This window comes from Solanum lycopersicum, chromosome 4 (genome assembly GCF_036512215.1).
Source record: "Solanum lycopersicum chromosome 4, SLM_r2.1".
In the NCBI taxonomy this organism is placed as follows: domain Eukaryota; kingdom Viridiplantae; phylum Streptophyta; class Magnoliopsida; order Solanales; family Solanaceae; genus Solanum; species Solanum lycopersicum.
In genome coordinates, this window is record NC_090803.1 from 64,489,683 (window position 1) to 64,607,311 (window position 117,629).

A 117,629-nucleotide genomic window follows, 5' to 3' on the forward strand; every position below is an offset into this window, starting at 1 on the left:
TTCATGTGAAAAATCAAGAATCACTTTGAGCCTTAACCCAAAAATAAGGAACCATTTGGAGGAGTCTTTTCTCTCAAAATTCATAAATTGTCGCTTTTCAAAATCGGAGTTGCGGGAGGTTTCTTAATGTGGCAACGATTATTATTTTTTAAAGATCAAAAAAAGAGTCACACTAATTGGTGTTTAATATATACCTTCGTTTAAAAAGATTTATGCAATAATAATTTTGGTGTTACATCTCTGCCAAAATTTAATCTTGAGAGTTTTAATGTCCTCAATGTAATCGGTTAAAATTTATGCGCAAGTTATTCCAAAATTATGTAGTTTATACTAAATTAAATGGAGTTAATATCTCAGATGGTCACTCAACTATGCACTCATCTCTGAAAGCACTCAACTTTTAATTTTCACTCAAAAGTCACTCAACTATTAGTTTCTTTCTCAGAAAGTCACTCAACTTTGAATTTTAACTCAAAAGTCACTCAACTATTCACTCTTTCCTCAAAAAGTCACTCAACTATACACTTTTTCCTCAAAAAGTCACTCAATCTATTAAATTATTTTTTAATTAAAAATTGTTGATATTGATTATTTATATAACAAATCAAAAATTTTTAAAAATATATTAAACCATTTAGTGATTCATCCACCTACCCCGACCCATTAAAAAATATGATATGACCCATTTTATTTTGTCTTTAATCCTAAATTAATCCCTCTCTTTAAACCTTGAATTAGGATTAAAGACAAAATAACATGGGTCATATCATATTTTTTAATGGGTCGGGTTAGGTGGATGGATCACTAAATGGTTTAAATGGTATTTTTATTTTTTTAAAATTTTGGTTTGTTATATAAATAATTAATATCAATAAATTTTAATTAAAAAAACAATTTAATAGATTGAGTGACTTTTGAATTAAAATTCAAATGTGAGTGACTTTCTGAGAAAGAAATGTATAGTTGAGTGACTTTTGAATGAAAATTGAAAATTGAGTAACTTTTTGAGAGAAAAGTGCATAGTTGAATAATCATCCGAGGTATTAACTCAAATTAAATGGTAGTGATTAGTAGCAAACCCGTCCATTAGAAGTCATTGTTGATCCACCCAAATTCGTAGATAAAAGAAATTAAATTAGATAATTTTTTCCCAGTTATTTAATTGTTATCTTTACTCTACTAGTAAAGAAAAGGTAAGAGACGCTTGAAGAAACTATTGAAACACACGGAACTGATTTTGGTCACCATTTTTTATTCTAAAATAAGTGTCGTTTTAGAAATTCAAGACAACCAACAATTAACTTCCAACTACATTCTTCTATTAGTAAAAATTTATTTATTCTTAGTCTTTTAATGAGTCTGAAATGAACTAAAATGACACTTATTTTGAAACGAACAGAGTAAAAAAGAAAAATGAAAAGATAAAAATTCATTTTCGACAAGCAAAAACGTATAATATGATCAGACGGCAAAATCAATAAGAAATGTCAATTATGTCGCTTTTTTTATTATGTATTTGCCATTTGTTCGTTCGTTCTCATCGAAACTTAGTCCTTGGTAATATCTCTCCTGTCTTCTTCCTCTTTTTGCCACCATTTTGATACCCTCGGGCTCGTTTGGTAGTTGGATTAGTTACGAGAGAATTTATGTACATATGCGTATTAGTTATTGCACTTTCTTTCCTGCATAAATTAGTTATGCGGATTTCTAAATCATCAATCAAAGGTAGTGTTGATTTTATACATGAATATAACTTATTTCTTATCTACTTATCAAATGTCGTATAAGTCATACGAAAATTGATATACGAATAACTTATTTCTTATCCAACTACGAACGACCCTCATTGTTTTATATGAAACATTGATTACACCCCAACAGATCAAGAATTATCATCAATCACTGAAAAAAATGTCAATGGAGGAGCTAAAACAAGATGATCAAATCATTTTCAAGCTTAAACAAACTTGTTCTGATCTCAACAACCTTCTTCAACTCTCATTCAATGTCGAAACGAGTTTATCTGAAATAGAAGAGAGATTTGTTGTAATGCAAGAAAATCTGACCATTGCTTCAAGAAGAATAGCTCCATTACAATCACTTTCCATTGCTAATAAGGCACTCGATACGAAGATCAACAGAGCAATTTCTCCAGCTCTTTCACTTCTTGAAAGTTTCAAACTTTCTGAATCACTCCAGCGTAAGCTTCTTGAACTTTCTTCTAAATTAGCTAACGAGAAATCGTTTAACAAGAGGGTGGAGAAGTTGATCAAGTATGTTGACACGGTGGATGATTTGAATGAGGCGATTAATTCAATTAGTAAAGAGTGTGAACCAGCTATACAGAAGTTGCAAGAAGTTGTGGAGTTTTTAAGCAGGACTAAAGCAACTGATCAATTCAGGACGCATCGATTGAAAGAGACTTTGATTACACTTAAAGCTCTTTGTGAAACTGAAGTTGATGCTATGAGATTTGATGGACTGCTTGATGATGCTTTGTTGAATTTGCAAGATGAATATGAGAGTTTGTTGAATAAAATGAGGCATAGGAATTTTAACGAGGCAAAAAGTGATCGCGATGATGATGATGATGATCACGATGATGTTGTTGCTGCAGCAGATATGGTGTCTACAGACTTGGGAAGTGAATTAGAAATTGAAGTGCTTACAAGAATCTCTGAGACATTGGCTGCAAATGACTGTCTTGATATATGTATTGATATCTTTGTGAAGGTAACAACTTTGTCCTTGATCTTATCCGACAGGTATATGAATCCATGATTTTAGACGTTTATATGTTGTTAGGATCAAACGTTTATCATAATCTCAAAAGTTGTAAATGATAGCAAGAACCGTGTTCAATCATGACTCTCACCTAGGCCAACCCAGCCCCTCGAGGAACTTTCCATAGGCAAGATGTTAGTGTTATCCAACATATTAAATAATGTGATCATCTCATCTAAAAACTAAAAGTTTAATCTGCTAGTGAGAAAACATAGACATTAATTAGCCGCGATTAAACTTCACTTATGTTGATTTATTATGGTGATTCCGAAATCTGCCACTGGGACGGAGGGAGTATTATTTCATTCCAACAGTTTTAGAGTTTGCTCAATGGTTTAAGATTTAATGTATATGGCTACTAAGAATGATTATGGTATTCTGCTTCACCCCACAGGTAAGATATAAAAGAGCAGCCAAAGCATTGATGAGACTGAACCCGGAGTACCTAAAAACATACAGTCCGGAAGAAATTGATGAGATGGAATGGGTGAGCCTAGAGACAGCGATATCCCTTTGGATCCAACACTTTGAACTTGCTATCAAGAATGTATTTGTATCGGAAAAGAAACTCTGCTGCCAAGTTTTAGGCACAGTAATGGATGGAGTTATATGGCCTGAGTGTTTCGTCAAGATAGCAGACAAGATAATGGCTGTCTTCTTTAGATTCGGGGAAGGGGTTGCACGAAGTAAGAAAGAACCTCAAAAGCTGTTTAAACTGTTAGACATGTTCGAATCACTGGAAAAGTTAAAGCCCGAGTCCTCAGAGATTTTTGCTGGTGAAGCTGGTGCTGATATCTGTTCGCGATTTAGAGAACTGGAGAAACTCCTTGTACATTCCTCTACCAAAGTCTTCTTTGAGCTTGGCCTTCAAATTGAGGCTAATCAGGATGTTCTTCCACCTCAAGATGGTTCGGTTCCAAAACTTGTTCGTTATGCTATTAACTATCTCAAATACCTTCTAACAGATGCATATAGCGCGACAATGATCAGAGTCCTCAGGACTGAACAAATATGGAAAGCTGGAGTACTTTCAACACCCGAAGCAGATGAAAACTTGCTCAAAGACGCCATGTTCAACATTGTGGATGCCATACGGAGGAATGTTGAATCTAAGAAATTGAGGTATAAAGACAAAGTATTGCCTCACGTATTTGTCATGAACACTTACTGGTACATTTACATGAGGACTAGAAGTACAGAACTCGGAAAACTCATGGGAGATCAGTATATGAAGAAGACATACAAAATTGTGGCTGAAGAATCAGCTTATTCGTATCAAAAACAAGCATGGGGTCCTCTAGTAAAGATGTTGGACAAAGAAGAACTTAAAAAAGTTGACAAAGACGGACTTACAGCTATGATACGAGGGAAAATGGATGCGTTCACTAAAGGATTTGACGACATTACTCAAAGACATAAAAGCTTTTATCATATCCCTGATACAGACTTGAGAGAGCAAATGAGAGAAGCTACAATGAAGCTTGTTATCCCTGCATATACCAATTTCTTGAACAATTTCGCGTCTTCTTTACATGTCAAGTCCTATCCTTCACCAGAATACGTAGAAGATACATTGAATCAGATGTTTGAAGTTACTGATCATCATAAGAGCTCTGGAAAATCATCTTTGAGGCCGCGACAAATGAGAGATCCTTCGGATGGTAGTAAATCATTATCAGGCGAACAATCACGCAGGAGCAAAGACTTCAGGAGGTCCAAGACAAGTGCCATTGATACCTGAGTAAGATTTTTTCAAGTAATGTGACTTGAAAGACAACCATTTATTTGAAAAAATGTGATGGAAATATTTTTCTTTGGGTAACATTTGTGTTAAGCTTACCACCACAAAAAGAGGGGGCACAAACAAAAAGTTTGTAATATGATAGATGTAACAAAGTATGAGAAGTTAAATAAATATTTCAAAGTTAAAAAGAAGAGCAAAGTTATTTATTCAACCGACCGGTCAAAATAATTACATTTTCAATCCAAACATACCCTATTTGTTATAAGAAATAGGAATAAGGGTCTGAAAAATATCCAAAAATATTCAAACGTTCGTTGAATTTGTTGTTGTGATGTTAAACTTTAATGAGGATCTATTACCTCGTGAATTATTAAATAGTGTATTTTTACCTCCTGAACTATTTAATAGTGTATTTTAAAAGGTATATATGTGACCACATGGACACATTACTATTTCTAATTTTGCATTATTTTTAGAAAAATGACAGAAATCTCACCTTTAAGTTCTCCTATTACCATTATCCCCTATTAGTTTTATAAATTCCTCATTTTCACGCATCAGATTAATGTATCAGCGCATTAAACTAATGTATCTCGTGCATTGAATTAATGTATCTCGCGCATCAGATTACTGTATCAATGCTTATATTATTGTATCAGTTTAAGAGATTTCTGTAATTATAAATTTATAATGGACAAATGGTAATTTTGCCTTAAAAGTATGTGATTTTTGTCCTTTACCCTTATTTTTTATGTTGATGTGGCAAATATACATGTTTAAAATACGGTATTAAATAGTCTAGGGAGATAATAGGTCCTCATGAAAGTTTAGTATCACAACAATAAATTCGATCAAAGTTGAGATATTTTTTAGACCCTTACCCAAAGAAATATATATATTATGTATATCATATACAAATATATAATAGGTTTGATTCCTCGGTCTTATGGGTAGTTGTTCAAATATATAAAAATAACACCCTATACACATTTAAGGTTATATATATCAAGTTATAAATATATTTTTCAAAAATAAATTACTTATAACAAACTATTATCGAGTTATAGCATATCAATTAAAAATATATTTAATTAAAAATAAACTATAAGTAATTATTTAAATGCTAATTAATATGTTTAAATATTTATTTTTATTTTTTACAATTAACTTTTTATTTCAATTTTTTTAAATAAAATAAAAAAGAAAAAAAACGTTTATGTATAAACTGGTAAGTAGCACTAATTGTGGGATTTGAATACATTTTAATTAATAATAGATAATTAACAAATTAGCACATATTAAGGAATTCAAAAAGGATCTAAATTATTTAGTTTACTTAAAATGCTCAAATTAGTTTAAATTAAATTAAAACATGATTTTTTTTTTTCATTTTTTCTCTCTTTATCACCTTTTAAAGCTTTTAATATAAATAATAAATTATAACTAATTAAATTTTACATTATATAGTTACCTTTTAAAAAATGAAATCTAAATAATAAGGATTTGATTTTAATTAATTCCGTATTATACGGTTGCCCAATAACTATCCACCCCCATCTCAACCAATACATACGCATACATCTTCCCCTAATACACTCCATCTCTCCAACATGCGAAGATATTTTGATCTTCCCCAAACTCCTGCCTCACTCATCATCTCTTTTCAACACGCAAAGATTTTTTGTTCTTACCCAAAGCCTGCTTCACTCATCTTTCCCATTATTCCTCTCAGATCTGTTCATCCCAAAACCTAAACATCCCTCTCAGATCAGTTCCCCCATTCAGTTCATATAGAATATCTAGAAAAGGTAGTGAAATCCCAAGTAAAAGTAAAAGATTGGTCGATGAGTCTGATGACTTTCATGTTCCTTCATTCGATATATTGTCACAAACTCAAACGCATAAATCAAAGGAAAAAGAGAAGTGTAGTTCAGTTAATTCGAAGATGGAAAAAAACAAAATCAAAGAGGCAAAGGAAAGAGGCAAGAAGAGGAAAGGAAAAGAAATTAGAACATCATCATAATCCAATTTTTGCTGAGGATTAAAAAATACAAAATCAAAAAAAAATAAAAGGCATTGAAATTGATCGATCGACAAAAAAGTTTTCAAAAAAAGCATCAGAGACACAAGCTACAAATAAACCCAAAAAAGTTGATAAAGTCAGTAAAAAAATTATTTCAAATTTGGATTACAACGTGTTGTGTTAGTGTATTTAATTTTTGCTTTTATTTGTCAATAGTATACTACATGAAATTTGTATGATATTTGTATGAGTTGAGTTTTTAGTATTCTATATTATAATTATATATGAATATTGAATGATTTAATGTTGTATGTTTTGTATATGATATAATTTGAATATATCAGTGTATGATTTGATACAGAATAAATGTATTAATTTTGTATGATTTGTGTATGAAATAATTGGTCATTATAATATAGGAGTTTATGCATTATGTATTACCTTTGTAACCTATATGTATAAAATGATATTCTTGTCCAGTAAAATATTATGTGTATGAATGATGTATTTTAATGTTGTGTATCCTATAATTTTAACTATTATAATAAATATTGCAACTGTATATTTTATTTTTTGATTATGATGTATGAATTGACGTATTCATACTAAATGAGATTAGTTTGTAGTTTAAAAGTCACATATTAATTATTTTTTTAAATTGAATATGTATTAATATTGTTTGAATTGTGTATGAACTGAGGCATATAGTTTGTATGATTTCTGTATGAATTGAATTAAATATCCATCGACATGTATTAATATTGTATGAATTTTGTATATAATTTGTGTATAAATTAATTGAATGTCAATTTAATATAGCATTGTATATATGATTCTTTCTAATGAATTTTATAGTATATAAAAAATAATAATTTAGTTTTACAAATTTTATAGGAGAAGAAGGTTCAAACACATTTATCTTTCTGTATCAACATGATTGTGTTCGCTGATTTGTTGACCTTCCTCAGTCAAGATAAGTTTCAGCAATTTTTACAAGAAATCTCATTTGAATTTTTTTATAATTTACATAACATAAAAATTCGATGTCAATTGTTGCGTCATACTTTCCTTCTTGAATCTGAAACTGGCAGGGATGACATGTTCATTATCAATGTAAATAGTACAGAGTTATATTTTGACTTAAAAGAGTTGATCGTTGTAATCGGTCTAAGATCTGGACCAATTTCTGATTTTGTTTCTGATTCATCTGTTCCAAATAGATTAATTGTAGAAAATTTTAGATACTTTGACAAAGTCCCCAAGTCAAATTTTTACCACAAGTTTAAATTGGAAAACTTTTGGGAAGAAGATGACTGTTTATAATCAGTTAATATAATTCATACATACTTCATACACATTTAATATATCATTCATTGTCCTACAAACTACTCCAATTAAACAAACAGAATATAATTTCAATACAAAATTAATACAAAAACATATATTCTAATTTCAATATAAACTAGAATATTCTTTTTTTTTTAAAAAAAAGACTTTCATAAACAATTGATACACGTTTCATATACTTTTCATACACTAATAATACAAACTTCAGACTTCAAACACGATATACGTAACATAACTATTTCATTAAAAAAAGAAATATACAAACTATTTCAGATAATACAGTTATTAAAAAAATCGAACACTGTTCTACATGTAAAAAAAACATCAAGTTAATTAAAATCAACAATTCATAATTAAAAGAAACAAATCATAATTAAAACCAACATGATGAATTTCAATTTCCACCATGTTTAATTAATATTGACATAATGTTCTCCATCAGATCAAATCAAATTGTTTCAAACGCCAAAATTTATCAGGTTGCTAAAAAAACGAACTGAAATATGCAAATATGAAAATAATCGTGAAATTTTGAGAAAAATGACTTCTACGTTGATACCAATCTGAAAATAATCGTGAAAATTTGAAAAAAAGATGAATTGTAATGATGATGCAAATAGGTTTCCAAATGCTGAAAATAATCTGCAAATATGAAAATAATCGTTAAAATTTGGTATAGTTTTTTAAGGAATTAATCAAGAAAACTAATATCATTTAAACTAACTAGAGATATTCAAGGCAATGATGCTAATCTAAATTTTTTTGATATCCCTAAAAACGTGTTAATCTAATATTAATTTTTAATTAAAATCCCTTAAACATGCTAGTGTACAATTTCAAAAAGTGCTAACTACATTCAATGTAATTAATAAAATATCCCATTTTCCATTATTAATTTGTCTGTGTGTTAATTAGGTATATTTATTATCAATTGTTAGTTTATTTCTTTTTTTTAATTAATTGTTGATAACAATTCTTTTTAATAAATTATAATTAACATTATATTTATTAATAGAATGCTATAGATTGAGATATTAAATGTTATACAAGAATATTATTATATAAAATGCTATATACCTAATTTACACTTCAAATATATGATTAAATTTTGAGAAAAAGTTCATCGATCTCATTTGTTAAAAGTTTGACTCACATAATTCTTGAGAATGATGTAGATAAGTCAAATTTTTAACGATGACATAGATAAGCTTTTTATCAAAGTTCAATGCAATAGTTGAGCCTTTTCATTGATATTATTCAAAATGAATATTAAAAAAATTGGGGTAAATATTTAAAATTGAAAACTTAATGTAGATGGAAACCTGTGTAAGAAAAATAAAAAATCCAAGTGAATTTACTACTCATTTTTTCCGTGCAAGTTTCTTTCAAAGCTCCCCAGCTGAAATCCACATATTCAGAAGAGAATAATCCCATTTTCCAAATAGAATAATTCCACCATCAAAATTATTTATCAATTTCCTTCGATAAATCCAATTTTCTTCTTCAAACGCTCAATCTAAACCCCCAAATCGCCAATTGCAAAGAAAACCAAGTACCAAATTCGAACAAAAAATGGCAAAACCAGATGAAATTCACACCATTTCGTTATCATTCACTGATTTCCCAGAAGATGTGCAGCTTTGTATCCTCTCATTCCTCACTCCATCAGATATCTCCAATTTCGCCTGTACTTCAAAACGCTTCGTTTCTCTTTGCCGTGATGACCCAAGACTCTGGTTTTCCATGTGTAACCGCAAATGGGGATCCAAAACCCAGATTAACAAATGGGGTAACGGTAAGATCTCGTATAAGCTTCTTTACAATACCCTTTTGGAGTATGAGAATCTCATTGGGTTCTGGCGCCGGAGTGGTGCTGAATCTGATTCACCGTTGATCTTTTTTGAGTGGGGTCCGTTTCATATAGCTGGTTCGAGGGTGAAACCCTCGAGAAATGGTACTTATGAAGTGATAAAGTTGCCATTTTTATGGATGGGTATTACCTCTAAGGGTGAAATTGTTAATTATCTTGACCCTGTGGGGAAGGTGGAGTTATCGGGAAATGTGATGAATTTAGATGATTTGGGTGTTGTGGAGAGTGAATTGGTTCCAGTGAATGTGAATTTCGTGGGAAGAACTCATGTTGTTGTGGAAGAAAATGGTACTGCATTTGGGTACTCTTGTAATTCTCCACAGAATAGAGGATTTAAGAAAGTTTCAAGCTCAGGGAATATGAGGGAAGAGGAGTACGAGGATTTATGCGTGTCTCCTGGGAGTTTGCCGGACAGGTTGATGTCTGATATTTATCAATATTTTGCTAACAAGACAAGTCCTGGTGGAAATGGGTCGGCGAGGAGGCAGAGAAGGAGGGAGAGGGAAAGGCAGGGAAGAAGGAAGTGGGAGCCTGAAGATTATGTGAAAATAGTGAACTGTTCACCTACGCCAGCCAGGCCTTTGCAGGGCTTGTGGAAGGTCTTGTTCCTTATACTTTTTGCTTATATATAATTTTGCAAATCTATTCTTGTTTCTTGGCCGTGGAAGTGTTCTGTTAGATAAAAAGTTGATCTTTATGAGCAGTTTTTTTAATGAATTTAAGGCTTGGCCTTTGATTTTGTTCTTAAAGATATACATTTGTATAAGTAAAGCTTCTAACTTTGTAGAGACAACTAGGTAGCTGGTTAAGGTGTAATCAAAGGCTGACCTTAGTTAGTATAAGTAAAGTAAGTAAAGAATAAAACTTTATTGAGATGATTAGGTTGAGCCTTTAGTTTTGATGAGGTGTAAATGCTTGTGATTGTAAGCCGGGTAATATGCATGTATGTATTCTGTGTGTCAAATTGATATAAGGTATTGATCTTCATAAAGTTTGAGCAAGACGTATGACACTAAAAATTCCACTAAGCAGGGAGCTGTGCTTTAAACCCACTAATTTTGTTAATTTGCTCTAGTTATCTAAGTTCTAACATTATGATGCCACTAACCATTATGTACATGAAGGACTGATTTCTGACTTGTTTTACCAATATCCTTGTTTTATTTTCTGTTTTGACCTGAAGGAGGTTGATCATAATTGGTATTTTTGTGGTCCTTCTGTATTCCAGCTTATTCCTCTTGGTAAGAAGTATCATTTGACCAATTTACTAGTAAGGGGTCCAAATATCATTCTGGAACTTGAAGGCTAACTTCCAGTTCTGAAATTCCAAGTGATTTTAATGCTCAACCAAGACATAGATCTGAACTTGTACATTTAAATTAAATGCTTGTCTTGTTTGATGGTTCAAGTGTCCTGCCTCTTTGGAGGTTTTCAGCTGTAACTGGTTGCGGCTGTATCCCTTCTAGTCCTTACCCTCAAGATATAGTTTTACTAATATTTCCAATCAATGATGTATCAGTTCTCGGAATTTTCAAAGATTTCCTTCAGCTATCATGTTCTATGAGTCTTGTTCTAGCTTATTCATAGGGTGTAAAGTTGAACTGTTTTGATTTATTTCGGTACTATGTCTGATGTACAGCCCCGCGTGATCATTTTCTTCTGATTATCTCTGTTTAGCCAAACTACTGTGCTACTAAATATCAGTTAAGGTGTATAATTTCTATAATAGATCAACCCGTCAACCTCATGGGTAACCTCCATTGACCTTTGTTTGAACTGCATGAATCGCAGAGTATTTAATTTGCCAGTTTGTACATACTGTGTACCTCCCTTTTGCTGGAACGCAAAATTGGGGAGTGCTCAAGTCTCAACTGCAAAAGCCTGTTCATGTGATGTTTTGTCTTTGCTTTTCACTGCAGGGATTCCGTGATGAAACGACTTTGGAGTTCTTCCTTGTCTCATATGATGATATTGGTGGCATTGCTTGCAGAAGGCTTGTTGAATTATGTAAACCCTTCTCTGCCTATGCCCCAGTATTTTGGACTTCGAATACCACATTCATTGAGTCACCTTTATCTTCAGAGGAAGAGAACATATATGAGGGTCGTATGCATATTCAGCCCCTTGCTGAAGCTGATGACTTATGTGATATTCTGCCTAGTGCTGATAAGAGAGTAATTTTGTGCATGCTTTGCATGAACTCAAGCTACGACTTGGTTATTCCTGATTTGGCAGGAAGCACCGTTAATCCTAGGCAGGCGGAGGGAAGGATTTGGCAGTATGAAAATGGAACCTTTGGTTTTGGGTTTCTGCGAGACAATTACGTTATAGACTTGAGATGTATTGCTCAGAATGGTCGGATATTGGAGGCAGCATATATTTCCGGTGAATGATCTTGCTGTGTACATTAATAGATAAAAGAGAGAAAGTGCAGCAGGAGTTCCTATTTATATTCTTTGTACATATTAGTAGACTCTTTATGCTGGAAAAACTATTGTTCTGTTGTAACATCTTGTGACAATAGAATGTTTATTTCAATGTAACCTAGGTATTCTCAAGCTTCCTTTTCTGGTAATGGATTCAACTCGTTTCCTAATATTATGCTTCCCCTTTTGGATTCTTTCAGTTTCGTTTTGACATGGTGAGGTGTAAAGACAAATAGCTGATTACTTCATTGTCTATCACGCTGAACTTTAATACAGTCAAAGTTTTCATTGTGCGTGCAGCATTTTATATCTTTGTTCCCTCTCCCACAATGTTGATTGTAATTTGAGGTTAGCTATTGGCAGTGTGTATTATATCAGTTGCTTCATTTGCTTTGTATCTTGCTATTTTGTTGTCATATTTTTCTTTGCAATCCTGCTTCAAAAAAATTCCTTCTGAGCCAAGGTTATATTGAAAACAGTCTCTCTATCCCACAAAGGCCCAGTAAGGTTTGTGTACAGACCCTACTTGTAGGATTAGAATGTATGTGTTATTGTTGCTTTTGGTTAGCTACTGGCAGCTTCTGTCTCATGATAGAGCTCTTAAGGACTTTCTGAATGGAATGGCTGGTAAATTTTGTGAACTTTCAAACATCCTGCTGATCACTGTTGCTCTCACTTTTTCTTTTTGTTGTATACTGAGAAGTTTCTGGTTCTTCACAAGAACTTGTGTGTTGTGTTTCAAAATCTTTTGCTTATGTGGAAAGGATATCCAAGAGTGGTGCTCTCTTGTGCCAAATTTTGCCTTTTCTTTTTACAAAATTTGTCTTTCTCCCTTGTCATGTTTCCAGAGTGCTAATGGCTTAAGAATTGCTATCCATGACATTATCGAGCAGGAGAGAGGATGGAAGAGGCTGAAAAGTGGTTTCAAGCAGGGAGCAAAATGCAACACTATAACAACAACAGCAACAGCAACATACCCAGTGACCAGTTTAATCCCACAGGTGGAGTCTGAAGGGTAGAGTACACACAGACCTTACCCCTACTTTGAGGAGGTAGAGAGGCTATTTCCTGGTAAGATTGTCGAATTTTTTTTGAAATTCTTCAGTTTTCTTAGTTACCAACTAGATTTTCTATTTTACTAGCAGCTATACCACTTTTAGCCTTGAAAAAATGGCAATGGAGAAATGATAGTTAAAAATTTTCTTCTAGTCCTTGGATTAAATTGTTAGGGTCTGTGCTGTTGAGGTATCTTTTCTTGCCTTCAAAATGAGAAACTTACTACCTAGATCTCCTCAAAAGGATCTGTATGAGTGCAATCGAATTGGAAAAGAATCGCCTTCCATCATCTGGATCATCTGCAATTTAAAGAATTCCATATCTGGTCTGAGGAGGAAAGAGTGTGTTGTAAAGATTTTCATTCACTGGACAGCAAAACCGTGTTATATTCAATCTCATTTAACATCCACACGATACAAGTGAAGCACAAGAAACAAAGGTCAAAAATCTTCACACAGAAGTATATTATAGTTCAGCATCAAATTAATGGAAGATGAGAGAAAACATAGGCTGTAGAACAGAAGCACATTAATGGACACTGCTGAAGACCTCAGCGAAATAACGCTAGCACATACAGATTCTTGAACATAGGAGACAGGTAGACATGATAGCGGAAAGCTAAGGAATGATCAACTCTTTCAGTTGTTTATGATTCTGCAGTAACTTCTGTTGTTATCGCAGGGATAGTCTCATGGTCACCCTCAAGCTTGCTTAAGTTGCCTTTCTCCTTGATAAGTTGAATATGGTGATGCTTACAGTAGAGGCGCCCTTCATGTGCGATATAGTTGGAAAGGCTAATTACACACCCTCCATGGCTACATTTGAAGCAGTTTTTGTGGTATGGTGTACCATTAACTGATACCTATAAACACAATCAATATTTAAGATAACATGTATTGCACAGCATTAGCATGAAATATTGTTAACTATACAAGCTGTGAACTTTTGGAATATATAACAAATTTTACACAAAAGATTACTTATTGCCTATTGGTGGTGTTACCTTCTCTGTTGGATAGACAGTGTTCTTGCAGCCAAAACATTTCTCCCTTGTTCCACCAAACATGCTCGTCACTTTAGCTACCTGTGGTTTCTGTTTCAAAGATACAACTTGCATTTAATAAGTGAAGGTAAAACTCTCTACTTGCTCGGACTCTCAAAAAATGTCGCTACACCCATGTCAGATCCTCCAAAAATCCACAAGTTCTGGAGAATACGCGCCCCTTGATATTTTTGAAGAGTCCGAGCAACATAGATGTTCTATGTCAGTAAAGCTTGATCATTCATTGTCAATTACCTCACTGTCAATGAGCTTCTGTGGCTTCACAATTTTTGGTGTCCCTGTAACATTTTAAATTGTCAATAAGTTTTCTGTTTGCAAAAGTTATTTGGAATTACAGTCCATGTTAACCTCTACCTTCAAAGCTTTTATCCAAACTGCCAGTTTGTTTGAAGAGCTGATCAAAGTGTGGTCTACAGTACAGAACTCCTTCAAAGGAATTGTAGTTGCCAAGCTGCCAATTAGATACAATTAAAGAACAGTAAAAGTTAAGCTCCAAACCTTGAATGTTATAAGTCCAACAGAAACTGATGAAACTTATAGCCTCTCCAGAATGGATATATAAAGCTAGTAATATTGAATAGAAAACTCAAATCTACTTCTTTTGACTCTGAACAAGTCAGATAGACCTATACAGAGACCATTCTACAGAGTGTTGTATTAATATTTGCATAAAATGATCCTTATGATTGCTTCAGTAATCGTACTATTTGTTGTTGTTATTATTCTCTTCTTCATTGTTCTTACTTTACATATTGTTTGATATGCTTTCCTTGAGAGTCTATCGAAAACAACCTCTCTATCTTCGCAAGGTAGGATTTAGGCTGCGTAGACACCCTCTCCCTAGACCCTACTTGTGTCATTACACTAAATTTGTTGTTGTTTGATCCAAAACCTGTGTATGTAATAGGGAGGAAAGAAGAGAAGTACTTGAAGCTGAACAAGAAATTCTTATGTCAGACAGATTATCTCTAATGAGATTTCCATGGAAGACAAAATAGAAGCTAAAAGTAAGAAGTACATGAAAAAGCTATAGTCTTTATGTTGTAAGATTTCTTCCCATCTGTCTAGCTAGTGGAATTAATCGAGTTGTGCAAAAGCTCATCCGAACACCACAATTATCAACACTAAAAAACAAAGTAGTCATAAGAAGAAACCTTGAGGGTGCCCTTGCAGTGATGACATCTAAAACAAGCTTTGTGATAGATTCTGTTATCTGCAGTTAATTTGTCAACCAGATAGACAGTCTTGTCACAAGCCATGCACTTTTGTGTTGTTCCTGCAAATGCCATGGCTATAATCAACTTCTTTTCTTGATTTTTCTGCAGCAAAAAGCACTTGATGTTTGGAGTTTTGAAGCAAAAATAGAGAGGAAATGGATGGAAGATAAGGATGAGAAAGTATGATGATGATGATGTTGAGAACAGCAATTTAAGTAATTAGAGAAATAGACATTTTATCATCTTGTCCCCAGTATACATCACCCAACAACTATGCAGATCTTTTTTTCTTTTTCTTTTTTCCAATATTTTTAACATTTTTTAAAGATTCTTATCTGTAAATATTTATATATATATACCCCTACTTTTTTCCTTGGAACAACAGAAAGTTGAGGTTAAAAAAATTTGATTTGCAGTATATGACTAAGACATATAGTGTTGGTAAAATATAGTGAGAAAATAAGTTCCTTATAAATCAAGAAAGTGACTTTTCTTGTTGACTAGATAAACAAGTTCGATAAGTGACATTCTCTGTTGATCGTCTTCTCCTTCCCTCCGTAACTTATAGATGTTTGCCTAAGTTGTGGAGTATATATATTTTATTGAGACAATTTTCTTTGCTTACGTATTAAATTATCAAAAAATTGAAAAATTATCAAATTTTGCTTGGTGAAAACCTTGATATAATTAGTGAAGGATGAAAAAACAGTGAAAATAAAGGAATGGAATAAGTGATTGTTACTTGCATAGGCATCAAAGTTTCACATGCTTATTGGAGCCCAGTTTGGTAGAATAAGATCTTTTCTTTGCTCTATTGATATTAGCAAGCCACCACATGAATCATCATCATATCACTCTCATGGAATATCTAGCTATTTGCTGTCAAAGCAATTATGCACAAACTCCCCCGTCTCAATTTATATGATAATATTTAAATAAATACGAAATTAAAGAATTTAAGTGAAGAGTTCATTATTTTACCAAAGTTAAAAGTCACTTTAGTGCTTACTTCAGATGCACTTATTATAGCCTATGTTAAAAGTTACAAGTTAGGATTTTTAAGTTATGACTTTTGGATTAAAATAAACTTTTCTAATCTATTCAAATTACTACGAAATTACTTAGAAGCTTGTTTAATTGAAAAATATCTAAAACACGTCAATTCAAACAGGCTCTGTAAGACGTTGATTTTAATTTTTTTCCGAAAAATTTTATTATTTGGTGGACCATAATCTTATCAACAACCTAAAAGAAAGTTATGCTGGACCATCTAGAGTTATGCTAGACATGATTTTGAAATTCAATTTCCTATACAAGGGGAACTTAACCCTACCCTTACACACACACAAAAAAAGAAAAAACATATAAGGAATCTGTCACATGGCATAATCATATTATTGATCTGTCAAAGCCACCCACTGTACTGTTTTTTTTTTTTTTTTTCAATAGGAGAGTAGAAAAGAAGTAATAGCTGTAAATGTGTTATTATTTATAAATGTCAATTTTGAGGAGTTCAATATATATTTTTCTAAAATTTTATTAGTCTAATCCCCATATATAAATTTAAGTACGTTGAGAAGTCGAAGTCCCTTAGAAATACAATTATTTCGTAAATCATTGTTCCTTAGAACCTAAAGTTTGCTAAAAGAGGATTCATTTAATGATAGATATGACAATTTGACATGTTAATAAATGAAAAACAGGGTGAATAAGCAATAATACAAGTGATAGGTTGTGTAAATCATCTATGTTTTATTTAATGGAGTGTTAAAAGCTTTTTTTATTTTTTATCCAAAATTTTGGGCTCGATTTATGACTAAGAAATAGTTTTTGTAAGAATGAGTTTAGAACTTTAGATTTAATCGTGCATGAATATGGAATACTGCATGTTGGCCACTACGTGAGAAGCAAACAAAAGAATTACGTGACAATGATATTTTTTGATAAATGTACTAAAACTTTTCACTATGGATAAAATTAAAATAGCACCAAGAAAAAATTAGCCAAAGTTATTTTCAAGTTATAGTGTGTCACTCTTTTATTTGAATAGCATTAAAAAAAATCATATAAATTGATACAGAATGGATCATTAGCCATAGTTCTACGAATACCGTGTGAACATTGCATCAAGTCTTGTAAAGGAAATCCCCATCAAACCTTAGTCGAAATTTTATCTTTAGGATTCGAGTTATTATGCATTTTGAATTTGTTTATTTAGTTTGTTAGAACGATTGATAGTATTTTGTAAAACACGTTCAAAATTTGTTTACCTTTGAGTGCTTTGATAGTTTAGAACATTCGGTAACAATTTGCAAAATATTTGGCATAACTGCCTTGAATTATGAAGAAATAATTGAAAAATAAAAAAACAAGTACAAAAATGAATAATAAAAGAGACTGATACGATGAAATTTGCATAACTTATGCAGCAAACTAACATCTCTATTACGATGAAATTCACTTATGCAGCAAACTAACATCTCTATTAGGATGAAATTCAATATTTTGTTCGTGGTTATTTATGTAGCAAACTAACAGCTCTATTACGATGAAATTCAACATTTAGTTCGTGCTGACTTATGCTCCAAACTAACATGCCAGTTGATAACTTTAGTCAAATAAATTACATTTCGTTTAATATTATATCTATATATGCATAGCGTATATGAAACAAGCCCGACATATCAACACAATTATCCAAACATTATATAATATTAATTCAAACATTGTATAATAAGATAGCCAAATTACAAATAAAACACTTGAATTATAAGGAAAAGTACCAAAATATCAAGTAACTAAAGAGTAAGAATTGGGATGAGAAATTCAAGAGATGATAGGAACCAAATGCTTTAATTCATAATATACACATAATTCTCCAAAAAACCATAGATGACAACCATATAAACTCTACTCAAAGATCCCCAAGTCAATCTAGTATTGGGCCGTCCAATTATTGGGCCTATATGTGGCCATACCTTTTTCACTCAATGTGATATTGACAAATATTGAGCATGAATGTTTATAGTAAAACTACATGTTTGTTTGGGCCTATGTGTTCATTGCGTTCAAATTTGTAGGCCCTTTTTCACTCAATGTAGGCCCACTCATAAGATCATATAAGTTCAAATTTGTTTGGATTTCACAATCGAAAATACTGAAATTTTGGATAAAATGTTTCTTTTCTGAAATGAATATTATAATTTTGGATCAAACATTACATGTTTGTATTGACTATTATTAATTACTATAGTTTGGAGTTTAATTTGCATTTTTATTAATTGAATACTAAATTTTTTGATTAATATATCCTATTTCTACACTGAACCCTATAGTTGTGAATCAACAATGATATACACTTTTGAATCGAATATTATAATTCTAAATTAAATGTTAATATAATTTTGGCGCATTTTGAATTGAGCGGTATTAGTTATTATAATTTTGAGTTAAATATTATAGTGTATAGTCTTGAATTGGTATGTTTTTTTGTTTTTTTGGGAAGTCGCTACAATCTCTGTCTCACCCTTTGTCCTTAAGGTGAGCACTTTGTGTGTACGGGTAAATCTTCACCTGTGTAATCACAAGAATTGTAAATCGTACTAGGCAAGCCCTGTACGACAGACTCGATTCAGAAGACATTGAGGAGGGATGAATTCCCCCAAATCAACTGAGTCATCCCAAGGACAAAGGATTGAAATATTGTACTTAGAAATTAAATATAATTTTGAATTAAAATTATATTAGTCTCATGTAATTATAAGTAGGGCGTACGAAAAGAGAGTCACCAGGTGATATATTTGCAGTTCGAGAAATCACTACAAGTCAATTTGAAGCTGGTGCGATTTCTCCGGCGGCCTTCAGCGGCGGAGCTCTTCCACTTTCAGGCTGCACTCCACGAAACTTGAAGCTGGTGCGATTTCTCTGTCCCTTTGTTGGTTTTTTTAACCTTTTGCTCGCTTGTTGATAGAAAAGGAGAACCTATAATGAATGTAAATTGAAATAAGCGAAATTCATTTTCCGGCAGTACGAAATTTTGAAATTGCTTCTTATTTGTGGTATTTGACCTAATTTTTGAAGTTTAATTAGTAACTACACTAGGCATTGATGATATTGTTCAAGCGTAATATTCTATGGAGATGCTTAATAAAGAGAGAGCACTTGCGGGCTAGTGGTCCATGAATTGTGTTGAGAATCATTAGATCTCAAGTTAGAGACAAAAGTAGTAGGTGATTTCTTTTTAGCAGAGTTACTGATACCTGTTGTTGGAGGTGGTACATTTCTAGTGAAATAAATAAAGGTGCATGAAAGCTGGTTGGTTGTAAAAAAAGATGCTTAATAAAGAGACTAAATTGAACTTATTGAAGACTATGATTATCAATGTGTAGAGCTAAGTTGTACTTGCATGGAAGTTCAAGTAGATTCATTAATGGCATTTGGAATGAAGTGAATTTTGTAAATATTGAAAACCTGCATAAGGTGTACAAAGTTTTGGGTCATCTTGTGCTTCCAGTTCAAAATTTTACATGGTTGTTTGGAGCTTCTATTATGAATACTGTACCAATGATGATTATGAGAAAGCAGCTGCATAATGCTTTTGGCAAACTAAGCTGGTGTGGAGAGATGAAAAATGCGTTTGTTTGTGAGTGATTAGACTTCTCCTTTGGTGGCAGAAGTCACTGGAGTTCTGAGTTCGAATCAAAATAACTTCAATACCCTGTCTATTTCCTGTATGTTTATCTTTTTCTTTACCTTATAGACTATGGAGGATTTTCTTGAAACTCACCTTTGGGCTTTAGTAGTTGTGTTTTTCTGTGACAAACTAACCTTTTTTATAACCCCTTTATATCTTACTTGCCAAAACAAATATATCTTAGATAGCAGGAGCTTTGAGGGTTAGAATTAGAACTTAGAAGAATGGTGTTTGGTCAAGTTGTGATTGGCCCCCCTGGTTCCGGCAAAACCACTTATTGCAACGGAATGTCTCAGTTCCTCCAACTGATTGGACGGTAACGTTTTTCAACCTTTTGGGTTTTCTGTTTCTGCTTATTTATACAATCTTCAACGGTTTCTTGGATTTTTTTTTAGTCTTGGTTCTAAAGAACAGTTTTATGAGTATCTGATTTCTTATATCAATGCAAGAGAGATTATTGATATTGAGTGCTAATTGTACTGTAGTAATTTATGTTTCTATGATCTAAAGGGACATGTTATTTCCTGTTTATATAACTTCTTAGTGTGGTTAGGGACTTCTTTGTCAGTAAGGAAAAGAGTAAAATATAATTACTTAATATTGGAAGAAAGGATAGGACTAGAGTGGAACGGATTTATTGGATTAATGTAGTTGGGAGTGGAGGCGTAGTTGGCTAATTCATTTGTAGGTAATTGCCAGATCGACGGCAGATGTTAGAATTAATTGTAATATTATCTCTTACATTGATATTATTTCTTTTGATTGTTTAAATTGCAGGAAAGTTGCTGTTATCAATTTGGATCCCGCTAATGATGCTTTACCGTATCCACTTAAGTTGTGTTTCTTTGACAATGTCTGGATAACATATTTTGATGTCTAATTCGAGAAGATTGTTCATTTATAATTAAATAGGAAACCAGTATATATGATTATTTTCTTCCTTATCTAATAAAGATATGAGTGTGCTGTGAATATTGAGGATCTAATTAAGCTGAGTGATGTAATGGTTGAACATTCTCTTGGTCCCAATGGAGGTAAGCTTGCCTTTACCCCCTTCTATTAAGATCAGTCACCCTTCAATTATCTAATAAATAAGTTCCAAGTGGCTAAAAAAATAGTTCCGAGTGGCTAAACTTGTGGATGCTACCACCATATCATTAGACCTGTGCCGTTACAATATGCTGCTTCAGATTCTTGGGCTACCTCCATTATCTAATTTTGGTGCAGAAATATTTTTCCTTGTATAGATGATGTTTTCTATGCTTTAAGTTGTTATTATGTTCATGCTATTCCTACTTTGTTTTTTTAACTCATAGCTTTATCATTCATTTTGTAGGGCTTGTATATTGCATGGACTATCTCCAGAAGAATATTGACTGGTTGGAGTCCAAGTTAAAACCTCTCCTTAAAGGTTGTTACAATTCAATCTGAAGTTAATTAATTTTGACTGAGATCAACATTTATTTATGTTTAATCATTTTATACTTATCTGGAACCGGCTTGGTATTTGTTCCATCATGGAGGTCTTTATACCACTTTAATGTTGTCTGTATATCTGGGAGTTTACAACTGTCTCAAAGTTTCAGTTCCATGTGGGAAGAGCAATCTTTTTGCATCGGTACTATATTTCTCAGCTAATCTGTCTGCTTTCCTCTCTGCTCCTTTTTTTACCTACTTCTTACCATGTTTTACCTAACCTCCAATTTTCCAGGAATTTTCTTAATTCACAACCAATTAGATAGTGTAAATAGTAAATACTGTAAATAAGAAAAACATAGATGGTGTTAACTGCCTTCCTACTCTGGCATTACAATCTACATCTTGGATTTCAGAGATTTGATAATTTATGTATTCAGTTGTAATGGTTTCTTTCAATCTAAACTTGTCAACGTGTTGAAAGTAATGGAGCTATAACACACACTTGGGCTAAAAACACTATTAATATATGCTCATTTACAACAATATTTTACATGCTTAAGTTCGCTAACTTTCTTTTGATGACTTACGGTTAGAAAAATTTCGAGTATTGGCATTTTTAGCAAAGTTGTTTGAGCACCTCGAGCTCTTGATATTCAGCACATTAATGGAAATCACAGTATACCCATCATCTTATGTGAAACTGCAGTATTCTGAGCAATCACCTCGGCTTGTTCTGACTTTTATCTATTTATTTTTGCAGAGCACTATTTACTTTTTGATTTTCCGGGTCAGGTGGAACTATTTTTCCTTCATGACAATGCGAAGAATATGATTATGGAACTTATAAAGAAGTTAGATCTAAGGGTTAGTCTCTTTTTTAGAGTTATCTAATCTATTTCATCCTTCGCTATTATGCTTCCCGTTAAAGCCAAATTGCTAACTATTTGGTTTGTTTGATGTAGTTGACTGCAGTCCATTTAGTTGATGCCCATCTTTGCAGTGATCCAGGGAAATACGTGAGTGCATTGCTCCTCTCTTTATCCACCATGTTACACTTGGAGCTTCCTCATGTCAATGTTTTGTCAAAGATTGATCTAATTGAAAGCTATGGAAAGCTAGGTTAGTTCATCATTTTCTTCTGGAGAATATCTTTCTGGAATATTCTGTTGGAGATGAGTTATAGGTATGAAACACCTTTGTGGCTACTATGAAGTGCTTATTCTGTATTTCTCTTATTCTTGCAGCTTTTAACCTAGACTTCTACACAGATGTCCAAGATTTATCGTATCTGCAGAATGAGATCAGTCAGGATCCTCGCTCTGCTAAGTATAGGTGCTTCAACCTTCCTTTTAGAACACTGTCAAATGATAGCTGATTTCTCTTCAACTCTTCTCAATTCTTGCTGGCACAATATAACACATTGTTGTTACTTTGTAGTTTCTGACTGTTCTAATCAAACTAGGACAGAAATTTTAGTAAATCTTGTTGCTGGAGTGAGGTTTCCTATATATTCTACAAGCTTCATGAGTAAATAACTTCTGCACTTGATGCTGTACTACTACAATTTTGAGAGCGTTTCATCTTTTTGTAAATGGTGTGTGTCAGTTTATTGTGTTGACCTCTCTACCTTTGGCAGAAATTAAGGGAGGGTAATGGAGGGAGAAGAAAAAAAGCCAAACACTGTTTTCTTTTTTGTCTTCTTTATTGTCTGCTGAGTTTTTTGTATCTACATCACCTTATTTAAGTGTCATTCCCTTCACTATTCTTATATAATCGGAAGGTGGTCATTGAAGTGCTAGTGTGGAACAATCTACTTTGACTCATTTTTATAGTTTACACACTTTTGTGTTGCCACTTTTTACTGTTGTATTTATGTTAATGCACTTTCTAATGAACGTAAACAAAGGGTAATTCTGGGCCTTTAATCTCTATAGAGAAGAGAAAAATATATCCTAAATATTTGTAGTTAATCATTTATTTCATTGCTGCAAATATGGATTGTTGAAAATAATAAGACATGGGTTTGGATATTTATCATAGTGCTTGACATGATGGAAATAACCAGAAAGGATCTTTATATCTAAAAACTTTGTGTTTTCGGGTTTACACATAGAAAATGCAGAAGCTTGAAACAGATTTTATCTTAACATTGTGTTTTGTTTTGATACTTAAATAATGCAGAAAGCTTACAAAGGAGCTTTGTGAGGTGATAGAAGATTATGGACTTGTCAACTTCACACCTTTAGATATCCAGGTAGGATGTGATTGAGAGTGTCCACTTCACGGCTTTGAGATATATCCTCTGTACTCTTTGTTAGCATATTGTTTAACTTTTTGAGCTTATTTACCATTTCAGGATAAAGAGAGTGTTGGGAATCTAGTTAAGCTAATTGACAAAAGCAATGGATACATATTTGCAGGCATAGATGCAAGTGCTGTTGAGTTCAGCAAAATTGCAGTTGGTCCTGTTGATTGGGACTACTACCGATATCCTTTTTTAACATATAAATTGATACCAAACTCACAAATTCCCTCTACTTGTTGATATTATGAGTAGTAAAGATCATTCATTTGATCCCAACAAGGAAGTAGAGATTTTATTCATTTCTTCATGATTCTACACTTAACAAATCAATTATGGAATATATTTGATTTGATTTTCTGCTGGTTGGCCTTGACATTCCAATTTTACAGTTGCAGCTGTGCAGGAGAAATACATAAAGGATGATGAAGACTTTGATATGACAAAAGGACAGTGAGACAAAATAGTATGTTATGGGCTTTGTGATAAGATCTATAAATACTGCATCTTACAGAAACTAATTATCCTTATGCATGCTAGGATGTAAAGATCATTTTTGTTCGTTCGAGTGACTTATTTAATAAAATTTTCAGTAGAGAAACTAACAACAATTAATTTTATTATTGACGTAGTAGTACTTAATACACATCACTTGAGTCGAAAGATGAATAAATAACAACTTCTTTATCTATTTATGAAGGTAAATGCAACTTACACTAACCTCACTTAGTTGGAATAACCTGTCACACACATATACACAAAAAAATAAATAGAGTATACATACATTTTTACTATGAAAAGTTATAATAAGGTAATACATTTTGTTATAGGAGTTCCATCACTTGATACAACTTAAACATCAAATAAATGCATTTCAAATAAATAATTATGTAACAAAAATGATTACACTTGAGGTGTTCTTTGGGAGTGTGCTTATAAAGCCTCAAATTAATTTGGACTATAAAAGATTTTATAGAAATTATATCATACTCACCCGTTCAAATCTCCGATCAACATTATTAAAGAATTGTGGTGCAACAAATACAATTGTTTCCTTTTTAATCAAAAGATTTGATTTTAAATCTTGGACAAAAAGTGCTTTTACGAAAAACTCTTTGCAACGTGAATCTAAGTTAATTATACTTTATATTGGATATCAAATATCATATCAAATAGAAAAACAAAAAAAATAATAAGTCGTAATATGAAAATTACATTGAATTAAATTTTAATAGAGTAACTTTTGTAGTGTTTGATGTCTGCAAATTTAGTAGTTCTCCATAATTTGAAATGTTATTTTGTCAATATTATTGTAACTCTGGACTCTTATATCATCTTTTGATGACAATCCAATAATTCAAGGGAATGTTATTTTGTCGATGCTATCCTTTAAGACTGAAGTCTCTCTAATTGGATTGCTTTACAATGGATTTTTTTGCCACTTTGGTGCATATATTTTTCATGAATTATTGTTTTATACAGTGTATTATCATATTCAACTTTCAATTATTTCTCCGCTCTTATCTGACTAAAAGTTTGATTATAATAAATCAATTTTATGTGTAAAAATACACTACATATGTTATTATTGTTTTCTGACTAAAAAGACATTAACTTTATTTGTTTTAACCAATTTCCAAGGCTATGGAGTCTATGATAGATACCATTCTTAATAAGAGATTATCAAATTGAGCCCTCGAGGTATATAAAAAAGATAATTGTGATAAAAAAAACCATTTTTTCCCTAGATATATATATTATGTTATGTAAATTTAAATTAATTATATATAATATTTTGTAAACATAAGTATTCATATAGTTTTATTTAACCTATTTTATCTCCAAAATAATATTTATTTTATCTTAATTCCATGTATGTATCCTTTTTAATTATATATAATATTTTTCAAACATAAGTATTCATATAATTTTGTTTAATCTATTTTATCTCTAACATAATATTTATTTTATCTTTAAAAATTGTGACTTAAATAAGAAAAGAAAAAAAAACACAATTCTAAAGAGATTAAAAAAAAAGAAGAAGAAGAATATAGAGTTGATAATGTAAGAATTGATAATTAATGACCATATAATTGTAGTTTAAGAAAATACATAATCAATAACGGGATAAATTTTAAAATAATATAAATATATGGGATAAAAAATTAACTTGTCATAGAATTATATATCATACACTTAAGAAACTTCCATAATAGATAAACGATGGATTGACCTTCATATAATAGTGACTTGCACTTTTTAGTGTTGATTTCTATTTTTACTATCTTTAATTATGATAAATTAGTGTTCTTCTTCGAGAGTAAGAAGCATATAAAATATTAGATCATGAATGTTTTACAATTTATAAATAAATATTTTCTCAATTAATATCAATACTTGAATTTCAGAATTAAGTTACTTTATTACCTTATTTATATTAAAATTTTGGTTATTATCCACTAGATATTGACAAAAAAAACTATAAAACAATTGTGAAAAAGAATTAGCATTTTCAATTTAAATTTTGTTAAACAACAAAATAGTTAAAAAAAAAAACTTAACTAAAACTTGTACTCTCTCCATTTCTCTCCATTTCGATTTATGTAATATTTATTTGACTTAAAATGAAGTTTTTATTTTTTTTAAAAAATACTTTTAAAATTCGTGTTCTAAAATAAATCATAGATATTCATATGAATAAAAATTTCTTATTAAGAATAAAATGTATATTTTAAAGTCAAAATGTTATTAAATATATTAATACATCATTCTTTTGAAATTGACTACGAGAAGAATATGTCAAATAAATTAAGTTAAAATGACATAAATTTTCATAGTTTTAAAAGTTAATTACATTATATTCTACTCTTTATCAAATTACAAAAAAGTTCTTAGAATAAATTTTTTTGATTTATCAGTAGACATACGGATACATCGCTCATGATACATTGCTATTCAGGAAACTTGCAGACACATAGCTCACGGATGAATTCCAGAATAAAGAGCTATATTTGAGAGGGAATATGAATGTACTCGAGAGGAGAGAGATGTATCCAGGAGACAATAGAGATGTATTCAAGAGGGATGAAAATGTATTGGAGAGAGGATATATATGTATTCGAGAGGAGATAATTGTATCTGACAGAGGAGAGAGATGTATCTGATAGAAAATTTTTATAATTTTTTTAAATGCTAGAAATTTTAGAAATTATAATAAAATAATATGTAAATTTAGGTTAAAAAAATTAAAATTATAAAGATAATTAATTATATTGAGCCCGTGAAAGAACCTTCAGTTATCTAGTTATATTAGAGTTCTTAAGTTTAATCAACATTTTAAAAACATATCATTAATTGTTATATACTAATTATAGGGACGTCTCGGGAGTATGTTCTACTAATTGTAGGGTGCATATATTTTCCAAAAAAAATAAGTGGCTTCTATTTATTTTGTGTTTAGTAAAATATATAGTGCTAATTAAATTATTTTAAATTTGTATTTGATACATAAATACAAATATTATTCTAAAATTATGTATTTATGATCTAGACAAAAATATAAGAGGTGGAGGTGAGGGTACATGTATAAATCAAAATTGATCTAGAATGAGTACGAGAATGTTTACCTGAATTTCTTCAATAAAAAACTACAGTATATATATATATATATATATAAAATAAGTGGCTTCTATTTATTTTGTGTTTCGCAAAGTATGTAGTGCTAATTAAATGACTTTTAATTTTATATTCGATACATAAATATTATTCTAAAATTATATATTTATGATCTAGACAAAATAATAGGAGGTGGAGATGAGGGTACATGAATAAATCAAGATTGATCTAGGAGCACGAGAATATTTACCTGAATTTCTTCGATAAAATACTACAGAATATATATATATCTCTCTATATATATATATATCAAATAATTTTTATTTTTTGAATCCTCTCTATAAAAATCTGATGAGATGAGAATGAAGATAAAGTATGAAGTGTGCGGACAATATCAAATTTAAACTTGTAATTTTTGTTTTTCCAATTTCATTATAAAATATTTTTAATTTTTCTTTAGGTTTTAAAAAAGGGAAAATTGTATATAGCAAATAAAAACCTAAAATAAATGGAATAGCTAGGGTTTGATTTAATTGTACTCCATAGCAAACATTAGCTAAAATTTGCCAGCGTCTCTCTCCCGAAAATCTCGCTCGCCACTCTCCATTCTCGCTCGCCTCTCTCGCTTTATACACAGAAGTGTATAATTCTGTTTCTGTTTTGTATAAAGCGAGAGAAAATTGTATCTACACATGCAAAAATATATATCTTCGTGTTATACATTTAATTATACAATTTACAAACATTTTACTTCAAATATTGCAGAGAAAAAGGCAAACGAATTATACAATTGCGAATTATACAATTGCAGTGAAATACAATTTTCTCTAACTTTATACAAGAGAAGTGTATATATTGTGTTTCTGTTTTTGTATAAAGAGAGAGAAAAACATATATCTTCTTGCTATACACTTATAATTATGCAATATACATACATTTTAATTCGATTCAACTGTATGTAAAGAAAATTTTATAAAAATATTGCAGCGAAATAGCCAGCGAATTATACAATTATGCATTATACAATCACAGTGAAATATGATAGCGAATTATACAATTGCAGCGAAATAGGCCAGCGAATTATACAATTGTATATGTATAGCGAATTATACAGTTTTATGTTTGTTATGGAGCGCAATTATACAAATTTTATTATAACATACAAATATAAATTTTTTACTTGCTATATGTGAAAGTTGCACTTTAAAAAATAATAATTAAAAAACACCCCACTCCTATCAAACTCACCCTAAAATTCAATATGGTTAACCTTGAACGTGCAGGAGAAAAATATATGCTTGAAGGTTGACAAAGACTTTGACAAAAGCAATAGATAAATTTTCCTTCTATCTATTCAAATTTAGAGAGTCGAATAATATTTTTTAAAATATTTTAATTTATTAATTATTATATATTTCTATGTATTTTATTTTTAAATTTGTAGAAATAAATATATTAATATTTACACCTAAATTAAGGGTCAAAATTTTACAAACTTAACCCTTAAAAAATTAAATTGATATATAGCGGTTATTAATTAATAGGATATATAATGGTACTCGATCATCATTGATCTTGTGTATGTGATCGGCAAGATTTCATCAATCCCCTAATTAGTTAAGTACAACATTTTAAAAGGTAAAAATTATTCACACGTAATATTTATATCAAATTAAAGTCGATAGATACATGCATGATACCGTCTTAATATTATGTATAAATATAGATTGTATCCTCACTTCATCAAATTCGTTTAAAATGTTACAATCAGTAGAAGATTTGTGATTAGAGTGGGCTGTGACGCAAATGATGAACTAATTTTAATATTTAATTAGAAGAATTTTAAAATATAAATGCTAATTAAACTTTAGGTTATAAAAAAGTGTTAAATAATGAATATTTAGAGGGTGTGCTCGATGGGAATACATGTAGAAAAGGATCAAATGTGCCTTTAATAAATAAAAATCAAGTAAATGGAAGTCAATAGATCAAACCTTTTTGTCCATCATTTCTACAAATCTTGAAAAATTGTGCGTCTTTATCATATTATTTGAATAGTATTATGTATCATGTCGTTTTATATATATAAAAAGAAATTAATAAAAAAAAACTAAATGTAACTAACTTTTATTTGTTACGACATTAATAATCCAGAAGAAATTAGTTTAACTGTAAATTCTTCTCATATGATTTATATAGATTACAATTTTGAATCATAAAAATATCTATCAATATTCACGCGGGATAAATTATCTACATTAAAATATCTACGCCAGAATACTCAAACATATAACCCTTTATACAATAATCCATTAATCATACATATTATAAAAGTATAATATAATTTCCATATATTGTTGCTAAATTGTTTCCACTAAATCCCAGGAAAATTGTGTCCAAATTATCATCACTTGACTTTACTCTCAACTCTTGACTTACACAATTCCATTGTCTCTTCAATTATTTACTCATCTACATATTATATCAAAGAGTGTGCAAAATAATTAATTGTCGTGATTTTCTATTTTAAAGCTGAACTATAAGAAGTTTAATCAATATTTTATGATGTACATTTTCATTATGTTGTATATAAAATATTATAATTTATAGTATTTTCACATAATTTTTAAATAAAAAAATATTAAATTTAACGCAATCTAATTTAATTTTAAAAATTAATTTTTAAAAAATGCAGACAAAAAAGTGAATAAAAGGAGTATATGAATAAGAGAGTTAAATAAATTAAAATCTTGTCTTCTAGAATGTATCCCATCTCCATTAATTAGATGCTCTTCATTAATTCCATTCACATGCACTATACATGACTAGAGTTTCTAGATACAAATTGGTGGTCAATGATATATATCGAGCTAACAAAATTTATAAAGAAATTCTATAATACGATTGGAGTACATAAGATACGAAAATCCAAATAATTATAATGATATCTACTTTATCTATGAATATAATAATTTATCCTTATATAATGTAATTATCTATCGGAAAAATGTCTATATTTTATTAGAGGAGTATTTAAAGGGAGTGTCGTGAGTTCACGTAAATTATAATAGTGTTATATTTTTTAAAAAATATTCAAATATAGATATGTAAACTTGTGTTTAAAATACCTATAGTGATAAATGATGATCGGATGTTCTTATCTTTTCGAGTAGCACCTCTCCAAGTGATTTTCAGTTACATTTTTTGACATTTCAACTTTTTCCTTTCTTTCCTTTTTAATCTTTCATATTTTACTATATCGAAAATTCCAAATAGAAATTAGCAGTATAACTTTTTTATATAATTAAATCAATGCATAATTTAAAATTTAAAATCAATAATACTATATATTTTGGACTTATAATTTCTAAAATTTTGTAACTTATATTAAGAATCTAAAAGTTAAATCGATCAAATTAAAATTTTAAATTTTTTTTTTTATAATTATACATCGATCTAGCCAAAATTCTAAATACGCTTTATGTTTTTTGCCTTCACATGGTCTAGGGGCTACGACCATTATCCATCCACATGACTGTTCATTACTAATCTTTTTTTTTTTTCTCCATATAATGTGCTGCTAATGTTGGTCAAAAGGAACAGGTAAAATTAAAGCAAGAAGAAAATCCTATAAATATATTACCGACATCATCTATTTTAATTAATGTGTTTCTTTTTATAAAAAAATTGTTTTAACAAGAATTTTTGCTTTCTTTGTGTAATTTTTAAATTTCAATTTTTTATATTTAACGTGTTTAAGATCATAAAATTTACATAATATTTTAATATATTATACATATTTTTAATTTATAATTATAAAATCCATTTTAAAACTTCGTATTTAATCATTTTCTCCGTAAAACTTCTCTAGAGAAAATGCAAAGTAAGATTATAGTGATATATATAAGGGTCCAAATCAAAGAGAAAAAATCAAAGTTAGAATCCCGTGTTATACTAATAATTTTGACATATTTACAAATTTTATATTTCAAATGTCAATTTTTAGTTTGTATTTTCAAAATCACGTTTCACCCCTATTGATGAATTTTCTTTATCATGTGCTTTATTAATTTTATTAAAACCTATAGTGCCATTTGGTTGAAGTCAAAATAAATTCAAGGATAAAATAGACAAGTCATTTTAAAAAAAAAAAAATCTTTCAAGATAATGTTTGAATAATAAGAATCATTATATTATATTTCCTAAAAATGAGTAAATATTGTAAGTACTAGTCAATTAACTATCCAATACGGCAAATAACAACCAACGTGTTTATTTTGTCCCTTTTTTTTTTTAAAGCATAGACTATATTTAGTATTTATTTTTTTTAAAAAAAAGTCACTATTAGAAATAAATAGTTTTCTCGTTTTGAATCGATGAGAAATTTATGTTATAAAATAGTATTTTTTGATATTTTTTTCACTTTATTGCCTCTCCAGATAATTATACTGAGGAAAATAATTTTTTTTAGTAAAATAATGGAAACTTCCTGATTTTACTCTACAAAAACATTTTTTTTCTATATTAAAAGAAAAAAGTATACGGAATCATTAAAGTATTCTACATGATTAATACAAGTAAGAACATTTTTTACTATAATTTAAAGCTGTTGATAATAAATTAGCACGTTTTTAGGCATTTAAATCCACTTTAAGATTATTTCAAGCTTGTTTTGATTAATAATTTTATCACCAATTACATATTTTTTTATTATTTTAAGATGGAATGAGATCTCTTGAATATTTAATTGGTGGTGCGGCACATCAGGAAAGACGATAGCATTATTTATTTATTTAGTTAGTTGAATCACGAATAATTTGAATTTAATATAAAATTGAAGTGCAAATAATTAACGTATCATAAATGTGTGTGTAAATGAGTATATTGTTAAATTAGAACTTAATGTCAACATTAAGATTATGCTGAATATCAATTATTTTATTGTATACTAACTTGAGATGTATTCTTGAAGTAAATCATAAATAATTTTAGTTAAAAATATAAAAAGTAACAAGAATAGATCTAAGTCGACTTTGAAAATATTTTAATCTAATTTTAAAAAAGTTATCAAACATAGGTTAAGAATCAAATACTTTTTCGTTGTTATTTATATGTCATCGGTGAACATAAATTAATTTATTTTGATTAATTAAATTAGGTCCCAAAACGGATCCTGCTCTGATACAATGTAAAATTAGAATTTAGGCCTAACTCACACCCCAAAAGCTAGCTCAAAGGGAGGAACAATGTTCAAGCCTTATAAGGAATCCACTCATCTCATTAATCACCGGCGTGAAACTTTTGACATTCTTTGACACATTAATAATTACTAATAATTACTTTTTATGTTGGTCAAATAGGAAAAATAGTGTCATTTATACATTGATTTTGCTAAATAATATATATATTATTAAAGATCATTTGTTTTAAAGGGAAAATTTTTAAATATGCCATTGAACTTTCAGAAAAGACTCATTTATACCATCAGTTAAAAGTTTGACTCATTTATGTCATTACCGTTTAAGAAAAGATATATTCATGTCATTATTTTATAACACTGGTTTGGCAAAATCATTTTTGACACGTGAAATTCGATCAGGTCACCAATTTTTTTAATTATAAAAATAAATAAAAAAATCAATTTTTGTTAAGAATTTTGATTTTTTATTAAAAAAATTGATGCGTGTCCAATTATAATTCGGCACTTCATCAATTTTTTTAATAAAAAAAAGAATATAATTTTTGCTCAGAATTATGATTTTTTTAATTTAAAAAATTGATGATGTGAGCCTTTTCTTTGACGGTAATGATATGGATGAACCAAACTTTTAACAAATGACATAAATGAATATTTTTTAAAAATTTAATGACATATTTAAACTTTTTTCCTATTTTTAATAAAGACGATATATAAATATAAAATAGAATAATTTTTTTAACAACCTAATTTCATTAATTATTTCATTTAGGCTGCCCAACCTATATATGGCTGTACTATTTTGGATAAGTTATTATAAGAACTATCTAGAAGCAACATTAAATTCCTTACCATAATTATTAATTTCATCACTGTTAAAATTGAGTACTTGAACCAAAAAAAAGTTCTTTGAATTTAAGAGTTACAAAATGTGCACAAAATCTCTTTGAGAGCTTGAATGGAGATAAAGAGTATAATTAACCAATTCAATAGAATTCAAAATTTCTGATTATTATAAATTGTTATTTTTTCATCATAATTTATATAACATTGTTTCGCTTCTCAAAACTTCAAATAATTTAGAATCAATAATTAAAATAACTAAATTCTCAAACTTCATAAATTTTAAAATTTGGCTCCGTCCCAACTTTATTAAGAGCAAATACTGTCTTTATTTAATTTGTTTTGTCTTTTAAGAAAAAAATTCTATTTTTATTGAAAATTCTTTAATTTAAATTTCACATGACATTTTTTAAGATTACAAGATTAAATTGCATATTTATATGTTTTACATCTCTTCAATATTAGATTATATGATTCAAAGCTTTTTTCAATTTTCTTAAATTCGTGTCAAAATAAATCAGACAAAGAAATTGAAACAAAATAAATACATAACACATTGACGTTACACTTTTTTAAGTCGGTCCCAAAAAAAAAAGTAATACATTTCAATATTTACTATAACAAAAACAATTTTAACAGTAATAAATAAACACATTAACAAAAAATACTAAAAACCCTTACTGATTTTAATTAGTTAATTGTCATTAGATCTAATGTCGATGTAGGCTTTAAGAACATATACAAAGAGTGTTTATTGCCGTTAAAAATTATTTTTGATATCGTAATTTAATAAAATATTCATATCATTCTTAATGAGACAACTTATAGTCACACAAAAATTTATGACTTATTTTAAACAATATATTTCAATCGTATTTTTTAAAATATTAAATTAAACGTCATATAAATTATTACACATTAAAAAAATTAATAATATGACAGATCTAGACCAAATCAAATTCATAGTATAATTTCCTTGCATATGTATTATTACTTTGCCTCTTTCACAAGAATTATGAAAGTCAAAACATCATCGATGTCCTCAAAAGAAGCTTCTACATAGACTTAACAATTTTTATAAAATAAAAATTTATTCCAAAGTCCCCTATTTTTTATTTGACTATTTCCTAATTCCCACTTATAATAAGCTCATTTCATCTCATTTTTGTTTGGTTCCTTTGAAATACAATTCTACACAAACACAAATATTCTCCATTACCAAAACCAAAAAAAAAAAATCCAAATTTTTGTATTATTATTACTATTCAATATGGTTAATCCATTTATTTGTGGATCTTTTCATCATCAAGATGATGATATGGAATTTTTTAGCCCATGTTCAACTCCAAAAAGATCAAAAAAAAGTTTATTTAGGTCTAGTAACAAAAATAATCCATATTCAAATAGAGGACTTGATAAATTCTCTGCCCTCTTAGCTGATCTTGAAGACAAGAAACAAAGAATTTATTCCGAAATTGCCCCTGACGATATCTCTTTCGTACGATTTGTTTTTTCGAATTCCAATGATGCTAAGCCTATTATTGTCAAATTGAAGGACAAGAAATCGTCAAAGAGTTGTCAAGAAGAGAAAATAGAGTCTACGAATAAGCAAATGACTCGTGAAGTATACGAAGATTGTGAAGAAGGGAAAGCTGAGTCCGCGGAAAAGAGGGTAATAAAAAAGAGTGTTTCTAAGTGGAATTCAATGAAGTTGGAAAATTTGAAGAGGCCTAAGTTTTATTTGCCTTTGACTATAATATTGATATTGGTATTTTTGGCTATATATGGAAGGTCATTTGCAATAATGTGTACTTCAATTGGATGGTATTTGATACCTACAATTAGAGGGGGAGATTCAAGGTCAAGTGTAAGTACAAGAAAACCACAAAGGAAGAAGGATTATATGAGAAGATTTAGTGAAAAAAGTGTTGTTAGAGAAGAACCAATTTCACCAACAAGTGTTATGAATGGACCAAGTGGTAAATATGACCATAGGAAAAGTTGGTCATGATGGGGAAGGAAAAAAATTATCTTGATCCTCTAAATTCTCCCTTCTTTTTATTGAGATCGTGATGTCTGAGCCAGTTTACGTACACCTTGACTAATTTCAGATGGGAAGAATCATCTAGTATGTTTTGTCTCTACTGAATTTTGAACACCTCACGATTCTCAACCACTTCATTAGTCTAGGCCACATCCTTGATTGGGATCTTGAAAATTGTGATTTTTTTTTAAAGTTGACTTTATTGCATTGTAAATTGTTTTGCTGATTTTGAACATTTGAGTTGAACTAGAAATTTAGTCACTCTTTTGATATGTATTTGTAAATAAGATGTTTTAGAATTTATGTTTGTTAACAATAAGCTATGCTCTGGTTCAACAGAATTGTGTAGTAACTTTTTTTTTTAGGGTAAAATGAAATGGTGTTTGTTTCCATTAGTTTTCCGTAATTACGGTGTTCGATTCATTCTATGTACACTTTAATTAATTTATTAAATTTTCTATGTACACTTTAACTAATTTATTAAATTTTATTTTTGCTAGAATTTGAATCATGGTATCTTATAATTTTCACCCATTTTATTAATTGTTTTAAATATTAGTAAAATTTAAACCTGCAATACGACATGTCTCTCTTTGATACTTACGAGCAAAATATAACTCGTAACAAATTTCAATGAATATTTCATAAGTTAACAAAAGATCTACTTTATTATTAGTCAATTTTTTAAATTATTTTACAACAATTATATTTTAGGTCAAATGATTGGAACATTTGATTTACACTATTATTTCACAAATAATAAAGTCCTATGTTGTCATAATTCACAAGGATCAAATACGCGATTATTATATTTACACTATTATTTCACAAATAATAAAGTCCTATGTTGTCATAATTCACAAGGATCAAATACGCGATTATTATATTTACAAATGAATCATTTTAATTTTTTCGATATCATTTTAATTATAATATATGTTCCTAAATTAGGGACTATCGGACGTCTTTTCAAGATATACATATGAATTTAACTAAAATTCTTTAAACAATGTGGTTGCCATTTTAGATCGGAAAATTAGCCATGTTATATTTGAATTATTTCAAACAAGTTATTCCAAATGTTAAAATTTTTTAAAAAAATAAAATCTTGAGTGTTTATTAGAGGGATTATTATAATATATTGAAACAATGCAGTTTGACAAAATCATATACTTACTCTTTTAGTAGTAGTTAGTTATAATTAACTTCTAGTAATTAATTAATTTCATTTACCTGCTTCCTTCTTACTTTGTTTTTTTTTTTCAAAGAATCAAAGATAGTAACCATATAAAGTCGATATTTTCTCCTTATTGGGTATATAATATTAATATCTAATATTCACTAATAATAAAGAGCAGTTGGGTCAATATATTTTTCTGTTTCTATTCCTTTCATTGCATAAGCACAATAATCTGTCTTTATCATATATTTGTTTTTTTAAAAAAAGATATGAATCGGAGATTATAAGGTAGAAAAATAAACTCAAACTAATTGAGCTATTAAGGTTCTCCGTCTTTCTTTAGAAGTCTGGTTCAATCAATGCAGTTTCGTATTAAGTCAAATGAAATTGAAAATACCGTTAATAAAAAAAAATTACTAATTTTTTATATTTAAATTATATATATATATATATAATTAAAAATAAAGAAAAATTCAGACTTCATAGAATAATCATATTATTATACCACGTATAGAAAAACTATACTCTAGTTTCACATTTTAGTAAATAGTAACTACCTTAATTAAAAATTAGATTAACACAAAAACCATTGGACAAAAGTTAATTGTTTTAACCAAGGTAATGTCAAATCAAAACCTTTGACAAGGTATCGGTGCGTAAAACATACATGGAACATTATATTGAAGTAATATCCTAATTTTTTAACTGGATGTACATGGATCGGGTTAATTTAAAATTTTAAAATTATTTATGTCAAATTTTTAAATCTACGAAACAGATCAATCAATAGAAGTCAAATGTTTTTATTTCAATTCTTCTCAAATCTTTCAAATAAATATATAATTAACTCGTATTTCAAATATTTCTTTAATTATAACAACATATTTCTTTAGCCACCAGAGTTGATATTCATTTTGATTAATTAATCCTTAATTACACTGTTAATACTCGATAATCCTTTTGGTTTTCTTACTTTTGGTACTTAATCGTCGTCCATAATCTTACAATTTCATAAGCGTGGCGGCCTCAACTTCTAATGAAAATGATTATGAAATATACCAAGACTTTTCTTTCTAATCCAAGAATAACCACATAAATTGACCTTACTATAACAAATTAAATAGCGTTAATAATGTTTTCCTAACTGACAACTAAACACTCTATAAATTAGGTTTATTGTGTTTCAGTAGAACACTTCAACTTACAACATGATCGTCTAGATACCTCCAAATTTGATGTATTGCATCACAACATTAAGTATTCACGTTGAGACGAATTGAGATATCTAAATTAATGTACGGTTATCCATTAAAACCAAGTTAAAGATATTTATTTCTATTATGCCTAAAAATATTATATCCAACTGGCTAATCTATGAGCACAATTCTATTAAATGAGCAAGAAAATTTAAATCACAAGAAGTTGGTTATATATGTTGTATATGTGTGAGGTTAGGGAGGGCCTAAACTTTGAAATTTTGGACACACTGGCAATGCACAAGTATAATACGTCATTATTAGGTCCCGTTTGGCCATAGATTTCTCAAACAAAATTTGATAAATAACGTTTGTTCAAATAATTTGCCATTATTTGGTAAATATATTTGGCAAATAACCAAATTTTCCAAATACTAGAAAAAACTAATATTTTGGATCAAATTTTATTATTTTGAAAATTTTTAATTATACAAACTCTACACCAAATTTTTATCTTTTACAAAACATCCTTTATAGTATTTGTTTGTGTTGTTTTACGTAATTTCGTATGTGAATATTAAAATTGTAATGAAATATTCAGTAAATATGAAAGTGATGATATGATTATTGATAAAAATGATTACAATCAATTTAGAATAACAAAGAAATGTGTCAGTAATACAAATATATGATAAGTTTTGATAGTTTTTAAAACTTATGGGTATAAGTTACTAAAATATAATTATAGTGTTTTTTTTAAAAATTTAAATCTAAGTATCTCTAACTTTTCTTATAGCATCCAAAAATTATGATATTGTCTTCTTGAGCTGCATCAAAAAATAGTCTAGAGTTCTAGGCGCAACAAGTATTTCTTTATGCGTAACTGATTCCAAATATTATATCGTCTTCAACTTCATCGCTAACATTTTTTTTGTCCGATCGTATCACTTCTTAGCTTTGAACTTCTGAATGTGTATCATTTTCACTCGGATAATCTATTAGACTATTGACATCCATTTTATTGTGGTGTACCTGATTATAATCATGAACTAAAATAAATGAATGTCCTTTTCACAAGAGAGTTCATTTAAATTACTTGAGACTCTATCCACTCGAACAATGTAATCAAAATTAACCTTCATTAAATCTCGAAAGCACTCTTCAAAGAGATAGAGAAGAAACAAATCTTTCAAAACTATGTTTAGATCACCAATTGTGGAGTGTAGAAAAACTTAAACCACGTCTTCTGGGGCATATGCCGCTGTTTAAATACAGCTTCCGAACTACAAGAACTTGGCAAAATGCAACAAATGAACCTCAACAAGTTGTCATCTAGATCAGTCCCCAAATGACAATTACTTGCTTTCCAATACTGTCCTAACATCCAGGTTTAACTCACCGAATTCCACGAAGCTCAAAAGCAGGTTATAATATAAGCATAAAACATCAGTGTACACATCGATTCCAGGAGGAAAGCTCAGCTAATAAAGTGATGAGAACTGGTGTTCCCCAAACAGAGTGTACAAACAAAAACTATTCGAGTCTCATCAGCACGTATGGAGTAGATGTAGGGCCGGTTATACACCTGGGGACTTCTTGTTGAGCAGACAATAAAGAAGTTAGCTGAACCTATCCTCTAATAATGCTGTTTACTAAAGCATAGTTGGCCATTGGATTGAAGTGTTGCAATTGAGCACCGAAGACAAACTTAAAATGCCTCCTATACACATAGATCCAATTAATAGGTTACTCTATAAACTTCCATCAAACCTCACTTAGGGCTACTGTCAAATGGAGTTGGGTCTTGAGCCTTCTGGAGTTGGTAAGACTACAGGCTCAAAGTTTGGTATTCCTTTCTAGATCTTTCCGTCAAAACATGTAACGTCCCCGTCTCTTAGATTGTCATTACGGAGTCAGTCTCTATTCTCAAGAGTGTGTGGTTTTCTTCACTAGCTTTCTCCTGCTCTTCTTTTTTACTTTATACTTCTTACTTTTTAAGGTGACAGTGCAGTGTGTAAAAACTTAAGACATTGACTTGTTCATAACAAAGGAACAGTGATGGGCATGTGGTTGATGATTGCTTGAGAGCTTTTCCAAAGATCAAAATTAAGTTGACACATTGTTTTAATTCAGAAGAAGGTACAGCTTGGACTCTGCAGAAGGAACATATACCTGTTAAAATGGAGCCACATAATAGAATCAGATATTTATCATGTCTTGACCCTTTAAAAATTACATATCATCTTCAGGTCTCTGCTTTGATCAAGGAATATTCCGAAGGTGACAAACATAACGCTCCTATCCCTATTCCTGCAATTCAGACAAGAGATTTGATCAATCTAATATCCGACCTGAACTGATGTGCCACTTAAATTACTTTTTGACTTCTGCCTCATTTGGAAAAGAGCAAGAGCAAGAGAAGAAATAAATCACAGTTGTTATAGTCACAATTCAGAAATAAAAATTGAAGGAGAAATATCTAAAAGTGTGTCCTTTAGACCTTAAATCTCTTTCGTCCTTCCTCAGAACTAAATTGAGAGACTCGCGAGTGTTGCCTATAACCATCATCTCTTTCTCCCATTCCTCTTGCTGGCATTCTCTTTCTTTCTTCTATTTGATGTCTAGCATCTAGGAAGAATCCATCTTTATCCCAGGTCACGTCATAATCAGCTTTGAGTCGTGATCCTTGCTGCACAATTGTCAAACTTACCAAACATCAATAGCATCAAATGAAAAAAAATACTTTCAGGAATCAGCATAATGTGTCATTAAATTTGGATTACAGAAAATCTAACTTTTGGCGGTTGAGAAACAAAACCATCAAGGATTGCTGACTATGAATATGAATGCACACGCACAAGCAAAATGTACTCCCTCTATCACTCTGTCACATCTTTATGTAAGGTTGTTTGATTAAGCACAGAGTTCAAGAAGAACTCTTCAAACTTGTAACAAAAAACATGTCATTGGAGATAAAATGGGAGGTTTAAAGTTAGACTATTCCTAAAAATAGAAAGGTGTCGTTCTTTTTGAGAAAGACAAAAGGAAAGTGTGTCACGTAAAATAAGATAGAGGGAGTATGAAGTACCAATCTTTGCAACACTTATTGAAGAATTAGACTTTTTGATGAAAACTCATTAAAGCAGTATTTGAATAAAGCCTAAGTGTTTACCTCTTAAATATGTCAAACCCGTTTCATTTCTTTCAATTCTGACAAATCAACTGATACCCTTCAGAGTACCATGGGGTACTAACTATAGGAAAAGTTAAAATAATAGATTGATGTTCCACTTCCAACAAATATACCTTTTGCAATGAGCGACCACACAGAATCTTCAAAGCGTCATAGAAGTCCTTGTGCTTCTCGAACCGCACTACAATCTTACAATGAAGACCAGAAACTATGTCTTCTTCATCTGCATCATCACCTACACTATTGTCCTCAGCTACATGAAGATTCCTACCGAAGAAAAAATAAGATAATTCAAAATAAAGATGAAAATTACCAAAATAGTTGTATGCATATATGATAAGCTTAAGAGCTAAAATCTGGAAGAGAGGGTGAGCAATCAACAAGTGTCTATCCTATCTTTTCTTGGACGAATGGGAATAATGAAATAAATAAAAGCACAGTAGACCCTTTTAAGGAAGAGGAAAAAATAGGGACGCAAAGTACATAATATGGCAGTCTCCAGCTCTACACAACACATAGTTGAATGTAGTTGAGACATGATTGTTTAACAATTTTTGAAGGTAATTACATTTCTAAATAAAGAGCTTTTAGTAGGTATCAATATTGCTTTAGGAAACTTTTTTCTCAACAATGATTAAAAAAGCACTTGATATATTAGTCAAGTGAACAAGATAGTTACTGCAGCAAGTATCCATGAACAAATAGACGGCTTTTCAACACCATAACAAACAATTCAAATGTCAAACAAGTAGTCAAACAGATAATAACTTTTCATAAACAATCTAATAGATGATATAAAAACAACTAATAGCACTTACCTTATCTTTCCAATCGCGGAAACAATTGTGTGAGTAACCAGCATAGAGGGCTTAGATGAGACCCTCGTCTCTGCAAACCATCTTGATGGCATACCTTTCAACACGATTGTATCTGGTTGCATCCTTCCACTCCTCTGATATCCTGTAAAGAAGAAAATAGGATATACAATTACTTCAAGGTAAGCATGGACCATTTACACTGGCGCATCATATCACACAGTCATGAATGTCACCATCAATATAACGAGGAACCAAGTACTCCTAGCTCGTTCAAAATACAAAAACAGCCAGAAGCTTTGACATTTTAGTCTGAGTGAGCTCAAGCTGTTAGTAGTTTTAGCTCCATAATCCTTACGTACATAAACTGAAACAAAAGGTCTTCTCTTTACACCATACAACAACTAAAGCATCGGTTCTTGAGCATCCTTTCTTCTTAGCTCCTCATTTGAAAGTTAAAATCCAGATTTTCTTATCTATCAAATTTCATTCATCGCATGGACTTCTACCTTGAGTGCAAGTCATATAGAACAGTGAAACATGATATTGTTCTTCTTATAACAATCAAGTTTCTTCACTATTCTTGTTTTCTACTTCCGGCTACCACAACATGGAAATACATCGAGATTCACTCCGTTCCATTAGATTCTATAATGGACATTTCTAACTAACATACAAATCTCTAGATAAACAAAAAGCAAGTGTACCAGCATTATAATTCAACTGCATTATATCCAAAATACTAAAACATATAAAATCTTTACTAACCACGAGCACCAAAAGCAATAATCTCTTCCCATTCCTTCTTCATTCCTTCAAAATCATCAGACACCGGCACAGCTACATTCAACTTAAACTTCGTACCTTCCAAATTCAACTCAATCCCATCCAATTTTACCACAAATCCTCTCCTCCATTCTAGAAATTTCTTATCAGCTCTCTCCACATCATCCTCAGTTTCCGAAATCACCTTTGACAGAAACCCTAAGTCGTGAACAAAAAGGCGACCACGCGCCACCGGCTCCTCGCGCTTGCGCTTGTTGAGATCTTTGAATTTCCGGATTACTAGGTCCTCTTCAGGAACAGTGATGAAGAATGAAGATTTTATGTAATCTATTAATGATCGCTTGAACTTCCACTCGTCGAACGGATTAACGGACTTGTCCGCACGGTGGACTGTTAAGAGAAGCTTAATTCGTGGAACTAGAGAAAGTCCGCTTTCGAGTTCTAGGGTTTCGGTTGGCCGGAGAGAGTTTAACGGCCGATTATTCATCGTCTCCGGTCAGCTTAGTTGAAGCTTGAGCTATTTTTTAAGTAGGACTTACAGCTATGCCTTTTGTACTTTTAATTTTAATCAGTGTTTTGAAAGGGGAGTGCGTTTTACTTATGGATTTAAAAAGAATTGATTTTTTTTTGTAATTTTTCTTAAAATAATATAATAATAAAAAATTATAAAAGTACATTCATAGATTAAAATAATTTGAATAAAATCAAACTCCAATATGGGAGGTTTCTAAGTTCGAAATTGTTGGGTCACTCCGAAGAATATGTTAAGTTGTTAACTAAAGAATTTTACGTACAGTGTTGAGCATGTTTCGGACGTACATTCGAACGCTGAGAGAATGTACGTCTCATAGAACTAAATACCAAACATGAGTCTCGATACATTTTGCAATAGCCCCGCTGAAGAACGAATCCCAACATAGTCTTTTGAAATAATACAGAACTATTCGTAACATGTTGTAGAGCCAAAATTAAATTTTGAATTAGCTCAAAATTTTTACTACAAATAAAATGAAATAGAATGAAGAAAATACGACAACAACAAATGCAGTATAATCCCTAGTGTGGAGAGGGTAGTCTGTATTCACACCTTACAAACCTTCTGGAGGTCGAGAGATTGTTTCTAAAGACTCTCAAACTAATTAGGCATTAGCTAATATTCAAATGTTGGAGCAATGAAGAGGGTTCAGACTCAACAACTTCATACGATCATAGTGGTACAGTTTACATACTGTAAAAGCAAAATACCAACAAATTAGCATGAACAAGCCGATTATCCATACATAGTGAACGTTTAGATGTACTCGTATGAGTTCGTAGTTACAATCATGTTGCATCGGGTCATCGCAGCTATCTAAACACAGAACAAAGAGTACTTTCAATGGAAATGTTCAGTGCTTGATTGTAAGCAGAAGCAAATCAACTGTGAGATCAAGATATCATGTCATTATGTAAACTCAGTAGCCTAGATATTACTCCAAAAGCCAACGAACAGATGTACTAATTGTTATATACACTGATACAAATTACCATGAGTGATACTACTCCTGTAGCATGTCCATTAGCCTGTCGGAGATGTTGTTCATCAACATCGATAGCTAGTACTATCCTGTTCATGTTGGGAAATGTATAGAACCAGATAGACTGCATAAATCAGTCGCAAACGTCTACACTATTAACAAATTGCTACTGGATGCATGGCTGAAGTCGAGTTCTCATTTTCTGCCTTGAATTAGTAGTCGGTATCAGATAAAACTTTGAACTGGAGCAGAAAGCTTTAACTCATGCGCAGCTTGGAAAAAATCTGCTGCTTGATGGACTGATCCTTCCATCTTTGCAAGCATTCCAAGGTTAAACCACGCTTCATGGTTCGTGGGGTCTAATCGTAGAGCATTCATTAAAAAGCTTCTAGCAATAGGGACTACGTCGTTACTCATCTTCATAAGGACTTTAGCTGTAGAAACAATGCTGGGGATGTAATCTGGTTCTATTGATAGAGAAACTGAGAAGGCAACAAGAGCTTCCTTATATCTTTCTTTAGCTTGAAATAATGCACCTAAAAGTATTTAAAGAATCATGGTTAGTTACTGAGAAAGCAACAGTGAATACATTGTATATACTTTGCACAGTTATGTTAAGACCTGTTGCATGCCAATTCCGCGGGCAGAAAAATTGAATTGTTTTGGCTCTGTTTATACATATTTCAGCATCACGCCACGACTCAAGATCTGTATATAATCCTGCTAAATCAAGCCATGCTTCAACTTCTAATCTTCTCTGAGAAGTTACCTGCAGCCCAAACAAATAAAATTTATGATCTCCAATATAATCTCCTTACAAACAGTTATTCCACGTACTGTATGAATACTCAAAACTTTCTTAAAGGAAGTATCAAAAAAAAAAGTTGTGTACCTCATCATTTGTCGCGGACACCTTTTGTGCTTGAATCAAAGCAAGCAGAATCCTGTATGTCTCTATGGCTTGCTTGGGTTGTTGTTGAGATATTTGAAGGACAGCTTTTAATCTGAGATGTTCCATTTGGTCGATTTGTCCAGTCTCATCGAGAGCAAGATCAACTATGGCTTCAGCATCTTTGAATCTCTGTTCTGCAGAAACAACTAAAGCCAACAACTTCCAAGCTTTCGCTGTACTTCCAGCCGACATTTCTGAGTAGCGCATTACATTATTAAAAGCTGGAGTCAAGTTTCTTTGGATAGCATTTTCTAATCCAAGACTAAACATAAATTCTGGATCCTCCTTGCAAACTGAAGCTGAGTTTAAGGCAGCTAATGCTTCTCTTTGGCAGAAATTTCTTTCAAAATCCGAAATAGAAATTCTTGCAGCGTTTCCATAACAGACGCCAAGAAGGTTATGAGCTTGAACTAGGAAATGGTCGTCTTGATTTTTGGCTAAGTTAATTACTTCACGAGCAAAATTTATCCCCTCGTGAGCTTGCTGCAGATCCTGAGAACACAGCTTTGCTCCCAACAAGAGAGATGGAACATAAGGTTCTTGGTTGGCTTCCGAACGTCCAGAAATTTTCTTGACAAGGTTCAATGCGGTATCATTCTGACCTGCAGCACTGTAACAAAGAGCTAGTAGATACCACCTCTCTGCTCGGGTATAAACTCCGGGAATAACCTGCTCAATGTGATCTGCAACAGACTCAAAGTTGTTAGAAATTGTCAGCGCGAATGTCAAATGGCTCATGACTTCAGAATCCCATATTATTTGACCATTTAGCATTTTGCTCATGAGTACAAATAACAAGAGAATTGCTTCCTCCAAGTTACTTTTAGGGGCTGTTGAACCCCACACTTGAAATTGAGCAGGAACCTCAACTTCAACGCCTCCAAAGAGTAAATTGGTGGCTAAGTCTTTTTGTATACAGGCCAATCTTTGGGAATCCAAATTCCATGGCTTGATTAACGCCCTTCGATATGCAAGCACAGCTTCATCCAAATATCCTGCTTGTATCCATAACTTCGGAAGTAACTCGAGTGCTTTATGAAACATCTCCAACAACTTGCAGTCTTCAGAAATTCCATCTGGTATTCCATTTGGTAATGCTGAATCGACAACATCCAGTATCATCTTGCACTCATTAGCAGCATCTGATGAGTAAAAAATCATATGCAGCTACATTAGTACCAAAAAGCAGACAACACACCCTTTAATCCATTAGCATTGAGTTCATCAATCAATGGCATACAGAACTAAGATTGACAATACATTTTTAGTCTTCAATAACTCTGGATGCTAAGCATAGTACAACCAAATAACATTAAGGAGAAATACCAAATAACATAACGAGAAGCAGCTTTACCTTTGATTCGGCTGAGCTCTTCTAAGGACTTTGCTTTAAGCAAAATTGCTTCAAGAAGCAGACTCACAGAATGCAGTGACATCACACCAGCAGGCAGAATATCACCTTTGGAACGCGGTTTTAAGGGCCTCGTTCTCTCAGAAATTGCTTTAGACATTCTTGAAGACAGGGTTCTAATATCTATTCCTTGAAACACTTGAAGGGCAGCATCAAAATTCCCTCTTTGATATTCTAGCCTCCCCAACAAAGCTCTTGCTTCCTGCACCCCAAACCACAAAAGAGCCAAATCTACTTACATAAAGCTTGAGACAATGCTACTTAATCGGGTGAACAAATCGATCAATCATCATCAATCAATCAACTATGCCTCAATCACAAACAAAATAGGGTCGGTTATATGAACTATCTATTAGTCATTCAACTAATATTTATTATCTCAACAACTCACCAAATTCAATGATTTTTCAACAAAGAAAATAACTTTATGAGATACCTACTGTACCGTGACTGACCATCTGCGAAATCAACTCGTATCTTAAACTCAAATGCTACATCAGTTTAAAGGGTGCTAGGGCTATTACCTCATAGTTCAAAGAAAGTGCTTCTTTTAAAGTTGATTCAACTTCATCAACTTGAGCATCATCAAGTTTTGAATCCCAATCTACTGTTCCATTTCTTGAAGAAATACCACTAGCTGAAAAATCTCTTGTAGCCAATGACTCCGGAGACTCTGGTTGTGGCTCATCAAATTTGAACTGCTCACCTGAACAAGCACACAACATCTTCTCCAAAAAAGCAACAAAATTTCAAGAATCTTACTTTAGGTCCAATTCTTCCAAAAATTCAAATCTTTCTTAGTACCCTTTTATCTACAAAGCTGAAAAAAGCAAAATTTGAAAACAAAAGAGTAAAATGCAATATTGGATCAGATCAAGAATTGCTAAAGGGCAAAAAAGTTCTTATCCAAATAAGGCAAGCAAGTCTTAAACTTCCAAAAAAAATTACAAAATTTTACAAATAAAAATGTAAAACTTGTGGAAGAAAAATCCCAAGAGAAGTCTTATAAAACCCAATGAAACAGAAGAATAATTTAGGAACAGAGATTAAAGAAGACAAGCAACAAAATGACAATTAAAATGCAGAGTGAAAACGGCTAGACAAACAAGAGAATAAAACATTGAAATTACCATAAAAATACTAGAAAACTTTGTTTTTACATGCATTGTTTTTAGTAATATAATTAGTAATGAAAGCAACTTCTAAAGAGAAGTCCTTGTTAACAGTTTAAAAATTACTATTTGAAAATCTATAGATTATGATATAGGGTTTAAAGATTTAAGTAGAATGGTCCTCATTTGAAATATTTATTCTTTAGTATAAACGAAATATCTTTCATTTTAATTTAATTTTTCGTAATTAAATTTGAATTGTTAATGAAATTTAGTATAAGTTTCATTATATAAGGTCGAAATAATTTAATATGTAACTCGAATAATTTCGATATCCTTTTAAATAATTTGACCAGAAGCTGACATGGTAGCACAGATAGTATGGGAGGGGGGCAAAGTTGTTGCAGAGTAGTAGCTGTTTGTAGATTCTCTGTTTTCTTGTTCCAACCCACCTACCCCCTAACCCCACCCCCACCCCCTACCCCACCCACCCCAATTTTTTTTTTGTTGTTTTAGGGGAAGGTGGGGTATTTACACATGTTTAATATTTTCTAATATTAAATCAAGTTCAAAACAGATAACGAATATCTAATAAAAGAAATTGAAAAAAAAAAATTGAAATTGTTTTAATGAAAAATTAGGTATTTTGATTTTTGATGTCGAATTTCCGCAACCTAAATATGATATATATTTTAAGAATTTGAATTATTCTCTCATTTTATATTTAAGCTAGATTTAAAATATCGTAAAATAGTTTAGTTCATATTTTGTTGGGGTTTTAAAGACTTAAAAGGGAATCTTTTGTTGTATAGCACTCTATAAACGAAAAATTGTTTGGACTCTATTAAATCTATTTTACACTATTATCATTTATTTATTTATCTTTGAATAAGATGTTAAAGAGTCGAGAAATTATAAAGTATTTAAAATTATTTTGATCAATTTTTCTTACAAAATCGTGGTCAGAAACTCTTTTTTCTCTAACTCTTACACTATACTAGTCTTCAATTTTCTTTACTCTGTTGATTTATTATACTAGTCTTCGATTTTCTTTACTTTGTTGATTTGTTATGATCTTTTACTTCAGTTATCAAATTATTTACTGCTGGTATTATATTTTTCTCCTTTTTTTAGCATGATATTTTTGTTAATATATCTATTTTATTTTCATACTTTATTTAATATATTTTACTTTAGTCGATGAAATATAGAATATAATCTTTTTTATTTACATAAAGTAAAAATAAGATAAAGTAGATAAAATTTTAAACTTCGCTTATAAAATTATATAATAATATAATATTATTATTATATGTTTTAAAGAGGTATCTAGTCAAATATCACAGGATAGATATTATAGTTTGAAAATGATAATGAACCTAGTTTATAGAATAGGGAGACAAAAACCTCATGGTACAACAGATGGTAGATCAAAATGACCAAAAGGACCATTGGATGACCAATTAATTGTCTTTATTTTTTATTTATTTTTCTTGTCCAAGGGTAGTGTGGTCATTTTTCTTACTTGTAATAATAGGATTCCTTCATGGCAGATTTTTTTTGAATATAGAGGTGTAAGTTATAGGTTTTGCATGTGACAAATGACAACGTTTGCCAGAGTTGCTTTGCTGACAAAAAAAATGTCGTGTGGTGATACTAATTAAGGTAATGCTCCTATCACATTCTATGAAGTTAAAACGTGAAACGTAATTTTAGTCTCTGTTACTTTTTACGGCGAAATAGAAATAAAGAATGATCTGATTTGATTTCGCATAGATTTTTAAGAGTATAAAAAAGATTTTTGAATTTTGGTGATCATAAATTAAAGTTAGAGAAACTGTACAAAATTATCCTTTGATCTTGTGGTCTTAAAAATTCTTCCACTAATACTTTCTCCTCACCCAAATCTTTCTTGTAAGAGTCTAAGTCGTGATTCCTTTTCAATATGATTGATGATTCTCTCCCGTTAATTTAATAAGTTACTATTATCTCATCAACTAGCTAATCAGATACGAACTCGATTAAGGCAAAATCCTCATTTAATGTATAAAATACTTGCCTAAGTTGGACTTATCATCAAGAAAAATAAGACGTATGGTGTTACTAACGATTTTTTTCAAACTTGAAACGTTTTTAAATATTGAAAAGTTAGCCCACCCATGGTGTTATATGGATAAAAAAACATTTTAAGAAGAATTTTTCTTATTGTAAGTCAAAGACAAAAGAAACAATTGAGAGAAAAGATAAAAAGTATTTTAAGTAACTCAACTACGACTTTGTTGGCAAAAATGCATAACATGGGCACCATGATGATAATTAAGTAAATGAATAATTAAAATAATCATTTTTTAAGTATTAATTAAGATAATGACTGATTTATTATTATTATTATTAATTTGCCTTTTTATATTCAAAATCTCACTGGTAAAGCACAGTGCTCGAGCCACGAGGATAGTGGCCAAACCTTTTAAGGAATATGAGTGTACAATTTTGGATTATTCTCTACTGCTATCATGTTTTGAGTATAAAATTTTCAATTACTCGGTCGTTTGATAATTTAAATTTTTATTTTGTTGGTGAGAAGTTAAAATGGTGGCACACATTTATTTTTGTGGTTTGCGATATAATCGGATTTTGTCCCTTTTTAACTAATGAAGCTATTAAAAAAGAAAATATTACTTAAACTAGTGACGCAAAATTTTTAGTTTCATGTTTAATTATTTTTTTTGTTAAAAGTAATGACCAACAACACAAAAAGAAAGCCAACTTAATTAAAATGATATACTATAATTTATGAGTAGATTCAACTTGGTATGGCCTGTGTGAGAAACACAATTTGTGATGGCCCAAACCACTCAATGTACTTGGTTTTTATTTTGTATAAAATGGATTTAAATTATAAAAATGATAACTGTTTAAAAAAAAAAATTATACATGATTAGTGCAATTTTACTTGTGGTGAGATATTACTTTAATTTGTTAGGCTAAAAAGGTCCAATTATATTATTAATAACATGGTTTGATGATATTTGTTTATTTTGAGTTAAACTTAGTGGGTTATCATTAATAGTTTCTTAATTAGTACTCTTCTTTTTTCAGCTACCAATTACGATTTCGTTCACACAGACAACAATCTCCCCTTTAAATAATTCTCGTTAATATTTATTTTATATAATTCATATTAATCCATTATTTATCGCGATCGAAGCCTACCAATTTCTTTCTGTTTATGCACTTTCAAAGCTAGCTACTTGTATAAATAATAATAATAAAAGAATGGTGCATAGCTAGATAAAGTTATCAATTTCAGCCTCATATTTATCACTCTCATCTTTATACTTATCTCGTCGAACCATCAGTATAACACTGATTGTTGAAGTATTATAAAAGTCAGAAATATATACTCTTAACATGGTATATATAGTATCATTATCTTTCTTTACAACACACACTCTGTTAAAAATGATCTTGCCTTTATCGGTGGATCGAAAAGTTGTTAGCAATACGTGCTCGTTAATTTCTTACTATTTATTGTATTGAGTATCGTCTTTGATTAGCTCCCCAACTTTCATCCAACATTAATTCATTTATGAATGAGAATTGGATATACTTGTGCTTCAATGGGTGGATTTACCTAACAAAGAAGTGTTTTAGCAAAAAATGTGCTCTTATTGTGTAGTTTTGATATAGCTACAACCAATTTCTACCTATACTTTTGAAAAGTGTTTGAAATCAAATTGAAATTTAAAATTATGTTTGATATAAGATTTGATTTTGCACTACTTTTTAAATCCAATGAGATGGAGATAATTGATAACGACATCGTACATTGTATTGAAATAAGGTGGATAAAACGTGCAATAAGAATCTATAATTAATGAGATGGAGATAATTGATAACGACATCGTACATTGTATTGAAATAAGGTGGATAAAACGTGCAATAAGAATGTATAATTAAAAAGAATGGAGATGCGGGGTATCGATCCCCGTACCTCTCGCATGCTAAGCGAGCGCTCTACCATCTGAGCTACATCCCCATGTGTCCTTTACAAAACATATTTCTTTATTTATACGTTATTTTTAGAATTGGATATATAATATGAAATAGAAAATTTCAAACGAAGAGGTGTTGTATACAAGAATGTGTGCAACTCCAATTATGGCATATATCTGTGACAAGAAAAGTTAGTTAGAAAGTATTAATATTGGATATATACATAAATATTTAAATTTGAAATTATTTCGTATTTATATCTTTCGATTTTAAGTAGACGCAAATAAATAACTTAATTTATATTAAACATAACTTTAAATATTTTGCGTGTGGTATCAATAGATGTTGAAAAAAATGGTTAAAAAAATTGCACCCTATTTAATTTTGTTTTTCCCCATTTCTCCTTATAAAATATAAATTAGATATTACTCCTCCTCATGATTTTTCTTTATGTTTGGTACACCCCCTATGAAATTTATGAACACATTTGACTATTTTTTTTAAATGGCAAAATTTCACATTTAAAATTCTCGATCTGGCCATAAATAACATAGGCCGGCCAAAATAATTAGTCATTTAAAATAGATTTTTATTTTATTTTATATTTAACATTTAATATTCACATTAAAATTTTATTAATTTAAATTTATAATGCATCAGACTTATTTCGAGAATTACACTCTTTATTAAAATTAAAAGGGAGATACAACCATCACATATTTTGATGTTACTAAAATTATATATATATATATGGGATACTACAACGATGTGAACTCAAACTAGTCAAGTTAATATATATCTAGAATATCATATAATTAAATAAAAAGAATTTATTAGGGAAAAAAGAATATATACTAGCTTCCTCTTTTGCTTTTATCGTCGTCATTTCTTTAGACGTGAGAAAACACATTTACTTTTCTAAAACAAAATATAACAATTAAAAAAAAACATATAAATCAATACTTATTAAGTTGATTTTATTTTCTGTCGACTGTTTGATTTTTTCGTATAAATTAAATAAATAGAATGTATATTAATAAGAATGATTTCATGTATTATCAATGCCTTATTCTATTACATATAAAAAATAGTATCAAATAAGCTAAAACATATATCAATCACATCAAACTTAAATTTAAAACCAAACATTATATATGCTACTAAAAATTTAATATCAATATATTATTCTTATACACCGCACCAAACAACTGATATAATATAATTAAAATTTTAAAATAAACAAATTGAGATAACGTATGTTACAATGTTAATCTTGCCGTCCCATGAAGTAAGCATCCAGCAAACCAAGTCCTCTTATCACTTTTTTTCCTCATTTGGTGTTTAGAAGTCCATATCATCCGTTTGACTAAATCAAAACCATATATAATAGATTTTATTTCAATGTAACATTCGGAATAGGATTTTCTTCATATTCAAGGCTTGAATTCGAAACCTCTAATTAAAAGTGAAAGTCAACATTATAACACAGTCCATATTCGCTCTTCGAATCTCAAATGCTTTAAGAAAACATAAATTATCTACTGATATTAAAAACTAAAATCAGGGATAAGAAAAGGGAAACTGAGAAGAAGATTATAAGTTGAAATTCATATCGTCATTAACAAAATAAAATTTTAAATAATCATTCAATTAAGCTATTAAAATTTACCCAACTACCTTAAATTTTATATAAAATTTGTCCTTGGAATAATCATGTTATAACTGAGCATATGTTTAAATTATATAACTTCTAAACTAAAGGTTGTTACAGCTTGTAACCTTTTTAATAAATTATAATCTGATTATCTTTTATCTTTATAGTTACGTAATAAATAGCTAAACCTATTATTTATTTATTTTTTCCAATATGTAGTAGAGCAAAAATCACAACCTATTTGTCCAGCAATAACTGCTATTTTGCCCTTTTTCATATTCAATATTTTGATTACATAAATGAAATTAAAAAAAAAATATTAGGTGGTCAAAATCAGACAAATGGTCGATGTGATCTGTTCAAATATATCAAACTTTGGCATCATCATTTCACACTTCCATTTTCAATCTTCAAGTCAACTTCAACTTCACTTTTAAATTTAAAAAGTAATATAGCATCGATCTCAATTAAAAATATATTTTTTTTCTTTAAATTTAATACGATATTTAAAAGTTTTTGAATTTTCTGATTTTAAAATCAATAATATGAAAAAACATAATAAAAGAAGTTGTAAATTTTTTTTTAGATATTTCCATTTTTTTAAAAAGAAAGATCAACACAAACAATTGAAACTAACAGAGTAGAATATATCAAACTTTTGTCTTGTAATAGTAAATATGTCACACCACATAAAACATTAAAATGGAAAAAAAATCATGAAAAAGACAAAACAAAAATTATTAGATTAAAAGAAAAAGAGGGATAATCACGTTAAAGTGGAGGATGTATTAATTAATGACGTAATATATAAATATATCATTTAATTCAAATTAATATTTATATTTTTTAATTTAATATACATAATTAAGTACTTAAATTTATATATGTTGTCTAATATAATGTAATACAATATACATAAGAGGTGAATTACCTCTTAAAATACCTAATAAAATGTATATTTAAACATGAATATTAAATAAAGTCAAGTTAAATGACGTATTTTTCATGTATAAGCCATTTAATATTATTAGTTGTCACTAGACTTCTAGTTATCTTCTTAATCACCTCGATAATCACGTCACAAAATTGACAAAATCGAAAACAAGTTGCTTACCAAATCACAACAAGTGTTAAAATTTGTTCTTCATAAAAACAGAGCATTATATAACAAAATAGATATGAAAACAAGAAAATGATACAATCAAATCAAATGGATCCCAAAATCTGGAGTCGATTACCAGAAGATGTATTAGAGCATTTGCTTTCATTTCTTCCATTAAAAGCTTTCTTGAAACTCAGATCAACTTGTAAGCATTTCAAAACTCTTCTTTTTTCACCCCCTTTCATTTCTAAACACTCCCCTTCTTCTTCTTCTTCTTCTTCACCTTTTTCTTCGTTTTTCTTACTTTCACATCCACAGTTTCCTAGACAATACCCTTTATTCGATACTGTTCATAACAACTGGCGGAATTTATCTCTGTGTATTTCCCCTGTTTTGCCATCTTCTTCCTCTGTTCTTTTATCTTCCTCTAATGGGTTGCTTTGTTTTACTCGCCCAAGTTCTACTTCTTTCATTATAACTAATGTTTTAGCTAGATCTTCTAGGGTTTTAGAATACCCAAATTTGCCTTTTTCTTTTGAGTCTGTTACTTTGATTTCTTCAGCTAATAATGGGTATAAGCTGTTTGTGATGTCTGCTTTTGGATCTTCAAGTAAAGTTTTTGTTTATGATTCTTTGGTTCATTCCTGGAGTCAATTTGGGGGATTTGATCGGATTTTAAATGAGAATCATCATCAAGAAGGGGTTTTTCATGATGGGTATTTGTGGTTTATTACACCGGAGCCTTATTTTATAGTTTCTATTGATCTTGATAATGGGGTTTGGAAAAGATCAAATTTTGAGCTTCCTAGTGAGGTTACTTTTGCTAGATTGGTGAGTGATGGGGATAAAAAATTGTTCTTGATTAGTGGAAATGGGAGTAATGGGATTTCAAGAAGCATGAAGTTGTGGGAATTGAATGGGGATTCTAAGATTTGGATTGAAGTTGAGAATGTGCCTGAATTGATTTGTAGGAAGTTTTTATCTGTTTGTTATCATAACTATGAACATGTTTATTGTTTTTGGCATAAAGGGTTGATTTGTGTGTGTTGTTATTCTTGGCCTGAGATTTTGTATTATAAGGTTTCTAGAAGGACTTGGCATTGGCTTCCTAAATGCCCTTCATTGCCTGATAAATGGAGTTGTGGATTCAGATGGTTTTCCTTTGTTCCTGAGTTATATGCATTTGTGTAATAGTAACATCTGCCGCAGTGGTGGGACTGCTCCACCCTTAGTCAGAGTTCTCGTTGGGAGCGAATCCATGAATGGGCCTGCCAGAAGTGTATGATTTGGATTTAGTCGGGCCTGGGCGGGGAGAAGAAAAACATCAACCGGTTCTTGAAGGTGAAATCCTGTACTCCTGGAAGTGTTTGGTGTTTGTTTCTCGACTCTCTTTATTTTTGTTTTGTTTTGGTGTATATAAAGTGGTATTATCTGTGGTTTATTTGTTACAGTTAGCAGTGATCTATCATTATATGAAAATAAACCTTGTAGAAGCATTGTTTGGTTGAAAGAATTTGTGTTGTTGAACTTTGGTGTACTTTGAAAGCAGTTGAAATGTATTGATCTTCGAATGTGATTGATGTCTCCATTGTTGTGCAAAAGAACTTGTTCTGGAGTGCCTACTTGCGCGATACTTAATTAGGTTATCTGTCCAATTTTGATTACATTTTGTGGTCCTTGGATCTTCATGAAAGGTTCTTTAGAGAAACCTCAGAGCTCAAATCCTAGAGCTATATAGGTTGAAAGCTGACACTTCACTTGAGGGTCCGTCTATCAGAAACAGTCTTTCTATCTCCACGAGATAGTAATATGGTCTGTGTACACTCTGTCCTCCTCAGACCCCACATGGAGATTCCACCGGGTATGTTGTTATTGAAAATATCAGATAATGTCATTGGAGATTTGAGTTTTCTTCATATTGGTGTAGGGATCTAGACTGTAAGAAGATATAAACCAGATGTATGATCTGAGTGAAATGCAGATCTGTCCATACTCAAGCTGTAACTTCTAATTGTAGTATCGGAGGCTTCTGAACGACGGTTTGTAATCTCACAAAGTGGGGTCTTCGTAGGATAGAGTGTAAACAGAACTTCCCCATACGTTGTGTAGGTAGAGAAGTTGTTTCCAATAGATCCTTGGCTCACGGATCACAAAGTAAGCTAGTGGCATCTGTTCCTACAAATGAAAATTAAACCGCAAATTTTTTTAATTCATTCCACATAACAACTTTTTTATTCTTCAACTAATTTGGAGTTAAATTATACTACATCGTTGCATCTCGAAATGGACAAGTCAAAATTGTACTGGATTATTGGATTTGAATTTTTTTAAAGAGTGAGAGATATTTGGATTTCAACTTGAATGTTTTTATTATTATTTTTGTTCCTTAAATGCATTTTTTCATCCGTAATTTATTGTATTTTAACCAACAAAATACAATACCAAGGCAAAGTTAGTGTTTTAATTAGGACATCGTTTAACCTCTTTATAATTATTTCGTTTGTTCGGATATTTTTCTATATTGTTATAACATAATGTTATTTTTATAGAAAGAAAAAAAAACTAATTACATAAAAAAAAAAAAAACATAGCCGTTAAATGAAAATATTACTCCATTTATTTCAATTCGTTTGTTTAACTATTTTTTTAAGTCCGTTTAAAAATAACTTTTTTTTACAAACTCTTTCATTTTAATATTTTTCATATAAGATTATGAAATTTAAATGTCTTATATATTTTCTTATTAAATACCAACTTTTATCTTACAAATAGAAAGTATAGAAATGTAAGAGGAACCAATCATCACTTTGCTTTGTGGTCCACAATATATCTATAAAATCCATTAAAAATTAGCCTAGCTTAAGATCTTGTATTGACTTTTCTTGAGATTGATATGGATAATGAAAATGAATGCCCCATCATGACTTTAAGTTCAAGTTCATCCAATATTCAACATATATCCATCAAATTTCATCTTTAATTATTTTCAAAAAAATTTGCATTTAATTTTGGGGATGTATACTAAACTTATGACATTTGTGTTTGTCACTTTCAAGACAATTAAAAGAGAGCAGAAAACATAGACTACTATCTCTAGTTCAAAATAAATCAATTTTCGATAGATTTCGAAATCTTTTGTCATCCTTGATATATCGATCTCCTCTCTTGGTGTCTCTGTTCGACATTAACTTATTTAGGGTACTTGGAGATCTTTGCTCGATGTCAAATGTAATGAGAGTCTAATTTTATTATTACTAGAGAGAAGGTCTGGCCTGTTGGGATATATATTATTAATCATGCATTAAGAATATATGTACATTTAATAGTTTAAAGAATATTCTTTTGTTAAAATTTACTAGCACAAGAAGTTGGAACTATATCATTCCCATAATCAAGATAAACTTCATATAATTTAGTGCTACAATCGTAGCGATGATATGTCTAATTCCCGTCTAAGATTGTGAACAAAAAAAATTATACTTGTAAAAATCGATAATTTAATCCTCTAATATAACCTTAAACCCTATGTACTACATCATCTATTATATAAGTAAACAGACAGGATAAACGAATATATGATCTATTAAAAATAAATAAATAATTGTTCTATAATAACTGTTATATCTAAACACATTGTTAATAGTATATATCATAATATGAACAACTCTTTAATGTAATGCAATGCAAATACCGAATACCTAATGAAAAATAATAATTGATTAATGTGTGCTTCTAAATTGTTCTTTCTTCTCCATCTTTGAACACTTCGAGATACAAGAGTAATAAAATGAATTGATACTTTATTTGTATACAATAATTTTTTTATTTGTATATAATATATATGTTATTCGAACCAGCTATTGGAAAATGACCTATAAATTATATTTCTTTCATTCGGCATTTTTGGACTACGTCAAGCTGAACACGCATTGTCTCATTCATAGATTTAGAATATACTCACAAAATATATGACAATTGACAATATCGCGTTATAAAAAAAATTATTAGCAAAAAATAAATGAATAAATCACTAAGGGAGTGTTCGAGGTGAAAGGTTATTTTTTCGTGAAAATTAAATAATAATGAACCTTTTATAATAATTCGGATTGTCTCCCAGCTCGATGAAAGAGAACCCCAGTCTGCACGTCTTCAAGATAAAATTAATCATGCAATCTTCTATTATTTCAAATTCTATTTATCTTTTTTCTCAATCGACCAGCAAGACAATGTATTTAAGCACGAGGGGATTGAACGTCGAGATTGGTAGAGTGTTGAGGATTAGAAAAGACAATAATAAAATGTCACGTATGAAATTTATTATTTTTATATTTTAACTATTATTATAATCACTTTTCTAATTAAAGAAAAAAATCTTGTTTTTATACGAATATTAAAAAATATTTTACAGCGTTATAAATAAACTTGTACATGGAGAATGATGCAAGTATAGTAGAAATAAATGAAATCTTTTATATCATATTTTATGGGTCAATTCAATAGCGTCGATCTAATTAGAGGTCGTTTTTCCATTATAACAATAAATATTAATTTGTTGGCACTAAGATATAAATAAAATATGTAATCGTGTTTGGCCACTACTATCCTCTTTTTTTTTCTTTTTCCGTTTTAGGGTTTTGCTTTTTTAAATTAATGATACCCACTAAAAAAAGACTAATTTTAGAAAAAGAAAATTAATATCTCCATAGGCCTAAAATTTTAGTCCATAATTTCTTCACATGTGAAAACAGATTAGCATAAAGCTTCTATCTATTCACGTGGCAATTTTTAATATAGTGATAGACATGTAATTTCTCTCGAATCATTAAATATTACGGTTAAACGATAAATATTTATCCAACGTTTTTGATTAAAAATTTCAACTATTGAATTTTGATTTTGGATATAAATATTTTTTTTTTTAAAAAAAATATTTTACTTGTTAATATGAGTTTTCAATGCAAATTTGAAAGTAAACGAATAAAAAGAAGAAATCTAATGTGTACTTTATATTCTTTTATTTAATCATCATCAATTTAACTTATAGTTAGACTTTGATAAACTCAATAATAATTTTATCGCTTTCGCTAGTCTACCGTTCGTAACACGCTTTAAAGTTGTCACAATATTTAATTATTAGTATAAATTTTAGAAATTACATGATTTAGATATGAAAATTAGAATAAAAAATAATTTTTAGCGACATAAATTTTGACATTAATAAAGAGTGTTAAAGTCTTTATTGGCATCAGTTAACTGTCATTAGAACTAATATCGCTAAATGTTTTAGGAACATATACAAAGAGTGAATATTTTCACTAAAAATATATATTTAATGGCAATTAAGAATTAAATATCGCTAATGGTTATTTTTGTTATAGTGGAAGGTAACACAAACAAGATACATCATATTAGCTCGAATACATTGAAGAGTATCTCGAATACATTATAACATAAATCGGATGTATAATATGTATCTTGGATACATTAAAAACTAGCTCGAATACATATGTAGATCTGATACATCAAAAACTAGCTCAGACAAATTAAAATTAACTCGAATATATAATAAAATAAACCAATAAACTAAATACAGTAAATATTGGCTGAGATACATTTATATGTAGCTCGGATTCATTAAAGAAATAAGTGCTTCTAGATTTTTTTAGAAATAGAAGAAAATATTAAGATTAAGAAAAATATAAGACGTGTATTCAGTAATTTTCCTAATTATAATTCGTTAATATACTTTTTCATTTGAATTTATAATTTAACTATGCTATTAAATTTTTACTGATTCTTTCACCGTGTCCTATGAATTGTTCGATAATTATTAGTCAATTACTAATTATTTTCGTGATATAAACCTTATATTAAAAATAGTTTTGTAAAAAAAGTTAGAGCAACAGACAAGGAAACTGAGTGTTGGTTGATGAAAGATCATTTAACTACTTCGTAATCATAAGTTAGGTACAAAAGAAGAAAGTTTAATTATCATCATAATTATATGCCACGTAAGCATGGAAAGTACTTAATCTTAATTTAATAAAAAGGCTCAGAAAAAAAATATTAATAAAGAATAACAAATTAGCTTTTTCTTTAATTATTTTCTCTATTACCAAACACTTATGTAGGACCTTTTAAATTTAATTCAATGTTAGCCATTAGGCATAAAAAGGGAATCTCCATAAACCTGATAATATCAGCTGACCAATATTTTTATTCCCTTTCTTTATACCCATATTTAATGTGTTTAAAGCAATAATTTATCGAAAAAAATCAATCTATCTATAAAAATAAGCTTTGTGCATATATTTTACAATTTTTCTGGATTACGTTAATTTAATAAATGAATATTTGGTATATGGATCGAGAAAAGAACTTGAGAAGGGTAAGAAAATCAAAATTAAAAAGTAATTTATTATTAAAACGAGCATATTTTTAGATATTTCTTTTAACTTAATGATATAAGATAAATAACAATATCGTATAGCATATACAAGAGGTTACTAATGTGTACACATAAAAATCATGCTCATCCCAAAGGCAAAATAATCAAATTTCAAACATATTATCATACTTTATTAAATGGTACGAAAATTTGTATTAAATTTATTGAATAGGTATTTGAATTATATTTACTTCTAGACATAGTAAATTAATGGATCTTCAATCTAAGCATTGAAGTACCTTATTTGACATGTAGTGAAGTTTTTAAATCAAGATTTAATTTCAGTAGACGTATCAATTTATACCAAATTAACAAATATAATTGTTAATGGATAAAAATGTAGAAATAATCGAATACGAACAAAATCTCAAATTAATATCTTAAAAATAGAAAATTAGTAAGAAACTACGTATAAAACATAGTGACACTTCTGATAAAAGAGACACATTATTGGAGAAAAACATATGAATTTGAACAAAAAGAAAACGATAATATTTATCACTACAGTATAATATAATATATAAGGAATATCATTCGTGAATATCGATCTAAAAAATACGTTATTTGTACACTTATTTCAATTATGTAATAGTTGATGGAGATCTTAATTTTTCTCTTAATCATTCGATTTTTAATCTTATCTCCATAAAAAATAATTCATAATAATTAAAAATTTTAATCTTATCTTTAACACAAATAATTTTATATTCGATATCATACTTTTGAAACTCTATATTTTTGTTATCATAACATATATCCTTACTATCTTGGCTCCAAAAATTTTATGAACATAATTAGTCACTCCACAAAGATAATACTTGTCGTTATTCCTATAAAGAAAATACATTTTTGTAAACATGAACAAAATTCATGTTCATTAGGTCTTCTTTTGAAAAAAATAACTATAAATATTAAAGTATTATAAATTTTAATAATTAATTATTTATAATATTTAAATTTAATAATATGTCACATAAATTAAATTTAACAAATGAGCACCTTCGAGGCACGGTTTTAAAGAGACTTTCACACGTGCTAAGGGACTGGGATTCGGTACGGTCAACCACGTGTCTTCTCTTTCTCCTACGCCCTAATATATTCCTCCTCTTCCCATTGACCAAAAAACATAACCTCTTTCCTTTTTCTCTTTAACGCTTTCAGTCACCAAAACGTTGTCGTTGTAAGCCTCTCATTTTATTCCCCACACACTCGCCGGAGATTATTTAACGGCGACGACGAAGACTTAATTAAGTGAAAGCATAATCTCCGACGATGGAGACTGAAATTCAATCGAATTTCACTTATATGGGACGGACCTTCACTAATCTCAGTATCAATGGAAGTTCCTCAGCTTTCAGCGATTGCAACAGTGATGTATCCGGTGAGTTTCCAACAGCTTCTTCTCAAAGCCGGCGGTTGTTTTTGGCTTGTGCGTCGGAAAATTCTGATGAATTAATCGAACAACTCGTTTCCGATCTCGAGTCTAGTTCAATCGATGAGCAAAAACAAGCGGCGATTGAAATTAGACTCCTAGCGAAGAATAAACCGGAAAATCGTATTAAAATAGCTCGAGCTGGAGCAATTAAACCGTTGATTTCGCTAATCTCCTCCACCGATCCTCAGCTTCAGGAAAACGGCGTTACGGCAATTCTCAATCTGTCTCTTTGCGATGAGAATAAGGAGCTCATCGCTGCATCAGGAGCGATTAAACCTCTAGTACGAGCGCTTAAAGTTGGAACCTCAACAGCCAGAGAGAACGCCGCTTGCGCTCTTCTCCGGCTATCGCAAGTTGAGGAGAACAAAATCGCAATCGGTCGTTCAGGTGCAATTCCTCCGCTAGTGAACCTTCTAGAAACCGGAAATTTCCGCGGCAAAAAGGACGCATCAACTGCTCTGTACTCTCTCTGTTCTGTGAAAGAGAACAAAGTGAGAGCAGTACAAGCTGGCGTGATGAAGCCTTTGGTAGAACTAATGGCGGATTTCAGTTCAAATATGGTGGATAAATCAGCGTTCGTTGTGAGCGAATTGATATCAGTGCCGGAGGCAAGGCCGGCGCTGGTGGACGAAGGTGGAATTCCGGTATTGGTAGAGATCGTAGAGGTCGGATCACAACGGCAGAAGGAAATTGCCGTTTCCATTCTGTTACAGATATGTGAGGATAGCGTGGCGTACCGTACTATGGTGGCTCGCGAAGGAGCCATTCCTCCCCTCGTCGCTTTGTCTCAGTCCGGAACCAGTCGCGCCAAACGAAAGGTAAAAACAAATATTATTATATTATTAAAAATATAAGTCTATTTTCTATTGCGTAGATTCGAGTATATCAAAAACGAATATCGAAAATTCAAACATATCTTCAAATAACTTGAGATTATTAGATTAAAATATTTTCAAATTGTTAATTGATTGCACTTAAATGTTAATCCAACCGTTAACATTACCAACAATTATTCACTCGATTAATAATTATTATCACAAAAAAAATACTTTATAACAGTGAGGTGTTGGGGAATTGAACATGGACATATCTTTACTGTTAGGTGTATGAAGTAATCGTTTCTGAACAATGTCTACCCATTTGTCTGTAGCTTTTTAGGGAACAAATTATTGGTTAAATTCTCTTCCTGAAGATTAATACTGCTATATAAAAGTTCAAATTATAGTCCTATTACTTGTCCTTCTCTTAGCCACACGGTTAGTGACCAAATTAAGACTGATTTATATATGTATACTCCTAACTTTTTCTCACACATTTATTAATTTATTATGATATAATAAACTTAATAAAATGTATGGCTGACTCTTTCTTTTATCCCAAAAGTACACCCTTCTACCTGTTACCTAATGATTAAGAAAAGGAAAAAAGAGAAGACAATACATAAATAAAAAGAGTAAAATATACACACATTATTTAGAGATTGAAAGTAAGTGGTATAGGTGAGTTTATAAATAATTTGCTTAAGTAGGCATAAAGTATATTGTATTAGATTAAAGCTTCTCGTCTGATCGAGTTGATTGAGCCTGAGATCTGTTTCATTGTACGGGGCTTGTCTAGTGATATTTACTATTGGTATTTTATTTTGTATAATGAGTGTTTTTGTGTATTGTAATTGGGGACAGGCGGAGAAACTGATTGATCTTCTACGGCAACCAAGATCCGGTAACGGCGCTGCAACAGCAGTAGCAAGAACCTCTGGTGTGCCAGTCTGAACTTGTGTCCCTACATGTTTCTCTCTTTTGTTCTTTTTCTTTATTTGTATTATACCAGTCCAACAAAACCACAAATTATCATGGACAAATATACAAAACAAAAAAATATTAAAAATTAAAAATTGTAAATGTCTTCTGTTAGAAGTAGTAGTGTAGTTTGTAAATTTGGTGGGTTTTGATTTTTGGCCAAGGCTTGTGTTTCTTGAAATTGTGATATGAAATTGTACTACTTTTTGTTTGTTTGGTTTATACTTTACCTTTTTACTTGTATCCAGATTGTTCCTTATTCCTTTTGATAAGTGGCGTATTGTTTAATTAAAATCAAAGTCTGCTACGTGAAAAAGCAAAAGTAAGTCATTGTTACACGAATCCTTTTATATAACGCCAATATAAACAAAAGCGTCTCGAAGAATCTCTTTGGTTTTCTTTCTTCACAATTAATCGACTATATATTTTTAAATTATCCTTTTTTGCGTCTTGTAATGATGTGTTACCAATTTCCGCCATTGACGTAGCCACACACAACACAAAGTGTCAGAGTAGGTAAAAGTTCACTCACAATTTAGTTTTTACGATTGAATTAGATTTATTATTATAGTTTTTACGATTGAATTAGATTTATTATCATGTTTTTATGAATAAGTATATTAATTAATTTTATCTATTAACAAATAATTTTTTTTATATAAGCGTGATTTGATAATTTAGTAGGTCGAGCAATTGGCATATTGAAGTTTTACTATTTATTTAACATTCAAATAATATTAGATCATTCCTAAGTCTTTAACCTAGGAGATAGGAGAAAATAAAATAAAGGGTAGAAATTAGCATATTGATTTTAACTTCAAACAAAGATTTCAAAGTTAGTTATTCTTTGAAAAGTTCCACTTTGTCCCACATAATTTAACCTAACATGAAGTTTACGAAAGAAACTAATACCTTTTTTATCTATTGGTAAATCGAAGTTTTACTATTAATTCGCTTGTTTTGCCTTTTTATTTTCATTTAAAAAGGATCATCTTTTCATTTGTCAACTTTTTAATGCATTACAAAAAGGTTTGAAGACTAAATTTTTTGTTTTAATTTTCTGCCTGACATATTTAAAATCATAAAATTAAAAAATATTTTTATATATTTCATTTATCTTTAACGTCAAGTTAAAATAAGACAAACAGATTAAAACGGAAAAATCATAATATAACAAACAGCATGTAAGTCTATTCATCACATGGGTGTGTAACATTATAAATCGATATCATTGATTGGACATAGATTGAAAATTATGGAAACATGTCTTTATGTTGAACGAAGCTTGGTGTGTATCTGTATTTTAGTGTCTTCTTTGATTCGAAATGACTCTTCATTGGGCCCTTATATTAACCTATCTTCGTTGGACATGTGAACATATCAAATTTAAATCAAATGTATCTATGCTTTCCTTTTTTATTTTAAATCTTGTAACATTTGCAATCTTATCATCATAATATATTTGTAACCATACTAGAACAAGAACGTGTTTGTGGATCTTTGCACCCTTTGATAGAAACATATTTCTCCTCTGCTTCAATTCGTTTGTCCTGCGTTTTTTTCTAGTCTATTTTAAAAATAAATGTCTCTTTTTCTTATTCGCCAGCTCTTTAGTTTTAAATTTCTATATAACATGCTTATAGAACATTTTGATATATTCTATGTATCTTTAGTTCAATATCACAAGATTTAAAGTTATTCTTTTTTTATTTTCTTAAATTTTACATTAAATTAAAATAAGATAAACAAATTGTAATAGAAGGAATAATAATTAGAATATCAAAAGCATATATAAAAAGAATTCATTAGAATCAATATTCAGTCAAAGGAGGGACCGAGGCGTTAGGTAATTTCATTAGAATCAATATTCAGTCAAAGATAGATTTTAAAATTCTAGAATCTTCTTAAGAATATGATTTAAAGATAAAGTTATCAAAAAATTTCTTATAAATATATCTAGAAGCATCTATAGACATGTATAAATAAAGGACGCGATATTAGGTTTTTGTAATTGATTCAAGAAAAATCAATTTTCTGGTTCTTTTCATTACAAAGTTTTATCATCCTGATCCTCCTTCTCCTTTCATGCCTCCTCTTCTCTAGTTAAATCTTCTAATCGTACTTATTAACAATCTAGAGCTTCTAAAATTGTTAGCAGGATCGAAAAATTTAACTAAAGAGAGGAATCCATGAAGGAAGAACGGGGATTTGGATTAGAGAACTTTATAATTTTATTTTATTTTTTTTGCTATGAAGTATAGGTCTTATTAACTCCATCGAGTTTTGTTACTCTAAAGTGGTTGTTGGAAGTCGCTCGAAGGAGTTTCCTTCTTTATGCTCTGGCTCGGTCTTCATGATAGAGGAGGAAGAAAAATTTGATTTTTCTCGATTATAATTAATAAAGTTTTTTAGCATTAATTTATTTATTTTTAAAATTATGAATTTATCATTTATTACAAATTTTTGTTTATGTTACTCATAACTTTATTCTTTATGTCAAAAATATCAAATCCGGATAAACTGATGTCACCACTCTCCACCTGCCCCTTGTTAGAAATGTATATAAATCTCATGATGATACTTGCTACTACTTTTACAATTTCTTTAAATTCTCATACACCATGATTGCCTTGTTAAAGCTATATCATAAAGGTCAAATATCATAGTATAAGGAGTTGAAAAAAGTGTAATATATTAAGCTTTAATTATGGCATAACATGTTCAAAGTTGTGTAGACGTTTTACCTATTGAAATTGAAAAATGCAAAATAGCGGAGAAAACGCCTTGATATAAACAAGTAAACTACTACTATAGATTATTACAACTAGTGCTACGTTTTGACTCGATTGAAAATAAGCAAATACAAACAAAATTAAGGGTCCTCTACATTGAAATTTGAGTAAATATTATTAGTTCACATGTAAGTGGTGTTCTTTTTCCTAGTATCTGGTGTCTACTAGTACATGGACTTTAGTTCAAGTAAATTCAGATTCGCACTAGCAAATTATTTTCTAACAAAGGCGATTCGATATTTAGCAGAATTTAAATTTAAAATATCTTATTAAAGATGAAAAAACATCTATTATTCCACTGCAAGTCTAAAACCCTTGTCGCTTTACAACTATTGGACCAATCAAATATTTATTTTGAGTGATATTTTTAATATTCTTAATAAAAGAATAATATGTACAAATAGGGAAAGTTAGGTTTTACCTTATGACAAACCTTAACGAGGTCAAATACCTCTACTATTATTAGCAAGCATATAATAATTAATACGAATTGAACTTGGAAAATCAGAAAAAACAAATACTCTATTGATCACAATATAATTGTTTACACACTATAATAATATTTCAAATAAAAATGTTGATAAAATGGTAATATTACCTTTTTTCTAATCTTAGTATTCACTTTACTAAAATATTTTAGGGGTGTGTTTCTCAAATTAATAACTAATAAGTGATGTTGTATGTATGAAACTCACACTCTCAAATATGAAATTAAAATTAAAAAAATAGTTTAAATGTGTTTTTAACTCTTATTAAAATATACATGGATGGTATTATAATGTAATTGCTACATTTTTTATAACAAAGAAGTGCTAAACTCTTTTGATTGATCTGTATTTTTACTACATAACAATGATCTTTAGCGGCAATTAATTAACGAATATAGTTCAATTGTCATTATTATGTATTTTTAGCTACATTAACATTTTTGTATATGTTCCTAAAGTTTTAAGCGACATTAAATCTAATGATACTTAACTTATGCCGATAAAAATTTTGACACTCTTTATTAATATATTTATTTATTACGGCTAAAAATTGCTTCGTCGTATTGTTGGGTGAAATATAGAACTAGATAGCCATTATCAAAAAAGAAAAATCAATAGAGATTTGAAAACTGAAAAGTAAAGACTTTAAAAAGCTTTTACAAAAGTTGTTTTTTTAAAAAAATACTTTTCCTTTATAATTTTTGAATAAAAACCACAAGGTTTACCTAAAACTTAGACAAACAATGTTACATTACATCAAAGTACTTCACTAGATCTCCCACATGCTTCATGTTCTATACAATCCCAAATTTATGTCCCTACTAGGATTTGTATGTCGTTAACTTTATCATATTGTGTTAAATTAGGCTTGGGCCTAGCTCGCTCATTCATTTATTCATCGATATAGGCATCCCCCTCTCCTCTCCCTCCTCTCATGTTCAAATTCGATTTTTTTAAATTTCAGATTTCATTCTCCGGCACGATGGATAATATTCTTTCATTTCCTCTCCGAATCTTATCCATTGTCCTCGGATCTTTTATTAATACGTGATATTCATTCATCACTCCTTCTTCTCCTTTTTGCATATTCGGATCTGAACATTCTTTTTATTCTGAATTTTATTGTCTGATTTCATGTGTGACATTTATGGATCTAAGGTATTTTCAATATCGCAATTATCCACAGGGGAGGTGTTAGGCGTACATCAAAATTCGTCTCTAGTACTGTATTAAAGAACCTAACTTACATTTCAAAAACTATATAATAAAGAAGAGGATTAGTGCTATAATCATATTTTAAAAATCCCCAAAAATTCCTTCTTTTTTTTTTCCATCGACGTATGACATTTCATTCATCATGTTGGTGTCATATAATACTTCTAGTCTTGTTTAAAAGTGGAAAAGATAGTGGGGAAATTTATGTCAAATTGACAAGACACATTACGTTAATTGGTGAGGCCACACGTACGTAGTTAAATATGGTGTTGTTAATTCCACGTCAGGGGATTTCAATTTTCAAATTAAAACGTGGAAAGAGAGTAAAACATAATAATTATTCTAAACAACCAAGGAGCACTATGATTATGTTGTACTACTTGTTTTTATAATATTTGGATTCTCATTTAGGAGGCTTTATATGCTTAGTTTGACAAATAAATAACTAGAATTATATTGGACTTCAATAAATCATATGAAGTTAGCGATAGTTCAAAAAGAAATTTTAGCAGAAATGACAATTGCAGTTATATTATTTACTATCCATATCTTATTCAGCGTTTCAAAGGTCACTAAAACCTATTGTGATTATTTTCACAAAAAATCATAAATTAAGGGTTTGACTTTTTATCGCTAAAATTATCAATTTAAAGATGATCAAGAAAATGGATATCAAAATATTCAGATAAAATGAGACCTACTTCAATCTCTTCACTACAAAGCTAGAAGCATTAAACAAGGGCTAAAATCATGCAAAACAATATGATATAATAATATATATATAAAGATCATGAAATGGAAACTAATTATTTATTCGTTTGTCAAGCTTATAAATAAGGACATATAGTTACTTCCTTTTAGGGGCGCTATTATTTTATTGAACATTATAAGTATTTGTTGAAAAATAATGTGTATCAATATGGTTACTAAAATATTAAACAATATTTAAAAAGAGCCAACAAATGTACAGATTGTTTTAGCAAATGGAGGACATAAATATAAAAATAATTTTAAAAAATATACGTATTTTGAGTTTGCTAGAAGAGAAAAAAATGTCTATAGGGAGCGTTTAAATAATTCAATAAAATCAAATATAAAAATAGCTAATTTGAGACGGTTGAGAAATATCTACGTCCTGCCTATAGCAAGGCCCACGAGGGGTTGGGTGGTCCTGGTAGGAGTCATGATCAAATATAACGCGTATTTGATGGACTTAATTAAGACATAAAAGTAACGCCTTATTATCAGCTATAGCTTTTGACACAATACAATAAGCACTAAGCGTTTAATCCTAACAAGTGATATCACGTTTAATTTTAATCGAAACAGAAGGTATATTTAATTAATAATCCACCTAGTTTTCAATTCATTCAAAAGACAAGATCTACATTTTATATTTTCCATGTGACAACATTATAAAGGAAGACAACATGCCAATGTGAAGTGAAACTTATTTTATCTATTAATAATGCCAATAATTTGAACATTGCAATAATTATTTGTAGTGGATCTGAAGTACATGTAACATGTATCGTACATCGTGGAGTAAGTACGAAAAGGACAACAAATGTATATAAAGTCGTAAAATCTTTCATATTTTTCGAAATTCACCTTATTTATACGTATATTATGTATCATAAATCATGGAGTAAGCAAGAAAAAAGACCATATATATGATGGGGTCTTTATATGTTCGATAGATTTCTCGAAGATCTTTCATACAAAGTTATATTTCAGAAAAGTTAAAGTGTTATCAGAGTTTTTTAAATATTTTTCAAGATCCACCTTATTTCAATTAGCCGTTATAATTATTAATAATAAGTAAGCATTACTTTTTCTTTAGTTAGTTTATATCCCAAGAAAAAAAAATGTAATTACTTTAATTTGGTTGTATTACCTAGGAAATAATTGGCTATATATTTTAAAAAGAAAAACGAATAAATTAGTTGCGGTTCATTTCATTGGTCATCTCATACCAATTGTTTTGATTTATTAGGTTAAAAATTAAGTTATATATGCATATATATATATAGGAGAAAAAAAAAAGATGATGGTCATTTACGTTGTTGTGTTTTTTTTAATAAAAAAAGGTTTTCTTTTGTTATATTTAAGTCCAATTAAGTAACATATAATAATATTACACGCAAGAGTTCTTAGTTTCTAACTTCTAATACAAGCCATAATTTAAGTTTGTGATACAGAAAAATGACTTATTACCAAGAATTGTGAAGTTTTTTAAATCTTAATCAGTGATCTTGATTTGTTCAAGATATGTGTCATGCCTCTTTTTTTTTTCTCTCTCAAAATATTTTTTGATTTTTATTTGAAAGAAAAAGAATTTTTTCCAATTAAAGTGACATTTTGAAAAGGGATAATTATTATTCAGAGTCGCTGGTGTTCGAAGTCACCTTATTTAAATCTCTAATCAAAACGAAATTTGACTCTATTTTTTATTGGTTTGCGAACTAAAAATCCGAGTAAGGAATTCTGTTGACCGAGGGGAAGGTGTTAGGCACCCCTCGAGTCCCATGGTTCTAGCACGGTCGCTTCATTGACTTTGATATCACTAGACTTAATTTTTAATATTATATTATTTATCTTAATAATAAATTATTTTTTTTTACTTTATTCTCTCATTTATTTTAAACCTTTTAAAAATCGTCTTATTTATTTTAAATCTATTGAAAATTATTTTATTATTTTTGGTATGTGTCCATTAATTCAAAATTTGAAACATTCATATTTATTTATATATTTATTATTTATTATTTATTTATTTATTTTGATTTTATATTTTATATATATAATATATATATATATATATATTATGTTATTATGGGGATGAATTTATATAGGTATTTTATAGTTAGAAAAAAAAAATTAGAGTTCAAGTTAATTTAGGATTTCTATTTATTTATTTTTTAATTTAAAAATAGAAAGATGAAATTTTATGAGATTTGAAATTAGTTTTAAAATCACAAAAATTCTAAATAGATTAGGACTATATTTATTTTTTAAGAAAGGTTTTCACTTCTTTTTTTTTTAATACATGTAACAATTTTTAACATTTTGTCTCCTTTTTTTTAAAAAAAATTAATTATTATTTTTAGATCAATTCTTTTTGTTTACGTTTGTTATCTTTTCCTTTTTTATATATATATAAAAGAAATTTTACGTTCCTTACTAAAAAATAAATTTGTGATACATCCTCTTTTTTTTTATCTTTTATTTTTTTTATTTTTTTACTTTTTGTTCTTTTTATGTTTTTAACTCTTTTTTTTATTATTATTTTTACGTTTTTTCTGTTTTTTTTTTCATTTTTTTCACCTTTTTTTTCTCTACACGTTTTGTTTGATTTTAATTTTTTTTTTCTGTAAAGTTTGTTTCTCTTCTTTTTTTTAATTTATTTTATCATTATTTTTATTTTTATTTTATTTTTATTTTATTATTATTTTAAAGATTTGTCTCCTTCTCCCTTTTTTTTAAAAAAAATAATTTTTGTTACTCTTTTTTTTTTTACGTTCTTTTTCATTTTTTTATATCCACTTTTTGTTTTATTAGTTTTATATTATTATTTTTTATTTTCATTCTACTTTTCTCTTCTTTTTTTTAAAAAAAAATCAGGTATTTTATTTCTTTTATTTTTTTTATTTTACTGTTTTCTGTTTTTTTTTTAAAAAAACTGATATTTTTTTTATTCTTTCTTCTTTTGTTTTTTTTTTAATTAATCTTTCTCATTGTTTTTAATGTTAGTTATGACTCTTTTATATATTCTCTCAATGATAAACTTTAATAATTCGAATTAGATAACTATCTTATACTTATTCTAAAGATAATTTTTAATCCAAATAATGTATTAAAAAAAAATTAAAACGTATTACACATAAGTTTTTAAATTACTAATCAATTAAAATTTTAGTTTACATCCTAATCTAACAAGTTTATAAATTTTATTTTTTATATTTTTAGTGGAAAATTAGGCTCAGAAAAATATTATTAAATATCACAAAATAAATTCTAATATAAATTGCATCTAAAAAAAACAGACACTAATAATAATGCAAAAAAATGTATGATACATCTTTTACTTTATATTATTTTTGTTAGCAAGAAACATTTTCTTTTTTTTTTCGTTTTTCAGATCGAGAGAAAAAAATCTTAACATGCATCACATATTGATATTGCATAATAATAACATACGATTCAAAGAACTTCATATTATTAGATTCAAATTTTGATACAACATTACATTTAAATAATGCGAGAGTTTAGAATTACCTCGTTGCGAAGATGGATATCACGAAAAATAACTTCTATGATCTAACTGATTTGAGCCACGAATTTGGAACCACGACAAAAAAAATTCTAACTCTGACCTAATTCTCAAAAGAATGACTCCCTTTTCTTCTCTTGTGTATTTCTCTGTATCTGTCCCCTCTCTGTATTTTTTTTCCGGAACGTGTTTTTTTATAATAATTTTGGCTGAGAGTTTGGTGCTAATTAAAAGGAAAGTAATAGAGTTGGATTAGGATTTAATTTGAAATATTGTTCAGAGAATTATGGTTGAGATAAGGATGGACATAAAATAAATAAATAATAATAAGAGAAAATTAAAAAAAATTGTGAAATAAACGTCCAAAGATAGAGAAGAAAGGAAAAAAATAAAAAATAAATAGGATGAGATTTTTAGTAAAATAAGTTAGGAAGTTGGGAATAATTAGGATAAGGGAAAGGTAATTTGAATATTTAGGACTCCCCTTTTTTTCTTCTTCTACCATTATTTTTAAACTAATTAAAAGTTGAAGATTTAAAACAAATATCATAAATTCATAATTTTTTATTATTAAAATAATTTACACAATTTATTTATTTTTTATTTATTTTAAATATAACCTTTTTAAAAAAAATTGGTGTTTGACTCTTTATATTTTGGTAAAAAATTAGGTGTTCACAATATATATTTGTCCTTACTCAGGAACATTTTAGGATTAATTACGGAAATCTCATCTTTTAATTTATTATTGTCATTATCCCTCATAAGCGCATCACACTAGTGTATCATGTAAAAATGCACCTCGCATATCAGATTAGTGTATCTCGCGCATCATATTAGTGTATCTCGCGTATCAAATTAATATATCTCGTACATCACATTAGTGTATGATGTATCTAATGCAATTCGCGCATTAGATTATTGTATCTCACACATCAAATTAATACATCTCGCGCATTAGATTAATGATTCACCGCTTCTATTACTGTATCCGTTTTGAGGAATTTTTATAATTATAAACTTTTAAGCGATAAATTGTAATTTTACATTAGAAGTATATAATTTCTGTAATTTGTCTAACATTTTACCCTAAAGTAAATATTCCACCTTGGATCTATCTTGTCCATTAACACGATCTTATATCAGCCCATAAGTGAGGACTGGTAGCCCATAGATATTGCCTAAAACCGAAAAGGTGAAGACCCGATCCGCACCAAATTTAACTTGTGTTTGATTTTTAAATTTATTGGTGTACGTATCGACGTTGGAATAAATTCAAAAATACCATGCCTATGATAAATTTTGACAAAATTTAACTTTACATGCAATGTCTAAAAATTTTCTAGTTCATGCATTTAAGTTTGAAATGTACTTCAGTCATTTTATCTAAAGTTTAATTGGTATAGTCAAAATTTAGGAGTTGTATATGTGAACTTTCACATATTGCAAACATACAAATTATATTTGTATGTTATAGGTATAGTTGCAAATTGCGCTTCATAACAAACATAAATATGTATATTTCACTATATATACAAAAGAAAGCAATTTTGTAATCTACTTTGATATAAATATACAAAAAATCAATTGTATAATATGTGTTTGCTATTATATACAGAAGTTTAATTAGGAATGTCAAAATAGACTGCCCTTTGAAATTTTTGCAACTTAAAATTAGCTTAATATTCACATTATAATGATATGGGTCCTTGTAAATGCGCTGGGCCTGAAACTATGGCTTATATTATGGGCTATATATCCAAAACACTTGAAATCTCGCAGCCTATCAATTAAGACCCGGGGAATTAGCCTAAGAAAATATGATTCGCTATGCTACGTTTAAATTTTTATTATAACGCATTTTTTATTTTAAAAAGTACTATTAAAGATAGGGAGAAAATCCCCTGATATTTAAATTTGATTTCGGAAATTAAAAAGGTATCAAAAATTCATAACAAGATTATTCAAAGTATTGGATTAGATCAATTGTGGACCATTCAAACTTTGTTATATACAATTCACACCACTATACACAATAATAACATATTCGAATTCACTCATCAAGTAGAGTCTATAATAATGAAGTATACATAATATTTAATAGATTCTCGACTCAAAAACTATGTTTCTTGAATTACATAAAAACTATCACTATATCTACTTACTTTGTTTCTTATAAAAGAAAACTACAGCTCATTACATTAGTACAATTCAATCCGTTCAAGTTTTGAACAAAATAAACCGTACACAAAAGCGAGTATAAATTTTGTTCCAACTTCAAAATTCTAACAAAGACTGACACTATTTTTGGGGGGTTTAACCAAACTAAGTCATTATATAAAATCATTCACCAAAATAATATGTTTTTCTAAAATTTTACAAAATTAGTATAAACGTATTCCACAGTAACGCTTTAGGATATATTTTATTTTTTAAAAGTTGATGGCGTCAGATTGATATACGTTACTCACATTAACATTTTACTCCTAAAACGTTACTCACAGTAACGTTTTAGGAGTAAAACGTTACTGAAAATAACGTTTTAAAAGTAAAAAGTTACTTTTAGTAACGTATATCAACCTAATGCTGTTAGTTTTTTAAAAATAAAATATACCCTAAAACGTTACTATGAAATACGTTTATACTAGTTTTGTAAAATTTTAGAAAAATATATTACTTTGGTAAATTGTTTTATATAATGACTTAGTTTGGTTAAAAATTCCTATTTTTGTACCACTTTGACTTTATGTTTTCTTTTTAAGATGCAAATTCTTCTTTACATACATAAATACCAAATAAAATTTAAAAAAAAAAACAAAAGTGAATTTGAATAATACAACCCTAAAAATAAAGAGGAAAGTGGAAATGGTCCAAAGAAGGGACACTTTCTCACGTGAAATTTATCATGTGCATCTTATCCTCTTTTTTTATGGATAATCATAATGGACCCATCCTTGAAATTTTGCCTGATCTCACCATCTCCTTCAAAAATTTATTCTCGATCTCATACGATTGATATTAATTATATAAGATATTTTTCGTATCATAATAAATTATTAGAACCAAAATTTTCACTCTTGAATTCACAAAATTTTGGTCAATTTATTTGTGAAGTAAACACATTATAATATGATCGAATGTCAATTATGAAAAGAATAAAAATCATATTCTTTGCTTTATTCTCACATAGTAAATTGGAAAAAGAAAATTGAACAAAAACCTCTTTTCATCACAAAAATAATAAACTCAAAATTTGTGTATTCAAGTTTCTTTTTTGCAAGGATTGTTATTCTTGAATGTTGTCAAAATCCTATTGGGTAAAAATCCAAACTTTTTCCACAAATCCACAAAGTGTATCAAAGGTTCAAAAATTAAACAAACCATCCATAGTCCTTTTGTCTCTTTGTTTTTGGTTTGGTTGACACAAAACAAATGATAATTCAGGATTTAAGTTTTATGAATTCAATCACTCTGTACCCGCTTCAACAGGATCGATCACCTATGAGTAAGAGCCCTCCTTAGTTCTTGAGCCAATAAATTCGGAGCGCTAAGATGTGGCAAATGTCCCTCAATATTCAACCAATGCACGGTGTTCCTCCCACCAAGGTTGTTTTTTAGATACGTCGCGACTGAAGCGGGTACAGAGTGGTCCCTTGCTGTCTGAAAAATATGACATGGTACTTTCACAAGACCTAGAACACCCCTCATGTCACTATTAAATACTGTCCTTGACACAAACAATGTTATGTCTGGTCTCATATTGAACAATGTTCTACTGAATTCTCGTACAGCCGCCGGAACGTCGGCTCCGACGGCTAACGGGGCAAAACCATTGACCCATGCTTCATAATTTGCCTCCATTGCTGAAAACACTTTCTCTATTTCTCCGAGTTCAAATCCGCCATGGTAGTCTTCATCATTCAAGAATCTGAATTGGTGTGCAACATTATTTAATTAAAGATTTGGTGGAGTTAAAAAGATTTTAAGATAAGGATTCTGATAACATGAAATGTCAATTGATTGATCATAACATTCCTAAGCAAATAAATTCATGAATTTTGTCAAACATAAACTAAGGATAAGATAAGTAAGTTTGACAAAAGTGCTCTCAACTTTATGGGGAATTGAGAAAAAGTAAAAGAAAATAAAATAAACAAAAGGACCACGTTAAATATTCCTATTTTTGAGTAGACCAACCAAACTCAATATTATATTGTATGTATAGAAACTCAAATATTATACGTACATATGAACAACATTACTAATGCAATTGAAGTCAACGAAAAGTACAATATAAATAGATTCTATTGTTACTTTGTCAATACAGAGTCGATTTCATAAATTATACTCAAAAAATACTATATATGCAAAAAATAATAATACCATAATTCGTAATATATGCAAACGATATTTAAAAATAGTACGACATAAACAAAATTTACTATTATTTTATGGGGTACAGAGTTTGGTTCCAATATATTCATGTTCAGAAGGATATTATACACATATATATATCATATAACAATTTTTTTTATTAAATAATCATCAATTTTTTTTAAAAAAAACAAACTCAAATGATATTTTAACTCTCCAAAATTAAAGTACATAAATGTGCTGTATTTAAATGTCAAAGTTTAAAGAATTTACCACAATACATTTACTTATTTCATTTGTTATTTGAATACATGTGTGATGTACTTATTAATTTGACTCAAATATTGGATGTAATTTTTTTTTAAAATAATCCACATTCCCCATTTTCTACAAATTGGTAAATAATAGTATGATTTTTTTACTATTTTAATTTATGTGTTATTTTTTATTAATTAAAAATTAAATTTCATAAAATTTAATTAATAGTATACATTTTTAAATATTTATATTTTAATATTGATTTAAATTAACTCGAATAAACTAAAAGTGGATAAATAACACCTTACCTAGGAGATTTATATATTTCTCCTATGATTTGTGAGTTATTACAAAAGAGATGGAATAAGTAAAAAAAAAAGTTAAAAATTTAAAAAAAAGAAAATTCACCTGGGCGAAGCTCCGATGAGGATGAGTTTAGAGAAGAGTTCAGGGCGGCGAATCGAAGCGAGAATTCCGATCATGGCGGAGACAGAGTGTCCGACATAGGAACAACGATCGATTGCAAGAGCATCGAGAATATGTAGAAGATCATCAACGTAAGGGTCAAGTGTCGTATAACGTCGGAAATCGAAGAAATCAGGATTTACACTGCCGGCGCAGACAAGGTCGTACAGAACAACACGGTAATCTCGGAGAAAAAAAGGTAAAATTCGATTCCAAGCGGATTGGTCGGTACCGACCCCATGGGCTAAAACCAAAACTCTTTCGCCGGAACCGACGACCCGAACGTTAAGAGCATCTAAAAGGGTCTGACCCATTTTCAGTTTTTTGGTTCCTTTTTTTATTGGACGAAAAAAAAATGAAGAATACTTAAATCCTTTTTTCTTTTTTTTTTTGAATTTTTTTTTTTTTTTTTAATGGTTGTGTGAATGGGAAAAAGTTATTGGAGGGGTGTGGTACTTATAAAGTTGCCAAAAGACACCTACTTGCTTTTCATCCGTCTTAATTTATATAAGCTATTTTTTTTATATATAGAATTTAGAAAAGACCTTTTTTATTATTTTTGTTCCTTTTAATTGTTATATTATATTTTTTAGAGTTAATTTGATTGTTTTCAAATCTTTCAATTATATTTTTAAAATAAAATTTTAGATATTGAAAAATTATACAGAAATTACTATAAATTGTTTTTTTCATATCAATTTAATGAAAATATATATTTTAAAATGTTAGTCAAAATTTATATTGTTGGAATCTAAAAAATGAAACTATTACAACTAAAAAGAAACGCAGGGAGTAAAATTTATGGTCTAAAATATGACGATACATCATCTCACTAAGAAAAAAAAATAGACATTTCAAAGCTAAATTATTTTGAAATATAGAAATGTATTTTAAGATTGACTAAAAAGAAAAGTGAGTGTGTTTTTTAATTGAAGGGTTTTTGGTTCTTTAATTATCAACAAGAAATAATCAATTTGGTACTATTAGTTTTTGTACGTACGTAATATTATATGATAGTAATTATACTTTACTTGTGAAAAACACGTAAAACGTTTAAATCGGAAAAAAAAACACCATTGACTATTCATTCTTTCTCCAATTTGTATGTTTTTTTTTAAATAAAAATCTATACAAATTGTATTTTTCCGTTAAATATAACCATGGCCACTTATGTTTAATTGTAATGGAGTATAAGCCCCCATTTTTAAGGAGTTCTAAATTTTGAATGGTATAATATTAGACTGTTAAGATAAAATTGTTTAAGTAGATTAAAATTTTATTAAATTTAAATATATCCAAATCATTTATATCTTCAATAAAGTTTTAATAGCATTAATTAAGAGTTAATACTTTGTATAAATAATTTTCAGTATTATTTTATCAAAATTATTATTCACCAGTCACCATCATTAATCATTTTTATTAGTACAATCATTATTACTGATTAACCATTCATCGTTCACCATCTGTATTATCAGAATCATTATTGCTATCAACTAATATTGTCACCTCCATCAATATAATTATATTCTGAATTATCGTCGCCGCCTCCATTAGCACAATCAATCACTATCACCAATGTGATCTCTAGTATCAATCACCTCCACTATTATATAACTATATAACTAGCATCGTCATCAACTATTATTAACATATTAAATTATCGATAACCACCACACATTCTTTTAACCCTATCATTGACATTTTTGACATCAGCAACTACTGGTTAATTATTGTCATTCACCAACCCCAAACAAAATAAAGCTTCTCGATTTTGATAAACATAAAAGAATGGAAGTGTCAAAGGTATATGTATCTCCTAAATTAAAACATAAACATATATAATACTGTAACTATTTTTGTCAAGTTGTTTGTTTTTGTTCTATCGTGTGACATATTTTAAGTGGACGTCCATAATTTATTGTACTTGTATAAACTCAAATGTCAGAAGATTTGTCTATTGGCTACAAATTAATCTAGTGTACCTTCGTTTATTTGGACAACATTATCTATATTAGATTTTCGAAATCTAAACCTTGACAAATACAACAAGTCAAGAATTTTGTCTTTTCCTAAAGGGACAGTTCAACTGTTACTTTCTCTGGTTCATAATGAAATATCCTATGAATTTTATTTCGTACCAAAAAATCTATTACAAGGGGATAAAAAAAATGGAATATGTTAGAAGGAAAAAATTGAGGAAAATTTGAATTGATGAGGGTAATTATTTCGATTCAAGTGAATATTTGAATTTTGAATTCGACTCTAATCCAAGCAATATCTCATTATCATATTCATTTGACGACTAAAAGATTGAGTTCAGAATTTATATTTATCGATGACAATGCACAAATAAATAATTGTTAAGAGTGACTTCAAGTCTCACATTATTTGGATAATGAATTAGTTGTCTGTTATAATTAATACTTGAATTAGTTCTCATTAGCTAACTTTTGAGGTTAAGTTAAATTAAGATTCAGTTCTTTATATAGTATCAATGTCAAATTTATTCATCGTCCTCGCTCTTGTTGAGCTAGGGTGCAAAGGGGTGTAATAGTGAGATGGAGCCCCGTATTGACAACGGAATAGACTAGTGTTTTGCTTATATGAACTAAGACATTTTTTCCCTCATAAGTTAGATTAGAAGATAAGTTAGATTCATGTGTTATAATTTTACCATATATACGATATTTCATCATCATAGTAAATTTGTTTTGCTTTTAAAAAATATTTATCAAATAAAAATTACTTAATAAATTATATCTTATATTTTTAAATAGATATATATCGTTAAAATGAAACGAAAAAAAATAATGCAGAAAAGATAAAAACCAAAAACACTTTAATGAGTTTGTGAATTGTGAGTCATTGATGGAGATGAGATTTGCATAAAGACCATGAGGGTGTGTGCTGTCATTTATGAATAACCAACTAAATAATCAAGAGTCCAGCAACTTCCTCATAAATTTGCATTTGTGTTCACTCTTTATCTCACCAAACTTATATACATGTCATTAATATTGTTTTTCAAAAATAAATTAATATGCACATATATAGTTGGACTAAAAAGACAGTGGTGATCAAGGGGACCCAAGAGAGTACTTATCTAAAAAAAAAATAAAAATTCAAATCTAGTATCTTCATTGATTGATGAAATCTACCACTCAAAACTAGTCATATCAAGGACTTAACATAAAATTTGGCCTCACAAGTCAGAAAGCATTCATGACAATTTCTAGGCTTTTCTCTTCTTCTTGTTTCTTTTCTTTGTTTATTAATATCACGCGGTACAAATTTCTAATTAATTTAGATTTATCTCGTATAACATTTAGATGAATTTGATATTTTTATTAAGGGTGAAAGAATCGTATATCCATTCTATTACAGAGCTAATAGTCTGTTTGTTTATTAACCTCAACTCATATTTATGTCTTTCAGTTTTGGTTGTACACAAGTAGAAATTTATATAAAGATGAACAAGTAGACATACGTGGTCATATGTGACATAATACATGTATGACATAAATTGTTATGAAGGATGTAATGCAAAATATATGTGTCTATTTATTTAACTTCATATGTGACATACTACGTGTACGACATAAATTGTTATATATGATGTCAAGAAGAATTATTTAATTTTATATCAGTTTAAATGTCTATTTGTGTTCATTCAAAATTGAAGGTTTCACTTGACTTTGACAATTGATACTTCTCGGCCAAGGACGGGTCTGCCCCTGAATGAGATAGATTATAAGTGGATTTCTTTCAATCAATTAATGTAATTATATTCGTCCACTATAATAATAATATTATCCGCTTTTGATTTAGGAACATAAAACTTTTAATTTACCTAGATGTCACGTATATATAAATCAATCGTTAAAAATTTAATATCATCCTTTTTAAAATTAAATTAATCAGTATCATCTTAAATACGTGGGATTCACCTAAACTCAGTTGCATGTTAAAATCTACCCCAATATCATCGTCCAATGCGGCAACAAGAACCAAAAAAAAAAAAATGGACCATAGAGAGTATATTCTCATTTCATCTTTTAGAGGGGCCTATAGTATAATTTGAAGGCTACCTCCAATATAATATACAGTGAAAATTACTAAAGTTTGAATCAGATTCTTATAATTATATAATATGAGTTCCAGCTGATCTCTTTATGATGAGAATATATTTATATCTTCATGTCCAAAATAATATAAACATGAAATATATACATCTAAATTGCTCCTCTTTTAGCCTTTTTTAGCCCTGAGATTTTGTCACTTCTCACAATTTGATCAAACTGTCTTTTTTTTGGAATAAAATAAGCTTTTTTTTATACGGTAGTACTTTCCAGCTACTTTATTCTTATAAATTATGGACTTATACATTACATATGGATAAATGCGAAATAGATATTTATTAAGCATAATGTATAAAATATTTTATTTAATTTGGTCTCAATAAATATTTATATATATGTATTTTAACTTTTTTGAGTGTGGATAAATAGATACATGTCATATATAATATTTTTCGTGATTTCTACGTGTATTCATATTAAGTTGTTCTACCTATTTATTGGAAAATATTGGTAATTAACAGTGAGAATTAAGAACATTTAGTCACCAATCAAGTACATAATTTATATTATTAGTAAAATACATAATATATTTTAATAATATATATATATACACTAGACAATGATCTCAAAGTAGATTTCCATCATTAAACAAGTGCAAATAGTATAAAGTAGCTTCCTACTCTCAAAATACAATAAACCACTCAAAAAATATTTTAATTTGCACTCTAATCCATTCTATTAAGAGATTTAATTTGTATTCTTTCATACAAACTAAAAACACAAAAAAGGAAAGGTAGAGTACATATAAAAGGGCTCATTTGTACGAATGGATAAGGGATAAATTAATTATGAAACTAATTTTAGGATTAGTTTTTTTTTTTAGTCCAAGGATATAACCCGCCGCAGCTATAACGTATCCTGCTGTTTAATAGCCTACAACTAACACATCAGGAGATATAAATCGCACTATACAAGTCCTATACGATAGGTTCAACTTTGAAGACATTGATGGAAGATCAATTCTAAATCATCTATATTGATAATACCTTCTAAATCAACTGAGTCATTTCGAAAGACTTTATTCATTCAAGATAAAATTGCATAATAATTTTATTTCAAGATTAATTGATTCAAAATTATAATATTATCTTGTCCTATATAAAAATTAAATAACAATTTTATAGTAACTAATTTTAAAATAATTTGTTCTTAACCAAACGAGATGCGTTGAATGGGAGTAGTTGGCAAGGGACCATTTCATGTTGAGTGGTGTTATCTATTTCTTTATATGTTTGGTTGTGAATTGTTATGCCACGTGTCCCTTATCTACTCTCACTAAATTGCACTAGGTTTTATCGTTTCGTTGTTAGCTTATACCGTAAGCCATTGCATCACCTCCCCTTAGCTACGCTTATATCATCGCCATTTATATATTTTTATCGTGCCAACGAAGATCGTAATAAAATGATAAATATTTTTTTAATAGATATTTTAATTTTTAATATTCTTAAATGCAAGGTTTTCTTTGTTCGAAAATACTTCATCAGTTATACCCTTATTTTGAGATATTTGTAATAGAAATACTCTAAATTTAATTAGACTTTAATATATTATATAAAAACAGAAAAGGAAGTTATATTCACCATAAAATTGAAACTATCTATAAAAAAGGATTAATAAAAATTACCATATATATCTTGAGCTTCAAAGTTATTAATTTCAAAAAATATATATCTCGTATCACTTTGAATTTAATTAGACTTTGATATATTATAAGATGTATTGTTTTTATATCTTATATTGATATGAGAAATTATAATTTATAATATTTTTTTATATAACTTTAAAATATTAAATTTTTTTATTTTAATATGTTATATTAATTTGAACTATTTTAACTCAATTAATTCTCTAGAAACAAATTATGTATTTTGGACGAAAAGAGTACTTAAAAGCTCGTAAATATTATTGTCAGCTTTCAATAATTGCCGTCACATCGACCCCTAAATTGAGTGTATTTATTTATTTATTATAATTTTTTTCCTCTAATTTTTTAATATATTTAATTTCCTTTTTAACCTTAAGTTTCTAGTTAATCTTTTATATCCTAGTATGGAAAGTATAGATACAAAAAGCAAAAACATCATATCATAATTAATATAATTATCCAAAAGTTGAATGTTTTCTTTAGTGGCATGCGCGCAAGTTATCTTAATTCATGAGTGCATTGAGTGGGTTCTCCTCTAATTACTTTATTATATAAAAAAAAATATATGTCACAAATCACAATATGCTAATTAATAATACGTATATATATATACATGAACTGGATAAGGTGGAAGCTGACTTAACATTGGATATTAGATATGATTACAATAATAATTATAATAATAACATATCTTTCGATCTTGTGTAAACATATTTTTTACTTTTTATTTTAAAAAAATAAAAATATTATTTATGATAGATGTATTAAGGGATTGTATGAGTTCATTTTCGTTGAAATTTCATTCTTTTAAGTGTTAAGGGATTGTATGATGGTTGGTCAATTAAAAAGTAAAATATTTATCATATATTAAAAAGTACAATGTTTATTAGCATTTTAATTATTTTGTGTATGATTCGTCATATCAAGTAGGATGTTTAGATATTAGTATAAAATTGATTATGCATAACTAAAACACCTATAAGTTATTGAATATGCATAAGAAATAACTAACTCTTACCTATATAATCAAGTTTTATAATATAAATACAGATATAACTCTAATTAGCAACAGATTGACCCGTCAAATTGTGCTTTACCTAGAATAATTGATTTAATGCTTGAGGGAAATGTGCTCCATGCGCAAAGCTTATCACCACATCCATCACTAGAAGTTTCAATCTGTAAGGCCAATTAGTCAAGAGATTCAATCATAAGATGTTGTACCGATAAAAAATATTGATATTAATAAAAAGTGCAAAAAGTTTTATAATATTAATTAAGTGTTATTAAAATCAATATCGCTAAAGATTTTAGGGGCACATACAAAAAATATTAATTACCAATAAAAATACATATTTAGCGACAATTAAAAATAAATTGACGCTAATAATCATATTTTATATAATGCCTCCTACACGAGGAATAATTGAATTTTGAAATTGTGAATAATGAAATGGAACTCATGCATAAATTTCCATATTCGCTAACCAAGTTGTCTTCCTTCTTTTTTATTCTATAGTTAATATCTGTATCAAAATTAAATTAAATTTTGATCAGTTCGCATATTGTATGACTTATTTCGAGACTACAGTATTCACAATGTGAATTTTTTCATTTCAAAAGCTTAAATTCGAGACCTCGGTTTCCAAACAACCTTTGTTCAATAATATTCTGTCTTTTGAAAGTACTACTTGTGCTTGCAATATTAACTTGTGCTTTCTTGCATATTGACGGACATAACGAACATTTGATGCTAATTACTCATAATTTGAATGGAGAACAAAATCAAGATATGCTAATCTTTTAAGAAAGTAAATTAAATAATATAAATAATTAATACTAGAGTTTATATATAACATCCTAACAGATAGTTTGTTTTAGGGATAAATAAGAATATTTCATCAGATTAATCTCACTTTTTATATGATATAAACGAATTCATTATTTTATACTAAAATATGTTTTGAATTAAAATAATTTATAAATTAAATAATTTTCGTTAGCAAAACATATGATAAAATAATTTCATAGAATATCCTGATACATGGATATTTGATACATGCATAGGAGAAAACAACTTTTTATGATTCAAAAAAATAAAATTCAGACATAGGTGCTTTTATGTTTAAGAATCTAATCCTAATCCGAATTGGAGTGCTTAAGAGACAATTAGTGGTGGAGAATAATGTACTTATTAATTAATTACTAATTAAATTGAAAAGTCAAATGGCAAGAAATTTAGAAATAATCATAGAGGTAATAATTGTTTCTAAAAGGCAAATGGATTTGATTAGATTAGTCAATGCACGCGTGATTTTATAATTTACATCAATCCACTCCCATTATTTGGCATTATTTCTAGGTACATATATTTTTATAGGAGAAAATTATAGTTTTATTTATAGCAACATGGTTCTAAAAAATAATATTATCAAGGTGAAATTAAAGTTTTAATTAGTATGTACAAAACAATATTATAGTTAATAATAAGCATATAAAGTCAAATCTTATTATATAGTGATGTGAATCTCGAAAATACTCTTTACGTTAATTAAATATTAATTTATTAGTGAAACAATATTTCTACAAAATAATAAGATTTTGTGGTTATAATTATATTAATTTAGAGAGATTTTACGGTAAATATTCTTTGTCGCCAAATGATGAACCACACTGCATGAATTGCAGCAAACCCCTAAATGGGCTTTAAGACGTAGGCCCATTTGTTGTTATCGAACACCTACCTGGGCTCTAAGTAAGATGCAGGCCCAGTTTATGTTGAGTTTGAGAAAAAGCACGGCCCACCTATTTTGGGCTTGTGGTTGCATATTGGGCCTTATTCATCTCTCCATGAAGCACAAAAAAGAAAATCATGTTTTTTAAAGCAAATTACATATCTTTGTTTGTTTCGTATTGAGTTGACAGAGTTAAAGAAAATATAGGATTTTTTTTAAAATTATTTGATCTAAAATTAAGATAAAAAGAATGTATCAAAATAATTTTTAATTATGTTGTGTATAACACGTTATGTGAAAAGTTAAAATTAAGGAGTTGTCAAAAAAAGAAAAGGACTTTCGACTAAAAGTGAAGATAAAAGAAACAAATTGAAACGGAGATTATTAATTAAAAAATGTTCTCCTTCATACCAAACATATCCTTAGTTATTAATTACAATTTTAAATATTTGACAATGATAATCATTCAAGTATGTTCTTTATATTTTATTTTGAATAAACGATTAAATTTGAGAATATTAAAATTAACCGAGTTAACAAATAAACGATTTATTAATCCATTCAAATATGATTTGATTTTTCCATTTTCCCTTGAACATTATGAATCAAAATTAATATTTTAAAAACACAAAGAAACAAGAAACTTATGGGCGGCCAACGTATATGTCATTTACTCTGTCAACATGTGCTAAAACAATGTATTTAACTTAGAAAAATCAAGTATCCAATAATCTCTTTTTTTGTGCATCCAATCAGATCTACAAAAACAACAACACCGTGTCGATAATTTAAGATAAAATATATGTAAATTTTATTTTTATAATTTATAAATTTTTGATAGATTCTTTATTATTAAATTAGGTGCTACGGTTAACTCAAATTCCAAAAGTTAGCTTAAAGAGAAAAGAACTATCCAAGTCTTATAAAGAGTTCACTTATCTCATTAATTACAGATGTAGGAGTTTTTTCATTTTTTAATACTCCACCTCACGTAAGTGCATAACATTTGGTGAGTGAACAATTTTGATTTTGGAATCCCAATATCAAGTGAGACAGGTTATGCTCTGATACCATGTTAAATTAGGTTTTAGGCCTAATTCACACTCAAAAAGCTAGCTCAAAGGGAGAAGGATTGTCCGACCGTTATAAAGAGTTCACTCGTCTCGTTAACCATCAATGTGAGACTTTTGCCATTCTTTAATACGGATATTCAATTAGATCTACTAAAAAATAAATAAACTATGTTTTCATACTATGTATTTATAATAAAAAAATAAATTAAAAAAATATGATACTAAATTACCTACTCTGATTTAATTATAGGCAAGTGCAATCGAAATATCTAAAAATAAAAAATTATATCATTAGTTTGGAAGCATATAGTGATAATGACAATTATACACAAGTTATAGTGGGATTCTGACAATTAATACATGTCTTATCGTGCCAATGTCGTTACGTTTTTGTTCTCTGTATACTTGTGCCCACATGTATCGTTAATCAAATAAACAAATTCATGATCTCTTTGATTTAATTTATATAATATAATTTTTATAGTTATTAAAAAATATAAAAGATATTTATTTTTATACATAACTATATAATTTTATATATTATATTACTAGTAAATGATTAGTATTCGAAGATTTTACTAACCAAACGTAAACAGAGAAAGTATATCAATACAAGTACAAGATGATTTGAAATAGATATTTATGAGTCATAAAAATGGTTAGAAATTAACATTAACTGCAAACGGACATACCTATTTATATTATCACGACTTTGCTCATTTTAATATACTTTTTTTTTTGTTAATACCTTATAAGAGTTATTCTCCTTTTAAAATCATTTTTTTAGTCTGTTTTAAAAAGAATGTCCTTGTTCCTTTTTTTGATAATATTTTAATTTTTAACTTTTCACGTGACATGTTTAAGACCACAAAATTAAAGGATATTTTAATACATTTGACATAACTTTAATTTAAAACCACAAGATTTAAAAGTTTTGTTTCTTTTCTTAAACTCCGTTTCAAGTCAAACTAGTTCAATCTTTTTAAAACGGAGGGAGTACAGTATATTTTTGTAAATTAACAACAAAAAGGAAAAACAAAGATCATATTTACATATAAAATTTTAATTTATTCTTATTCAAAATAATTTATAGTCCATGCGTTTAAAAAAATGATGATCTAGTTTGACTTAAAACGAAATTTAAGAAAAAAAAAGAAGATTTTTTAATCTTATGATTTCAAATTAAAGTTATGTCAAATATACCAAAATACTCTTTAATCGTGTGATTTTAAATATGTTATGTCGAAAATTAAAATTAATATATTATTAACAAAAAAAATAATGGTCTTATTTTTTTTAAAACGGACTAAAAAGAAAATTTTTTGATTCTGGAAAAGAGTAATAATATTAAATAATATTGGAGCAATAAAATTATAGACGTGAAACGCATAGAATGTAGCGCCATTTTAGTGTTATCACTCTTCCTACTTTCCACTCCTCCATTACGCTACACCAACAATTTCGGAAACCGCCCATTCCACCAGCTGATCGTGGCGGAGCACACGGCGGAGCACAGATCTACTGTACTATCTCTTCTACTGTACTATCTCTTCTCTCTTCGTTATCAATTTATTTTTTTTCTTCAAAAGAAACTTCTATTTGACTTGAACAGTACGTTTTCTAGTCAATTAAAGCGAAAAATAGTCACTATCATCAACTGCTTTTTCTAAAGTTGTAATGTAATGCCGTATTAGGTACTACGGAATATATAAACAAAGAAAAAGCTAAGTGAATTTTTTTTGATTGATTGATTCAAGTGTTATTAGAGTAACGATTTTTCTCGATCTGTAAATGAGATTAGCTTAGGATTTCGAAAAATATCTGCTAAGTTTAAGAGTTATGGAGGATTATATTAAGGATAATTATGGAGAAGTGAAACCGAAGAATTCATCGGAGGAAGCACTTCAGAGATGGAGGAAGCTGTGTTGGCTGGTTAAAAATCCGAAACGTAGGTTCAGATTCACAGCGAACCTGTCAAAACGCTTTGAAGCTCGGGCCATCCAGCGATCCAATCAGGTTAACAATCTTATTCTTCGTTTGCATCACAAGTAGGAATATTTGTGCAATTGTTAGTTACTTTAGTTGACCTTTTTCGTCTCATCCCCTTGCTTTACAATTTTGCTCTGCGAAAAAGTAAATTGGACGGAGATATTTTGCCGGGACAGATATTTTCTCTCCCTGTCTTATGTAACTTCTAGGATCTACAGAGAAATGCTATTTTTTTCATACTGATACTTTGTTTTCGGTGTTTCCATAAAAGCAACAAAATAGAGCAAAATGAATATAGAGGATTCATAGTTGAAAGTAATATATATTCATTCAGTTTACTTTGATTGGTCATGTTTTGATTTTCGAGAGTCGATTTTACTATTCCCAGGAGTGAAATTAAATCAGATCAATTCAATATATAAAATTAAAATTTAGATATTTAAAGACTATACGAAAAAGACTACAAGTTGAGTGAAAGAGGAAGTATTTAGCTAAAAAGGAGCTATAATGTAGAGTAAAATCCTGAAAATAAAAACGTAGTTTGGAGTAGAAGTCCCTTTATTGTGTCTCGAAGAATGTGCTGGTTCTAGTTTCTTGTCTGCATAGGTCCTTCCTGATTCTCCTTAACAAGTTTGGATCACATTTTTTCTTCAATTGTCAACTCGTTAAGTTTATACTGAATCATTGAAGTTGGTTATCTCGTGGGTGTAAATTTCTGGCATTTCAAATAGTATTGCTCTGTTGTGCTCAAGTAATTTTTTTCTCTAAACTAAGGAAAGAAGTATACTGCACTTTGACTCCAGAGAGCTTGTTTCTCTGTTCTTATTTAAGAAAATGGGTATAATCTGCATTTCACTAATGTAGGAAAAACTAAGAGTTGCTGTGCTGGTTTCACAAGCTGCACTTAGCTTTATTCAAGGTATGTGATTACGTATTTCAGTGGCCAGCTTCCAGTATTTAAATTTTCATCTTTAACAGATGTTCAACTGAATATATTCAGGAGTAAGTTACACTGTTCCGGAGGAAGTGAAAGCTGCCGGGTTCCAAATATGTGGCGATGAGTTGGGATCAATAGTCGAGGGCCACAATTTGAGGAAGCTAAAAGTTCATGGTGCGGTTGAGGGTATTGCAAAAAAGCTATCAACATCAACCACCAATGGTATTTGTACTTCTGCTGATTTGCTTAGCCGACGAAAAGAAATATATGGGATCAATAAGTTTATTGAGAGCCCACCAAGGGGCTTCTGGATTTTTGTATGGGAAGCTCTTCAAGATACAACCCTCATGATACTTGGTGTTTGTGCTTTTGTATCGTTGGTTGTTGGCATAATGACTGAAGGATGGCCGAAGGGTGCACATGATGGACTTGGTATTGTTGCAAGTATCCTGCTGGTTGTATTTGTTACTGCTACAAGCGACTATAGACAGTCTTTACAGTTTAAGGATTTAGATAAAGAGAAGAAAAAGATTACAGTTCAGGTCACTAGAAATGGCTACAGGCAAAAAATATCAATATATGATTTACTTCCTGGTGATATTGTTCATCTTGCTATTGGGGATCAGGTACCAGCTGATGGACTCTTCCTCTCTGGATTTTCTTTGTTGATAGACGAATCAAGCTTAACAGGGGAGAGTGAACCCATTAATGTAACTGCTGAAAATCCTTTTCTCCTCTCTGGAACCAAAGTTCGTGATGGCTCGTGTAAAATGCTTATCACTACTGTTGGGATGAGAACCCAGTGGGGTAAACTGATGGCTACTCTTAGTGAAGGAGGAGATGATGAGACCCCATTGCAGGTTAAACTGAATGGAGTGGCAACTATTATTGGTAAAATAGGTCTGTTTTTTGCTGTCATCACATTCGCTGTGTTGGTGCAAGGCTTATATAGCCGCAAACTAGGGGAAGGGTCCCAGTGGAGCTGGTCTATGGATGATGCCCAAGAAATGCTGGAATACTTTGCCATTGCAGTTACAATTGTTGTGGTTGCTGTTCCTGAGGGGCTTCCTTTGGCTGTGACATTGAGTCTAGCATTTGCTATGAAGAAGATGATGAATGATAAGGCACTTGTGCGCCATTTGGCTGCTTGTGAGACAATGGGTTCTGCAACTACCATCTGTAGTGACAAGACTGGGACATTAACGACTAATCATATGACAGTTGTAAAAGCATGCATTTGCGGTAAAATCATAGAAACTGAAAGCTCTAAGGATGGTTCTAATATCTGCTCTGAAGTTTCTAATTCTGCATTGAAAATACTAATCCAGTCTATATTCAATAATACCGGGGGAGAAATAGTAAAGAATGAAGATGGAAAAATTGAAATTCTGGGAACACCGACTGAAACTGCTCTTTTGGAGTTTGGTCTTTTGCTTGGAGGGAATTTCCAGGAAGAGCGTCAATCATCTAGACTTGTAAAGGTTGAGCCATTCAATTCAACGAAGAAGAGAATGGGTGTAGTTATAGAACTTCCTGGAAAAGGTCTCCGTGCACACTGTAAAGGAGCATCTGAAATAATTTTGGCTTCATGTGACAGTTTCCTAAACTCTAGCGGTGAGGTTGTTCCCCTAGATGAAGCTTCAATTAACCATCTGAATGATACGATTGACCTATTTGCTAATGAAGCTCTTCGAACTCTTTGCCTTGCCTACAAGGACATCGGTGATGAGTACCCTGCTGAAACTCCTATCCCCTTTGAGGGATATACCTGCATAGGAATTGTAGGCATTAAAGATCCCGTTCGTCCTGGTGTTAAGGAGTCTGTCGCAATCTGTAGATCAGCTGGAATCACTGTGAGAATGGTCACTGGAGACAACATAAATACTGCTAAGGCTATTGCTAGAGAATGTGGAATTCTGACTGATGATGGTGTTGCGATCGAAGGTCCAGTATTTAGGATGCAGAGTGAGGCCGAGCTGCAACAAATAATTCCAAAGTTACAGGTGCCTTCAGAAATAATTATTTCACTTTGCTATATGCATAAGTTCTTTCCAGGATTGCATTTTCAAGTTGTTGAACTTGGATTGCATTTTCACTTCACCTATCAAATAAAGATATTTTGTTTTATGTTCATGCACAGAAAGTGATGATATGTTGTATGTATATCTTCTTTCCGGATTTTTGAGTTGTTGATCTTGGATTGCATTTTTCACTTCACCTGTCGAATAAAGATATTTTGTTTTACGTTCACGCACAAAAAGTGATGAACTTCTAGTATTTTTTTACTTTAATATTTATTTTTATCCCTATTATTATTTCATATAATGTTGGCCTGAGATGAGGTTAGATGGAGAAACATGGCTAGTGAGGATTCATATAGTCAACCCAAACTTGTTTGGGACAAAGGTTCAGTTGTTGTTGTCGTTGTTCATGAACAGCAAGCTGATTCTATTAATCTGAGGTCGTTTTTGTGGATTGTCCTACTTTCCTTACTATATTACCTCATCTCATTTGTTTGTTTGCTATGCTGATCGGGTACCAGAGAGAGATTAATATCTTCTTCATCTATTTGCTTAGGTGATGGCACGTTCTTCTCCAATGGATAAACATACGCTAGTGAAACATTTACGTACGACCTTTCAAGAAGTTGTTGCAGTGACTGGAGACGGCACTAATGATGCTCCTGCCCTTCATGAAGCAGATATAGGTCTTGCTATGGGCATTGCTGGAACTGAGGTGATATTTAGTTACTGTTGTAGTATAAATTATCTTCTCAAGTGTGGTTTGACAATGGGAACTTGTTGTTTTTTCAAGCGAGTGCAACCTTGAGAGCACCGCCCGCTATTTCAGCTGCAAATTATTCAATGTGAAAAGTACCGGTATCCAGTGCATGTTAATTGAATAAAACATCAGAAAGAAGACTGTGAAAGCAATGTTTCTTACCAACTAGTAAATAGCAGATACTTAACCATTTTTTTTCCTTGAAAGGATAAGTGTGTATAAAAGAGGATGAGTTCTTTCTGATTTTCTGTCGAAGAGCTAGCATAATTTGTTATATTCCACTCCATTTGGAATTGCACTTTCCCTTGATTAAATTGAAGTGAAGTATTTCCCATAAAAACTACGGCTGTTGCTGTGCAAAAATTTGATGTAGTATCTTCACGTTAGAAGAAACTTGTAAAATGACTAATTGGTTAACCATATTGAGTGTGACATTAGAATGTTTGACAGAAAATATTGACTTGCATCTACATAACTCCACTTAAACATGTGTGCTAGTCAAAGTAGATTGAACTGGGAAAGTAAAAAAATTGTTTGTCATTGCTAAACCTGGCCTGTTCTCCCAAATACGGACCGTAAATTTTTTGGAGGAAGTCTTTATATGATTTGCCTCCACTCTTATTAAGGAGATTAGGTGTGTGTATTTTGGGCCTAGGAAAATGCTGAAATTTTTCTTCTACAGTGAAGCAATTGTGACCATTTTCTGTTCACCACCTATTGTTCCTTCACAAAGAATTTACTTTACAAAAATTAAGTTTTGTCATGGCTCTTTTTTCTTTTTTTCTGCTGCATGCTTATGGATTTCCTCTCTCTTTAGTTCTATGGAGATCATGACCTTTTTCTTCAACAACATTATGTTACTTCACAAATAATTTACTCTACAATAAAATAAGAAGTTCCTTCATGGCTCCACTTTCTTTTATCTGCCAAGGGCTAATGACTTCTCTCGTTTTATATCTTCCTTTTGTAATGCCATAAGCAACTTAGCTTCACTTGCACTTGATCTCCTATTCAGGATTTTCTCTGTTCTATTTAGGCATTTCATTTGATCATTGCATTCCTGTTCAAAGATCGTAAATTATACTCTATTGATTCAGTTATACAGTACGGTAATGAGTACAGATATGATTATTATTTTATTAATTATTGATGATGAATATGTATAGCCTCGCAAGTGCTGTTAGTGGGTCTTTCCTGAATGACTACTCTCCTGATGTGTATTAGTTTTTCTTCTTTTTAACTATATAAACTTCAAAACTAAATTTATTTTTTTGGTAAGGAATTTTTTTAAATTTGATTTGGCCGTTGTACTGTTAAACGATGAATTCGTTGTTTTAGGATCCTACTATAAAGACTTATAATATTTCTGGCTTAATAGAACTAAAGAGCTGCTATTTATCAGCATTTAGTGAAGCTGGAAAATTTTCATTCATCAACTTGTTTGAACCTCCCATTTTCCTCTCTAAGATTAGTAGTGCCCATACCTAGTATTCCATTCACAATTTGGACTTCGAAGAGAAACTGATTTTTTTTCACCTTGCTTTGTGTTGTAGGACACCGATTTTATATGGTTACTAGATGTTTATTTGTTTTCCTGGATTCATCATGTTGTCTGGTTTTTGGTTCCAGGTAGCTAAAGAGAGTGCAGACGTTATAATTTTAGATGATAATTTTTCAACAATTGTGACTGTGGCCAAATGGGGACGCTCAGTTTATGTGAATATTCAAAAGTTTGTTCAATTTCAGCTGACCGTAAATGTGGTTGCCTTGATTGTCAACTTTTCTTCAGCCTGTTTGACAGGTAGCGTATCTTGAGCTAAGAATTACTATTTACTACCTTGAACACATTTCCCCTGGAAGTTGTAATTTTGAGATGTTCTTCTATACATTTTCAGGTAGTGCTCCACTTACTGCTGTTCAGCTTCTGTGGGTCAACATGATCATGGACACACTGGGAGCTCTTGCACTAGCTACTGAACCTCCTAATGATGACTTGATGAAGCGAACACCTGTAGGAAGGAAGGGGAACTTCATTAGCAATGTCATGTGGAGGAACATTTTGGGACAATCTTTTTACCAATTTGTAGTCATATGGTATCTTCAAACTACTGGCAAAGCTCTCTTTCATCTTGATGGATCAGATGCTGACTTGATTTTGAACACAGTCATCTTCAACTCTTTTGTGTTCTGTCAGGTAATTTACCTGTTTGCCTTTCAACATATAATCTTTCACTCTTCCTAATGCATTAAAGCATAGCATATTTATGATTTTTTTAGTTGATTCCCATCTTGTTGCTGTTATTTGACATGTGTAAAATGAATTAAAAACACAGATTACTCTGCAGGTTAACATGAAAGCTTTCTCAATATCATCATTTTGTTTCCATAATGGGAAAAAAGCATGTCACTGCCACATTTAAATCAACCGAGGAGGTTGAAAACCCCGGGTAGAACATCACTAAATCCACTAGTAACACCTAAGTATAATCTTTGTGTTCTCTTGCAGGTTTTCAATGAGATTAGCTCTAGAGATATGGAAAAGATAAATGTCTTCAAAGGTATACTGGACAACTATGTTTTTGTTGCTGTCCTCAGCTCTACAGCTCTTTTCCAGATCATTATTGTTGAATTCCTCGGTACCTTTGCAAGCACTTCTCCCCTTACATTCCACCAGTGGTTTACAAGTGTTGCAATTGGATTCCTGGGAATGCCGATTGCTGCTGCCATCAAGATGATCCCAGTAGGATCAAGCTGAACTCAACTTGGAGGAAACTAGTAACTTACAACTGGCTTGAACTTCACTCAAGGGCATCGACTCAAATGTTTGCAGCTATGAATCATAAGTGTCAAAGCGCTCAGTCTTGAAGGTGGGAGATCTTGACATAAATGGGCAGCACGAGTTGGTCAAGTTGATCAAGTTCCAACAGCTTCTCATAATGTTTGGAAGACCGCTCTGAAGATACTGAACGGCTTGATTCTCCTTAAAAACACCTTAAGGGAAACATTTGTGAAGTATTTCTGAACATGCCATGGTTGTAATTACACCTTGATATGGTACGATGCTGGTTGGCTTTGTTTCATTGCATCATCATATCAATATTTTGGGAACAATCATATTCAATTTTCTCTTTTTGTTTTGCTCTACATTAACTTATTTCAGCCATTGCTAGTTCTTTCAATCAAATTACTACCTTGTCATTATCGCAACGATTTCATTACAGTGGTGTTCCTCCAATCTACATCTGTCTGAAGTCTGAATGGTGACTATGGCACTAAGACCAACTATGTAAGAGCTTGTTTGATTATGTATGAATTGTAATGTAGATTTTATTTATGCTGCTTCTACAACAAAAGAAAATAGGGTTTTTATTTATAATAAATCTTTTATGATACACGTATGGTGCTTCTCCTGACTAGCTACCAAACGACCTTCAAGTTCTCTCGAGGTATTATTAACACAGAGAGTAGAAGCACACGTATCCAAAAATATTACGAGTACTTACAATGAATCAGTTACTCATTCTAGTTATGTCTATTCTTGTAACATCTCTTGATATGAAAAAAATTTCTAAAATCAAAAGGAGTAACACAATCCCAATTGAATTCAACAAAAAACCAAAATCTCCATTCTCCTTATGGCATTCACATTAATGTTGTAAGCTCCAACTGGATATGGTGGCACATCATCTATGTTTTCATTCATTTTCGCAGATAATGATAAACAAGTCACTGCTAGATCGAAATTGTGGTCCTGTCTGTATCAAAATTGAAAAAAAAAATCAGTCTTTTTTATCATAACAACAACATATTCAGGGGAAAATGAGCAGAGTTGGTGTTTTTTTTTTGACATGCTCTGTAAATTTATGAAAAATGAAGTGAATTGAGTTCCTGATTACTAACTCTGTGAATGTAATGGATTGCATGAGTTCGCATTTCTTGATTCCAGTTGTCATTCACAAGTACTTCAACTTCTTGATTATTAAGTCGAACGTCGGTGATTTCTCGGCTGATTATGGAAGTAAAGACGGTTAGGGAGCGTTTTACCATTCAATATGAAACTTTTCTACGCGAACTCGAATTTAATCAGACTCAAAATTAGAGATCTGATACCGGGTGGGAAACAAAAAAATAAATTAAGTAAAGATAAAATGAGAAAAAAATATTAAGGTACTGACATAATCACACCAAATCGATCGTTACCTAAAAATGAATCTTTTTATAGTTACCTAACGATGATTTTATACAATTAAATTCAATTATCAATGAAAATAAGCAATGTATCTAATAATTTGAAATTAATCAATTGAGTCCCTTCATCTCCAAGTGACCACTTTATGTAATCTGATATTGCACCAAATATTATAACAGAACCTTGCCATAAGAGGAGTTGCTCGGATGGTAATTATTTATCTGAACCTCTGACCATGAGGCACGAGGAATTAAAATAGAACTTCTTGTTTGATTATAAAATAAGTTATATATGAATTGTAAAGAAATAGGGCTTTATTTATCATTCATCTTTATTTATCACTAATAATAATTCTCCTAATCAACTACTAAACGACCTTCAAGTTCTCTTGAGATATTATGAACACACAGAGAGTAGAAACACACATGTCCACTAGTATTAACAATGAATCAGTTCAACAATCAATGAATCCCCTATTTGTTTATCTAACAAAAAGAAGCAAAAGTATTTCTTCTGCTAGGCTATGTTACTCAGGTTCTTCAAAAAATGTCAATGGGTGTGTATCGATTCGCCAAAAAGTAATGTATATTTGAAGAATTCGAAACAGATGCCGCATCAAAAGTGAAAAGTCGGCGCAATTAAACTCCTCAAATGTTCAGCTGTAGCATTCTTTTGTAGCAGTAACTCACATCAGCCTGAATTAACACAAAAACTCCATTAGACTATTAGAAATAGGCAAAACATTTATCTAAATCATAAAAATTAAAAAAAATAAAACTTACCATTTGAAGAAATCCATTTATAGGCAAATCATTTATCTCCATAACCAATTCTTGTATGGTGAAATCTCTGTTTACTGCTAATAATGTTGCAGCTGCTGCTATTACAGATGGTCTATGATTCATTAAGCACAAATCTGTTTAAACAAATAAATTAACAAATGATCAGAAAACAGGGGAGGGGTAAGGAAATTAATTAGGACTTTACTAATTACTACCTCTTAAAGCAATCATGATGATTCGAGCCGTTGTTATTCGAGTTATGTGTAATCTTGTAACATCTCTGCAGAATCTTGATACGAAAAAATTTCCGAAATCAAAAGGAGTAACACAATTCATATTCCAGCTGAATTGATCAAGAACCAAACGCTCCATTCGCGTTATGTGATTCACATTAATTTCGTAAGGTCCTAATGGATACTCTGATAGTGATGGCACATCATCTATGTTATCATTCATTTTTGCAGATAATGCTAAACAAGTCACTGCTAATAACCTCACTGCCCAGAGCATTCCATTCTACAAATTCAACAACAACAAATAATCTTAGATGGTATCGTATTGTTTTCGGAGGAATCAAATTTTTTTCTTCTTACCTCTAATCTCATCTGGGCAAGAAATCTGTCCACATACATCGCTGCTCTGTAAATTGTTCGTCTGCTCATTCGAAATTGTCGCCCTGTCTGTATCAATATTGAAAAAAAGATCAGTCTTTTTACCATAACAACAACAAATTCAGGGGAAAATGGGTTTTTTGACATGCTCTGTAAATTTATGAAAAATGAAGTGAATTGGGTTCTTGATTTACTAACTCTGCTGATGTAACGGATTGCATGAGTTCGAATTTCTTGATTCCAATTGTCATTCACAAGTTCTTCAACTTCTTGATCATTAAGTCGAACATCAGTGATTTCTCGGCTGATCAATATCTGTATGTCATCGTCATTGCTATTGTTGTCATCGTCATCATCATCATTGACGCCATTTTCTTGTTGCATTTCTTCATCTTCTTCTTCAGTCAGATATTCAGAACTTTCCATCTTTCTTTGATTACTCTCCCTTATGATTTTTGTGTGATATTATTACTTGTGTGAATAACCGTTTATACAATACTAATAACTGAAAAATAACAGAAAAAAACTGAAAAATGCCGGAAAGTTACCTATTGTTTCATAATTTATACTATCGTATCGTATTGTTTTAATGAATAAAATATTCAGATGGATTATGTCAATTCTTTACGTAATGTCACGCATTCATAATTTTGAATGATAATCGCACAAGAAGAGTAGATTACGAAATAGAGCTACTTTGGAAATGCAAATCACATGATAAAAATAAGATTATCAAACAATAAGTAAAGACAGTTAGGGAGTGCTTTACCATCAAGAGATTCCGGATGCAAATTTGAATCTAATCACGCTCAAATATGGATATTGGACACCGGGTGGGAACCCCCCAAAAAATAAGTAAAAAGGACAAATTGAGAAAGAAAATTTTAAGAAAACGACACGATCACACCAAATCGATCGCTACCTAAAATAGATCTTTTCTTCATTACCTAATAATGAATTTAAACGATACGATACAATTACACTTAATTAACGATCAAAATAAAAATAATATCTAAACTAACAATAGAAACTAATAACCATCATAACAAGATGTGAATGTGTGTGGAGGTGAGGATTGGGGGAAGAGACGAGTCCGGAGCCTAAAGGGTATAAATTATTAACAAAAATTTCAAAATGGTATATGAATCTTTATTTTAACCAAAAGGGCAAAATCGCTGCAATAGCAGCGATTTCCAATTTTTTTTTAATAAATCGCTGCCTAAGCAGCAATTTCTTTATTTATTTTTTTAATTTATTATTTGAAATTTTTAAAAAAAATGAAGAAGAGCAAATCGCTGCGAGTGCACGATTTGTCTCCAATTTTTCTTTTATATTTTTTTAAATAATTTATTTTTTAAAAAAATTTGATTACTACTTATTTTTAAAAATCAATAAAAAAAATTATTTTGGAATAAGTAGTCAATTTTTTTTAAAAAAATTATTTTAAAACTTTTAAAATAAATTTTAAACTTTTTTTAGAAATTTTAATTTTAAATTTTTTACTACTTATTTCAAAATATTTTTTTTAATGATTTTTAAAAATAAGTAGTAATCAAATTTTTTTAAAAAAATTGATTTAAAAAAATATAAAAAAATTGGAGACAAATCGCTGCACTTGCAGCGATTTGCTCTTCATTTTTTTTTAAATTTCAAATAAAAAATTAAAAAAAAAAGTTAAAGAAATTGGAGCGATTTATTAAAATATTATTTTAAAAAATTATTTTGGAAATCGCTGCGATTGCAGCCATTTTGCTTTTTTCAGCGAGCCTGCTCTTCTAGTTTTGGAATTTTTGTTAATATTTTATACCCTTTAGGCTCCGAACTCGGGAAGAGACTATCAAACATTAATTTTCTCCATACAATCCTTTAATATTTTAGCGTTTCATTTATTATATTTTAAAAGTTATGTGTTCGTGTCAATTACGATTTGTTATTTAGTCATTTATCTTTCATAATACACGTATATTATTTCTCCTTATTAGCTACCAAAGGACGTTCCTATTCTCTTTGAGGTATTATTAACAGAGAATCAAAAATTAACTCAATCGAACGATATTATGAAACACCATTTTCAGAGGAATCAAATACTTTCTTACAGCTATTACTTGATAGGCAAGAAATGTGTCCAGATATATCACTGATCTGTAAAGTGTTCGTCTGCTAAATTGAAATACTATCGCTGCCTGTATCGAAATTTAAAGAAATACGAGTCATTTTTTTTACAACAACAACAGATTCAGCGTAATTCCATAAGTGTTCGTCTGCTAAATTGAAATAATATCGCTGCCTGTATCGAAATTGAAAGAAAGACGAGTCATGTTTTTCACAACAGCAACAGATTCAGCGTAATTCCACAAGTGGGGTTCAGGGAGGATGATCAGAGTTGGTCTTTTTTGACACGAAAATGAAGAAATTGGGTTCTTGATTACTAACTCTGCGTATCAAAATTAAAAAAAAAGATCAGTCATTTTTTCACAACAACAACAAAATCAGCATAATCGCACAAGTGGGGTACGGCGACTCAGGAAGGATGACCAGAGCCGGGGTTTTTTTTTTTTTGAAATGTTCTGTTAATTTATGAAAATGAAGAAATTGGCTTCTTGATTACTAACTCTGCGTATCGAAATCTAAGAAAAACATCAGTCATTTTTCACAACAACAACAAATTCATCATAGTCGCACAAGTTGGGTATGGAGAGGACGATCAGAGCTGGTGTTTTCTGACATGCTTTGTAAATTAATGAAAATGAAGAAATTGGGTTCTTGATTACTAACTCTGCGTATTGAAATTCAGGAAAACGATCAAGTCATTTTTTCACAACAACAATAAAATCAGCATAATCGCACAAGTGGGGTACGAGAAAGATGATAAGAGTTCTTGATTACTTACTCTATGAGTGAAATTGATGAGTTGGTTTTGACAAGAGAACATAAAGGATATGGGTGGGTGTGTATGGGGTTGCGTGGGGTGGAGAGAGACAAACTAAGATATATTTGGATGGGATGGTTGTTACATATTATTTCGTAATGTATAGTAATACGTTTTCTCTCAACGTATATAATATTTTTTATTTTTCGAGAGTCAAACAATTTAAATAGATTTGTTTGAATTTTGAAATTCGAAAACTATCACATAAATTGAGATAGAGAGAGTATATTGTTTCCGTGTCTGTTTCTTCTTAAGTAGGTTACTGGATAGATTTACTATGAAAATATATGGAATGGTAAAATAAAATTATCAAATAATAAGTAAAGACTGTCAAAAAGCGCTTTACTACCCAATGTGTGATTTTTCTATGTAAATTTAAATTTAATCGGACTTTATATGGATACCAAACACTAAGTGGGTAATCAAAATAAAATAAACAGCCAAAATGAGAATAATTTTATAAAGTTAAGGATATACCCAATCAGACTTTCTCATAAACCTAAAAATAAATTTAAACAATACCATATAATAACATTTCTATAATAAACAAAATTAAAAATTACAAATTCAGATGAATTCAATTATCATAAAATTATCATAGATGAATTTGATATTATCAATTTGTATCCGCCTCTGGAGAGGGATAGTCTGACAAGGTATGGGGTGGTGAATGATACGGGATAAGGAGATAATCAATATGAAATATCTGAAACTTATAAAAAAATTTATTATTAGAAAAGTCATTTTTTTAATTTGAAATAACTTATTTTTCTAAGAGTTGGTGTGAATTTATTTAAGGTACATTTCGATACATTTTGCTATTAAAATTAACTACTTTATGACAATGAAGACTAAAATATCCTTTGGTAACCGATACAACGTCGTATTGTGAAGGTAATGAAATAGAACATGAAAGTATAAACTCTCGAGGAGTAGAGTCGGACAATATTTCTTCTAAAATATTACAAAAATCAGCTAATTATTGTCTATATAATAATCACACTAACAATATATCTATAATTTGCTTCCAGAATTGGTAGTGAAAATCAGTTCAAATTTATCTGAAGTTTGTGCATGTTGGTCTCTAACAAACGATTATAGCAAGAACACACCTCATCCTGCAAAATCAATTTTCAACACATAATTAATATCCAATAAAGACATTTCGAGAATCGATCGTTACGACATAACATTAAAGTGAAATAATTGAAAAGAATATAATAAATACTTACAAGTGGAATAAGCCAATTTTGAGGCAATGCATTAATCTCATCCCTTATCATTTCATGTGTCAATATATTTGAATTTGATGCTAATAATGCTGCTGCTGCTCCTACTACAAATGCTCTCAGACTCATTAACCTCAAATCTGCTTCAATATAAACAAATTCTTTGTTAGCCTAAATTTAAATCGCGTTACTTATAGTTACGTCTAATATTCATTTGCTGAATTGAATTATGACTCGTTTTACGTACCTCCAATTGTACTCATAATGATTTCAATAGTTTTGGATTTGGCGTACCCTTTTCTTGAAATATCTCTGCAGAATCTTGACAAGAAATATTTGATGAACTGAATTGGAGTAACAAAAGTAACAATCCCTCTAAATTGTTCAACAACATCATTTCTCATCATCGTTATGATTCTTCCACAACATTTTGTAGAACTCGAATAATCTGATAAACCTGGTTGAACTTCATCTTCCTCCAATTGCTCACAAGCTAAATATAAACATGCAATTCCCAATAACTTTGCTGCATCGAATCTTTCATCCTACATACAATGATACAAACAATATTTTTTTTTTAAAAAAAAATTGAAATAAGACGAATAAATTGAAACAGACGGAGTATTATTAGTTACTTGTATTGGCATTGATGAAAGAAACCTATCAACATAAACCACTGCTGTATAAACTGTGACTTTTTTTACTCCAAAAGGTCCTCCTGTCTGCAAATACATAGAAATTTCAAAAAATGAAATTAAAAATAGATTAAAAGAATCGAAATGGGGTTTTCGATTTTCGATTAATTACATGAACAATGTGATGAATTGCAGTATGACGAGCTTCAAGAAGCCATGGATGTTGGGTTGTTCTTGAAGAAAGTTGATTGGTGAGCTCAGCATTTTCAATTGTTTCTTCAATTCTAAACATATTTTCGACGTAATCTTGATTATCTCCTCCAATATCAGTTTTTTCTTCTGCCCAAAATTGTCTAGCGGCGAATCGTTGAATACGTCTGGAAACGGGTTTTTTATATGCGCTCATTTGAAGATTTGTGAAAATATCATCCCAATCTTCTTCTGCCATTTTTCTTTTGATTTTGAGTTATTTGATCAGTTATTTCATGGCAATTTTGAGTTTATATAGAGCTAAGAAAAACTGTAAAAATGCAAAAATGGCGGCTAAATCTTGAGCTCTAAAAACAGGGGATTCTTTTGTTTTTTTTTCCAAAACAGGGGATTTAACACATTGATAAGTTATATATTACTTGACATAAATTAGTTATTTCACATTCTATTTTCTATAAAATAAGACTTAGTTTTATGGGGTTTTAAACGATTAATATCTAAATTAACTTTATTTTTTATCTATTTACCGATGTTGTATAAGTTATACAAAAACTTAAAATATGAATAATTCTTTTTTATCCGGCTACTAAACTATCCGTACGATATAACTCGATCTTACTCGAATGGTAAGCAAATGGTAAGCAATTTTCATTTTCAATTCGAAGATTGCGATTTCGAATCGCTAAAAGAGCAAAAGGAGGAAAACTCGTAGAAAAGAAACAAAAAGACTATACCTTTTAACTTGATTTGAAGTATAGTGGAGAGTAATTTTTAAATTGTAACCAAAATTAGATTGATAAATATTTTGTACTCGTGAAATTCATTGTAATTTGTATCAGAGTTCCATCAAGCTGACTATCAAACAAGTTTTAGTTGACTTGCAAAATATTTTCTTTGAAAAATAATACGTTCTTTGTTTGAAAAAAAAAATTACCATATTTTCTTTTTAGTTTATTATAAAAGAATGATTTTTTTTGATAAAATTATATCTTTAACTTTTCACGTGACAGATATAAGATTACAAAATTAAATGACATTTTGACATAATTTTAATTTAGAAACACGAGAATAAAAAAATCTATTTCTTTTTTTAAATTTTATTTAAGTCAAAGTAGTTACAGAACAATAACAATAACAATAACATGTGAATTAACTTAGAGAGTATTACACAATATACAGTCCAAAATAGTAACTATGTCATAATATTTCCGTTTGTGTCCAAAATATTACATAAAACAACAAATTATCAACTTATGTCAAGTCTGTGCCTATTGGTCTCCAGCAAACGATCATAGCAAGAGCACATCTCATCCTGCACAATCAATTTGTATAATTACAACATTTAATATATTATAAATTGTAACATATAATTTACAAAAAAAAGGTGAATAATTGAAAAAGATATAATAATAATACTCACAATTGGAATCATCCATTTTTTAGGCAAGGCATTAATCTCCTCCTTTATCATTTCATGTGTCAATATATTTGGATTTGATGCTAATAATGTTGCTGCTGCTCCTACTACAAATGCTCTAACACTCATTAACCTCACATCTGCTTCAATATCAACAAATTCTTTGTTAGCCTAAATTTAAACCTCGTTAGTTATAGTTACGTCTAATATTCATTTCTTTCAACGCCATTTAAAGAAAACTATACAATTAAATTACGTACCTCCAATTGTACTCATGATGACTTCAACAGTCTTGATTCTTGCATACTCTTTTCTTGAAAAATCTTTACATAACTTTGACAAGAAAAATTTGATAAACTGAATTGGAGTAACAAAATTCACTATCCCTCCAAATTGTGTAACCACACTGGACTTTAAATTCATTATGCTTTCTGTATAACTTCGACTGTCCACAGATACTAATAATCCTCTATAATCTTCATGTTCCTCAAAAGCCAAATATAAACATGCATATGCAAGTAACACCGCAATCCGCAATATTTTTCGTTTCTACGAAAAGAAAAAAATAAGACGAAGCAAATTGAAACGGAAGGAAGGAAGGAGTAGTAATGAATGGAATAACTTACTTTTGGCACTAACGAAAGAAACCTATCAACGTAAATTACTGCTGCGTAAATTGTGATTTTTCTGACTCCAAGACTTCCTCCAAACTGCAGATTTTCAAAAAAAATAATAATATGAAAATAATAATAATAATGAAAATAGTGAAATGGGATTTTCGATTTTCATTACGAAAACAATGTTGTAGATTGCAGTACGGCGAGCTTTAGGAAGCCATGGAAGGCTGAGTGTTCTTAATGGAAGTGTGTTAGTGAGTCCAGCAATGGCGATTTTCTCTTCTTCTTTAAGCATGTTTTCGACGTAATCTTCGTTATCTTCTCCAATATCAATTTTTTTTTCTGCAAAAAATTGCCTGGCGAATAGTTGAAGACGTCCTCGACATGCACTCATTCGAAGATTTGTGAAAATATCACCCCAATCTTCTTCTGCCATTTTTCTTTTGATTTTGAGTTATTTCTTGGCGAATTTTGTGTTTATATAGAGCAAATCTTGAAATGTGGACTGGAGTTTCTGACCTCTATAAACAGGGGATTCAATTTTTTCTTCTTAAAAACAGGGGATTTAACACATTGAAAAACAGAGCATAAGTGCCTTTTTTTTTGGAGTTATTTGGGTGATTTTATGATTATATGGCAAAATTAAAAGAATGTATTAGTAATGTAGCGATTTGTTATCGGTGAATATATGTATTACGGTATAGTTATTCCACATTTTATTTCATATAAAATAATATATAGATTCCTTGATAATTTGTACGTATATTCGTTACGTAGATTTCTAAACAGTCAATCAAATGTTATATACTTATATTAATTAATACATTCTATTTCTTTCCGTTTAAAAAAGAATTGACCCATTTCTATATAAAATAATAATTTAACTATAAAAAGTCTATTTTAATTTATATCGACACAAATTTATATCATTTATTTTGGATCATAAATTTTTAAAATCCTTCTTTCTTTTTTAAACTTTGTGTCTAGTCAAACTACCTTTAGATAAAATGAAACTGAGAAAGTATCTACTTACGAAACATTGTATAAGTTACACGAAAATTAGAACATCAATAATTTATTTCTTATCGCGCTACTAAACAATCCGTAAGTGATAAATGTTGCATCCTAATAGCACTTTTTTGGATTCACTTAAATTTTAGTTCCATCATTGCCCTTGACTATAACGTAATTCAATGAGAGAGTTGCTTGGATAATATGCACCGATTGTAAGTTCGAGTGGATAAGAGCGCAAAAGAATTGAAGCTAGGAAGAAAAAATAAGACTATAACTTAACTGAAGTATAGTGGAGGATAATTTTTAAATTGTAACCAAAATTAGATTGATAAATTTGAACCTTTTTTTCTAAAATATTTTGACTTTCAAAGTATTTTCAAACTGTTTGGAAAATAAAATACAAATATAAGAGTAATAACAATAACAACATAATATGAATTGTATTAGAAAGCATTACACAATATACAGTCCAAAATAGTAACTATGTCATAATATTTCTGTTTGTGTCCAAAATATTATACATAAAACAGCAAATTACAGTCCAAATTATCAACTTATGTCAAGTCTGTGCATGTTGGTCTCTAGCAAACGATCATAGCAAGAACACACCTCATCCTGCACTTCCCAACGCATATTAATATATAATTACTACACTTAATATATTATAAATTATAACATATAATTTACAAAAAAAAAAGAAAAAAAAAGATATAGTAATACTCACAATTGGAATAAGCCATTTTTTAGGCAATGCATTAATCTCATCCTTTATCATTTCATGTGTCAATATATTTGAATTTGATGCTAATAATGTTGCTGCTGCTCCTACTACAAATGCACTAACACTCATTAACCTTACATCTGCTTCAATATAAACAAACTCTTTGTTAGCCTAAATTTAAACTGCGTTAGTTATAGTTACGTCAAATATTCATTTCTTTCAACACCATTTAAAGAAAACAATATATATTTGGTGAATTGAATTATGACTCGTTTACGTACCTCCAATTGTACTCATGATGATTTCAACAGTTATGGATTTGGCGTACAATTTTCTTGAAAGATCTCTACAGAATCTTGACAAGAAATATTTGACGAACTGAATCGGAGTAACAAAAGTGACGATCCATTTGAATTGTGTAATAATATTGTACTTCATACTCATTATGCTTCCTATATAGTTTGATGTTGAAATTTGACATTCATATTCTTCAAATTGCTCACAAGCCAAATATAAACATGAAATTGCCAATAATTTCGCAATCGGCGATATTGGTTTCTACAATAAAACATTTAAGTAAAGTTAACGAAACAGAAACAAATTGAAACGGAAAGAGTAATAACGAAAGGAAGTACTTACTTTTGGTACTGATGAAAGATACCTATCAACATAAATCATTGCTGTGTAAACTGTGATTTTTCTGACTCCATTACATCCTCCTATCTGCATATATAGATATAAATTTCAAAAAAAAAAATGTAAAATAAAATAAAAATAATGAAATGGGGTTTTTGATTTTCGATTGATTACGTAGACAATGTTGTAGATTGCAGTACGGCGAGCTTCAAGAAGCCATGGAAGGCTGAGTGTTCTTAATGGAAGTATGTTAGTGAGTCCAGCAATGGCGATTTTCTCTTCTTCTTTAAGCATGTTTTCGATGTAATCTTCGTTATCTTCTCCAATATCTTCAAATTCTTCTGCGAAAATTTGTTTATGGACGAATTCTCTTTCGTAATCACCTTTGAAAATAGCTTCTTCATTTGCACTCATTTGAAGATTTTTGAAGATATCACCCCAATCTTCTGCCATTCCCCCCCCCCTTTGATTAGTTATTTCTTGGGGATTTTGTGTTTATATAGAGCAAAGAATAACTGTAGAAACAGAAAATTAAAGAGGACGCAAAAATGGCGGCAAAATATTGAAATGTGGATTGGAGTTTTTGAGCTCTAAAAACAGGGGATCTTTTTTTCTCTTTCAAAACAGGGGATTACACAGTTGTTAAAATCCATCTACATATAAACATATAAATTTATTAATATTTTTAATAACGAATTTAAAAATATATTTAGTGAAATATGATTCTATTATTTTTGTTAAAATTTAAATTTTAATTTGAATTTAATTTTATCTTTTTTTTATTACATTCAAAAGTTTTGATGTTGCTATAGTGGTAATATTTTTGAGTGAATGTGGAATGATTTTTTTTTTTTGTATTAACATTTCAATTTACGTACTTGATTTGTTATTGTCGATTTTGTGATAAATAAGAAGTCATTTTGCATATGATTTCATGAAATTTCCTTTGTTACTTATATAGTTTATTCTAAATTTCCTTTGTTACTTATATAGTTTATTCTCTCATCAGAATATTTTTAGCTAAGATATTTCATGACAAATTTTAAATGGGAAGTCATTTTTTGATATATTTTTAAAAGATTTCCTATCTTGCTTATATATTTTATTTCTCACCGGAATATTTTTAGTAACGATACAATAAATAATATTTTGTGACAACTTTTAAATGAAAAGTCACTTTTTTGATATAGTTTCAAGAAATTTCCTTTGTTATTTATATAATTTATCTCTCACCAAAATGGTTTTAGTATATATACAATGAATAGTATTTTGTGATACCTTTTAAATAAAAAGCTATTTTGAGATATAATTTCAAGAAATTTCCTTTGTTGCTTCTATAATTTATTCTCTTCCTATAATATCTTAAATATTTTAGTTTATTCTATTACCATCATACTTCAAATGTTTTTTGTGAAGATAAACAAGAATATTATTTAATTATTCAAAAATAATGACTTTATTTTTATAATGAATTATTAAAATTTTTGAATTTATTTTAAAAAAATATAAAAATATTACCATGTATATACACGTATATTGTACTTCTATATATAATAAATTTATTTATTTTACATAAACACACGCCACTCAGTTTCGTAGAGGCGAAATTACGCACGTGCACCCGTCACGTGTATCCGTGACGAAATAAACGGCTCAGATTACGCCACGTAATCATCCCTACCACAGCCCCTGCCCCGAATATTCGCAGCCACCCACCCGGAATATCTCATTTGCGTGAAGAGAAATTTTCCTCGAAATTTATTATTAGATCTATAAATAGCAGAGCCATTTTTCTCCACAATTTTCTCTTTTTCATTTTCATTGTGATCTTGTGATTTCTCTAGATCTTCTCCTTTTCTCAATTTTGTCCAAAAAGTTTCTTTATGGATACATTGTTCTTCGATATAATCAAAAAGTTTGATTGCTCTCTTTGTTCAACGCCAGCTTTGCCTTTTGATTCCTTTCTTTTTCATCGTCTGAGTTTTAGTCAAACTTGTATTTGCTTCTAACCTTTTGTTACCTGGAGCTGTCACCATGGGTAGAAGTAAGTTTACGCTTCCTTAATTATGAAAATATATCGATTTTTTTTGAATTGGGTTGCTGTTATTTCACTTGTTTATCGTTAAAATGAATTGGGTTTCTCTTCGTTGACTTGTTAATTGTGGAAGAGAAATTTGAGAGTTTATTCGAATTGGGTTTTTGCTAGAAATTGAATTGGCTTTCTGTTCTTTTACTTGTTTATTGTGAAAAAAATTAATTCTTTGAGAGTTCATTGAATTGGGTTTCTGTGCTTTACTTTTTTATTGTGAAAACGTTCTTAGAGAGTTTAATTGAATTGGGTTTCTGCTATTTTGCTTGTTTATCGTGAAGTTGAATTTGGTTTCTCCTTTTTGACTTGTAATCGAGGAAGAAAAATTAGAGAGTTTATTGAATTGGGTTTCTGCTATTTTTGCCTGTTGAAATTGAATTGGGTTTATCTTCTTTAACTTGTATATTGTGGATTTTTAAGTTTATTGAATTGGGTTTCTGTTTGTGAAACAAATATTGATCTTTGAGTTCAATTAACTTAATGTTGATGAAATGTTAGTATTTGTTTTTTATAACAGTAGGATCTTGATGGGTGAAGCACAAAATCAAACCCTAATTTTTAGTGCTGTTGGGTAAAGTGTGTTGCTTTGTGGGGAATTTTGGGAATTTAAATGTTGTATTGGAACTTTAAAGGGAATTAGGAATAAAGGGTGTTTGCTGGTCGAATTGTTTCTCTTTTTAGGAAGTTCACAACGTAGGAATGCTGCTATGCTGGATAGTGATGACACGGATAGCTTGAGTTCATCATCAACTACTCGGTCGGATATGATGTTGTCTGGTTTAGAGGAGGTGCAATTTGACAAGGAGACTGTCCTTGATCAATGTGTGGATGCCCTTTATGAGAAAAGGTTTGATATATTTGAATGCTAGAAGTATTACTCAATTCTGAAGTTCCCATCTTTGATCATTAGCTCCACTTGAGATTTTTGTTTCTGATGAAGAATAAGGCTTATGTTTCTATTTGTTTGTTGGCTTTAGGGGATCAACAAGAGAGAAGGCTTTGACATCTATTATAGAAGCATTCAATAGCAACATACAACATGAATTTGTTGAAAAGAAGTAAGGAAATTTGCCTACTTTTTATGAAGTTATATTAGGAAATCTGTTATACTTGCCTCTAAGGTGCTAGTTTATATTGTATTATGCTGGCTTTTGTTTGAGGGTTTGGGAGAGGGGGTTGGCTAGCAGTGGTATACATTTCTGCCATTATGGATCACATTATAGTCATTTCAGCTACATGATTGTCCAGATGTCCAAGGTGTATGGTTTAACTAGTTATGCTAAACATCTCAAAAAATATTCTGCCACGGGGACAGCATTTATACATTCTTGAAATCATTCCTACTACCATGTTTATCCAGATGACACAGGTGTATAATCTATAGATGTGCTTCTTCTGTTTATGTGCTTCACTGATCTAGTCACCAGGCAGTCTGTTTTCATTCAGCAGACTCTACATTGCTGAAGATGTTCTTCCCTATTCTTCGTGGCAGCTAACTATTTCAATAATACTTCTCTAGAATAAAAAGTTTCTGTATAATCAGCCGTGCAATGCTATAAAGATATATTTAGACCCCTTCTCCCATATCTTAGATTTTTACAGCTCATTCAATAATGGCTTGGAAAGTACCTTGAAACCTTCAGTTAGTTGCATAGGCATTATTAATATCATTGTAATGATGAGCCCTCAGGGGTCATTTGGCGAAGGTTGAGGGACTTGTGTCTTAGTTCACAAGTTCGAGCCCTATGCCAACCGAATAAAGTCCAGTATTTAAGTGGAGATGGATAGATGAGAGAGCCCATCAACCCCAAGTTTCCAAGGTTTTGCTCCAGGATGATTTTTCTGTCATAAAAAAAATCATTGTAATTGTGATATATTCATCATTTTTGGTATTTATATTAGTAAGGAATTTAATTCTATGCGACAGAACAAGCTATCGATTATATTATTGTTCAAATTTAGTGTGCAGCCATGACTATTATCTAATACAGTGAATGGAATCTCTACTAGGGAACTTCTGACAGACTAGCATTGCATTGTGATTCCAGTCCTAGGAATATTTTATTGCACTCTCTTGTAGTAGTCCTGTTTATCATGTTTTGACTTCTAAGATGCTCTAGGTGCATGTTTCCCACCGTAATAAATTACTTCATTTATCCTAGAAAAAGAAAAAGGTACTCTAGGACCTAGGTTCATGTCTTGTTGTGCACTTCTCATAGTTATGTTCTATCCTTCAGGTTTGCCACATTATTGCAGCTATGTTTGAGTTCCATTAGACGTGGTTCCTCCAAGGAGATAGCTTTGGCATCTCATGTTATTGGTTAGTCGTTTGTGCTGTTGATTAATTGTGGTCCTTCTAATGTGATCCACTGAATCAAATGTTTGAGTTGGAAATTTTGCTATTTTTTGGTTTGGTGATAGGGCTTCTTGCTTTAACTGCTGGCCCTGGAGACAAAGCACACGAGATTCTGGAAGAATCAGTAAAACCTATCTCAGTTGCTCTTAAATCTCGATCTGACAATTCTAAAATATCCTCGGTATGTTCAATGTTGGTGAAAAATTCTTTTAAATTTTAATGCTTGCTAGCTCCAAAGCTGACTGCTGTTTTTTTTTTTGTGTGTGGTTTAGTTACTGGAGTGTTTGGCCATTATCACCTTTGTTGGTGGCAAAGAACCTGAGGAAACAGAAGAGTCTATGCAATTGATGTGGCAAGTCATCAATCCAAAACTGGGTCCCAATGTATGTTATTCATGGTCATCTTTTCGTTTTCTGGAATAGATTATTTACTATCTTATTTTGCTGTATATGTGATGTTTTCTAATGATTTAATTCTATCAATGAAATCAGTTATTTGCTTGGACAATTCTTAACTTGTTCACTATTATGTCTGGTCCATGGATCAGGTGGCTACTGCTAAACCTTCACCAGTAATGATAACAGCAGTTGTATCTTCTTGGTCTTTCCTTCTTACTACCATGGATGGGTGGACACTAAACCCAAAAAGTTGGCAAGGGTGAGTAAATTCTCTTAAAATCCCCATTCAACGTCTACCTACTCCCCCCCACCCCCCCACCCACACCCCACCACCACCAGAACAACAAAAAGAATGAGAAAGAAAGAGGATCAAGGAAAGAAGAGTCAGAAGAACTTGTAACTGTGGCATCTTCCATGCAAAATTAGATGTGTGAATTATGAGCTGTTGTAAGGCTCATGTTTGGTGATAGTGTTAGATGCTGAATTATTTACTCATGATGCAGGTCAATCTCCTACTTCTCAAATCTTCTAGACAAGGAAGACCGATCTGTGCGCATTGCAGCTGGCGAAACACTTGCTTTAGTTTTTGAAGTTGGGAGTCTGGAAAAGTTTTCTGGTGAATCTAAAGAATCTAGTGACAGCTCCGCAGATGAAACTAACAAATCTAGGGAATTATTACATATACAGGGATTAAGGGCAAAAGTCCTGAACCAAGTAAGAACCCTTTCAGCAGAGGCTGGAGGTAAAGGGTCAGCCAAGAAGGATCTTAACAATCAAAGGAACACATTCCGAGATATATTGGAATTTCTAGAGGTAATATGGTATCCCATATCTTCAGCTTTCTCCTCTTGCATTCTCTTTACTTTTTGCTGCATTTTGTAATTGTCTTATGATTAACATTAGGATGGGTATAGTCCCGAAACCTCAGTCAAGATTGGTGGGCTATTGCTTAGCACAAGTACTTGGGCTCATCTGATACAGGTATGTCTTGTTTCTTTTTAGTTTTATAATAGAACTCACTACATATTTGCTGAAATCATTTTGTTTTTTTGACAGTTAAACTTCCTTAAGCACTTCCTTGGAGGAGGATTTGTGAAGCATATGCAGGCTTGTTTTCTAATCAAAAGATCAAGCTTTTGGGCTATTGGAATCATTTAATCTTGTGGTAATTAGCTGTTTCCTCTCCAAATTGTGCAGGAAAATGAGTTTCTTCATGATGTATTTGGTTTCACACCGAAGAAGAATCTCCCAGCTTCTCAGCATCGTGTATCTGGAACCGATAAGGTAGCATCTTGAGCTTCTACGTACCACTTTAATTTGTAACAGTTACTCTAGAAATGTACCTCTTCCAGATTTAGTTTGGAAAAAGAAAGCGATATTCCTTGGTATTAGGAGAGAGATGGACCTACTGTTTAAATTTGAGGAAGCATTTTTAAGATAATGTTCTGTTTTGCAGAGAAAGTACAAGTCGCCAAATTCCATCCTTAACAAAGCCAGGACTCAATTTCTAAACAAGCAAAGAATGTTGTCCCAGGCAAGTTCTTTTCCTTTGCGAACACACTCCTTTTTTTCCCCGAGTGTTGAGAAAATTTGTTAGGCAGCTCACACACTCGATGGATCTTGTATCCAAGTTTATGGGGTGTAGGGTTCTTCAACTAAACCTAGATATATTTATTTCAGGACAAGAATGTCGGCTACTATGAGGGTGGTGATGAGTTCTGAACAAGCAGTTGCAGCAACACAGCCCCGCGAAAACATGCAAGGACAATTTTCCTTGGTGTCGTCATACTATTCATTCATAATCACAGATTTAATGAACAAAATGATTAAAAAAGATAGTTATTTGATCATTTTGGTTGCTACTTGGTAGTATTCCCTTATTTTTCTTCTTCATTATGTAATAAAATACATTGGATTTGTTACCTCTGATGGAGTTCATCAGTAGTGCATAAGAAATGCCTGCCACTTTCTGTTGAAATTTTTGAAGTAAGGTTTTATTTGGTTTTGTTGGAGTTGATTTTTTTAAAGGTTAGCATATTTGGGATTGAATGCCATTGGATCTATTTGAATATGAGTAGTAAATATAACATATTAGATCTAGTATTTTTTAATCTTATTTTTTGACATTCACAATATAATTTATTTTTGGTAGAATTTAACTTCATTTATAAACAGAGATTAATTTCAGTAGATTTTATTATTTGTACATGATATTTTGCTATTTCTGATATTGTATACTGTGTTTGTTAAGGATTAACACTTTTAAAAACGATTTGTTATATATTTTAAGCAAATGATGTTTCAATATTATTTTTCAATAATTCTTTCTAATCCAATAATGTTAATAATACATGTAAAAAGTTCATTGCTTATGGAAACTAATGTAGACATGCATAAAGTAACTGTTGTTTAAGACAAATTATACTATCATGCAAATGAAGTTCTTAAATTATTAGTCATATACTTCATGTGGAAAAAATAACTTTTGCTTTTACTTATGGCTTCTAATATATCAGTAAAAAAAAGTTCAGATTTCTACCTTTTAACATAAACTAAGTATCTTTCATTAAGTTTATCCATAAACTTATACTCATCATTTATGTGTTTTTCCTAAGTTCTATGAATCTTCGTAGATAAGAATGTATCTATTAATTATGACACTCGATATGGGGAAAACGGATTCATTTTCAAGTTTAAACGAGTTTCAAAACACGTAAATGTAGATTTTTCCGATATTTCTGTGCTGTGATATATGGAATTTTTGGGATAAGGAATTTCCGAAATGAAATGGCCGAATTTTTTCATGGACGTTCCTTAAGACCTTAGCAATGGACCCAATTGTCCCCGGGAAAACTAGCGCATTTTAAAGTCCAAAAGAGCCTCAAAATAAGTAAAACACAGATTTTGTCGATTTTCGTATGCTATAGTCCATGAATTTTTTGTGGTCAGAAATTCCGAAATAAAATTGTCAAAATTTTTCATGGACGTTCGTTAAGATCTTATTAAAGCACCCAGTTCGTTCCGCGGGAAAAACAAGGGCATTTTCAAGTTCAAATAAGTCCCAAAGTAGGTACGCACAAATTTTGTCAATTTTCGTATGCTATAGTCCATGGATTTTTTGTGATCCAGAATTCCGAAAATAAAGTGACCGAAAATTTTCATGGACATCTTTTAAGACCTTAGTAATGGACCAAGTTCGCCCCTCCGGAAAAACAAACGCATTTTCAAGTTCAAACGAGCTCCAAAATAGGTAAATACAGATTTTATTGTTATTCGTGTGCTATACTACATGGATTTTTTGTGATCCGCAATTTCTTTAAAAATGACTGAAATTTTTTTCATGAACGTTCGTTAAAACCTTAGCAATGGACCCGGTTCGTCTAGTGGGGAAAACATGCACATTTTCAAGTTCAAACAAGCACCAAAGCACGTAAACGCAAATTTTATTGATTTTCTTGTGTTATAGTCCATGAATTTTTTTGTGATTCAAAATTCTTGAAACAAAATGATGAAATTTTTTCATGGATATCCGTTAAGACCTTAGCAATGAATCCATTCATCTCGCGGAAAAAACGAGCACATTTTCAAGTTCAAATTAGCCCCAAAGCAGGAAAATACAGATTTTATCGATTTTTGTGTACTATAGTCCATGTATTTTTTGTGATTAACAATTCTCGAAATAAAATGATTGATTTTTTTTATGGATGTTAGTTAAGACCTTAGAAATGGATTCAGTTTGTCCCGCTAGGATAACAGACGAATTTTCAAGTTCAAACGAGTCCAAAGCACACAAACGTAAATTTATCGATTTTAGTGTGTTATAGTCCATGAATTTTTTGTGATTCAGAATTTCCAAGATAAAATGAAATTTTTTTTCATGGTCATCTGTTAAGACCTTAGACATGGACTAGTTCATCCCGCAAGAAAAACATGTGCATTTTCAAGTTCAAATGAGCCTAAAGCAGGTAAATGCAAATTTTATCGATTTTCGCGTGTTATAGTTCATGTATTTTTTGTGATCAACAATTCCCAAAACAAAATGATCGAAATTTCTCACGGACGTCCATTAAGATCTTAGTAGTGGATTCAGCTAATCCCACTGGAAAAACGGGCGCATTTTCAAGTTCAAACGAGCAGCGAAATAGTTAAACACAAATTTTACCGATTTTTGTGTGCTATAATCCATGGATGTTTGTAATTGGGAGTTCTCAAATAAAATAACCAAAAATTTTCAAAGACTTCCGTTAATACCTAAGAAATGAACCCAGTTCATTTGGTGGGGAAAGCATATGCATTTTCAAGTTCAAACAAGCCCGAATGCAGGTAAATGCAGATTGTGTCAATTTTTATGTGTTATAGTCCATAATTTTTTGTAATCCAAAATTTT

The 117,629-nt window shown here is 30.1% G+C and overlaps 16 protein-coding genes and 1 non-coding gene across 18 annotated transcripts; 8 read left to right on the forward strand and 9 right to left on the reverse strand.

Annotated features, from left to right (window-relative positions):
* The first annotated feature begins 1,911 nt into the window (after positions 1-1,911).
* On the forward strand, positions 1,912-6,489 carry LOC101253481 (exocyst complex component EXO70I-like). The gene is made up of 2 exons (XM_004238511.3): positions 1,912-2,733; positions 3,179-6,489. The coding sequence occupies exons 1-2, from the start codon at positions 1,912-1,914 to the stop codon at positions 4,523-4,525; spliced, it is 2,169 nt and encodes a 722-aa protein (XP_004238559.1). The 3' UTR covers positions 4,526-6,489.
* A 2,733-nt stretch (positions 6,490-9,222) lies between these two features.
* Positions 9,223-12,364, forward strand: LOC101257559 (F-box protein At3g12350). Its single transcript, XM_004238037.5, has 2 exons — positions 9,223-10,367; positions 11,688-12,364. Exons 1-2 carry the CDS (start codon positions 9,471-9,473, stop codon positions 12,159-12,161), a joined length of 1,371 nt encoding a protein of 456 aa, XP_004238085.1. The 5' UTR covers positions 9,223-9,470; the 3' UTR covers positions 12,162-12,364.
* Positions 12,365-13,605: 1,241 nt separating this feature from the next.
* LOC101257855 (LIM domain-containing protein WLIM1) lies at positions 13,606-16,096 on the reverse strand. The gene is made up of 5 exons (XM_004238038.5): positions 15,468-16,096; positions 14,668-14,764; positions 14,548-14,591; positions 14,254-14,343; positions 13,606-14,112 (listed from the first exon to the last, which is right to left on the reverse strand). Exons 1-5 carry the CDS (start codon positions 15,600-15,602, stop codon positions 13,897-13,899), a joined length of 582 nt encoding a protein of 193 aa, XP_004238086.1. The 5' UTR covers positions 15,603-16,096; the 3' UTR covers positions 13,606-13,896.
* Positions 16,097-19,300: 3,204 nt separating this feature from the next.
* On the forward strand, positions 19,301-24,555 carry LOC101258150 (GPN-loop GTPase QQT1). The gene is made up of 11 exons (XM_004238039.5): positions 19,301-19,443; positions 20,408-20,539; positions 21,001-21,045; positions 21,178-21,257; positions 21,560-21,634; positions 22,403-22,506; positions 22,605-22,761; positions 22,887-22,974; positions 23,824-23,896; positions 23,999-24,129; positions 24,335-24,555. Exons 2-11 carry the CDS (start codon positions 20,448-20,450, stop codon positions 24,399-24,401), a joined length of 912 nt encoding a protein of 303 aa, XP_004238087.1. The 5' UTR covers positions 19,301-19,443; positions 20,408-20,447; the 3' UTR covers positions 24,402-24,555.
* A 10,200-nt stretch (positions 24,556-34,755) lies between these two features.
* Positions 34,756-35,962, forward strand: LOC109120151 (uncharacterized). The gene has a single exon (XM_019213675.3). The coding sequence runs from the start codon at positions 34,870-34,872 to the stop codon at positions 35,608-35,610; it is 741 nt and encodes a 246-aa protein (XP_019069220.1). The 5' UTR covers positions 34,756-34,869; the 3' UTR covers positions 35,611-35,962.
* A 4,124-nt stretch (positions 35,963-40,086) lies between these two features.
* LOC101258454 (uncharacterized) lies at positions 40,087-43,422 on the reverse strand. The gene is made up of 5 exons (XM_004238040.5): positions 42,796-43,422; positions 42,031-42,172; positions 41,326-41,479; positions 40,520-40,708; positions 40,087-40,329 (listed from the first exon to the last, which is right to left on the reverse strand). Exons 1-5 carry the CDS (start codon positions 43,298-43,300, stop codon positions 40,324-40,326), a joined length of 996 nt encoding a protein of 331 aa, XP_004238088.2. The 5' UTR covers positions 43,301-43,422; the 3' UTR covers positions 40,087-40,323.
* A 743-nt stretch (positions 43,423-44,165) lies between these two features.
* LOC101258948 (protein NPGR1) lies at positions 44,166-47,944 on the reverse strand. Its single transcript, XM_010321995.4, has 5 exons — positions 47,218-47,944; positions 46,637-46,895; positions 45,223-46,424; positions 44,952-45,099; positions 44,166-44,866 (listed from the first exon to the last, which is right to left on the reverse strand). Exons 1-5 carry the CDS (start codon positions 47,416-47,418, stop codon positions 44,556-44,558), a joined length of 2,121 nt encoding a protein of 706 aa, XP_010320297.1. The 5' UTR covers positions 47,419-47,944; the 3' UTR covers positions 44,166-44,555.
* A 3,827-nt stretch (positions 47,945-51,771) lies between these two features.
* TRNAA-AGC (transfer RNA alanine (anticodon AGC)) lies at positions 51,772-51,844 on the reverse strand. Its single transcript has one exon. It is a non-coding gene; the product is annotated as a tRNA-Ala (tRNA).
* Positions 51,845-54,499: 2,655 nt separating this feature from the next.
* LOC101259241 (F-box/kelch-repeat protein At5g43190) lies at positions 54,500-56,133 on the forward strand. The gene has a single exon (XM_004238043.5). The coding sequence runs from the start codon at positions 54,648-54,650 to the stop codon at positions 55,746-55,748; it is 1,101 nt and encodes a 366-aa protein (XP_004238091.1). The 5' UTR covers positions 54,500-54,647; the 3' UTR covers positions 55,749-56,133.
* Positions 56,134-61,910: 5,777 nt separating this feature from the next.
* Positions 61,911-64,461, forward strand: LOC101259536 (U-box domain-containing protein 4). The gene is made up of 2 exons (XM_004238044.5): positions 61,911-63,258; positions 64,123-64,461. The coding sequence occupies exons 1-2, from the start codon at positions 62,278-62,280 to the stop codon at positions 64,210-64,212; spliced, it is 1,071 nt and encodes a 356-aa protein (XP_004238092.1). The 5' UTR covers positions 61,911-62,277; the 3' UTR covers positions 64,213-64,461.
* Positions 64,462-76,215: 11,754 nt separating this feature from the next.
* On the reverse strand, positions 76,216-78,604 carry LOC101259838 (alpha/beta-hydrolase DWARF14-like). The gene is made up of 2 exons (XM_004238045.5): positions 78,048-78,604; positions 76,216-76,935 (listed from the first exon to the last, which is right to left on the reverse strand). Exons 1-2 carry the CDS (start codon positions 78,416-78,418, stop codon positions 76,503-76,505), a joined length of 804 nt encoding a protein of 267 aa, XP_004238093.2. The 5' UTR covers positions 78,419-78,604; the 3' UTR covers positions 76,216-76,502.
* A 10,426-nt stretch (positions 78,605-89,030) lies between these two features.
* LOC101260132 (calcium-transporting ATPase 2, plasma membrane-type) lies at positions 89,031-96,553 on the forward strand. 2 transcript variants are annotated; one of them, XM_010321996.3, is made up of 7 exons: positions 89,031-89,718; positions 90,556-90,610; positions 90,692-92,631; positions 93,206-93,364; positions 95,039-95,210; positions 95,305-95,603; positions 95,916-96,553. In XM_010321996.3, the coding sequence occupies exons 1-7, from the start codon at positions 89,542-89,544 to the stop codon at positions 96,162-96,164; spliced, it is 3,051 nt and encodes a 1,016-aa protein (XP_010320298.2). In that variant the 5' UTR covers positions 89,031-89,541; the 3' UTR covers positions 96,165-96,553. The 2 variants fall into 2 exon arrangements, with proteins under 2 accessions (XP_010320298.2, XP_069153518.1); XM_069297417.1 differs by lacking the exon at positions 90,556-90,610 and having other exon boundaries at positions 89,362-89,750; positions 90,670-92,631.
* Positions 96,554-98,014: 1,461 nt separating this feature from the next.
* On the reverse strand, positions 98,015-99,872 carry LOC101253778 (cyclin-D5-3-like). The gene is made up of 5 exons (XM_019213458.3): positions 99,190-99,872; positions 98,974-99,060; positions 98,596-98,896; positions 98,381-98,514; positions 98,015-98,293 (listed from the first exon to the last, which is right to left on the reverse strand). Exons 1-5 carry the CDS (start codon positions 99,415-99,417, stop codon positions 98,246-98,248), a joined length of 798 nt encoding a protein of 265 aa, XP_019069003.2. The 5' UTR covers positions 99,418-99,872; the 3' UTR covers positions 98,015-98,245.
* A 2,890-nt stretch (positions 99,873-102,762) lies between these two features.
* On the reverse strand, positions 102,763-104,357 carry LOC101254085 (cyclin-D5-1-like). Its single transcript, XM_010322224.4, has 5 exons — positions 103,957-104,357; positions 103,785-103,871; positions 103,397-103,694; positions 103,153-103,289; positions 102,763-103,038 (listed from the first exon to the last, which is right to left on the reverse strand). The coding sequence occupies exons 1-5, from the start codon at positions 104,230-104,232 to the stop codon at positions 102,967-102,969; spliced, it is 870 nt and encodes a 289-aa protein (XP_010320526.2). The 5' UTR covers positions 104,233-104,357; the 3' UTR covers positions 102,763-102,966.
* An 824-nt stretch (positions 104,358-105,181) lies between these two features.
* On the reverse strand, positions 105,182-106,675 carry LOC101254381 (cyclin-D5-1-like). Its single transcript, XM_010322225.3, has 5 exons — positions 106,204-106,675; positions 106,038-106,121; positions 105,672-105,960; positions 105,415-105,551; positions 105,182-105,306 (listed from the first exon to the last, which is right to left on the reverse strand). The coding sequence occupies exons 1-5, from the start codon at positions 106,462-106,464 to the stop codon at positions 105,241-105,243; spliced, it is 837 nt and encodes a 278-aa protein (XP_010320527.2). The 5' UTR covers positions 106,465-106,675; the 3' UTR covers positions 105,182-105,240.
* Positions 106,676-107,463: 788 nt separating this feature from the next.
* On the reverse strand, positions 107,464-109,042 carry LOC104647239 (cyclin-D5-1-like). Its single transcript, XM_010322226.4, has 5 exons — positions 108,574-109,042; positions 108,403-108,486; positions 108,045-108,321; positions 107,767-107,903; positions 107,464-107,657 (listed from the first exon to the last, which is right to left on the reverse strand). The coding sequence occupies exons 1-5, from the start codon at positions 108,850-108,852 to the stop codon at positions 107,592-107,594; spliced, it is 843 nt and encodes a 280-aa protein (XP_010320528.2). The 5' UTR covers positions 108,853-109,042; the 3' UTR covers positions 107,464-107,591.
* A 933-nt stretch (positions 109,043-109,975) lies between these two features.
* LOC101260429 (uncharacterized) lies at positions 109,976-115,220 on the forward strand. The gene is made up of 13 exons (XM_004238047.5): positions 109,976-110,443; positions 111,170-111,335; positions 111,466-111,546; positions 112,726-112,808; positions 112,910-113,025; positions 113,117-113,227; positions 113,392-113,501; positions 113,746-114,055; positions 114,146-114,223; positions 114,299-114,349; positions 114,440-114,526; positions 114,699-114,776; positions 114,923-115,220. The coding sequence occupies exons 1-13, from the start codon at positions 110,434-110,436 to the stop codon at positions 114,962-114,964; spliced, it is 1,323 nt and encodes a 440-aa protein (XP_004238095.1). The 5' UTR covers positions 109,976-110,433; the 3' UTR covers positions 114,965-115,220.
* Positions 115,221-117,629: the final 2,409 nt, after the last annotated feature.

Excerpts from the sequence above, each read along its gene's own strand:
- LOC101253481 (XM_004238511.3), top strand. The coding sequence starts at position 1,912 with ATGTCAATGGAGGAGCTAAAACAAGATGATCAAATCATTTTCAAGCTT. Across the intron at positions 2,734-3,178 it reads GTATTGATATCTTTGTGAAG|GTAAGATATAAAAGAGCAGC; the intron begins GTAACAACTTTG and ends TTCACCCCACAG.
- LOC101257559 (XM_004238037.5), top strand. The coding sequence starts at position 9,471 with ATGGCAAAACCAGATGAAATTCACACCATTTCGTTATCATTCACTGAT. Across the intron at positions 10,368-11,687 it reads CTTTGCAGGGCTTGTGGAAG|GGATTCCGTGATGAAACGAC; the intron begins GTCTTGTTCCTT and ends TTTTCACTGCAG.
- LOC101257855 (XM_004238038.5), bottom strand. The coding sequence starts at position 15,602 with ATGGCATTTGCAGGAACAACACAAAAGTGCATGGCTTGTGACAAGACT. Across the intron at positions 14,765-15,467 it reads ACTGCAAGGGCACCCTCAAG|CTTGGCAACTACAATTCCTT; the intron begins GTTTCTTCTTAT and ends TCTAATTGGCAG. Across the intron at positions 14,344-14,547 it reads AGAAGCTCATTGACAGTGAG|AAACCACAGGTAGCTAAAGT; the intron begins GTAATTGACAAT and ends TCTTTGAAACAG.
- LOC101258150 (XM_004238039.5), top strand. The coding sequence starts at position 20,448 with ATGGTGTTTGGTCAAGTTGTGATTGGCCCCCCTGGTTCCGGCAAAACC. Across the intron at positions 21,635-22,402 it reads GTTAAAACCTCTCCTTAAAG|AGCACTATTTACTTTTTGAT; the intron begins GTTGTTACAATT and ends TTATTTTTGCAG. Across the intron at positions 22,975-23,823 it reads CCTCGCTCTGCTAAGTATAG|AAAGCTTACAAAGGAGCTTT; the intron begins GTGCTTCAACCT and ends TAAATAATGCAG.
- LOC109120151 (XM_019213675.3), top strand. The coding sequence starts at position 34,870 with ATGGTTAATCCATTTATTTGTGGATCTTTTCATCATCAAGATGATGAT.
- LOC101258454 (XM_004238040.5), bottom strand. The coding sequence starts at position 43,300 with ATGAATAATCGGCCGTTAAACTCTCTCCGGCCAACCGAAACCCTAGAA. Across the intron at positions 42,173-42,795 it reads TATTGCTTTTGGTGCTCGTG|GATATCAGAGGAGTGGAAGG; the intron begins GTTAGTAAAGAT and ends TCTTCTTTACAG. Across the intron at positions 41,480-42,030 it reads TCCGCGATTGGAAAGATAAG|GAATCTTCATGTAGCTGAGG; the intron begins GTAAGTGCTATT and ends TTTCTTCGGTAG.
- LOC101258948 (XM_010321995.4), bottom strand. The coding sequence starts at position 47,418 with ATGTTGTGTGCTTGTTCAGGTGAGCAGTTCAAATTTGATGAGCCACAA. Across the intron at positions 46,425-46,636 it reads AGAGCTCAGCCGAATCAAAG|ATGCTGCTAATGAGTGCAAG; the intron begins GTAAAGCTGCTT and ends TTTACTCATCAG. Across the intron at positions 44,867-44,951 it reads GCGGAATTGGCATGCAACAG|GTGCATTATTTCAAGCTAAA; the intron begins GTCTTAACATAA and ends AAATACTTTTAG.
- LOC101259241 (XM_004238043.5), top strand. The coding sequence starts at position 54,648 with ATGATACAATCAAATCAAATGGATCCCAAAATCTGGAGTCGATTACCA.
- LOC101259536 (XM_004238044.5), top strand. The coding sequence starts at position 62,278 with ATGGAGACTGAAATTCAATCGAATTTCACTTATATGGGACGGACCTTC. Across the intron at positions 63,259-64,122 it reads CCAGTCGCGCCAAACGAAAG|GCGGAGAAACTGATTGATCT; the intron begins GTAAAAACAAAT and ends AATTGGGGACAG.
- LOC101259838 (XM_004238045.5), bottom strand. The coding sequence starts at position 78,418 with ATGGGTCAGACCCTTTTAGATGCTCTTAACGTTCGGGTCGTCGGTTCC. Across the intron at positions 76,936-78,047 it reads CTCATCGGAGCTTCGCCCAG|ATTCTTGAATGATGAAGACT; the intron begins GTGAATTTTCTT and ends ACACCAATTCAG.
- LOC101260132 (XM_010321996.3), top strand. The coding sequence starts at position 89,542 with ATGGAGGATTATATTAAGGATAATTATGGAGAAGTGAAACCGAAGAAT. Across the intron at positions 90,611-90,691 it reads TGCACTTAGCTTTATTCAAG|GAGTAAGTTACACTGTTCCG; the intron begins GTATGTGATTAC and ends GAATATATTCAG. Across the intron at positions 92,632-93,205 it reads AAATAATTCCAAAGTTACAG|GTGATGGCACGTTCTTCTCC; the intron begins GTGCCTTCAGAA and ends CTATTTGCTTAG.
- LOC101253778 (XM_019213458.3), bottom strand. The coding sequence starts at position 99,417 with ATGGAAAGTTCTGAATATCTGACTGAAGAAGAAGATGAAGAAATGCAA. Across the intron at positions 98,515-98,595 it reads CATCATGATTGCTTTAAGAG|ATTTGTGCTTAATGAATCAT; the intron begins GTAGTAATTAGT and ends TTGTTTAAACAG. Across the intron at positions 98,294-98,380 it reads TAAATGGATTTCTTCAAATG|GCTGATGTGAGTTACTGCTA; the intron begins GTAAGTTTTATT and ends GTGTTAATTCAG.
- LOC101254085 (XM_010322224.4), bottom strand. The coding sequence starts at position 104,232 with ATGGCAGAAGAAGATTGGGATGATATTTTCACAAATCTTCAAATGAGC. Across the intron at positions 103,695-103,784 it reads TTTCATCAATGCCAATACAA|GATGAAAGATTCGATGCAGC; the intron begins GTAACTAATAAT and ends CATTGTATGTAG. Across the intron at positions 103,039-103,152 it reads AAAATTGGCTTATTCCACTT|GATGAGGTGTGTTCTTGCTA; the intron begins GTAAGTATTTAT and ends TTGATTTTGCAG.
- LOC101254381 (XM_010322225.3), bottom strand. The coding sequence starts at position 106,464 with ATGGCAGAAGAAGATTGGGGTGATATTTTCACAAATCTTCGAATGAGT. Across the intron at positions 105,961-106,037 it reads TTCTTTCGTTAGTGCCAAAA|AAACGAAAAATATTGCGGAT; the intron begins GTAAGTTATTCC and ends TTCTTTTCGTAG. Across the intron at positions 105,552-105,671 it reads CATCATGAGTACAATTGGAG|ATGTGAGGTTAATGAGTGTT; the intron begins GTACGTAATTTA and ends ATATTGAAGCAG.
- LOC104647239 (XM_010322226.4), bottom strand. The coding sequence starts at position 108,852 with ATGGCAGAAGATTGGGGTGATATCTTCAAAAATCTTCAAATGAGTGCA. Across the intron at positions 108,322-108,402 it reads ATCTTTCATCAGTACCAAAA|AAACCAATATCGCCGATTGC; the intron begins GTAAGTACTTCC and ends GTTTTATTGTAG. Across the intron at positions 107,904-108,044 it reads CATCATGAGTACAATTGGAG|ATGTAAGGTTAATGAGTGTT; the intron begins GTACGTAAACGA and ends ATATTGAAGCAG.
- LOC101260429 (XM_004238047.5), top strand. Across the intron at positions 112,809-112,909 it reads TTTGGCATCTCATGTTATTG|GGCTTCTTGCTTTAACTGCT; the intron begins GTTAGTCGTTTG and ends GTTTGGTGATAG. Across the intron at positions 114,777-114,922 it reads AGCAAAGAATGTTGTCCCAG|GACAAGAATGTCGGCTACTA; the intron begins GCAAGTTCTTTT and ends TATTTATTTCAG.